Here is a 144,179-nt window from a genome sequence, read left to right as displayed (position 1 = left end):
AGACTTTGACACCCCACTCTCACCACTAGACAGGACCACCAGGCAAAAAATTAGCAAAGAAATAACAGGAGTTATGACCCAAATGGATGTAACAGACATCTATAGACCATTCCATCCAAACAAAAAGGAACATACTTCTCAGCACCACATGAAACCTTCTATACATTTGACCACACACATAGCAAACTTCCACAGATACAGAAAGGAAGAAAGAAAGAAAGAAAACATGGAATAATCCCCTGACCCCCTATATATGTATCATATCGGTCCACCAGCTTTAAAGTTAGAATTCAACAACAACACAAATAGAAGAAAACCCAAAAATTCATAGAAATTGAACAATGTGCAGTCATACTATTCCAGGGTCAAGGAAGAAAGTAATTATACACTTCTTAGAATTCAATGAAAAGGAAGATACAATATACCCAAACATTTTGGAGAAAATCAACAACAAGATAAACAAGCCCCTATCCAAAACAACCAAAAGGTAGAGAGAGAACATAGAAATTACCAAAAAAAAAAAATAATAAAATGAAAAGGGGGATGGAACAATGAACACCAAGGAAAGACGACAGAGAATCTTCAGGTCAAACTGAAAAAAAATCTATACTCAAAAAATTTGAAAATTTAAAGGAAATGGACATTTTTCTAGACAGACATCACTTGCCAAAATTAAATCAAAAGCACATAAACAATTTAAATAGACCTATATCACTTTAATTAAATAGGAAGATTCATTAAAAGTCTTCCAACCACAAAAAGCACAGGGCCAGATATTTTCAATGCAGAATTCTACCAGAAATTCAAAGAAGAGCTAATAACAATATTCCACAAAGTGTTCCACACAATATAAGTAGAAGGCTCATTACCAAATTCTTTTTTACAAGGATACAATTAACTTAGTTCCTAAGCTTCACAAGGACAAAACTAAGAAAGAGAACCAGAGATCAATATATCTCATGAACACTGATGCAGGGATGGTTCAACATATGAAAATCTATACTGTAATCAACCATATTAACAAACTGAGAAAGAAAAAGCACATGATGGTCTCATTAGATACTGAAATCTACTTTGACAAAATCCAACAACCTTTCATGATAAATGTCTTGGAGAGATCAGGAATAACAGGAACATACATAAACATAATAAAAACAATATGGAGCAACCAACATCAAAGTAAATGTAAAGAAACTCAAAGGGATTTCTCTAAAATCAGGAACAACACAAAGCAGTCCATCCTCACCATATCTCTTTATTATTGTACTTGATGTTCTAGCTAGATCAATGAGAAAACAAAGGGAGATCAAGGGGATATAAATTGGAAAGAAAGAAGCAGACATTCACCACTTTAATATGATGTGATAGTTGACATAAATGACCCAAAAAACTTTACCTGGGAACTACTACAGTTGATAAACATCTTCAGCAAAGTGCCAGGATACAAGATTAACACACACACACACACACAAAAAAAAAAAAAAAACTCAGTAGCCCTACTATATACATATGAGAAATGTGTTGACAAAGAAATTAGAGAAGAATTATAGTATTTAAAAAAAAACAACATAAAATATCTCAAGGTAACACTAGCCAAACAAGTGAAAGACCTGTATAGCAAGAATTTCAAGTCATCCATCCTATCTTTGTGTGTCTAAAATCTATGTACCTTTCTTTAATCCTAAGTAAGGAAAACCATAACCATAACTATTTGTCTTTACCTCATTCAAAGACAACAGAAGGATAATATATAAACTCTAGAAATCACAGAGACAACTTACTGCCTGGTCAGTCACCTGAAGTTTGTCTGTAATCTTCCATCTTCAGCCCATAGGCCATAGTGTGTCTGGCAGAGACCTCAGCAAAGCAGGAAACTTTAAACTGTCTTCTTGTATTGGCAGTTTGTCAGGCACTTTTCTCTGTGTTCTGTAGACTGTCTGGCAGACTCTTCCATGAATCAGGAATGCTGCAGCACTGTTCATCTTATATCAGCAGTCACTTTCCTGTGGGTCCTGCATGTCCATTTTATATAGCATAAAGTCAAGCAGTCCAGACAAGAGCAGTATCTTGTCCAAATGACTAGTCTTGTTATAGTGGACGTAAACTTCATAACACATTTCTTCGATGTCCATCGACACAGGTGGTGTTGTCAGGAATATTTATTTATGTCTCTCTGTTAAGAAAAACCCTAAACCATTTTAAATGCCATATTCAGTAGGTCTTTGAAAGGTTTGAAGAATGCCTATCTATCTCAAATACATCTCTGAGTATCTTGAAAAACCTAGCTAACTTAACTCTAAGCTTTGACTATCATAGATAATTATGTATAATCTGTACTACATTATACATTATTTTTAAATGAGCTATATAAAACACAATAGCTAACCAAGAGGAGAAATATACATATCATAAAATTGACGTTAAATTTGTATCAATAAATGAAAATCCATTTAAGAAGAGATTGGTTATGGTCATTAACCATTTATAACCAACCCCATTTAAATGAAAACAAACAATTATAAACAATGTTTGAGAATTCTTTCCAAACTGCTTCCTGCTGGTAGGAGGCACTGTCACGAGGATCCTAAGAAAATGCAGAAATCCTGGCTGTAGTTGTTTGCAAGCATGGCTTGTCCCAACTGTTTTGAATGTTGGATCACCTGGGACACTGTTTCAGGGGGTCTGGCTTGATCAAACCATATTATCTCGAAGGAATCCATAGCTTTTTATTTTCTATGGAAACAAAAATAGAAATCCTTTTCCCCAGTAACTTGTCCTTAGACTTAAATTTTTAAGTCAAAGCATTTTTAAAATACATAAATTGGATTGATCCAGCACCATTTAATTTAACAGTTGTTGTTATTTTTGTTATTTCCTCAGCAGTCAAATGGTACAAAGACAATATAATACTGTACAGTATCCAGATTCTCTCCTTCTTCACTTGTTTTTGTTATTACTCTGTTTCTTTTACTTTTTTTTTTTATTTTTTGAGACAGGGTTTCTCTTTAACTTTTATCTGTCCTGGAATTCACTCTGCATACCAGATTTACTTTGAAATCACAGAGATCTGCTTGCCTCCCATGTGCTGAGGTAAAAGGCATGTGCCACCACAGCCAGATGGTCTTTGTCTTTTTATTTATTTATTTTTTAACCATTTTATCCTTTTTCATTTTCTCCCCCAAGCCTATGTATATTTAAAAACAAACTGCAAACCTTTAGAGGGTTTCCTTAATGTGAATCTGTCTTTACTGTAAATCTTATCTTTTTCTAGCCATGAGTCTTTTATCTCATAAACAACAACATTGCTAAAATGAAAGCCACATTTGTTTCAGCCATGGTCTATCCAAGATGGTGGCGGGTACTTTTACCACCAGAACTGAGAGCTATGCTCACTGCCTTAGTCTACGCTGCTTCCAGCAGCATGATGCTGGCTGGCAGATGTGGTCACTGCCATTGCTAGCTCTCATACACATCATTCAGTTGTTAGCAGAGCTCTTTAAAAGCCTTGTGGGTTTTTTTTTTTTTTTTTTTTTTTTTGCCGCTTATGCTAAGTCTGGAAACCTCCCTTAAAGGAGCCTCACAAATCTCTGCTTAAATCTAGCAAAACAGAGTCCAACCAAGAAAAATGCTGCTACCAAGAAGCCTTGCTTTTCTCTGTTTTTTTTTTTTTTTTTTCTAAAACCTTTTTTTTAAGCTTCTGTTAAGTTTTAAATGGAAGTTCTTATTGGCCACATTGGGTCGCTATATGTTAGGAGTAAGGTTTTCTGCTAGCCTGGTGTCTTTGCCATGCCAGCCCTAAATAATACACAGAGAGACACTGTATTACATATAATTCTGTTGGCCAGGTACTTGTTTCTTATCAGCTAGCTTTGTCTTAATTATCAACCCATGTATATTAATCTAAGTGTTTCCACATGGTCTCATCTTACCAGTGAGTTGGGCCAGCATCCTGCTCTCACCAATCTCTACATGCTGACTCCTCCCTACTACTTCCTGGAATCCTTGTCTCCTAGTCCCACCTATCTTGCTTTCCTATTGGACAACAGTGCTTTATTCATTAACCGGTATGAGAAACATATTTACAGAATGACATCTCCCCTCACCTGTATTGCAAGAATTTCAAGTCTTTAAAGAAAGAAATGAAAGAAGATACCAGAAAATGAAAAGATCTTCATGCTCTTACACAGGTAGGATCAACATAGTAAAAATTACCAATCCTGGCAAAAGCAATCTATACATTCAATACAATCCCATCAAAATATCAGCATAAGTTTTCACAAATGTTGAAAGAATAATACTCAACATTATATGGAAAAACAAAAGACCCAGGGTAGCTAAAACAGCCCTGTACAATAAAAGAACTTCCAAAAGCATCACTAAATCTGACTTCAACCTCTATTAAAGAGCTATAGTCCTGAAATCTGCTTGGTATTGGCACAAAAAATAAACAGGTAGACCAATGGAATTGAATTGAAAACCCTGATGTTAACCCATGAACACTGGATTTTTGACAGTGAAGCTAAAATTATGCAATGGAAAAAAGAAGCGTCTTCAACAAAATGGTGCTGGCACAACTAGGTGCTAAAATATAGAATACCTCAGATAGGTCTATATCTATCACTACGCACAAATCTTAATTCCATATGGATCAAAGACCTCAACATAAATCCAGCCACACTGAACATCTTAGAAGATAAAATGGGATATACCCTTGAATAAACTGGTACAAGAGAACGCTTTCTGAACATAACACCAGTAGCAAAGACACTGAGAATGACAATTCATAAATGGGACCTCCTGAAACTGAGATGCTTCTGTAAGGCAAAGGACATAGTCAATAACACAAAACAGCAGCCCACAGAATGGGAAAAGATCTTCACCAACCCCACATCTGACAGAGGGCTGTTCTCAAAATTTACAAAGAACTCAGGAAACTAGTTACTAATACATTTAATCCAAAATAGCTGAAAGGCACTTTCAATATCCTTTTCCAACGTTTTCAATATCCTTAACCATCATGGAAATGTAAATCAAAACAATTCTGAGATAACATCTTACTCCTGTCAGAATGGCTAAAATAAACAACACCAATAAAAGTTTCTGGTAGGGAAAATGTGGAGAAAGAGGGACACCTCTTCACTGCTGGTGGAAGTGACAACTTTTACAGCCAATTTGGAAATCAGTATGGCAGTTCCTCAGGAAAATGGAATCAGTCTACAAAAAACATCCAGTAATTCCACTCTTAGGTATATACCCAAAAGTTGTATATTCATGCAACAAGCACATCTGCTCAACTATGTTCATAGCATCATTAAATGTAGCCTGGACCTGGAAGCAACCTAGATGCCCCTCAACTGAAGAATGGATAAAGAAAATGTGGTAATTTACACAATGTATTATTACTCAGCAGGAAAACAAACAAAAAAAAAAAACAAAAAAAAAAAAACCAAACAAACAAATAAACAATGGAATCTTGAATTGGCTGGCAAATGGACAGAATTAGAAGAAATCATCCTGAGTGAGGTAACCCAGTCACAAGGGAGGAACATGGCATGTATTCACTCATATATGGATTTTAAACATAGAGAAAGGATCACTAGTGTACAATCACAGTGGCAGAGGAGCTAGGAAACAAGAATGACCCTAAGGGAGACATACATGGTCCCCTGAAGAAGGGGGAAGGAACAAGATCTCCTGTGTAAATTGGGAGAACAGCGGGGGGGGGGAGGGAATTAGGAAAAAGAGAAGGGGAGAAGAGGAGGGAAGAGAAGTACATTTGGGATCAGGAAGTTTGAGTTGGGGAAGAATAGAGGAAGCAATAAAAGAGATACTGTAATAGAGGGAGCCATTATAGGTTTATCAAGAAACATATTATTGGAAAATAATCTAAGCAATAGTGGAGAGGCTATGTTAAATGCCCTTCCCTGATAATGAGATTGGTGATTAACTTATATGCCAACCTAGAGCCTTCATCCAGTAGCTAATGGAAGCAGAAACAGACACCCACAGCTAAACACTATGCTGAACTCCTGAAATCCAGTTACAGAGGGGGGGGGGGGGGAGTGATGAGCAAAGGGGTCAAGTCCTTCTTAGGTTTTAGACAACAGCTCCTCAGACCATATCCACATACCACAGACTCATCATGTTTCCATCTTCAGAGTTGCTGTGAAAGAGCAGAAGATACCCTATGTGGTTTTCTGTGAGGAGCATAAGTGGTTATCATTTTGTCAAATGAAATTTACCAATCACTTTAATCTACCAATTAGAGATAGAGGTGCTATCTCTCATTTAAGATATATACATTAACTAAAGAGTTGCATCTTTGCCCTTTCCGCACAACCTGATAAACAGAGACAACCTGGTTGAGCATATCTGCAATGGGATATTCATCAAAATCATGGCTCAAATTCCCATTTCTCTGAAATTAATAAGAAGGGAAACAATCATTTGAAGGGCCTGAAGCTTTCTAAGAGCTCCTGAACACAGGATTAGAATTATTTAGAATTATTTAGTAAGTGTTATATCCCAAAAGGCAAAAAAGCAAAAATACACAATTGGCCCTTTTAAGGGCCATCATCATTTGCTATGATGAGAAAGGAAAACAAAGGAGCATCAGTTTTTTTTTCTCTCACTCTAGTCAAAATGAATATCATCAAGGAAACATATGACAAATGCTGAAAATGATATGGAGAATTATCATACACTCACACACACACACACACACACACCTATCAGATGTTATGTCAAATAAATATTGTCAAAGTCATAAAGAATGAAAAATCATGAATGAAAAGTATGTGGATGACTGTCAGAATAATAGCATATGAAATAATATTTTAAAAGAGAAAGAAAATGGGCTACTGGCATGCTTAGTTGGGAAAGTCTAGAGCACTTGTTGATTTCTCAAAGAACAGGATTTTGTTTCTCAGGGCCATGTATCAGCTCACGATCTTCTATAGCATCCCAAGGACTGCAATCACCATTTCTGTCCTCTCAATACACCAGGCATGCGTATGATACACAAACATGGGGACAAGCAAAACAATTGTCTTAAACATGAAAATCGGTTTATTGAACATATATTTAAAAAAGAGAAATAAAAAATATTTCACAGTAAATAATATAGAAATATTACAAAAGAATCAAGGGGTCATTCAGATGTTCAGAAGTATATGAAATGTTTCTACATTCAGAAGAATGGACCTTATTTTTATTTTTAAATAATTGCAGGAGAAAAAAAATAATACCAGTAGTTCTGGTACATAAATGTACAGAACAGAGAGAGAGAGAGAGAGAGAGAGAGAGAGAGAGAGAGAGAGAGAGAGAAAGAGAGAGAGAGAGAGAGAGAGAGAGAGGGGGGGGAGGGGAAAGGTTGTTACAAACATGACAGCTTAGGTTAGAAACAGAAAACATGGCAAATTAAACTCCAATACTTGTCCTTTTGCCCCTATCCCTCTACTTGTCTTTCTTTCTATTGTGGCTTTCCCAGGGATCATCAACTCTATAGATTTAGTCAGTAAATGATAATATATTAACCTCACCAAATCATTTAAATCGGGTTTTACTATTACTGATGGTAATAAAATAAAGTTTAATAAACCAGACAATATTCAAAACTACACAATAATTAATGTCTAGGAATTTCCAGTAAACTGTTTGTAGTTTTTACACATAAATTATTGAGTTTAATTTATTTGTTGTTTACTCTTAGATCTTTCAGTTCTGCAAGAAACAATAGAATGAAAAAAAAAAAACTCTTTTGCAATAGTATTATTTTAAAAGATTCTTCAATATGTACATTAATGTATATTGATTTAAATAAGTGTATTTGATTTATTATTTCATTTACTTGTGTCTTCAGTCCCTTCAGTCCCTTACTTCAGTCCCTTACTCAGTACTGTACCTCCCTAAAACTGTTACTTTTTCATTCTTGTTTATGATACTTTAAACCTATTGTAAACTTTCCCTTATTTCTTCTGTGCCAAATAAGTATAAATAAATGTTGACACAGACACAAACAATGCTATCAAAAGCTTAGTTTCACAAACGTTTTCTACATTCAGTTTTAGATTAATTCTACCATTTAAGTGTTTATTATAACATGTGTTTTCCAAATGGAAAAACCCAGTTCTATAGTGTAAAACAAACTTCCTTCAGGCAGGAAGATGATGAAATACTGATATATAATTCTAATAAACAGCCTATAACCAGAATATATATCCATATTCATATTTGCTACTATATAATGCCATTTGTGAATTCTGAACAAGTAGAATCTGAAATATTCAAACTTCTATGATATGTTCATAATCATGTCATAGGAAAGTACTTTGAGTTTACATTATATTGGTTTAATTAACCGTGTTTTAAAAATGAGAATGGTATTGTTTTTCCTAAGAAGGAGTAAAAATTGCTAATGGGCTAAATAAAATATTTATGGAGTTTTTATTAAATTGTCTCTTTTAATTGTCTTCATTTTCTTGACTAATTTTGTCTAAGGGAAATTACACTGTAAATTGTTGTTATTTTTAGTGACTCTTAAGTAAAACTTTGTAATGAATGGAAATTTGCAACAAGAATAAATAAGCATGTGGCTCTTCATTTCAAGTGCTTCTGAGACAAAGTTTACTTTTAAGCTTTGGATTAATAGCAAAGTGATTCAGTTCTGTATCCAGATATACTCACAGATTTATATGTAGTATCATTTTTTTATTCAATGAAAATTCAGGGATTAAAGAGTAGGGTTTCAATTGGAAATGTCCAGCAAATGTCCATGAACTGAAAACCTGCTCCTCATCATAGCAGAACATAGATTCTGAGTCATAAGATGTGTGACTTGTGTCGCCATGCACAAAACTCAAGTCCAAATGGATCAAAGACCTCAACATCAATCCAGCCACATTGAACCTCTTAGACTAGAAAGTAGGAGGTACCCTTGAACAAATTGGTATAGGAGACCGCTCCTGAACATAATTCCAGGGCACAGACAATGAGAGAAAGAATTAATAAATGGGACCTCTTCAAACTTAGAAGCTTCTGTAAGGCAAAGGACTCAGTGGACAAGACCAAAGGGTAGCCTACAGACTGGAAAGGATTTTTACCAATCCTACATCTGACAAAGGGCTGATCTCCAAAATATACAAAGAATTCAAGAAACTAGTCAACAAAACACCAAATAACCCTATTAAAAAATGGGGTACAGAACTGAAGAATTCTCAATAGAGGAAATCAAAAAGTCTGAAAGACACATAAGAAAATGCTCCACATCCTTAGCTATCAGGGAAATTCAAATCAAAACAACTTTGAGAAACAATCGTATTCCTGCCAGAATAGCTAAAATTAGAAACACCAATGATGACTCATGTGGAGAAAGGGGAACACTCCTCCACTGCTGGTGGGAGTGCAAACTCATACAGCCATTTTGGAGATCAATATGGCAGTTCCTCAGGAAAATGGAAATTAGTTTACCACAGGACCTGGCAATCCCATTCTTAGGCATATACCCAAAGGATACACATCCATGCAACAAAACATCTGTTCAACTATGTTCATAACAGCACTATTTGTAATAGCAAGAACCTGGAAGCAACCTAGATGCTCCTCAATTGAAGAATGGTTATGAAGATGTGGCACTTCTACACAATGGAGTACTACTCTGCAGAAAAAAAAAATAATGGTATCTTGAAATTTGCAGGCAAGTGGATGGCACTTGATGAAACCATCCTGAATGAGGTAACCCAGTCACAAAAAGAGGAACACAGTATGCACTCACTCATATATAGATTTTAGACCTAGATCAAAGGATCACCAGCCTAAAATTCACTCCACCAGAGGAACTAGGATACGAGGTTTATTCTAAGAGATTCATATAAAGTCCCTCACAGAACTGGGAATGGAAAAGTCCCCCAGAGCTAGAGGAAGTGGGGGGGCAGCAAATGGAGAGAGAAGTAGGAGAAAATGAGGGGGAGGAAAGGAAAACATGTGCGACCAGGAAGATTGAGCCTGGTTAGGAATAGAATACAGGAAAGAGAGAGAGAGATAGAGACAGAGACAGAAAGAGAGAACATAAAAGAAGGAGCCAATATTGGTTTAAAGATAAAATTGAACACAAAGAAAGGTCTAGAGAACTACGAGACTGCTCCCAACTAACAATTTGAGCTTCCCTGGAAAGGCTATCATAAATGGCCTTTCCAGAGAGTGAGATCAACAACTAACTTATCCATGGAGCCTTCAACTAATGCTTGTTGGAAACAGGATCAAACACCCATACATAAACACTGAGTCCAACTAGAACCCAGAAGCAGATAGAGAGAACAAGACCATGTGGCAGAAACACATACAGACAGCTTACTTGAACAAGGAGGAGCTAAGGTTCACTAGACTGATAGCTGGGAAGCCAGCATGGGACTGACTCAGGCCCCCCTGAATATGGGTCTCAGCCAGAAGGACTGAGCAGTCTAAGGTACCTCAGACAGTGGATCCAGGATGTATCCCTGGTGCACAAAAGGACTTTTCGAACACATCCCCCATGGAGGGATAACTGCCTTAATCTAGAGACAGGAGAGAAGCCTTAGTCCCTACTTCACATGACCTGTCAGATCTACATGACCCCAACTGGATGGCATTCCCCTACATATGGAATTGGGGTAAGGGAAAGGGAGGGGAGGGTGGTTAGAGTGCATGTGAGAGGTCAGAGAGGGTAAAAGTGAGGGAAGGGAGGGAGGGAGGAGGGAACTGGGATCCACATGTAAAATAATAAATTAAATTAAAAAAATGCTTTGACTCTAAAATTTAAGTTCAAGGACAAGTTACTGGGGAAAAGGATTTCTATTTTTGTTTGCACAGAAAATGAAAAGCTGTGGATTCCTCCCAGACTAATGTGGTTTGATCAAGCCAGACCGCCTGAAACAGAGTACAAGGTGATCCTACATTAAAACAGCTGGTCAAAGCAGCCTGACAGACTACAGCCAGGTTTTCTGAATCTTCTTTGAATTCCCCATGAGAGAGCACCTTACCAGCAGGAAGTAGTTTGGAAAGAACAATGCCCAAATTCCCAAATATTGTCTATAAATGTTTGTTTTTATTTAAATAGACTTTGTTATATAAAATAAATGTAAAAAATTAACAAAAAAAGATGTGTGACTTGTGATGTAATCAATGCATTACATTACTAATGCATTTCTAATGTGAGAGTAATATAGGTTGATGTGGCAACTAGCTTATGGAGCCAGTTAGAGGAAGCAAGTTATTGGAGAGTACATGTGAAGAACTATTTCCTACTGGCCTCCTGTGTTCTCTGTATCTTGTTCATTATGTGATGAGCCATTGGGTCCATTCCACATTCTTTGCCATAATTATGTACCTTTCCAGGAATGGACCCAGCAACAATAAGGTCTATAGTAACAACTGAAAAAAAGATGCTAGAACACAAAATCACTCACTACTGCAAGTTACTGTTTTTGTTACAACCACGACTGCATGTGTGGGCACTCACATACACACATGCACATAGGATCACCAAAAAAATTTGCATCTTTTAAAATCCCATTTTAACAATATAATACACTAGATTGTATGTATTTCTGTTAGTATATTTGTCTGAAAGTCTGGGATGATATAAGGGATGCATATTTACATAATTGTAGTCAAGTATTTTGAATAATACAATTAAATTCAAATATATCTTTATGTATCTTTTTCTAAAATCAACTTCTAGAGTTTATCATATTATTCCATACATAAAATTTTACCAGTCAGGAGGCTGAGGCACAAAGACCAAAATTCCAGATTTCACTGGTTTACAGAGCATTCTACCTTGAAATCAATGAAGCCTGACACAAAGCCAAATAGAAAACAATACATCATCAGTGTGATTTAAAAATATAAACTCCACAGAAGTTTAAATATATACATATTAAAATGTAAATTTTCATAACTATACCTGAACACATTGATTTTTCACTAAACTTAGAGTTTTATTGATATGTAAATTATGAAAAACATATATATATTCTGCTACACACATATAAAATAAATAATATCTAACAAAAGCAAAAGAAACTGACTTTTCCCTGTATAAACACACATACACAAATGCACACTTACTAAAATTTAATAGTATAAAAGTAAAAATACATAAAGACACAATCATATCAAGTAAATTAGTTACATTTGCTATAGGAATCTTGTTTATGGACAGTGCTCATAACTATGTTTAATATATTTCAAATATTTAATATTCTATTATTAATTATGCTTAATATTCTAAATAATCTCAATATAGTTTTATCACATTTAATTCATTACTTATATTAAATAACTGTATTTTTAGGCAAACATCTATTATGCCCACATTTTTAAATTTCAAGGGCATTTTACCTCACTTTGCTTGTCGAATCCTTTCCTTCATATTTCTTTTTCTTTTCTTTTATTTGAGACAAGTTATACCAGAACTTCTGGTTTATCTATTACTCATGCATTTCAGTATTGTTGAACTCAATTCAGTCTTACTCCCTCAGCCTCCTGATTGTGGAGATTGTGCCACCCTCTTTAGCCACGTTTGACTTGTTCAGATTCCATATGTGAGTTTTGTATGGATTTTTGTTTCTTTTTTGGTATACTGTTAATTTCACTTAGGATAACATAATCCATGTTTTCATAAATGGTAGAACTTCATTACCTATTAATCTGAATAACGTATTCTTGTGTATATATATTTGTGTATGTTCATATACTGTATTTGTATTTGTGTATGCTCCTGTGTGTGCTCCTGTGTTTTTGTATCCATATGTACACACACACACACACACACACACACACACACACACACATATGAATGCATTATTATGAGTTTGTTTGTATGCATGTGTGTATATGTGTGTATGTGCATTTTTTATGTTTATTGTATTTTGTTAATTCATTCATCAGAGACTTACATTTAAGTCCCTTCTATACTTTTATGCTGTAAACAGTAGTGTGTAACCTCTTCAACAGAATACATTTGTTGCCTTTGAATGTTTACATAGAAGTATAATATGTAAAAGTTCTAATTTCAATTTTTTTCCAGGAAATTTACATTTTATTTCTTTTTTGAATTCTAATTATTTTATTTCATTTTTTTTACTTTACATATTGATCCCTCTCCCTACCTCTTTTTCTCCCTCCGTCCCTCTTTACCACTCCCCCCCTCACATGTCCCCAACCACCATCCGCTCCAATTACCCCCACAACTCCACATGTAGGGTGATGCCACCCAGGAGGGGTCATCTAAATCTGTCGAGTCATTTGAAGTAGGAACTAGGGCTTCTCTACTTTCTTTAGGTTAAGGCAGTATCCCTCCATGGGGGGTTGTGACCTCAAGGTTCTTTTGTGCACTAGGAATACATCCTGGTTCTACTATCTGAGGTACCTTAGAATGCTCAGGCCTTCTAAGTGAGAACAATGTTCAGGAGGTCTGAGTCAGTCCCATGCTGGATTCCAAGCGATCAATCTGGGGGACTGTTAGCTCTACCTTGTTCAGGTTCGTTGTCTCTATGTGCTTGTGAAACCTGGTCATGTCCTCTCGCTCTGCATCTGGATTTTAGTTTGACTCTGTTTAATTATGGGTATTTGCTTCTGTTTCCAACAGGTACTAGATGAGTGCTCCTTGATGGTGGATAAGATTGTTGTTGATCCCATTATCACGGAAAGGCATTTATGGCAGCCTTTCAACTGTTGCTCAAATTCTTAGGTCTTGTAGATCTCTAGACATTTGTTTAGGTTCAGTTTTCTCTTCATACCAATAATAGCTCCATCTTTTATGTTCTCTCTGTCTCTCCGTATCTGTCTCTCTCTCCCCTCTGTCTTCTTGTCCTCCCCTGACTCAATCCTCCTAGTCCCTCATGCTTTCCTCTCTTCCCCTTCTCTTTCTCCTAGTTCTGTTTTTACCTCATTAGTATTCATTCAGTTAAAAATATTACGAAGTTACATTTATTCAAATACTCACACTAATATATTTAAAATTTTTATAATATATTTTATTATTCTTTAAAATATGAAGAAAAATTATTATCTTTAACTATCCTAAAATTTGTTAATTTGAATGAAAGTTGATACACAGAAATATTGCTTTAATATACCTTGGCTATAGGAAGAAATGTTAAATGGAGGATAAGAAGGAAAAGACAACTGGATTATGAATGAATAGAAAGATAACCTCACAAGATTAAAGTTGGTATAAGGTTTTCTTCACAAGGTTATTCTAGAGTAGGTAAAGCTTCAAGATACTAAGAAAGTGAAATGAATAAATAGTGTATCACCAAAGATCTATTTTGTTAATAAAACTCTCTCATGTACATATATATGCTCACACACACAAAACATATATAGTCTCTTTTGTGAATTTCTCCAAGTGTAAAATTTATATATTTTTAAAAACAAAGGAAAATTAAATCACACTATAAAGTAGCTCTTTGAAAGCCTTGAAAAATATCAGAACTGTAAAAATATAGAGAAAACTGAAAATTTTATTCATTGATTGAGGACAGAGAGACTTGAATTTAGAGACTTATTTTTGTTAAACAGAAAGGAAAATCATTATAAGTAGAGTTAAAAAAAAAGTTACCAAGGAACACAAAAGCTAATTTCATAAGCTTGATGACATATCAGACTTATGACCATGTATAAGGAAATGATTGTAAGATTAACATTACAGAGTTAAAGTTAACATAAGATTAACTTCACTTCACAAGATTAAAGATGACATAAGATTAATTTATGGTGTGAATTGTAGGCTGGTAAATCTTTGCTCTATGTCTAAAATCCATATATGAATGAGTACATACCATATTTGTCTTTTAAATCCATACCACAAGGAAAGCTAGGAAACAAGAAGATTCCTAAGAGAGACATACATGGTCTCCTCCAGAAGAGAAAAGGGACAAGCATTGGCGGGGTGGAGGGGAGGAAATTAGGAGAAAGAGAATGGGAGAAGAGGAGTGGAAAGGAAGGTATGAGGGAGCAGGAATATTGAGTCACGGAAAGAATAGAGAATAACATGAAAGAGATACCATAATAGAGACAGCCATTATAGGTTTAAAGAGAAATCTGGCACTTGGGAAATGTCTCTACATCTACAAGTATGACCCCAACTAACAATCTAAACAATAGAAGATGGAGATGAAGAATACAAACCATTAAAGAGATTGGACTAGGGGAAAAGTATATTCTCATAATAATCAAAACGCTAAATGTACAAAAAATAAAAAAAAATTAAAATCTGCATTGAAAAAGGCCAGGTAAAATATGTAGAAAGACCTATTAGATTATACCCGGCATCTCAATAGAGACTGTAAACTCATAATGATATCCTGGACAGGTTGCTGCAGACTCTCGGAGACAAGATGCCAGTACAGACTAATATACCAGGAAACCCTCAATCATCACATATAGAGAAAATAAACTTTTTAATTACAATGACAAATTTAAACAATTTACCTATAAAACCAGCCCGGTAGAAGGTGCTAAAAGAAAACTTCAACTTAAAAAATTTAACAATCACCATGAAAACACAGGGAATAAATAACCAGAAATGAGCAAAATAAGAAAAAAAAAAAAAAAAAAAAAAAGGAAGCCCACTCCTCTCTCTATATATCACTACCATTACCATCATCATGATCAATAAAATATCAGTAGTCAACTATAGTTGTTCATTTTATCAATAGCCTCAATTCCATAATAAAACATACAGAGTAAAAGACTTGTTTTAAAGTTAGAACACATCACTTTGATGACTCCAAGAAACATTTTTAAACATAAAAGTTAGACATTAACTCAGGTTAAGAGTTGGAAAGATATTCCAAGCAAATGGACCTAAGAAGCACTCATTGTCACCATTATAATGCCCAACAAAATGAACTTCAAAATTAATCAGAAGAGATAGGGTGTAAGGAAAACGTTTTACCCCTAGCTGGTCTGGTCCCATGGCTACGCCAGCCCCAAGTAACACACAGAGACACTGTGTTAGATATTATGCTGTTTGACATTTACAAGTTTCTTATCGGCTAGCTCTGTCTTAAACACTAACCCATTTCTATTAATCTAAGTATTTCCATGTGGTCTCATCTTATTGGAAAGAGGGCCTGGTCCTCTCTTCTCTCAGGTCTGTACATGTTGGCTCCTCTCTCCTACTTCTTCTCTCTTCCTTCTCTCCTAGTCCAAACAATCTTGCATTCCTGTTGGCCAACAGTGCTTTATTCATTGCCCAATATGAGAAACATATTTACAGATGACATCTCCCACCATCTCCTCTTTTCTGCCTAAAATATAAAGAAGGGATTTAACTTTAACATAGTAAAATATATAACAAATGAGTTACCAAATAAGAACCATAGTTAAGAATATTTAGTCCACAGAAGGATAATATATAAACTTTAGAAATGACAAAGACAACTTGCCTGGTCAGTCACCAGAAGTTCTTCTGTAATGTTCTATCTTCAGCCCATAGGCCATAAGTGTGTCTGGAAGACACCTCAGCAAAGCAGGAAACTGTAAATTGTCCACCTGTATTGGCAGTTTGTAAGGCACTGTTTTTTTTTTTTTTTTTTTTTTTTTTTTTTTGTGTGTGTGTCCTGCAGAATGTCTGGCAGACTCTTCCATGAAGCAGCAACCCTGAAACAATGTCCATTTTGCATCAGCAGTGTGGGTCCTGTATGTCCAGTTTATACAACATAAAGACAAATAGTCCAGACAAGAGCAGTATCTTGCCCAAATGATTAGTCTTGCCATATTGAAATCAAACTCCATAACAAGTTTCTTTGATGTCCATTTTCCTTTCTGATACAGGTGGTATTGCCAAGAGCAGTTGTGCCTCACTGCCAGAAAAAAACCCTAAACCATTTTAAATGCCATATTCTTTAGGTCTTTGAAAGGTATGAAGAATGCCTATCTATCTCAAATACATGTCTATATATCTAGAAAACCTAACTAACATAAGTTTTGACTGTCATTGGTAATTATCTATAGTCTGTGTTAAATTTATACATTACATTTCTAAATGAGCTATATTAAACACAATGCCTAAACAATAGGAGAGATATACATATCACAAAATTTACTTTAAATTGCATCAATAAATGAAAATTCATTCCAAAACAAAGTATTAATATCTATACAATAATCCCCTTTTTATTTTTAAGAGATTGGTTGTGGTGATTAAATATTTCTAGCTAAGTCTATTTAAATGAAAACAAATATTTATAAACAATATTTGGGAATTTGGGTGTTGTACTTTCCCAACTGCTTCCTGCTGGTAGGGGACAGTGTTATGGGGATCCTAAGAAGATGCAGAAATCTTGGCTATAGTCTGCAAGGCTGCCTTGTCGCTGATATTTTGGATGTTGGGTTACCAGGGACTCTGTTTCAGGGTGTCTGGCTTGATCAAACCATATTAGTCTGGAAGGAACCCACAACATTTTATTTTCTGTGGAAATAAAAGTATAAATCCTTTTCCCCAATAATCTGTCCTTAGATTTTAATTTTGATGTCAAAGTATTTTTAAAATATATAAATTGGATTAATTTCACAGCATTGATTATCAAGTGTACTTCCTTAGCAACTGAGCAATTTAAAGTCAACACCAATGTATACAGTTTTCAGAATCTTTTTGTGCTTTTCATCTTTACATGGCTTTTTATTACTCTATTTCTGCTACTTCTATTTTTTATGTTTTTGAGACAGGGATTCTCTGTGTAAGTTTTATCTGTCCTGTAATTAACTCTGTATACCAGGTTTACTTTGAAATCACAGAGATATGCTTGCTTCTGTCTCCCGAGTCCTGGAATTAAAAGTGTGTGCCACCACACTCAGCTACTCTCTGCCGTTTTATTATTATTTTTAAAGCATTTTATCCTTTTTCTTTTTTCTCTCTCAAGCCTACATATATTTTAAAACACACTGTAAACCTTTAGAGGTTTTTCTTAATCTGAATCTGTCTTTACTGTAAATATTGATCTTTTTCTGGCTATGAGTCTTTTATCTGGTAAATAACAACACTGCTAAAATGAAAGCCATATTTGTGTTAGCCATGGTCTATCAAAGATGGTGGCAGTACTTTTATCACCAGAACTGAGAGCTGTGCTCACTGCCTTGGTCTACACTGCCATCCAGCAGCATGCTGCCAGCTTGGATATGAGGTCAACTGTGATTGCCAGCTCTTATACACACCATTCAGTTGTTAGCAGAGCTCTTGAAAAGCCTTGTAGTTTTTTTCCATTTATGGAAACCTCCCTTAAGGGAGCCGTGCAAATTTCTGCTTGTCTCTAGCAAAGCAGAGTCCAACCAGAAAAATGCTGCTAACAAGAAGCATTGCTTGTCTCTGTTCTTTTGTGTCTAAAACCCTTTCTTAAGCTTTTGTTAAATTTTAAGTGAAAGTTCTTCGGTCCACATTGTTATGAGCATGTTTTCCTGCTATGTCAGCCCCAAATAACACAGAGACACTGTATCAGATATAAAGCTGTTGGCTGGTTACTAGCATTACTTATTGGCTCACTCTGTCTTAAATATTAACCTATTTCTATTAATATAAATATTTCCACGTGGTCTCATCTTACCAGAGATAGGGCCTGGACCACTGTTCTCTCAAGTCTCTACATGTTGACTTCTCTTTACTACTTCTTCTCTCCTCCTTTTCTCCTAGTCCCACTTATCTTACTTCCCTATTGGCCAACAGTACTTTATTTATTAACCAATATGAGAAACATATTTACAGAATGACATCTCCCATCAATAGGGAATGATATTGAGTATACATCAAAGAAAAAAATTCCATTTATGCTAGCTCTAACAGATATTAAAAACCAAATGAACCTAAATTATATTTACAGAAAGTTTTTTCAAAGCACAAAAGAATATATTTTTTCTGTACCTCATCGAAATTTCTCAAACATTGGCTACATACTTGGACAGAAAACAAATCTCAGCAGTTACAAAAAATGTTGAAATGATTCTCTGATGCCTAGCTGACCACCATGGATTAAAGTTAGATATCAAAACAACAGAAAGGTTACAGGCTCATGGGAACTTAATGGTGATCTACTGTATGAAAACATGGGTCAAGATAAAAATCAATAAAGTCTTTCTAGAGCTAGAAGAAACTGAACACACCTCATACCCAAAGTTACAGGACACAATATAAGTATTTCTACAAGGCAAGTTCAAAGCACTAAGCAACTACCATTAATAACAATCAAACAAACAAAAAATAACAACAACAACAAAAACTGTACACATCTCATATTAGCAATTTAATAGTGAACCTGAAAGTGCTAGAACAGAAAAAGTAAGCAACCCCAAGAGAAATAAATGTCATGAAATAATCAAACTGAGAACATACTGTGTTTGTCTTTCTTTGTGGGTCTGTGTAACATCATTCAGCATTTTTTTATAGTTCCAATCATTTGCCTGTACAATTTAAGATGGCATTATTTTTTCCAGCTGAGTAATACCCTATTGTATAAATATACCACAATTTTTAATCCACTCTTCAGGTGAGGGGCATCTAGGTTGGTTCCAGGTTCTTCTGTTATAGTTGAACAAATGTCCTTGTGGTATGAATGTGCATCCTTTGGGTATATACCCAAGAATGCTATTTCTGGGTCTTGAATTAAATTGATTCCCAATTTTCTGAGAAGCCATTATGTCCTCTCTCAAAGTGTATACCAGATGTAAAGAAAAGAATAACCAAGATGCAATCCATAACCTATAAGAAGCTAGGTAACAAGGAGAATCCAAAGAGAGGCATGCATGAATGCACCTGGGAATGGGAAATAGATAAGATCTCCTGAGTAAATTGGGAGTGTAGGAGAGGGGGAGAATATGAGGGTACAGGGTAGTTGAGTTGGGGGAGGACAGAGAGAGAAAGAGAGAGAGAGAGACAGAGAGAGACAGAGAGAGACAGAGACAGAGCCAAAGACAGAGGCAAGGATAGAAAAATCTTGATAGAGGGACCCATTATGGAGTTAGGGAGAAATGTGGTGCTAGGAAACTTCAGGAATCCACAAGGATATTCCCACTGAAGATTCTTAACAATAGTGGAGAGAGTACCTGACCTGGCCTTCCTCTGTTTGATGACAACCATAATTGTTGTTATAGAACTTTCATCCAGTGACTGATGGAATCAGATTCAGAGATCCATAGCCAAATATTGGAATGAGTTCTTGGAGTCCAGTCAAAGAGAGGGAGGAAGGATTATATGAGCAAAGGGGCCAAGACCTTGATGTGGAAACCCACTGAAACAATTGACTATAGCCAATTGGTACTCACTGCCTCTGGACAGATAGCTGGGGAGCCTTCATAGAAGCAAACTAGGCCCTCTAAATGAGGGTGACAGTTCTGTTCCATGGGCAGTACATGGGGCTACTGATTGTAGGCCCGAGATTTATCTCTAGTGCATGATCTGGGTTTTTGGAGCCCTTTCCCAATGGACGGATACCTTCCTCTACCTTGACACAGGGGAAGGGGCTTAGCCCTGACTCAACTTGATATGCCACACTTTGTTGACTCCCCATGGGAGGACTTACCCTTACTGAGAAAAGGATGGTGGGTGGAGTGGGGTGGAATGTGTTGGGGGAGTAGGAGGAAGGGAAGAGAGAGCAACTGTAGTTGATATGTAAAACGATAATTATTTTAAATAAATAAAAATTTAAAAAGAAATATTCAAACTTAGGACTGAAATAAATATTATATAAAGAGAACAATACAAAGAATAAGTGAATGAAAGTGTTGAACTTTTGAGAAAATAAAAACGACCAACAAACCCTTATTAGGAAGGAAAAGGGGGGACATAACAACAGACACTGAAAAAAGACAGTTTTCTCAATAGGTATCACTTGCCAAAGTTAATATTAGATAAGTTATTTAAGAAGATTTACTACCACTAGTAAAATAGAGGCTATCAGTAATAGTTTCTCTACCAAATAAATTACATAGCCAGATAATTTTGGTGCAGAATTCTACTAGATTTTCAAAGGAGATTTAAAGCCAATATGTATCAAAGTATTCTACAAAACAAAAAACACAAGCAACATCGCTCAATTCATTTTATGATGCCACAGTCACAACCAACATATAAAGAGAATTACCAGTGCCGTTTCCACTCCCATCACAGCCTCTGCATGCAGTTAGCCAAGGTTCCCAGAAGCACAGGCTCCACTTGCACTGACTGGGGGGGAAGAAGCAACAACGATGCATTTAGTTACATTAAATTCAGATGGGTAGCCTGCAGTTTGGGAATGCATTCAACAACATAAAGAGCACTATGGCACATCCAGATCCTAAAGGTTCTAATCAGCAAGACCTGAACATTCTACCACAGATGAAGCAAAAGAAAATAACCTTAAAATAACTTTATGAAGATGATAGGGGCCACTGAAGAGGAAATGAAAAAATTCCTTAAAGAAATTGAGAAAAAGACAAACAAAAAAATTTGGAAGAAATCAGTAAGTCCCTTAAAGAAAGACTAGAAAAATCAAACAGGTGAAGTAAAGAGTTCAAGATTTGAAAATTCAAATAGAGGCGTTAAAGAAAACACAAATCAAGGGGATTCTGAAAATTGAAAATCTGGGTAAATAGGGGCTACAAATGCAAGCATAACCAACAGAGGGCAGGATATGAAAGAAAGAACCTCAGGTGTTGAAGATACAATATAGGAAATAGATTGATTAATCAAAGAAATTGTTCAATCCAACAAAGTCTTAACACAAAACATCCAGGAAATCTGGGACACCATGAAACGACCAAAGCTAAGAATAATAGGGATAGAAGGAGAAAAAAATCAGCTCAAATATATTCAACAAGATCAAAGATCATAGAAGAAAACTTTCCTAACCTAAAAATGGCATGCATATAAGGATCTAAGAAGCTTAAAGATCACCAAACATATGGGACAAAATGTCCTCTCAATACATAATAATCAAACACTAAAAACATACATAATAACACATGACTATTTAGAGCTGCAAATGAAAAAGGCCAAGCAACTTATAAAGAACATAACTGACTTTATGACTCAATTGTGCTTAACAGACATCTATAGAAAATTTCTTCTAAACATAAAAGATCATACCTTTTTTTTCACCACCTCATGGAATGTTCTCTCAAATTGACTAAATACTCTGTTACAATGCAAATCTAAATAGATAAAAAAAAAATAAATAAAAAAGAAATAGAAAAAAAAAAAGAAAAGAAAAGCCAAAAAAAAAAAAAAAAAAAAAAAAAAGAATAATAATCTCCTGCATCTTATTGGATTGCTGTGGTGAAAGTTAGAATACAACAACAACACAATTTTAAGAAAGCCTAAAACTCCTGCAAACTGAATAATGCTGTTCTGAATAACCACTGGGTCAAAGAACAAATAAAGAATGAAATTACTAGCTTCCTGTAATTCAATGAAAGTGTAAGTACAACATGATCAAATTTATGGGACACTATGAAAGCAGTGCTAAGAGTTAAGTACATAGCATTAAATGATTACATCTCACAATAGCAAATTCAAAGCATACCTAAAGCTCTAGAACAAAAAGGAGCAAACTCATGCAGGATGGTAGATGACTATAAATAATCAAACTGAGGGATGAATTTAATAGAATGGAAAAAAAGAGAACAACACACACGCACACACACACAAAAATCCATGGAAAAAAGGGGTGGGTTCTTTATGAAATATTACAAAATAGAAAAGCCCTTTTCTAGGATAACCAAAAGGCAGAAAGAGGATATTCAAATGAACACAATCAGAAATGAAAATTAGGAAATTACACAGACACTAAAGATATGCAGAGAATCATTAGGTCATATTGCAAAACCTTGTATTCCACAAAAATGGAAAATCTAAAAGAAATGGACAGCTTTTTTGGATAAGTTCCACATACCAAAATTAAATTAAGACTGAATAAACTCACCCAACTGCCACCTCTCAAATTATAACAGGGTAAATATTATTAATTATGAAACCTTTGCCAATAGCTTAAGTCTCAATTCCAACTAGGAGTTATAACTTAAATTAAACCATTTCTATTTATTTATCTGCTGACACATGCCTTATGGCTGTTGTTACCTCTGCTCCTATATGCCCTGCTTACATGGTGTCCCTTGGTGTGTCCACCTTCTATCCAGCATCCTCTCTGCCCTGAAAATCCTACCTAGCTATTTATCATTCAGCGTTTTACTAAACTAATATGAGTGAAACATCTTCACAGTGTACATAAGGATTATTCCAAAACAGAATAGATTGTCATAATAAGACATACATATTATGACACTGTCATTTTAGAATTGGTTATAATATTACTGTTGTTAAAGTGTGAAATTTTGCTTTCATTTTCCATTTTATCTATATATAGATTTGGGAAAGAAGCATTCAACGACTTAAATATGATATCTAATCTTATTTAAGGACTTAATCCTCTTAGCTAATTGTTTTAATTTCCCTTTTTAAAGTTTTCTTTTTCCTAATCATTCCACAACAGAAAACTTCATAGATCTCTTATATTAAGTGCAAAACCCAGCAAGACAGAGAAAGTATAATTATATTTGAACCAAATTTAAATTTGCATTTAAAATAATCCTAATAACATTATAAGGACTTTTCAACAATGCATAGACTCACAACTTTTTACCAAAGCATAGTGCACATTTACAAAAGCAATCAAATAGTAAATTTTCAGCTCAATTAATTTTTCTCTAATTCTTTTTTTTTTGCTATTTTAAGTTTGAATTGCACTTTATTTTCTTATTTTACATATCAGTCTCAGTTCCCTCTCCATCCCTCCCTCTCTTCCACCCTCCCATTCCCCCCTGTTCAAATTTTACACTTTTTTTATTTTATTTAATTTTATATAACAAAGCCCAATTAAATGAAAACAAACATTTATACACAATATTTGGGAATTTGGGTGTCGTTCTTTCCAAGCTACTTCCTGCTGGTAAGGGGCGCTGTCTTGGGGGGGTTTGAAGAAGATTCAGATATCCTGGCTGTAGTCTGTAGGGCTGTTTTGTCCAGCTGTTTGGAATGTAGGATTAGATTGTACTCTACTTTCAGGCGGTCTGGCGTGATCAAACCTCATTAGTCTGGAAGGAATCCACATCTTTTCATTTTCTGTGGAAATAAAAATAGAAATCCTTTTCCCCAGTAACTTGTCCTTCAACTTAAATTTTGGAGTCAAAGCATTTTTTTAATTTAATTTATTGTTTTACATGTCGATCCCAGTTCCCTCTCCCTCTCTCCCTCCATACCTCCCTCCCCCCAACCCTCCCTTCTTCCCTCCCTTTAACCCTCTCTGCCCTCTCACATGCACTCTAAACACCCTCCCCTCCCATCCCCCCACCCCAATTCCATGTGTAGGGGAATGCCATCCAGTTGGGGTCATGTAGATCTGACAGGTCCTGTGAAGTAGGGACTAGGGCTTCTCTCCTGTCTCTAGATTAAGGCAGTTATCCCTCCATGGGGGATATGTTCGCAAAGTCCTTTTGTGCACCAGGGATACATCCTGGCTCCACTGTGTGAGGTCCCTTAGACTGCTCAATCCTTCTGGCTGAGACCCATATTCAGGGGGGGCCTGAGTCAGTCCCATGCTGGCTTCCCAGCTATCAGTCTGGGGGCCCGTTAGCTCCTCCTTGTTCAGGTAAGCTGTCTCTATGTGCTTCTGCTGTGTGGTCTTGTCCTCTCCATCTGCTTCTGGGTTCTAGTTCGACTCAGTGTTTATGTATGGGTGTTTGCTCCTATTTTCAACAGGCATTAGTTGAGGGCTCCATGGGGAAGTTAGTTGTTGATCTCACTCTCCTGGAAGGGCATTTATGATAGCCTTTCCACGGAAGCTTAGATTGTTAGTTGGGAGCAGTCTTGTAGTTCTCTCGACCTTTCTTTGTGTTCAATTTTATCTTCAAACCAATATTGGCTCCCTCTTTTATGTTCTCTCTCTCTGTCTCTGACTCTCTCTCTCTTTCCTATCTTCTATTCCTAACCAGACTCAATCTTCCTGGTTGCACGGGTTTTCCTTTCCTCCCCCTCATTTTCTCCTACTTCTCTCTCCATTCGCTGTCTTCCCCCACTTTACCTGAGCTCTGGGGGACTTTTCCCTTCCCAGTTCTGTGAGGGACTTTATATGAATCTCTTAGAATACACCTTGTATCCTAGTTCGTCTGGTGATGTGAATTATAGGCTGGTGATCATTTGATCTAGGTCTAAAATCCATATATGAGTGAGTACATACTGTGTTCCTCTTTTTTTGTGACTGTGTTACCTCATTCAGGATGGTTTCTTCAAGTGCCATCCAGTTGCCTGCGAATTTCAAGATACTATTATTTTTTTCTGCAGAGTAGTATTCCATTGTGTAGATGTGCCACATCTTCATTAACCATTCTTCAGTTGAGGAACATCTAGGTTGCTTCTAGGTTCTTGCTATTACAAATAGTGCTGCTATGAACATAGTTGAACAGATGTCTTTGTTGCATGGATGTGAATCCTTTGGGTACATGCCTAAGAGGGGGATTGCCGGGTCCTGTGGTAAACTAATTCCCATTTTCCTGAGAAACTGCCATATTGATCTCCAACACTTTTAAACAGAAGTGGATTGTGCAATGTATTGATCCTTGAAATAAATTGATATGTTTGATATGTCAAATCTGAGAATCAAAAAGAGGAAGTCTTACTTATTTTTGTTATGAAAATTTTATATATTAAACTCAAATAATGTCATATATTTTACATTTTTGAATGCTTTATATGACCAATATATTTTATTCAAGGTACCATTCAGTTTCTCTTGAACCATCATAACTTTTGTTTATGTATCCCAGTGTTTTATGCAAATTGAGTGACATGTAATCAAATATTTAGCTTTGTTTTTGAGCATTCACTCATTGATATGCATGTAAACTCATACATACTGTGATACATAGCAGAAGTTTTTATAATATTTCACTGACTAAACTCGCATTGGTATAGTATATGTATTTTTTTTACTGAAGAATGATATTTGGATTAGTTCTTTGAATTATTTATTCTTATTTAAAAATAGACCTTTTATAATCACTTTTAATTCATTCTGGTATAAATACATACGTATGCTGGATATCAACCTACTAATATAATTTTGACAACATAATATATACATTGATTGGCTGTTAGTATTTGTAGATGAGGTTTCTTTCCCTCCTGGTCCAACAGCCATTTAGTCCAACATAAACACAAAGAGGCTTACCTTAATTATAAACTGTTTGGCCAATGACTCAGACTTCTTATTGTCTAGCTCTCTTTTAATTATTAACCCACTTATAGTAAACTATATATTGCAACAAGAATATGGCTTTCTCATTACATTCTAGTATGTTACCTAATGGTGTCTCCCTGGCAACTCATTCTCTGTCTTCCTATACTTTCTCCCTGGTTTTGGCCAATCAGCATTTATTCATCAATCAATAAGAGAAACATGCATTCACAGCATACAGAAGATATCTCCTATCAAAAATTTCTGCTAAGATCTTTGCAATGTGCTCATAGCATTTGGCAAATTATTTCTTGGGATACTCATCTTTGATAGCCAACTTTAGTTTTTTGAAAAGTCCAAAAGCTAGAATGTTAGCACTTTCTTTGGGCAGTGCACATCTATTTTATAATCCCATAAATGTGCAAGTCCTTTGATGAATAGAATACAATCCCCAAACTCCTGCCACCCTAAACATGGTAACTGAAACAAACAAACAATTCCAAGATGGGCCTGTTCAAATTTTACACTTTTAAACATAAGTGGATTGTGCAATGTATTGATCCATGAAATAAATGGATATGTTTGATATGTGATATGTTAAATCTGAGAATCATTAAGAGGAAGTCTTACTTATTTTTGTTATGAAAATTTTATATGACTGAACTCAAATAATATCATATATTTTACATTTTTGAATTGGCAGAAAATTAATAACTCTTTAATTATAACCTCTCAACAAATTACATTTCATATTGTTTTCTGATGATGCTTGAAGTGACACAATTATAAGCTAATTAGTTATTGTCCACAAATTGCTTACTAATAGGCTACTAGCTTATGCCAAAGAGGAAATAAAAGCAAGAATGTTATCAAACTGCAATAATACTCGTACCAGAATTGTCCCAGTTTTGCGGTCACCTACATATCTCATGTATCCACCTTGTATTTGAAAAACACCTTCAATGACTTCCTTTGTTATCTCTGAAAACTAAAAAGACTCAACAAAATTCTTTTCATGCTGGAGCATGGTATTTGACTAAGTTGAATCTATGTTCTAGTCTAATGATCACCAGTACTTCCCTCTATAATAAAATATCTGTTCTTCCATTTGCAGGGACAGCTTTATTTTTTGACTGATAACACATACATGTGATGTGTAAAAACTAAATACAGTGCTTTCAATTATTAAGAAACCTTCGCAATTGCATTTCTTTACAAAGATGAGCCTTTTAAATTCTCCTATCCATACAAGCCTGAAGCAAGCCCAGGTCCTATATTGAGTGCCTTAGTCTAGCATGATCACCCCAACACTTACCTTCTCAAACTCTGGTCTTCTTCCCAGATATGCTCTGCCTCATATAGCTACAGGGTCCATCAGTAACACTATTCATTAATCAGTATAGCTAGATCCTGAAAATCCTTTAGCAGTGTTTGTCTTGGTCAATCTGATAGATCATACTTATGAACACTAGATATATCACCAAATTCCAGGATTGGGTCAGGGTCTACATCATGCATTCCATCACAGAAAACTATGTACACCAGGCTTTATCCACCCTTTATTCTCAACTGGGATCTGTGTTTTTTTCAACATGCTATGTCCATGTCAGAAACAGATAACAAAAGTCCACATATCCTTATTTCATTGTAAAAATTGAAATAATAATAAAGATCGAAGGAATATTTCCTCCTTTTCAAAATAAATCTGTCCAATAGTAATGTTCCCAATAAGAATTACTTAGACAAAATATGAGACACAGAATAAAAAACAAGCAAACAAAAAAAAATGAACAAAACAACAAAACTTTATCAAATAAGTCAAGGATATTAATCTATACATTAAAAAAAAACAACTCAATCAAATTAAAGAGAATAAGCAAGACTAAATGTGGAAAGGATGCTCATGAAAACTCAAAAATAAGGCTGAAGCAAATGATTAAGACAATAGATATTTTGATTCTAAAATTAAAAGAAGAACTGAAAATGGAATTTAAAAACCCACAAATTCAAGTAAGAAACTCCAAGAATAGTCTTACAGATAGAATGAAATAATCAGAAGAGATATCATCATGATTCAAAAATAAAGTGGAGGATCCAGATAAAATATTCTAGGAATATTTTTTTAAAATAAAATCATAAGAAAGGGACAGGTAGTAAATGTAATACACTAAGAAAAGAAGAAGCCTACATTTATAAAAATAGATGAGGAAGAAGAATCAAGGTCATTGGCGCATATCAGATATTAAATAACATTAAAACAGAAAATTTCTACAAATAAAGGAAAAACACACCCAAGCTAATACAAGAAGCACATGTAACAAAAAGCAGAAAAGGTTAAAAAAGAAATGACCCATGCAATATCACTGTAAACCACTAAGAATACATAACAAAGTATATTGAAAGCTGGTAGGAAAAATGGGTCTCACATATTAAGGAACACCAATCAGAATAAAAGCTATCTCCTCAATGGAAACTGAGAAAGCCAAATGATGCTGGAGAAATGTATTTCATGTATACAAATACTATGAGGCCCAATCCAGAGTAATGTAATGAGAAAAACTATCACCCATAATTCTAAGAGGAAGAAAATGTTCCATGATACAAATACACCAAAGTATTTATATCCAAGGCACTAATCTTAACCGAAATAAAAGAATAAGTATTTCAGGAGAGAGGACTAAGAGTGATTTTAAGTGCAAAATTGGAAAACTGTGTGGGTGATTAATGGAGTAAGATAAATACAGATGAAGGACAGGAGGGAAAAAATAAAGGAGTCTGAAAATTTCATAACAGATCATATTATTACCTATCTGCATAAAATTATCTATAAAATATTTAAATGTGTGTATGCAGATACATTTGTACTTTAAATAAAATTTCCAAATCTAGGGAGACAATGTTTTCCATAAAAGTCATACATTAACAAAACCCAACATCAAGTGGTCAGGTCCCATTTTGAATTACCAGATAGGATTGTCCAAGAGACTAGCAAGCATTGTAGCTTATATGTTTCATTGGTACCTCCCAGTGATTGAAGGTAATTTTTTATTTCTTTAAGCACTATGCACTTCAAACACAGGAGACACAAAACCTAAACTGTGTGTAATCTGAAAGTTAATTCACTTTTTGAGAACTAGCTTTTACAGTATCATATTGTACCATACAAACTTTAAATGAAGGAAAGTAACCCCAGCTGAGATGCCTATACAAGACAATAACTAACCTTAATGGTAAATTAGTGATGCAAATACCTTTACATCAATCAACATCTCTCTGATTAAACTATGCGCTTTTAGCAAGAAGGAAGCCATGCCAGACATATTACCAACTACCTGCGGATAGTGAGTTATGGATCTTGGAGGCTAACCAATAAAATTCATTTTCCTAAAGAAGCACAATTTATGACAACATTCTAAACAATTATTCTTATACCCTCAGAGATTTTCCTTTGCAACAGATTGAAAACAATGACAACCAAAATAACATTAAAAAAAAAAAAGCTAAATGAAGATAACAAGCAATAGACCATGTGGTGCTCAGGCCCCATAGATGTGCAGAGATCACTGACTGCAGTTAGGATATGGAGAAATTTTAATAGATGAAGGAACTTAAGTTTTCTGTGAGATTGTTTCTGCTAGAAATGTCACAAAGTTTATTTTTGCTATAAGCAGTTTCCCTCCATCCTGGTCCCACAGTTGTGTCAGCCCCAAATAACACACAGAGACACACTGTATTCGATATAAATCTAATGGCCTGTTACTAGCTTTTATTATTGGCTACCTCTGTCTTAATATTAACCCATTTCTATTAATCTAAGTGTTTCCACATGGTCTTATCTTACCGGAGAGAGGGTCGAAACCTCTTCTCTCATGCTCTACATCTTGACTCTTCCCTACTACATCTCCCAGAATCCCCCTTGTCTCCTAAATCCTGCCTATCTTGCTTTCCTATTTGCCAAACATGCTTTATTCATTAACCAATAAAAGAAACATATTTACAGAATAACATCCCCATCATCTCCTCTTTTCTGTCTAAATAAAATGATGGGTTTTAACTTTAAGATAGTAAAATATGGAACAAAACAGTTATGAAATAAGAGCTATAGTTAACAATATTTAGTCCACTAATATATAGCAAGATTTAAAGAAAACATTCCATAAGCTATCCTATCCTTGTGAGTCTAAAGTCTTAATGTAACTTATCTTTAATCCTATCTAAGGAAAACTATAACCATAACTATCTGACTTCAACTCCCTCAAAGACCATCGAAGGATAATAGATAAACTCAAGGAATGACAGAGAAAACACACAGCCTGGTAAGTCACCTGAAGTTCTTTTGTAGTGTTGCATCTTCAGCTTATAGGCCATCGTGTGTCTGGCAGACTTCTTAGCAAACAGGAAATTTCAAACTGTCCCACCTGTATTGTCAGTTTGTCAGTCACTTTTCTATGTGTCCTGCAGAATGCCTGAAGAAACATCTATCAGCCTATCTGTTTTCCCTGATCCTTATTTTTCCATGATAGGTAAAGAGTGAAGTCTCCTCAGCACGGCTGCCTAAGCAATGCCTGAACAATAAGAACATCAATGGACCAGCTAGCATGGAAAAGAGAAATCTCAAAGTGCCCCTCTTAGACAAGGAAACAGAATGCTAAAAGCAGGAGAAATAGTCTTACAGAAAAGCCCTCAATTTGTTATCTAATTGCAAGTGTTCTGCCACAAATTTGTATATATAAATAAACACTATAGGAACTGAGATGCTGTACTTCTATATTTTAGATTATACCTATATACATAATATATATATATATATATATATATATATATATTCAATTAAAGAAAATTCAGGCTCTAATTTTGTGACAGAGAAGGGCTTTTATATGAGAAGGGCTAGAAGGAAAAGAATAATGGGGAAAGGGTCTAAATTATAAGTTTAAAGTTAAATATTCTATAATTAAAAAGATCTTGATTCCTTTTACCATTGAATTATTTGAAAGTTAGTTTGATTCCTAGTGACTTGTTTTAAAACTGTGATAACATAGGTTTAAGCTGGTGTAACCCCACAGACATTTCAGACATAGGCCAAATATGCCTATTTAAGACTCTTTATCAAGTTTTCATTTTGATGCCTACAACTTTCTCTCTTGTCTGAACAAAGCTTTAACATTATTCCCATGTTTGTGAGCCCTGGGAGTAGATAAAATATTTTTCATTCTTTCTGTGGAAAGTGACATTTTATGCAGATACATTTGAATAAATGGTGAAGATTCTCTGAATTCTTCTAATGATTTTCTTGTTAATGTTACCTCACTGGAACCCTATCACATAAATTCTAAAATCCAATACTCCCTCTATCTCTATCTGTTTTACAATTATTTCATTGTGACTGCTGAGCATTTTAAACAACATGCTTGTTTAAATCACCGTAATGCTTAAAGTTAAGATTTCTAGTTTTGCTCCCATGTCTCATAAATTATGATACAATATTTAATCTTATCCAATGTCTGCTAGTTATTATATTAGGCAACTTTCTAATTGTTCATTGTGAAAGTCCAAGACATGAATATTTTATGGTAGCATGAACAACTCATCCTAAAGTGCATTATATATTTAAAATGGTAATGAAAAACCAAAGTATAATTTGATTCTAAATTAATTTGATCATATCAAACTAACAAGTATGAAATCCATCTCAATTTAAACCATTAATCCTTTAAATAAGAGTTAGTCAATGAAGTCTATCATTTTGTTTACCCTTGATATTGTCTATGTGTTGGCAGTATATACACTTAGTGTTTCCAAATATTTTATCCAAAATCCTTAAAACTTGGATGGCTGAGTACATTTTGAAATGATATAACAATTATTTACAAATTTAAAATCAATAATCATTTAAAGTAAACTTTAAGAAAGTTTAAAAACTCACATACTGTTTATGTAGAGTTTGGAAACAATAAAACAATAACTTACTTATATGTGTAAGCAAGCAGTTGACTTTGGTATCATTCTTTTCATTTTTACTTATCATCACTCTTTTTATTAATTAAATTATAATCTCAGCTGAAAATGAAAAGTGATGGAGTTGTTAATGAACACTCATTAATCAATTAGGACTTCAAATTTTCAAAAATTCACAGCCCATCCACACTTTAAAAATGAGAAACTATTTAGAAAAGAGGGATATACAATCCTTCATAAGGAGGCTGTCACCCAGTCTCCAGCAGCTTCTGCAGCAGACACCAGACAAAGACATGGCAAAAGAAATTAATGCAAATCTGGATTGTCCCTCCATAGAGTACATCAGTTTTCTCATTTGACAATGAACATAGATAACTAGACAACGGGGTTCTATAAAAATTAAGATTCCTCTTTCATTTAAACAAAGGATAAGCATTACAATAGCCCTGCAGGGCAGAAAATCAAGACAAATTCATCATGTCTGTTTGTTGAACTTAAGGCCTACTCAATAGGAGGGAAAACAAGCCTAGTATTGGAAATGTCACCATATTCCTGGGGGTGATAAAACGTAGGCCTTAGAAAAATACATAACACAATATCTTGTCTAGGTAAGCATAATTCCTTACTACTTTTAAAATATTTCTCAGAGGAAAAAGTAGCCACTAAATCTCATCAAATATGTCTTTCTTACAGCATTTAATTATGGGTACAGGAAAACATAAATAAATACATTACTTAGATCTATGAGCAGTAAAGAGGCAATAATATATTGATAATCCAAACTAGAGATATTGTGGGGTTTTTTTTGCCTCATAAAATATGAAGAAAGGGAAAGATAGAATAATTGTATGAGCCATAATAAGTTTACTCTGAAAGAGTCTTTTTTATAAGTGGGTACGTAATAGGACCAGAGCAAAAGCAACACCAATGAAAATGTAAAAGAATTAAAGAAAATGTCAACAGATCCTATTCTCTAAATTGTGAACTACAAGCAACTATTGTCTGCTTGAGGAAGGAGAAATAGCCTGCAGCAGGGATGAGCCCACCCCTTGGTTAAACAATACATGGTAGTCAATCCTGAATCCATAAACGCATAAACAACAAAATGTTACTTAGCAAGTATTTTCATATATACATGTATGCATACACATACATGTATATATGAATTTTGACTTGAGGATGGGGAGAGATGGAAATAACTTAAAGATGGTTAGTTGGGATAGGCTTTAGGAGAGAGAGAGAGAGAGAGAAAGATAGAGAAAAAGAGAAAGAGAGGGAGAGAGGAAGGGAGAGGTGGCATAATTCTGTTATCTATTAAAATCATTTTATAATAAATGCATATAGTATAATGTATACAATTTGCATCTGTATAAATTTATTCCTAAATGTTTTTATAAATATGTTTTTACCCATATACACTTGCATATATTAGTGTTTGCTCCTTTTGCTTAGAATATTCTCCATTTTCTCTATATTTATTCTTTTTTTCAAATGTCATTTGTTCTTTTGATCTCTGGCACTACAGAGCTATAAAGCTGCTAAATTTCCTGTTTTCATAAACAAACAGCTAAGAAAGAATTTTGATAAGGATAAACCAGACTTCATGTTTCACACACATATCAGTGATGTTTAGATTTATTCTTATACCAGGTATAATTATACTAGTATATGTTGAAAACATCCTAGTTTAAATATAGAGATAGATATCTCAAATGACAGTTATTGACTATGATTAAGATCTTACAATATCAATCTATTGAAACATCTTGCCTATAGAGAGCTATATAATTGCTATGGAACAATCTTTATACACTATAAATATATGTTACTCTCAATAATTAATAACAAGCTGATTGCCCCATGACTATGTAGGCTAAGGTTAGGTGGCAAAACCAGACTAAGAAAATGTTTGGAAAACTGAGAACGAGAAGTGATGAAATGCAGAGCAAATAGGATGGGAAGTACATGCATGAGATAAAGGATCCTCAGGGCACAACTGAATCTTTTAGAAAATATAAAATATGTCACTTTGCTCATATTCTTTAATTTTGTAATTAAAATTCACCACAAGGAAGTAAAACTCAAGGGTAACTTCCAGGGCATTTTAGGGTTCAAGGAGCAATTTCCTGACATGAAAGCAGATGTTTATGCTAATGAAAACAGAGTTAGGAATTTACACAATTTCCTATTCTGTTCTATTTTTTCACTTTTAATCTTTACAGCTGGCTGTGTTGAGGGAGCAACAGATGGATGAATATATATTTAGATAGTCCTTAAGATAATCTCATAAAAGTTTTATTCTCTAAACACAACTTTAATGTTTTCTAGAAATTTTAGTTATAACATTATTGTTTTTTTCTAAAATTCTCTAGATTAAATGAGCAGTGTAACAGACATTGAAAGCCTTACTTGTAAACTGACTCCTAATGACTCATCTTTATAACCACAAAATTCTATACCTCTCAATATTAATCAGAAAATGAATGTGGTATTTGTAATGGTAATTAACACAGAGACCTTAACTGGCCAAGGTATTGGTAATAAAAGTTCAAAATTCTCAAACATAAATAGAAGGTATAGACCATGCCTCTACTCTCTCATAAGGCTCTGGAGTTATTGCAAATGAAGGAAGAGAAAAAAATTAAGAGTGTGAAACATATGTGGCTTTGATAAAAACTGACTGATGAACACAACATGTAAGCTGCAATATGAAATTGCAGCAGTTGTACCACATATATAAGTGATAAGACAGGCCAGAGTAGACCAAAGTCAAGAAAAGAGAATGGAGTAGACATAAAATCTTGTCTCTAGTCACAGAGCTGTTGACAATGATTACCTAAAAAAAAGGAGAATACATTTTCTCTAACAGTGGGGCCTACGGTAAAATTGTCTGTGTAACAATGAAAAGCTAAACATCCAATATTTGGACAGCACAAATTCATCTTGATGAAGAAAAACAGTGAAAAAAAATGGATGAACAGGGAAAGATTGGAAGAATTGATGTAGAAATAATAAACATAATTAAATCACATTTTAGTAAATTCTCAAAGAAGTAATACTAAATATAATGATTTGTTTTTACTAATTACATATATGAAAGAAAATAAAATTCTTCTATAAATTATTAATTTCTCATTTATTTTCTACTCCTGAAATAAAAGTATTTGTTTTCAGGGCTGTTTACAAGGTTCAGTCAGGAAAGCACATGCTGTTAAATCATAAGGCTCTAAGTTGTGATAGCCAGATCCCAAGTAGGATTTGTGTCAGTGATGAGTATTAATAACCATAGCACTGGATGGATAGGAACAGGTGGATCCTTTCGAGATTAATGGTCAAGCAGTCTATCAAATGGCAGCCACAGCTCAATAGAGATGCAGTGTCATTATACATGGGAAAGAAGATGACACTTGATAGTAACTGTGTGCTCGTGAAGAACATATGCATGAACATGTACTATACCCACACATGTGTGCTCACACACATAGTATAAACCAGCACACTCAATGATAATAATAATAATTATTATTATAATTATAATAAAATACCAATGAAGATAATATTAATAGTAGAAGTACATATGAAATGTTAAATAATAAAAGCTTTACAATCTGAAATTAGGGGTGAAGTAATGTTTATTTCAAGAATTTAAACAGTAATAGAGAAGTAATCTTTGTATGAAGAGAAACACCTTACATTTTTAAATATTTTTGAGTTTTTTCAAAACAAAATTAATCAAATACTTCAAAAACAAACAAGGTGGATTGGTTCACTAATGCAATAAACATTATTTCAATGTATACTGAAAGATTCACATAGGTATGGGAATTAATTCCTTTAAACTACAAGAATTTATTTTTGTGTGTGGGGGAGATAAAAATCAATATCCAAATAGATTAAACAGGATTAGGTGCTTATAAGAGAAATATAATAAAGAGATGTCTGCGGAAGGAATATCATTTGTTCAATGTGGTCAGTGATATTATGAGAAGAGGCAGTTTGGACAACAACAGGTAAAAATCAGGATAGTAACCATTGTAGATCATGTTGAGAAATGACCTCTGCAGTGAAGAGATTGCACATACACTGGATCTGTGCTGGTAGGATGTCTGCTTGAGGAACTCTGAGAACCCTGGGCCCACATGGAATTAATCAAGGAATGATAAATAGCAAGGGCTTGGTATAGTGAGATATTCACTTTGTCTGTGACACTGACCATGCCCATTGGGGGTGGAGACAGGGGTGGAAGTGACCTGGGAAACTAGGTCTGAGGAGGAGCCCTGGAGTGCTCTCTTGCTGGAAGGACACAGACAGGAGAGCATCTGGAGGAACCTACTGGTGTTCATCTGTCTATGTTGTAAGTTATTTCTCCTTGATAAACATCTGTTCAGCCTATTTGTTTATGCTGATCCTTATTAAATTATGATAGCTTGGGTTGTGCCAAAGTCAAGAAAACATGTCATACAATCATTTTAAAGATGGAGTTTACTTAGTTATATTGACCATAGAAGTAAAGAAAATATTTGATGTTCTTAGGAGTCTGTGGTAATAGTATAAATTTACATATCTGGTGTTTAGAAGGGTGCTGTGGAATATTACTTTACCTATGTAAGTATGGGATACATGTGTTTAGACTGCATTTGTGTAACTGTAAATGTGTTGCATTTGTTTTACCTTGCAGGTCTAAGGTACCTAATTGGTCCAATAATATGCTAAATAGCCAATAGCTAGGCAGCATAGGGATAGGTGGGGCTGGCAGGCAGAAAAACTAATTAGGAGGAAGTATATATGCTCAAGAAAGAATGATGGAAAAAAGAGTAGGAGATAACAACCAGCCAGGCAGCTGCCAACCAGTCAGGGAGAAAGCAGGAAAGGACAGATAGAATGAACGAAAGGTAAAAAGCTCTGAGACAAAAGGTAGATGAAGAGAAACAGGTGAATTTAAGTTTAAAAAAAAAAAAAAACTAGTCAGAAACAAGCCCAAATTAAATCTGTGCATTCATAACTAATAATACGTTTTCTCTGTGTCATAATTTGGAGATGCATGTTCTAAGCAGGAAGCCAATGAAATAAGGAAGTATGAAATAAAAGTGAGTTGTAGTAGATGAAAACTGAAGATAATTTCAAATGTGAAATTCAAAAATTCTTGGGGACTGAGAAAGATCTCTCACTATTATTTTTTTGTACAACTAAAAGAATGAAGTTAAAATAAAATAAATGAGGGTATATTTTATTGAGTAATGTTTTCCCTTAAATTCAGAACTACAACCAAGTTCAGAATATGAAAATATTTGGAAACAAATACTTTGCCAAGTTTTGCCAATTTGACACAAATATCACATGTTTTTGACAAAGAAATTTCAATTTAGGAGTTGTCTTCATTGGGTTATCTGGTCATCAAGATGATGGAGTATATATTTTGGTAAATGATTGACATAAAATGGTCCATTCCACAGTGAGCAATGCTTCTCCAGGACAGGATATCTTCTGTAGTAAACCATAGAGCCAACAAGTAAGCCATGTTCATCCCTGATCTCTGCATTAATTTCTTCCTTCAGTTTTTTTTTTTTTCCTGAATGAGTTCCTGCTTTGGCTTCCCCTAATGACAGACCTTAATGTATAAGGTAAAATGAACCCTTTCTTCCCAAAAATTTGTTGTAGTCAGTGTTTTATCACAGTGATTAAAAAAAAAAAAAGTAGAACACTCTCTTACAGATACTTCAGAAAGGGGTAGATAAGAGATGATACTGGATTAATGTGAGTAATAAGTCTAACAATAATGACAGTATAAGAAAGAGTACAGAATGAGTACAATTAGACAAACATAAAGTATAAAGAAGCAAAGAAAGTCAGGATACAGCACAAATTTACATGCTTAGCACATTTGAGGCTCTGGTTCCACTGCATCTCTGGGTGTAGGTCATTGGGGAAATGAGTAATGATTAATAGAAGATAAGAAAAGCAAAAAAGACTGTATGGATGCTGAAAAAGAAAAGGTGTTCTTTAAAACACCACTAACTTTCACATATTTGATGTGGTGATCCCCCCTGTATCTGAAATCAATTTTTAAAAATTTGATATGAATTTCATATCTAATATCACAGTAGGAGCAATTGGTGATCAAATTCATCTTTTCAAATAAATTTACCCCAAATTTAACTATTTGTAAATCACTGATGAATAATTGCTATTAAAAGTTGCCAGTGAAGTAAAACCAACACTGTAAGAGTATATTTTGTATGAAATTAACAGTTCAATGGGATAGTCTATCATTAAAAATTTAAAGATCATATAAACCACATAAGCCATGCAGAGAGGCACATAAGCCAACTGGAGACGTTTCAAGCAGAAGTCTCTTGCCATTGTCAATGAGTTTGGATGTAAGATGGGAGTTGCACATTAAGATGGGAGTTACACATTGATTTTTTTTTTTTTTTTTTTTTTTTTGAGGCGGAGATCACTGCTGACCTTTGTGTCAGCTATGCTCATGGAGTGTGAGCCAGCTATATTTTCATTGATTTGGATTACAAAGAAAATGTGTAAGAGTTACTTAAGTTTGAGTTTTAAAGTTTGACAACCTTGAGAGGTTATGTGGAAATAGGAACAGAAATTAAAGGGATGCTTGAAGTGCAGAAAGGCTTGAGTTAGGAGAATTTCAATTCTAGGATCGTAGAAATGAAAAAATAACCATCTACTAAAATAAATAACATCTGTAAAAGTGACTTCAAAGTCCACATGAAATGATCAATTTCTTTGGAAATCTACTTTGCAACATCAGTGATTTTTTTTTTCATTCATATAATAAAAAGGTGAAATAGACACTGGTAATTTCATGTTGATTTTATTGAAGTGAAACTCAACAAAAAATATGAGCATATACCACTTGAGTAATTGTCTATAGAATTAAAAAGGAAAAAAGAAACATCAAGTAATAGAAATAGGAGACATTCATATGGCAGTAATTTCTATCCATATTAATTAACCTACAGAATTTCAAACAATATTTAGAGTAATCAAACTGGAGATAAAACTCAAATATTCTTAATTATAAAAGCTTTGCCTATTTCAAACATTTTTTACAAATTATTTTAAGTATGTCTATTGATGCATGCACATATGAAGACCAAACAGTGATGCCTCATCACTTTTCTGCCTGATGCACTGACTTAGTGTCTTCCAAAAATCCCAAGCTCACATGCGTTATGTGAATGGTTTGATAGCTAGCACATGTCAGGTACCCCCTATTGTCTTGAGCACTACGCCAAGCCTACCAAACATCTACCCAGGTGTAGTGAGGTAGTCCTTCTGTAGCACTGACCACGCCCATTGGGGGGTGGAGCGATGGGCGGAGGTGACCTGAGGAAGGAGGTCGGAGGGGGCGAGGAAGGCGCTCTCTTTCCTTTTAGAGGTAATGGCCATTATGGGCATACCTGCACAAATAAAAACTGACAATGCTCCAGCATATGTCTCCAGCAAATTGAAACAGTTTTTTGAGTATTACAAGATAAAACACATAACTGGTATACCACACAATCCTACAGGACAAGCAGTGGTTGAGAGATCCAATCGTACTTTAAAAGAAATGCTCCATAAACAGGCAGGAGGAACCAAAACACCCAAACACAGATTACATAATGCTTTATTAACATTAAACTTTCTTAATACTGATGAAAAAGAAAAAACAGCTGCAAAAAGACACTGGACAATAAAAAAAACTTCTAAACTAAATCAGCCAGTGTATTTCAAGGATGTACTGACCTCAGAATGGAAAGCAGGATATGTGTTACGTTGGGGTAGGGGTTTTACATTTGTATCTACAGGAAAAGAAAAACTATGGATACCATCTAAGTTAATCAAGATCCGAGTTGAACAAGAGAAGCATCTTAATAAAGAGAAATGACAAGTCATCCAACAAACTAGGTCCTATGAGGTGTGCGGAGGCCTTTCAAAGGTAGGGGAAGTGTTCTGTTCTTGTTCTTACAGGAAAACAGAGAAAACCTATCATCAAACAGCCAAAAGACACTGAACATGTAGGTGCCTACAGAAGAGAAGACAGCTCTTCAGAAACAATCACTTAAGGAAGCAGAATCTGATATATGGTATAAAAAAAAAAAAAAAAAAAAAAAAAAAAAAATTTAATTGTAGTAAACTATTTCTATATAGAAATCTATTTCTCTCTATTATCTAGTATTCCTAAAGTCCCAAATTTTGTAAACCAATGCTGGCTTTGGAGTTGGATTTGGCTTTCCTTCTCTAAATTCAAGCATGTTGTTAAGATTAAATTCATGGTTTCTGCCTTAAATCAAGAAGCCAATTGGTGTAAGGCAGAAAAAACAAAATCTGGGGACTCATATCTTATGCAATTTTCTCTCTGAAATCCTAATTTTCTCACATACTTTTAATGCTTATTGTTGTCTTTCCCTAATGCATACCTTAAAACTTGAAAATTTTACTTTAATATTGATGTGTAACTTTTCCACAAGGAATAATAACGATTCCTAACAGCAGTCTTTAAACTTTCCGGAAAGAAGATGGGGCCCCACATCATCATTTCCACTTGACTCAACCTGATGCATCGGAACTACAAACATCACCCTAAAACCGGTTTGAGACTGTTTTGCTCGAGACAACTCATGACTAGCTAGCTGTAATGGTGCACCTTTTTATTACACCCTGGCCAGTTTCAAATAGAACTACAGTCAAGAATTTTCTGCCACACAATGACTAACTACATATGTCACAGCCAGTTCTGTTGAGAAATTTGGTTGCTAAAAATTTTCTTCCTACAGGATCCATTGGAGCAATCATCGTCCCATTTCAGCAGGAAGTAATCTTAATATGACTACGCCCCCTTTCCCTACCCTTGGAAATTTGGGATAATAGTCATCGTCTTTGGGTTGGTTTTAGTTATTTGAAATTGGGTGATGCTTACACTCGGGTTTATCTTTTAGACAGGAATAGGGAATGGTGGGTAAAGGTATGGTTTAGATGGGATATAAGTAGATTAGCCTATTTCCTTGAGAATTTGAGTTTGAATGAGATAGTATTTTACAGCTTACATTGTTATGCATTCCTATGTGGTAAGCTATGTAAAATTAAGTTTATATTTTGTTATATTGTGTTAAATGTTTCCACTTATAATATTTATGCACATTATTTTTTACCATATTCTATGTATGTATACTTTTCTTGTGTTCAAGACATTTTGTATATTGATACAATTTGGGATATTTATCTTGCTGCCCTTTATAGTTCTACCTCTTGTCTTGACACTTATACTCTACCTCTATTTTAGGGATTTACATGTAGGTATATGTAAATAGTTATATTGTTTAAGTATTTGTTCCTGCTTTACTCAGGAAAGTTTTAATCAGTCTTTTTAGCTAAGTTCCCAGTATTATAGATTATCTTCACTCACATTTCCTGTACCTATGAGATTAGTCAGATATAGATGCTTAATCTTCAATCCTTCATAGACATGCAGAACATGGCATTTAAATGTTTTAATATTAGTACTCCTTTGACATGAGACACTGTTGCTCCTGACAGCACCGTGCATTTTCCCGAAAATATGTTGGACACTGTTGTTGCTCCTGCTGGAGTTCAATCTCGCCTCAGCTAATGGCCTGTTGGGCATAGAATTGCCCCCACCTTGACCACTGATTTGGACATACAGTCCTATGTGCTTGCAGGAGACAAATATAGAAGACTGCTTGACCTTGCCAAGTCAGGGTAAGACAGCCATTCTATTTCCCTGCTGTTGTTGTGGTCTGTCAAGTTCTCTTGGCCTTAGCCAAATCTGGGTGTACCAACGTCGCTGTGAGACCTAGGGTGACTGTTCAGGTGGCTTGCTGTTTCTGTCCTTGCTGCACCGTTTTGGAAGTTGTCCATCCGCATTTCCTGTCTACTCTAGTATTGTTATTTTCCTTCTCAGGTCTTGATGAGGTTGAAGATTAAACTATCACAACTATTATTCTCTCTTCCTAGTTAGATATATTAGGTACTAGACTTACGTTTTCCAGCTTAGGACAACTCTATTGTAAACTCCATTATGCCCTCACCCTAGGACTAGATATGTAGGTCATTTTGTTCTCGATTTTCCTTTTCTTAGAGCACACTTGTTATTCACTGTTTTGTATATAGTTTTGTATTAAGCCTAAATCTTTTCTTTAGACTAAAAGGGGAATTGTAGTGAGGTAGTCCTTCTGTAGCACTGACCACGCCCATTGGGGGGTGGAGGCGATGGGCGGAGGTGACCTGAGGAAGGAGGTCGGAGGGGGGCGAGGAAGGCGCTCTCTTTCTGGCGTGACTCGGACAGGAGAGGATCGGGTTGAATTTCCTGGTGTTCATCTGTCTAGGTTGTAAGTTATTTCTCCCTGAATAAACATCTATTCGGCCTATTTGTTTATCCTGACCCTTATTTACCGCAATACCCAGGTACTAAGACTGGAATCTTGGCTTTATTTTGATTTATGAATTACATAAAAAATACTGTGTATATTTAGCTATGCCACAATAAAGATCAAATAGCTATATCTTTTATGTTAAGGATTAAATGACTTTTTCTAAAATTGTCCTTCATTGGTAAACAAAATGTTCTCAAGAAGCAAGCTAGTGTTAATTGTATTTGATTACATGTTTTAATTAGCTTTTCATGTTTTATTTTCTTTCATTTATATTCAAATCACCTAATGTTATATTTGTGTGGAAATTAAATAACAAGTTTCCTAAGTAGATAATTTTGTAAACTTATGCCATTTGCTTTTAAAAAGCTATAATATAGTATCTTATTTACACAATGTCTATAAAGGTGAGGTACAAAAATTCTAAAAATTTAAATATTATATTAAGGTAATTTGGTCCAGAGTTATAAGAATGTTTCTGAAAGAATAAATGAAAGATATTTGATAGATGAATTTTTTTCTTCATAAATGGAGAACTAAAGGAGAAAAATGTACCTGCATATTTTGGTTTTGGTAAAATATAAACCATTAGTATAGTAAAAGCAGTGATTTACTTTAAGAAAATAACTGAAGATGCTTGCTTTTATGAAGTTCTTTGTTCACTTTTTCATGAAGAAATCACATACTTCTTGCTCTTTGCACTTAAGTAAAAAGAAATAAAATATATTTAATCAAGATACTACATCTCTAAATTTTGACCAGGCTCCTTTTCTCTCATAAATTCCATTACTTTCATCAGATTATTATCCACTGATGCTACAGAACATTTATTTAAACAATTTCCTCTTTTTTATTCTTTATTTATTGGTAGAGTTCAAAATTTATACCCAGCAATAGATAAGATTGTGGGAAGCCTCTCTTTTCTTGGGATTACATTCTGAAGTTGACTGCTCCATATCTAAATGTTTAGGAATCTCTTAAGTAGTCATAATTTGCACCCAAACACCAAAGCAACTTGCAGAAGAAGAAGCATTATATTAGGGCTTACAGTTCCAATAGTTAGAGTTGTTATCACCAATGAAGACAACCAGGCAATAAAGAAGTTGGAATTGCACTGGAGTCATATCTGATAACTCACATTTTAAAACAATCAACACCACAAAGCAGAGAGGGAACTATGTGGAAATAGTGTGGCATTTTGTAACCTCAAAGCCTACCCCAGTGATTTCTATCAATAAACCTTCATCCCCTAATACTTTCTGAAATGTTCAAACAATTGGGGCCAGATATTCAAACATATGCCTATGGGTCAGTCTTATTCCACTACTACAGGGAGAAAGACAAAGCAAATAACACTGAATCTCATCAATTGTGTAATTTCAAAGTTTCCATAATTTTTATAAGTGGTTCAACTTATTTGGTGATAATATCAATTCAATATTTGTGGTGATTTGAATAGAAATGACCCCATAGACTCGTATGTTTTAATGCTTATACTGTAGAGAGTATAACTATCAGGAGGTATAGGCATGTTGGCATAGGTGAGGCCTTGTTGGAAGAAGTTTATTGTTGTGGAAACAGTCTTTGTGGTCTAACACATGTTAAAGTCATATGCAGTGAGATAGTCTTTCTTCCTGATGCCTTCAAATCAAGATGCAGAATTCTTAATTACCTCTCCAGCACCAAGTCTGCTTGCATGCTACCATGTTTCCTAAAATCACAATAATAGACTAATCTTCTGCTTAAAGTCTGCCCCCAATTAAATGTTTTCCATTATCAGAGTTTCAGAGATTGCCTGGGTATTGCAGACATAGGACTTTAATCCTAGCTCTAGGGAGTCAGAAACAGGCAGATCTGTGTGAGTTCGAGGCCAGCATGGTTTTTAAAGCTACACAAAGAGACTCAGTCTTGAAAAATCAAGAGAGAGAGAGAGACAAAGAGAAAGATTGAGAAAGAGAGAGTTGCAGTGATTATGGTTATCTGTTCACAACATAAGAAACACAAACTAAGAAATTATTTCAATTTCACTATGTTCTGTTGATTTTTATTTTAATAATATTTACATGGTTTAATTATAATTTAAACATATACAGGTTACAAATTACTTGCATGCTAAGGTTATTGTCTTTTTTTTAGTTTTACATGTTGATTCCATTTTCCTCTCCCTCCCTCCGTCTTACCCTATCTTCCGCCTTCACATGCACCCTGACTACCCTCCCCTCCCATCCTCCAAACCAAATTCCACATGTAGGGCAATACCATCCAGGTGGGGTCATGTAAATCTGTCAAGTCATTTGAAGTAGGGACTAGGACTTCTCTCCTTTCTCTAGGTTAAGGGAGTATCCCTCCATGGGGGGTGTGCGCAAGGTCCTTTTGTGCTGGTTCCACTGTCTGAGGTCCCTTAGACTGCCTAGTCCTTCTAGCTGAGACCCATATTCAGGGGGTCTGAGTCAGTCCCATGCTGGATTCCCAGCTATCACTCTGGCGGCCATTAGCTCCTCCTTGTTCAGGTCAGCTGTCTTAATGTGTTTCTGCAACCTGGTCTTGTCCTCTCCCTCTGTATCTGGATTCTAGTTCCATTTAGTGTTTAGTTATGGGTGTTTGCTTCTGTTTCCAACAGGTAATAAATGAAGGCTCCATGATGGTGGATAAGTTAGTTGTTAATCTCACTATTCAGGAAGGGCATTTATGATAGCCTTTACAAGGTTGTTCAAATTGTTAGTTGGAGGCAGTCTTGAAGGTCTCTAGACCTTTCTTTAGGTTCAGTTTTCTCTTCAAACCAATAATGGCTACCTCTTGTATGTTCTCTCTCTCTCTCTGTTTCTCTCTCTCTCTCTCTTTCCCTCCCCCCTCTCTCTCTACTGTCTTCTATTCCTAACCGGGCTCAATCTTACTAGTCACATGTGCCTTCTTCTCCTCCCTTTCTCATTCTCTTACTTATCTCTCCATTTACTGCCCCCACACTTTGCATGTGCTCTGGGGGAATTGTCCCTTCTCCCTTCTGTGAGGGACTTTATATGAAACTCTTAGAATACACCTTGTATCCTAATAATCTGGTGGTGTGAATGACAGGCTTGTGTTCCTTGTTCTAGGTCTAAATCCACATATGACTGAGTACATACCCTGTTCCTCTTTTTGTGACCAGGTCACCTCATTCAGGATGTATTCTTCAAGTGCCATCCACTTGCCTGCAAATTTCAAGATTCCATTAATTTTTTCTGCAGAGTAGTATTCAATTGTGTAGATGTGCCACTGTTTCAGTTTTAATACTGTGATTTCTTTCTAAAGTAGAAATATAATGCTTTTGTTTACATTAAAATGTATTTAAAAGAATGATAGTAATGATAACTTGTATAGTACTTGTTCTAATTCTGATATTGAATTGACACTGAGCTCTTTGCATTTGCTTGATTGAAATAAGCAGTTGTTGAGGAAATATTAATTATATTTAATTATAAAAATACACACCATTATGAAGATGTAACTTGTTTACCTTGATCACAGAGCAGAGGAGCTTTGCATTGGAACCTCCACTGTGAAGTTATTAGCTGTTCCCCTTTCCAGACTGTGTTCATTTAAAGGAATTTGATTAAGGCTATGAATTTCTAAGTTGTGAGTCATTCTGTATCTTCTTGATGAAAGAAGATATACATGAATTATTCATAATTGCTATGTTTTCTTAGAGGATTTTGTTTGCTTTGGTTTGGTTGAGATATGATTTCACAGTTTTGTTCATGATGTCATGATATAATATTATAATAAACTCCAAAGTAGTTGGAGAATCTGTGTGAAAACAGCCCTGCCTCAGCTTTTTTGTCTAAATATTACTGGTCTGAGAAACAATAACAAGCAGAGGATTTATCTCTCTCCTCTTAGTTATTTAACAGCCTAAACATTTACATACATGAGCATGTCAGCATGGACTTTCAAATATTTACTTAACAATTTTGGTTGCTATCTTTGATCACTCTTCTTCATTTGAAAAAGGGAGCAAGAACACTTCCACAAAAGTTCTCTGATTCAGATATTTGAGCATTTAGTGTATTTGCACTCAAAATCACACACACACACATGTGTGCTGTTATGGATGACAGAATCATACAGTGAGTTCAGTGCACACTTCAAGGGTCAACCCATAGGAGATGAATATCTCATGACTATATAGACCTCATATAGCAAAGCTATGATGGATATTGTCATTATAGATTAACATATGATATCAATAAATATTGCCTTCTTAAAGTGCTAGTTTTCCTCATTGCAGACCTCTTGTGTGACGCACACTTTCCTTCCATTACAGCTTGGGGATTTTTCTCACAGCACTACAGTGTGTTATTTACTGGGCACATATATCTGTGCATGCACTGGAAGATGACTTTTCATTAAGCTATATGGTTTTGATATATAGAATATAATCTGTGACATGCTTCATAACTCGATCTATTTGTCCCACAAAGAACTGTGAACTCTTAACAGCCTTGCTCAGATTGTTGCACACAGTTAGCTCAATTTCACCTGAGAGGAAGCTCAAACAAGGCTAAAGGACTTTTGTAAGTAGTTCATAAGTTTTAAACCTTACAGCTATGCACAAACACATAGTCACAGATGTCCCACCAAGGTTCCTAGAAAATGAATGTCAATTCTTCACTTGCCAGTAGACTAACAGTAGATCTGTGTCTTAAAATTATCATTGGATACTGTGCCCTCCTTGTCTGGTCAGTTTTGCTTCTATCACCTTGGGACCTTATGTTGCCATGGCAATGGCTCTGCCTTTATTACTTAGCTTAGAAATGTGCTCCTAACCAGTGAAAAAGTCTGATTGTGTACCCCTTTTCTTTTGCTTCAAGCCTCTGTGGACAGAAGAATTTTTTGAAGAAGAGATAAGAGAGGTTGTAGCTGGAGGGAGAAGCTGACAGAAATGTAAAAGGATAAGAATGTAGGATAAAACAAGTATATTGGAAAATAAAGAAGAAAGAATAATATAGAGAATTAGAATTGGGTCAGAGAATTTGAGCTAACAAATTATATAAGGAGAAAACTTAGAATAGACAACAGTATAGAGAATAATAAAGAGTACATGCATAGAAAGAACATGGTGTGAGAACATTCTTTTCTATAGTCCTCAGACTTAGATCCTATACTTAAAGTAGCATCTCTTTTTGAACTCTGACTGAAAGCTTTTAAGTCAGGCCCTTAAAAGTTTTTGATAACACACTACATTATGAAGTGTACAGACAGATATGTGCATACTTCTAACAAATTGAACTAGAATAATTTTAAAAAAGTATTTAGATCTCTCAATTTAGCTTTATCTCCCACACTACTCTCCAGGGTCTAGGAAAGTAGGTTTCCTGAGTCTTTACATCCATACTGTTGGTGGTTTGACTAAGAATGGTCTCAACAGAATCATGTATTTGAATTCTTAGTTATCAGCATCTTATTCAAATAGGCAGGGTCTTGTTAGAGGAAGTGTGTCACTAGGGGTGGGCTTTGCAGTTTCTACAAGCCCAACACTAGTTCAGTGTTACTCTCCTCTTTTCTTGCTGCCTGCAGATTCAGATGTAGAACAGTCAACTCCTTCTCCAGCACAATATCTGCCTATATCTACTGTGGCCTATACCATCATAATAATGGACTAAATTTCTGAAACTCTAACCCGGCTTAACAAAATGACTGTTTTCTTGTAAGAGTTGCTTTGATCATGTTGTTTCTTCACTAAAATAGAATACGGATTAAGACAGAAGTTGTTTTTAGGGATTGTGACTTGCTATGATAAGTCTGACTTTGGATGTTTCAAGTATGTGATTTGCTCTTTGACTTTGATTTTACAGGGAATTTTCATGAGTCATAGAAGGGACTTTTCAACAGTGTTGAAATGGTATTATATTATCTAAGTTCAGCTGAATACATTTTTGCTTATTGATATGGTTATAAGCCTATAGGAGCCAAGGAGTAGAATGTGGTGGTTTGAGTAAGAAAGATTCATATACTTTACTACTTAGTGATATGGGAATAACAATACTTGAATAAGATTATGAAATCTGGTTTTGTTAGAGTAGTGTGTAACTGGATGTGGGGCTTTGAGGTTTCAAAAAGCCCCAGTCAAGTCTAGCATTGTTCTCTTCCTGTTGCCTCCAGATCTGGATTTCAAACTTTCAGACTCTTCTCCAGCACCAGGTGTCACTCTGTGCTTCTAGGTCATCTACCATGATAATAATAGACTAATCCTCAGAAAGTGTAAACAAACTTAAAGTAAATTAAATTATTTCTCTCAGAGGAGTTTCCTTGGGACTTGTGTCTCTTCACAGCAATAGAACACTAAGATGTATAATTTTTACTTTATTGCATCCATCCAGACATAGCCAGGGTTCTAGTACTTTAGCCTAGTTTGGCAAATACTGTCTGTACCACAGTTTACAGGCTTCTGGTAAGCTCTTCCCACATGCAGGGTAGACTAATTCCCAGTGTACAGCTGTCTCCATTACATCTTCAGTTCTCTTCACTACCACATACAGCATCATGGCCAAGATTGTTGATCCATGCCTGAGCTAAAACCAACATCTGGAATTCTTACTGGACTATGTCTATCTGCCCCTGTCCACAGGTCCATACAGTACAATACCTGACCATCTCACCCAGTTAAATCTCCCACTTAGTTCTCTTGGTTATAGTAAGGTAAGTTCCCTTGACTCTCTATATTCAATCACCCTTCTCAAACAACCAGTCCCAGCCTGGGTTTCACATCTAATACCTCAGCATAGTCTTGTCATTATTCTCTCTACAACAACCAATTTATTGGCTTCTACTAAGATCTTCATACATCTAGGTTAGACCATGACCCTCTTTCTATCTCACTTCATTCCATCTAAGCCATTTCTGTCCTATATGCCCAAGACATTATGAAATATAATCCACTATGTTCTGTCTAAATCTGCATGAACTGTCAAAATGTATGCTATTAAGTATTACCTAGATAAAACCTAGGATACAGATTTAAAATAATAACAAAATCATCAAGATTTCAAAGAAATTCAAGAAGATACATTTTAAAAATCTTAAGAAAATTAAGAAGAAAGAATTTAAACAGAACAAACACCGAAGTGATTGTGAAGAAAAAAACAAGACTGCTAAAAAATGGAAAGAAAATCTATGATTTACGAATGAAATTAAATAATAAGGAGAGGGGGACATTGAAGAGGACTTGATCTGAAATGAGGTTGGAATTGAAAATCCCAATAAATAACTTTAAAAATGAAGAGAAATCCTTAGAAGTATAATTAATCAAGAAGTCAGAATACCACAGAAAGGTCATAGAGCAGATTTTTAACAACATAATAGAAAACTTCTCCAAACTAAGAAAAGACACACATACAAATGCAAGAAACACACAACACTGCCAAATACATAAGACTAGAAATCATTTAACAATAATATTAAAAAACATAAGTATACAGAACAAAAACAAAGAGGTGTATTGAACTATAGAAGAAAAAACTCAAGTCATATATAAAGTAACACCTATCAAAATAATAGCTGGTTTCTCAATGAAAACTTTATAAGCCAGAAGAGCCTGGAGCAATGCCTTCAGTGTGCTTGAGAACAATTATTTCCAGCCTAGATGAACATGCCTAGCACATGTATCGATCATAATTAAGGAACAAAGAAACATTTTCCATGACATAAATAAGGTAGAAGGATAGTAATGGGTATAGTAGACAAAATGTACAAAGGTAAAGCACCAATGAGAATAGAACACCAAATGTCACCAACAAACTGACCACAAATAATATATACACTGCAATAATACTTTAAATATCAATGGCTTTAATTATCCTATCAAAGAACACAGGGTGACTAATGTACTTAGAAGAAATATCTACCTTCTGTTTACAAGAAACATTTTAGCCCTCAATGTAGATACTACCTTAGAGTAAAAATTTGAACAAAATTATTCCAGTCTGTTGTTAACAGGAAGGACACAGACATGGCTATCATAAAATCTGACAAAGTAGAGTCCAAATTAAAACTAAAAAATGGTACTTCATTCTATTAAGTGGAACAGTTAACCAAGGACACATCATTAAAAAATATATACACTGAACTCTGCTGTACTGAGTTTCATTTTTGAAAATGTTCTTCCAGACATAAATACACAGAAAAACATGTATTATAAATCTATTAATATTAGGTGATGACTGCAAGGGGCGGGGTTTATGGTATTAGATGAAAGTCTGATGCAAAGGAAACTTCTAAGAGTCTATAAGGATGTCCCCAGCTAAGACTCCTGATAGCAGTGGATGCATAGCCTGCATTAACCATTCCCTGTCATCAAATTGGTGACTATAAAGTTTGTCAGTGAAGAACCTTCATCCACTGACTTTGGAGGAAGATTAAGTAACCCAAGTTCAAACACTTGGCTGTGGTCTAGTAATCTGGCTAAGGGTATTGTAGGAAACAGAAGGGTTGGGATCATCACAGCATAATCCACAAAAACCACTAGCATGGCTCTTAGTCAGCAACTATGGAGTGTACATGGGACAGAACTAGACTATTTTCATATATGTGATAGTTGTGTGGCTTGGTCTATTAGTGGGACTCCTAGCAATGGGAACAGGGCTGTTTCTGTTGATTTGGGGCACTATTCCTTATGTTGGATTTTAATGCCCAGCCTGAATACAGGGGGAAGTGCTTGGACTTATGGCACCTTGACTTGCCATGTTTTGCTGAGGCTTTGGAAGGCCTGCCCCATTAAGAGCAATTATTGGAGGAGGGGTGGATTGAGAAGTGTGGGGAGGAGGGGAGAAGGGAATGGAAAAAGAGGAGGGAGGCTCTGGGTAGGATGTAAAATAAATAAATTAATGAAAATATTCCTGAAACTTTATAAATATGAACTTATAACATAATGGAATATCTGGGACACAATGAAAATATTTAGATGACAGAAACTAGTAGCTTTGCTTGTTTGCTTTGTTTTCTGAGACTAATTTTCTCTGTCTTGTCCTTTCCTGGACTATATTTTGTAGAACAATATGGCCTTGAAGTCAGGATCCATCTACCTCTGTCTCCCCATTGCTGAGATTGAGGACATGGTTATCCAATATCAAATTGTCAACCCTGAAAACATACACACAAGAAATTTATCCAGATATATCAGAAATGTATTTAGTAATGCTGAGTTTAGGACTGTAAAACTATGTATATTTACACATATGAATGTAACAACAATTACTGAAAAAAGCCATTAATATGAAACAGAACAAGAAAAAAATAGCAGTACTTGTAGAGATAAAAGCAAAAGGAGAAATGATATTTAAAAATCTCAAAAATAATTGAATCATTAAAAATAAAAAAAGGTAGAATACAGAATTTTATTCCTTGAAGCATGTATTATCTATTTTGTAGAGTTTGATGTACACATACACCTATATACTCACACATACAAAAACAAAAAATAACTAATATTTTATTTTGAAATGACTTAACAAAACATGTTATATGACAGTAAAATACTCATATTTCAATGTTCTATCATTAGAAAAATGATTTAGTGGACAAGAAGCTAGCAGAAACAATGTGTATGAATGCAACAGAGAAAAAGGCCAGGAATATATTGGGAAAATATGTTTCTTTCTTTTGCCCAGGAACAAGCAATGTGCTATTTATATAATATTACTATAACTATACTTCTAATTGTTAATATTTTTACCTAATTTGAATAATTTAGTCTATTTTCTTGATTATATAATCATAATCCTGCTATTAACAAATAATTTAATTGTCTTAGGGACTTCAACTTCTTTGACTCTGGAGACTATAATAATTTTAATTATGAAACAAATTTATGAATGTAATTTAAAATAATATTTGTTGGGCAATCATATCCCACAAGGACTGAAATTTAAAATGTTCTACACATAAAATTGTTACTGTGATAATTGGGAATATTAGAATGTTTATCAAGTATTGAGCACACATTATAGTAAACACTGTGTTAGGAAAATTTCTTTTTGTTCTTTCCACAAATCTACTCTAGGAGTTGGAATTATGAATGAAAAACTCATTCTATATTCATTACTTCCTCATATTTTTAACGTTTTGACATGTACTACTTATCCCTTATCTGATAAAATGATTTATCATGTGATTCTATCTCTAGATTATCTAATAATAAGTTGAAAACAATTATCAGAATATATTGAATGAACTTTTATTGTGCTAGTTATTATGTAATTCATAGTTTACTATATGAAGATAAACTCATATGGTATTTGATACCAGTACAGAAAGAAACATAGTATTTTCACATCCATTCATTCTAAAGTCTTTTCCTTGGTGTTCAAAATCATTGCAGTAGAAATAACAGAGAACATGGAAAGATCAAGAGTACTTGGATATGAAACATTTTCTTCTTTTATACAAATAAGGACATAAAACTAAATATGAAAATACAGATCCATGCAGGTATTCTCCACCTCTCTGACTGATGCAGTTAATATCCCTGCAGCTTCTCTACGTTCAGTTTGATGTTGGCTGTTGGTTTGCTGTATATTCCTCTTATTATGTTTAGATATGTTCCTGTTATTCCTGATTTCTCCAAGACCATTATCATGAAAGGGTGTTGAATTTTGTCAAAGGCTTTTTCAGCATCTGCTGTGAAGATCAGATGGTTTTTCTTTTCAGTTTGTTTATATGGTGAATCACATTGATAGATTTTCCTTTGTTGAACCATCCCTGCAACGCAGGGATGAAGCCTACTTGGTCATGGTGGATAACTTCTCTGATGTGTTCTTGGATTCGATTTGCTAGGATTTTATTGAGGTTTTCGCATCAAAGTTCATGAGGGATATTGGTCTGAAGTCCTCTTTCTTAGTTGTGTCTTTGTGTGGCTTCAGTACCAAGGTAGTTGTGGCTTCATGAAAAGAGTTTGGTAATGAATCTATTGCTTCTATTGTGTGAAACAATTTGAGGAGTATTGGTATTATTTCTTCTTTGAATTTCTGGTAGAATTCTGCACTGAAGCCATCTAACCCTTGGCTTTTTTTTTTTTTTTTTTTTTTTTTTTTTTTGTTGGGAGGCTTTTGATGACTGTTTCTATTTCATTAGGGGATATAAGTCTATTTAAGTTGCTTACCTAATCTTGATTTAATTTTGGTAAGTGATAGTTATCCAGAAATTTGTTCATTTTCTTTGAATTTTCAAATTTTGTAAAGTATAGGTTTTCAAAGTATGACCTGAAAAATATCTGGATTTCCTCAGTGTCCATTGTTATGTCCCCCTTTTCACTTCTAATTTTGTTAATTTGTATGTTCTCTCTCTCTGCTTTTTCATTAGCTTGAATAAAGGTTGGTCTATCTTGTTGATTTTCTCGAAAAACCAAATTTTTGGTGCATTGATTTTTGTATTGTTTCCCTGGTTTCTACTTTATTGATTTCAGCCCTCAAATTGATTATTTTCTGGCATTTTCATCTCTGGGGTGAGTTTGCTTCTTTTTGTTCTAAGGCTTTATGTTGTGCTGCTAATTCCCTGATGTGACTATCATTCATTTTCTTCTAATGGGCTCTTAGTACAATGAACTTCCCACATAGCACTGCTTTCAAGGTGTCCCATAATTTCGGGTATGTTGTGTTCTCATTCTCATTGAATGCTAGGAAGTCTTTAATTTGTTTCTATATTTCTTCTTTGACCCAAGTATGGAGCAAATGCACATTGTTCAGTTTCCAGTTTCCAAGTGTTTTCTGTGAATTGTGTTGTTGCTGAATTAAAGCATGGTGGTCTGACAACATACATGGAACTCTTCTGATTTTTTTGTATCTTTTGAGGTTTGTTATGTCACCTAGTATGTGGTAAATTTTAGAGAAGGTTCCATGTGGGCAAAGAAGGGTGTATATTCTTTTTTGTTTTGATGGAATATTCTATAGATGTCAGGTAAACCCAATTAAGACATAACTTCTTTTAGTTATTTTGTTTCTTTGTTAAGTTTCTGTCTGGTGGTCCTGTCTGGCAGTGAGAGTATGGTGTTGAATTCTACCATATGAATGTGTGAGGTTTTTTGCAGCTTTGAGTTTTATTAGTGTTTGTTTGTGAATGAGGGTGCCTTTGTATTTGGGGCATAGATGTTCAGAATTGAGATTTTTGTGTTGATGGATTTCTCTTGTGAGGTATACGAAATGCCCATCTTCATCTCTTTTGATTAATTTTGGTTTGAAGTCTAGCTTGTTAGATATTAGGATAGCCACACCTGCTTGCTTCTTGGGTCCATTTGATTGGAAGTCCTTTTTCCAACCCTTTTCCTTGAGGTAATGTCTGTCTTTGATGCCTAGGTGTGTTTCTTATGTGCAGCAGAATGGGTTCTGTCTTCATATCCATTCTGTTATCCTGTGATTTTTATAGGTGAGTTAAGACCATTAATGTTGAGGGAATAATAAGGGCCATTGATTGTTAATTCTTATTTTCTTTGGCTGTGGTATTGTGAATATATTTTCCCTGCTTTACCCTTTGGTTTCTGGTGATGTGGGATTATTTATTGCCTACATCTTTCTGAGAGTAGTTAACTTTCTTGGGTTGGAGTTTTCTTTTCAGAAGTATCTATAGTCCTGGATTTGTAGATACATACTGTGAGAATCTGGCTTTCTCATTAAATATCTTGTTTTCTTCATCTATAGTGATTGAGAGTTTTGCAGTTTATAGTTGCCTGGGCTGGCATCCGTGGACTCTGTACTTGTAGTTAGGGCCTTCTGGCCTTGAGAGTTTCCATGCAGAAGCCAAGTGTAATTTAACAGGTCTGCCTTTATATGTTACCTGACCTTTTTCCTTCACTGCTCTTAATATTCTTTCTTTATTCTGTATGTTAGTTATTTTTATTATTTTGTGCTGAGGGGTCTTTTTTCTTTGGTACTGTCTATTTGGTGTTAGTATGCTTTTTGTATTCTCATGGACATGTCCTTCTTCAGATTGGGAAAGTTTTCTTCAATGATTTTGTTTAATATGTTTTTTGTACCTTTTAACTGGGCTTCTTCACCTTCTTCTATGCCTATCATTCTTCTTTTTTTAATTTATTTTATATAACAAAGTCCATTTAAATGAAAACAAACATTTATAGACATTTGGGAATTTGGGCGTTGTTCTTTCCAAACTACTTCCTGCTGGTAAGAGGCGCTGACATGGGGGATTCTAAGAAGATTCAGAAATCCTGTATGCCTATCATTCTTAAGTTTGGCCTTTTCTGGGTTTCCCACATTTCCTGGATGTTTTGTGTTAAGGATTTGTTGGATTTATGATTTTCTTTGGTCGATGAATCTATTTCCTCTAGTTTATCTTTCTTTTGCCTGAGATTCTCTCTTTCATCGCTTGTATTCTGTTGGTTAGCTTTGTGACTATATTTCCCAATTGTTTTCCCAGTTTTTCTATTTCCAGCATTCCCTAATTTGTGTTTTCTTTATTGTCTCTATTTCAGTTTTCACATTTTTAACTATTTCCTTCACCTCTTTGATTGTTTTTTCTTGGCTTTCCTTACTTTGTTTAAGAGATTTGTTCATTTCTTCTATTTTTTGTTTGTTTTTTCTTCTATTTTAAAGGTATTTTCTCTATGGCATAGGACCGCTATCATTTTTATGAAGTTATTTTTAAGTTGTTCTCTTCTGCTTCATGTGCTTTAGTGTGTTCAGGTCTAGTTGCTGTAGAATGCCTAGATTCTGGTACTGTAGGTGGAGTCTCTCTCTTTCTATGCTACACTTTGGAGGGCTTATGTGGTCAGGAGTTTGGTGTCTGTAGCTCTGAGTGGTCCAAGCTCTCTAGGAGGTCTCTCCTCAGTCAGAGTCCTGGCTATTGTGGGTCAAAGATCAGGCAGGTGATGACTCAGGTTGGTCCTCCATGGACAAGCAGGTCTAGTATGATCAGAGCAGATACAGGATGTTCCCCAGAAGTGGAAGGATTGTTGGACCAGCCCTCTGGCCCAGTGCTCAACTAGAGCAGTGAGCCAGTGGGTTCAGTAGGGTACAGAGTGGGGGGGGGGTAGGACAGGTTTTGAGTGAAGGGGTTTGTAGATCAGATTATTAGGTGTATTCAGGCTGGGGACAGTATGGGGGGACAAGATTAAGTTCTAACACAGGGAGTACCCAGGGAAGGGTGGGGATTTAACCTTAACTTGTCCCAAACTCACCTACAGCAGAGGTCCAGCGATAGGGGTCAGAAATCAGGCAGGCAGGGACTCAGGATAGTTCCATGTGGATAGCACAAAACTCAAGTCCAAGCAGATCAAAGACCTCAACATAAATCCAGCCACACTGAAACTTTTACAAGAGAAAGTGGGAGGTACTCTTGAACAAACTGGTACAGGAGACCACTTCCAGAAAATATCTCCAGTAGCATAGACACTGAGATTGACAATTAATAAATGGGACCTTTCAAACTCAGTTCTGTATCCCATATTTTAATAGGGTTATTTGGTTTTTTGGTGAGTATTTTCTTTAGTTCTTTGTATATTTTGGAGATCAGCTCTCTGTCATGTGTAGGGTTGGTGAAGATCTTTTCCCAGTCTGTGGGCTGACATTTGGTCGTGTTGACTGTGTCTTTTGCCTTACATCTGTTTCTCAGCTGATAAACACATTCAGCAAACTAGCAGGATACAAGAATTACTCAAAAGAAAAAATCATTAGCCCTACTATTTACTGTCAATAAAGGGGCTGAGAAAGAAATTAGAGACATCACCCTCTACAATAGCTATAAATAACACAAAGTATCTTGGGGTAACTCTTACTAAACAAGTGAAATAGCTACATAGCAAGAACTTTGTTCTTTAAAGAAATAAATTAAAAAGGATACTAGAAAATGGAAGGATCTACCATGTTCTTGGATAGGTAGGATAAACATAGTAAAAATTGCAATCTTGCCAAAAGCAATCTACAGATTCAGTGGAATTCCCACCAAAATCCTAGCACAATTCTTTAATGACCTTGAAAGGATAACACTCAACTTTATATGGAAAAACAAAAAAAACTCAGGATATCTAAAATAATTCTGCACAATTAGATTCTGGAGGCATCACCATCCCTGACTTAAAGCTCTACTTATAGTCCTGAAAGCTGGTTGATATTGGCACAAAAATAGAGAGGTAGATAAATGGCATCGAATTGAAAACCTTAATGTAAACCCACAAACCTAGGAACACCTGATTTTTGTCAAATCAGATAAAATTGTACAATGGAAAGAGGAAAACATCTTTAAAAAATGGTGCTGGCAGAACTGTATGATGGTGTGTAGAAGACTGCAGATAGATCCATATATATCACCATGTACAAAACTTAAGTCCAAATGGACCAAAGACCTCAACATACATCAATAACACTGAGCCTCTTAGAAGAGAAAGTGGGAGGTACCCTTGAACCAATTGTTCCATAACTCTAGTAGCATAGACATTGAGATCAATAATTAATAACTGGGAACTCCTCAAACTGATGTTTGTCTATTCTTTCATCTCAAATAGAAACAACAAGAGGCTTAGCAAGATCTCTTTTAATTTAGATTAGGAAACCATCAGCAAATTTATGTGAGGGGTATCCCCTGCTTTCTGTGAATGATTAGCCATCACATGCATATCTGAATCATTGTTGTTGACAAAAACTGAACCCTTTAATAACCATCAGTTGAGCAACATTTCAATTTTGTTGCTCTTACAGCATCCACTAAATCCCACAATGTTCCCAGGTAAAATACCAAGCTAAGTCTAACACTTCACTTGTTTTCTTATGTTCAAGAACCACAGATTTGATTTTCCATCCCATTAAGAAAAAAATATTTCTTTTATGTATTTATTTTATTATATGTTTTAATGTCAGCTATTTTTCCTCAAATGGAAGTTCATAATATTTAGAGGAGAATTTATTTACAATAGAAGTAAATAAATTTAACTGTGTAGATTAAACTGTGCAGTGCATGTATATTTCCTAGAGAATATTTGTTTAAAATACTATTTTCAATCTGAGAAATAATATATTTTTAATATTTGCACTTTATTCATATTTAAACATTTGTCTCTAAGAAAGACTGAACAGTTGCATGACTCATTCTCTATTTCCATTCTTTACTTGAGTCATATGTATTCTTATCATTGCAATGTTATATTTTATTAGATAATCAAAATGTGTGATAATTTGCTATTGAGTTCAATTTAAACCACATTCCTCCTCTATTAAGGCTTAAATTAAAGCTAATATTATTTTCTCACTGCAAGTCTATCTAACATTTTTTCATAGTTTTAATATGTTACAACTGTGAGGATAACATACATTCTCAAATAAAAATTTGTCTTTATAAAAAGATGTAACAAATTTTTAAACCTTAACATGCAATTAAAATTTCCTCAAGTCATAAACATGCCTCATTTGTTCCTATGTACACAATAAGGCCATTTTGAAGATGACCTTTGGTTCCTATCATCAAGCCTCTTCTAAAGTCAGTAAGTCCCATTATTGAGCTAGTTTGGATTTGCTAGTCTCTGCATAGGTCTGATTTGAAACTACTATCCAGATACACTAAGATTTTCTAGTCATTGTCATTTGCAAAGTTAAACTTACATGCCTTCTTGAAGTTAATAGAAGAACCTGAAACTTACTGTGGTTAGGAATGGAGAATTTAATTCAAAATTCAAAGTTTGACACATTCATGTAAACTTTGCTAAAATTATTTCCTCTTCTAAATCCCAATTCCTTTATCTGTGTGGAATTATAATATTAATGCAAACAGTATATTAAAAAGAAACCTAAATAATTCCCTGCCTAGCTAGGGTAGGTACTTATTACAAAATAAATAGTAAAAATTTTAGTGGATGGCACTTGAAGAAACCATCCTGAATGAGGTAACCCAGTTACAAAAAGAGGAACATAGTATGTACTCACTCATATATGGATTTTAGACCTAGATCAAAGGATCACCGGCCTATAATTCACACCACCAGAGGAACTAGGATACAAGGTGTATTCTAAGAGATTCATATAGAGTCCCTCACAGAACCGGGAAGGGACATGTCCCCCAGAGCACAGGGGAAGTGGGGGGGGGGCAGCAAATAGAGATAGAAGAAAGAGAAAGCGAGGGGGAGGAAAGGAAAAACACTTGCGACCAGGAAGATTGAACCCGGTTAGGAATAGAAGACAGGAAAGAGAGAGAGAGAGAGAGAGAGAGAGAGAGAGAGAGAGAGAGAGAACATAAAAGAGGAAGCCAATATTGATTTGAAGAGAAAACTGAACCTAAAGTAAGGTCTAGAGAACTACAAGACTGCCTCCAACTAACAATTTCAGCAACCATGGAAAGGCTACCATAAATGCCCTTCCCGGATAGTAAGATCAACAACTAACTTATCCTTGGAGTCCTCATCCAATACTTTTTGGAAACAGGAGCAAACACCCATACCTAAACACTGATTCGAACTAGAACCCAGATGCAGATGGAGAGGACAAAACCAGGTTGCAGAAACACATAGAGACAGCTTACCTCAACATGGAGGAGCTAACGGGCCACCAGAATGATAGCTGGGAAGCCAGCATGGAACTCATTCATGCCCCAATGAATATGGGTCCCAACCAGAAGGACTCAGCAGTCTAAGGGACCTCAGACAGTGGAGCCAGGATGTATCCCAGGTGTACAAAAGGACCTTGGGAACGCATCCCCCATGGAGGGATAACTGCCTTAATCTAGAGACAGGAGAGAAGCCCTAGTCCCTACTTCACATGACCTGTCAGATCTACATGACCCCAACTGGATAGCATTCCCCTACATATGGAACTGGGGAGGGGGGATGAGAGGGGAGGGTGGCTAGGGTGCATGTGAGAGGGCAGAGAGGTTAAAAGGGAGGGAGGGAGGGATGGACGGAGAGAGGGAAGGAAGTGGTGAATATAATTGCATGCACAGCACTCTAGCTTTCAGTGTCAGGCTAAATCCCATATTGCTGGTATGCTTTATAGGTGCTTTCTGAAACATAATCATAAAAAAGAGCGACCACATAGGGATAAGAACAAATGTAAATCTGTACAAATTGAGAAATATAATGACTGTATATTTGTATTTGCTGATTACAAATGAACTAAGTATAGAAATTGACAAAATAGATTGTATTATTGTTTATTTCATCAGTCTCTCTTTCGAAACTCATGTCTCTCAGCAGCTGTTATTTGCTTATTCACAATCAAAAAAATTCAAAGACAACAAACAAAATGCCATCCAAGATCCAAAGGAAGATACTGGTATGTGACCCTCCAGGTCCTGCTGTTCTTTGGTCCCAAATAAACATACAGACTCTATATTAATTAGTAAATTGTTTGCCAATGGCTAGGGCTTCTTACTGGCTAGCTCTCTCAATTATTAACCCATAACTACTAATCTACAGGCCTTACCTTATGATAGAACACTCATCCTATTTCCCTGGCCTCTACATGGCGTCTCCTCGCAGTCCCTTTCTGTCTTTCTTTTCCCAGCCTTCTCCTTGTCTGGTAGCCTCACTTATGTTTTCTACCTGGCTATTGGACAGGGTTTTATTTATCAACCAATAAGAGAAACATATATACAGAAGGGCATTCCCCTTCATCCACACTGCCTATGTGTTTTGCATATCTAAGTTGTTTGCCCTTTTATTTGTTTATTTATTTATTATTATTATTATTATTATTATTTAGAAACTATTAACTTTTTTTTTTCAGTAACTGTCTACCCCCATTTTGATGTTGTTGTTTTCCATTCTTAAACCTACACACTGACAACTATTTAGTTTAGACCTAGTATAATACATATTTATCCTTTTTGGTCTATAAGTACAAATCTTACTATCATTGGATTCTTCTGCTGAAGCTTTCTCAGCTGGCTCCAACCCCTTCGTCAGTAGGTGAGAGCCAAGCCTAAGCCCATTGGCCCAGTCCTGATGTATGTGACCTGGAGCAACAATCAACCTATCTGCTCTAGGATGTGGGTATTCCACACTGCATTTTTACCTAGTTTGCTGTTTTACTTAGCATACTGCTTCACCCCCATCCTAGCTTTCTGAGGGCCTACATGAAAATATGGGCTTTCATGTTGGAATGCCAAAATGTACCAGGCTTTTCCTTTTTCCCCTCCCTCACTTCCATGTTCTGTCTCCTTTCTTTCTTTCTTTCTTTCTTTCTTTCTTTCTTCCTTCCTTCCTTCCTTTCATCCTTCCCTTCTTTCTTTCTTTCTTTCCTTCTCTCTCTCTCTCTCTCTCTCTCTCTCTCTCTCTCTCTCTCTCTCTCTTTCTTTCTTTCTTTCTTTCTTTCTCTCAAGGAGGGCACCCAAATCATGACTGAAAGACTTACTATTTTTGAATGCTTGGCCTAGATTAGACACATTACTAACTATCTCTTTTAATTTAAATTAACCTGTTTGTATCTACCTTTTTCCATGGAACCTTTTACTTTTTCTTGTGTCCTTGTTGTCACCATGTCTGACTGACTAAAGGCTGCCTATCTTCTGTCCCTGGATGTCTCTTTTGTTCTTGCCTCATCCTTCTCTTATTCTTCTGAAGCCTAGAGTTTTTCCTAATTATTCTCCTGCTTGACAGCCCTATTTATCTTTCTTCTGTGCAGAAATTGATTATTCAACTCTTCATTACACCAACAGGTGACTTAGGCAGGCAACATAAAACAAATGCAACATACCTTTTCTTAATTAAATAAATGCAGCATAAACAACAGTAACACAGCTTTACAAAGTTAAAGTAATATTTTGCAGCAATAACAAATGTAACATGTCTTTGAATAGTTAAAAGTATATTCCACAACACACAGCAGTACATGTAAATTCTGCATAAGCAATGATGTTCCTGCTTAGAAAAACACCAATAAAAGTTTATGCTGTTGTGTTTTCTTGCAGTATACCTTCAAAAGTTTACTAAAGTTAAATTACTAGAGTATTTTTTTATCTTAGAAACTGTAAAAATATATTAAATTATCTCAAGTATAAATTCACATGCCCTTGAGAAATTATTAATATAATGACCTCTGTGAACCTAAATTATCCTTGATTGAATCAAATGTGTGAATTTAAAGGATAATCAGGTGATGCAACCAATCCTGATCTTTTTCCATAAAATTAGAATATGCCTTGAGAATTTAATATTTTTACACGAAACAGGATTATATTATTACTTTTTCTTACATGCCAAATGTTTTTACTAAAACACATGTTTTTTTTTCTATAAAATTGTACTGGGGAACCAGACTTTAGCAGAATTATTAAGTCATGCATCAGATAGTCTCACTCTAATTTGACAGAAAACATTTAAAATTTTTGAAATTATTTACAATTGAAGTCTCAGATTTCTTAGGTATAAAATATAGAAATTAATTTTTATCTGAAATTTGTTTTTACACACAAAGGTAATATAAACAGGGAGAGATAACAGTGACTACAGTCTGCCATTTTAACATTTTATAATGGAGAGGAAGTATAAGATAGAAATGAATAGGAAATCTGTACTCTATTCAATACAGTATTTGAGGGGGATTAAAATGCAAAATTGTGATAGATCTCATAGCAAAAGGACAACAGGAAAACATAATTTTCTACAAAAGAAAACTACATCCCTCTTCCTTCTCATATACAATACAGCATGATAAACTCCAAATCTCTGGGTAGAGAGAGATCACTAGGAATGCTATTTTGAAAGCTCAGATCTTACCACTAGTACCACAGGTCCTCCTCAAAGTTCAAACCTCTTAATCCTTCCCAAATATTTTCCAACTCGGTATGAAGAATGCAGACATAACATCCTATTGGGGGGGAGGGTTCTCATTCAACCCACCACAAAAGATGCATGTTACAGAGGATATGTGTCTTTTCAAGCAGGTACACAGAGTGGCAATTCCTAAAACACAATAGAAAATTTAAATAACGACTTTATTAATCTACCATAAATCTGTATTTATTTTCCAGAATTTTTGCTGAAGTATGAAATGTAGTGATGATAATATCCTGTATTCATGAATAAAATAAGAACAAACTTTCCTAGAAATAGTGGCTCAAACATACTAGAAATATATTGAAACTTTTGTCGTGAAAAATGAAGTAGCATTTAAGAATCTCAAATTTAATTATTCTGCAACTTAGGCTTCTCTTACTTTTGTTTTCTAAAAGCAATATATCCATCCACAAGTAGATCAGAGATGACAAGATGCATACATAATTGGTCAGATGAGAAGGCACAGAAGGTGAACTCACTTGCTGCCAAGCTGTGTTATCTGTATTTCACTTCTAAGACCTTCAGGATGGAAGGAGAGAACTGACTCTCTCAAGTTGTCTTCTGACTTCCAGAAATGCTTCATAGCATAATGACACACACACACACACACACACACACACACACACACACACACACACACACGGGGAGAGGGAGAGAGAGAGAATCAATTGTATCCTTTATTTGAAAACTAAAATGTGCTACTGAATGTTTTGGGTTGTATGTTTGTTAACACTTTAGGTGTAGCTCTTTAGCAAATGTAATAATTACTAACTATAGCAACTCTGTTGTATATTATATATTTAGCATGCATACAAATCATGGCTGAGAGCATGTGAAAGAAAAAAAAAGACACACAGGAATTCCACTTAAGGCCTCATGCTGTACATTGGAATAAACCTAGGGCCTCCTGCATGCTAGAAAGGGATGCACCTACTCAGTGACAGCATTAGCCCTACTTCTAAGGTGTCATGTGTGACAGCAAGAAAATGGAAGGAAGAAAATCTGAACCATCATACAGATACTTTGCTTTCAGTCTGATGGCTTCTAGAATTATGTCAGATTCAATTAAGCTACAATAAACCTCCTAATCAGTTGAGGCTGCCTTAGGAAAGTAAAATACATTCAATATTCAGAATCTTTGTAAACTCCTGGTCATCTTTGAACACTGTAGGCTCACAAAATTTAAAATTCAATTTTACTTACTGAACTAAAGACAAATTCTCTATATGGCTCTCAGGAACATTTGTGATGGATTCACAGCTTATCTTATTCAACACACAGAATTTTTAGTGCTTATTGCAGATACCTCACAGTTTCCTTATTATCTGGTTTTCTTTTGAGGCAACACGCCAATCCTTTTTTAACTCCACTTTCCAGGAGTGAGGTGCTATCCTTTCTTGATAACCCAAAGAGAATATTTTTGTCTTAAGTAAGAAATAACCCTGAAAGGTTATAAAGGTGTGTGCCTACATTAAATATTTAGAATTCCCTCTATAGAAATATAAGAAATCAATGGGAGAAGCAAGTAGGAGTTTTGAAAGCTTATGGTTTAATACCACAGTCCTATAGAAAAAGCTTCAGGAAGAGCAGCTTCTGATGTGCCCATTATCCTCAGCATTTTCTCCTAGGTGAAAGATGCAGAGGTCTCTTGTTGATCATTTATGATACTCCACAGCAGCAGAAAGGAAATCCTTTGTAACTAGCATTTCCAAAGGTTGATGGAATCCTGTGAAAGAGATGTACAAGTGCAGGCTCACCAAAGAAAGTGCACATCAAAGAAGAATGTCCTTGTCATCTAAACATACTTAATCCTTGAAGAATCCTATGATTTCAGTTTTGTCCCAACTTCTGCCTTGAACCTTCTTCCATCAGCCGAGAAGCCATAAAAGTTTGTGGTTGATGTTACAGGATGCCTTGAAATCAGAAGTACATTTGGACATTAATTGAATATAATTTTAACAAGTCTCCCACATAAAAAAGTCATTTTTTTCAGTAAAAATAGTAGAGGGAAAGATGAACATGAAGAAAATACATAGAATGAACTGTGTGAAATGCCAAAATTACACCCACTTATTTTTTACTCAAACTGGAATTTTATAAAATACATTTTAATAGCAAGTAAATTCATATTAAGACATAAATTCAGAAATACAATAGCTTCCTTCTCTCTGTACTGTGTTTTGTATTTAACCTTCCAATTTTGCACATTTCCTTTTATTGAAGGATGCTTTTCTCCTATCAGGTTCACTACTTCCCCTTTAAAACTCTTTTCTGATTGAACCTTTGCCTTTTAAAACCTTCAGCTAATTCAATGTAAGAAAACAGAAACAAAAACAAGCAAACAGAAAAAAAGTGTTAATGGTTTTATTTAATGTGAGGAAAACTATTGCTTGCCTGTTATGGTTACAACTTTTTCATGCTATGGTTGAAGAACTGTTTCCTTTTAGTATATTCTGTTCTAAGTTTTTCCATCAGTACTGAGTCAGAACAGAGGGCAACACCTCTATATTGTCAGATGAATCATAATTGGCTCAATGGAATTGTTTATCTGCCATTGTCCAGAAGATAGAAAGATTTTACAATCTTGTAAATATTAGTTTGCTGTGAGGAGTAAAAATGATTCAGCATGGGCTCTGCTGAAGCTATACAGAGCAAGTAACCTCGTCATTTCTACATGGCTTGAATGTTATGCTATGCAAAGTGGCTTTGGAGAAGATAAGAAAGGTGTGCAATTCCCCATCCTTCACGTTAAGTACATAAGATCACTAGGAATGCTTGAATTTGTACTAAGAAATCTGATAGTCTGCAAATATGATTGCAATTTAAACAAAGCAAACCCAAACGAAATAATGGATCAGATAAACCATACTTCTTTTTTTTTATATATATATAATTTTTTTTATTTAATTTTATATAACAAAGTCCAATGAAATGAAAACAAACATTTATACACAATATTTGGGAATTTGGGCGTCGTTCTTTCCAGACTACTTCCTGCTGATAAGGGGCGCTGTTTTGGGGGATTCGAAGAAGATTCAGATATCCTAGCTGTAGTCTGTAGGGCTGTTTTGTCCAGCTGTTTGGAATGTAGGATCAGCTTGAACTCTGTTTCAGGCAGTCTGGCGTGATCAAACCACATTAGTCTGGAAGGAATCCACATCTTTTCATTTTCTGTGGAAACAAAAATAGAAATACTTTTCCCCAGTAACTTGTTCTTCAACTTAAATTTTGGAGTCAAAGCGTTTTTTTTTTTTTTTTTTTTTTTTTTTTTTTTTATTTATTATTTTACATGTCGATCCCAGTTCCCTCTCCCTCTCTCCCTCCCTCCCCTTCAGCCCTCCCTCCCTCCTTCCCTCATTTTACCCTCTCTGCCCTCTCACATGCACTCTAAACGCCCTCCCCTCCCAACCCCCCACCACAATACCATATGTAGGGGAATGCGATCCAGTTGGGGTCATGTAGATCTGACAGGTCCTGTGAAGTAGGGACTAGGGCCTCTCTCCTGTCTCTAGGTTAAGGCAGTTATCCCTCCATGGGGGGATGTGTTTGCAAGGTCCTTTTGTGCACCAGGGATACATCCTGGCTCCACTGTCTGAGGTCCCTTAGACTGCTCAGACCTTCTGGCTGAGACCCATATTCAGGGGGGTCCGAGTCAGTCCCCTGCTGGCTTCCCAACTATCAGTCTAGTGGCCCTTAGCTCCTCCTTGTTCAGGTAAGCTGTCTCTATGTACTTCTACCTCATGGTCTTGTCCTCTCCATCTGCTTCTGGGTTCTAGTTTGACTCAGTGTTTATGTATGGGTGTTTGCTCCTGTTTTCAACAGGCATTAGTTGAGGACTCCATGGAGAAGTTAGTTGTTGATCTCACTCTCCGGGAAGGGCATTTATGATAGCCTTTCCACGGAAGCTGAGATTGTTAGTTGGGAGCAGTCTTGTAGTTCCCTCGGGAAACCATACTTCTTTAAAAAAAATATATATATGCCAGCTTGAGATCAGTATGGCAGTTCCTCAGGAAAATGGGAATTAGTTTACCACAGGACCCAGCAATCCCCCTCTTAGGCATATACCCAAATGATCCACATCCAAACAACAAAGACATCTGCTCAACTATGTTCATAGAAGCATTATTTGTAATAACAAGAAACTGGAAGCAACCTAGATGCCCCTCAATTGAAGAATGGATAAAGAAGATGTGGCATATCTACTCAATGGAATACTGCTCTGCAGAAAAAAAAAATAATGGAATCTTGAAATTCGCAGGCAAGTGGATGGCACTTGAAGACCCTATCCTGAAGGAGGTAACCCAGTCACAAAAAGAGGAACATGGTATGTACTCGCTCACATATGGATTTTAGACCTAGAGCAAAGGATCACCAGCCTACAATTCACACCACCAGAGGAACTAGGATACAAGGTGTATTCTAAGAGATTCATATAAAATCCCTCACAGACCTGGGAAGGGACAAGTCCCCCAGAGCTCAGGTGAAGTGGGGGAGGACAGCGAATGGAGATAGAAGTAGGAGAAAATGAGGGGGAGGAGAGGAAAACACGTGCAACTAGGAAGATTGTGTCAGGGTAGGAAAAAATAAAGATATAGAGAGAGTAAAAGAGAGAGAGAGAGGAAGGGAGGGAGGGAGAGAGGGAGAGAGAGAGAGAGAACATAAAAGAGGGAGCCAATATTGGTTTGAAGAGAAAACTGAACCTAAAGAAAGGTCTAGAGACCTACAAGACTGCAGCCAACTAACAATTTGAGCTTTCGTGGAAAGGCTACCATAAATGCCCTTCCTGGATAGTAAGAGCAACAACTTACTTATCCACCATCATGGAGCCCTCACCTAATACCTGTTGGAAACAGGAGCAAACACCCATACCTAAACACTGAGTCAAACTAGAATCCAGATGCAGAGAGGAAAAGAACAGGTTGCAGAAACATATAGAGACAGCTGACCTGAACAAGGAGGAGCTAACGGGCCACCAGACTGATAGCTGGGAATCCTGTATGGGACTGACTCAGGCCCCCCTGAATATGGGTCTCAGCCAGAATTATTGAGCAGTCTAAGGGACCTCAGACATTGGAACCAGGATGTATTCCTGGTGCACAAAAGAACCTTGCAAACACATCCCCACGGAGGGATACTGCCTTAACCTAGAGATAAGAGAGAAGTCCTAGTCCCTACTTCAAATGACTTGACAGATTTACATAACCCCATCTGGATGGCATCACCCTACATGTGGAATTGGGGTGGGGGGATGGGAGGGGAGGGTGGTTAGGGTGCATGTGAGGAGGCAGAGGGGGTAAAATGTGAGGGAGGGAGAAAGAGAGGGAGTAGGAATGGGGATTGATAAGTAAAATAATAAATTAAATCAGAAAAAAAACTGTGTCTTAGCCTAAGAGAATTTTATCAATATTATTGATCAATATTGTTCTTAATTGCATCACTACAAAACAAACAAGACAATGTATATAACTAGAAAAAGATGTTATTGAATAAATAAATATATTTAGCAAAAGTAATACTGTGATAAAACCTAGTAGACATTTTCTGTTTTTGTTTTTTGTTTTTGTTTTAGTTTTGATTTACCTTTCTAAGAAAAAAGAGAAACAAAAACATGGGACTTTAAAAATTGTCTATTCATTTATCTACTGTCTCAAATTTATTGTATGCCAAAATGATAGGATAGTATGCATCATTCTCCAAAGACCTTCACACATTTCATTCATTGCCATTTTAACTTTATTGCTGAGAATTAAGAGACATCCTTCAGAATGCCAGCCATGCCTGTAGGATACATTATCAGTAATGGAAAGAGGTAATTTATAACTAAATGACATATTGATGGTCAGTCATAATAATTATTTCCAAATATAATGAACTCTCATAAGAATGTTTGTAAAACTAACATGAAATGACAAACTATGAACATAACATTCATTTGTTTCTCTTCAAAGAATCATTTCAATAAATATATGCTAATCTTGTGAATATTTTATTTGTTATAGAGGATTATACTTTGAAGCAGTCTGTTTTATTAGTTAAAGTACTATTTTCTTCTGTGTTTCAATTGATATTTATTGAATAATGAAATGTAAATTTTATGGAACTAAATTTTCCACTTCTTAAATGGATACATTTGTTTACAGATTATATATAGAAAAAGTATGACTTTTGTCTAATCTTTTTCAAGTAATTAATAGATAATTGGAGCAAAAATGTGCTAAATATAATGTTAATAACACACAGTTTCTGATTAAAACATTTAAGTAATGATAATATAGAAAACGTTCATAGATAAAATGGCTTAAAGAATCTATGATTAATTTAAACTTCAAATTATTTAAGTAGTATAATACTTTATACAAACATCAAATGTCAAAAGAATGTGAAACCATTAGGAAGTAAACTAATTCACAAGAAAATAATAAATCCAGTACTTTCATGTCATACACTAAACCTATATTGACAATATTAAAAATGCTCAGGGGAAAGAGCTAATTTATATTATCAATGGATTACCATAAACATATGTAGATAGACAGAGTTTGTAACTATGTTTCCAGTCCTCTTCCAAAATGATTTAATCCCTTGAAATTAAAAAGTATATATACTCATTATGTAATTTTTAATGATACTCTTTATACAGTTGCTCAGTAAGACATCAGCTCTTCATGCCAAAGGTTGTATGTTTATATGTATGTGTGTATTTGATGTTATTAAGTGATTCTTGTGCCAGAGAACCATCAAAGGATTCAGTTTTGAAAATCACCTCTAGTGAGGTAATATATTAGCATTCATTATTGCTTTACTTCTTTTGTTTTACTTAATAAACTTTGATACAGTGTGATAATGTATTCAGGACTGTTAAATGGTACACAAATATTAGCCACATTCATCTTCAAAATAGCCCTGTTGAGGGATCATGATTATCTTTGCTTTAAAGCCAAGAAAACAAAAGTTCAGGGGAATTAAGTAATGGAGATAAATATCACATGGTTAATGTGTGATCTGGGATTCTGTTTAGGTGCTCCTTTCTCTAGATCGCATATTTCATAAAAATTATGTTATGCTTCCTTCCCTTGAAAGTAGAGTAACTTTTTATATAGAGAATACATAATATTTGCAGGAATATTGATTTATGTGAAATGACTAAATGAATATCAGCAAACACATTACTTAAAGATGGCCAAGTCACTTAATCTACAGATCACTCTGTATGCGTTGCTGGGAAGGAATTGAAGTCTTTTAGTAGACCATAAATTCTATTATTTATTTATTTTTGGCTTTAGCTACTGGGTCAGAATAACATAAATATAATTACATGAGTACATGTTGCTTCTGAATCCTATCTAGCATGACCATTAGATTCAAATGTGTTTCAGTTACTGTGTTTAACATTTCCCTTTTGATATGTGAAAACTTTGCCCAAATTCTTATTATCTTTTGCCATCCTAATTATTCATTCCAAGAGACACAGAAATCATGTTCCTCTGGGGATGGTACAAATATCTAACTCATATTGATTCAAACTTAAAGCAACTGGAGAGTAAATACTATGTAATATAATGTAAGAATGTATTGAAATTAGGAGAAAGTGAAATTCCTTGAGACAAAGGCATGCTTTCCCACCTTAGCTGAGCAGTAGTATGCAGAGTAGGTATGTAGAAAACCAATGGCCCTATATATCTTCCCAACTAATGACTTCCAAGCCCTTTGTCTGGCAAACTTGAATAATGATTCTCACTAATACTGAGCGAGTGAGTTTTTAAAAGAGATTTGTGATGGGTTCATAGATTAGAGCTTTTGAGATAGATATCAATTAGATCTGCATAGTAAGAGCAGTTCCCAATAGCTGCATTGCCATGGAGGGTACCACTTAAGGGTTAATAAAGCTTTCTTAGTTTAGTATGAGCCACAAACTAGTAGATTCCATTTGCAGAATTCACAAGGTTTTCAAACAATTCAGTACTGGTTATGCCCTCACATACAGCTTCCTTGGAGTGGTGCCCATTTATTTTGAGTAAAGGGGGAAATGGATAACCAGAAATCAAAGACTAAAAACATACCTGATTTTTCTGGCTTCTGACAAGGACAGTGCCAAGACATTTTCATGCTTGAGCTAAGGTCTAGAATCAGAGATATTCATTTCTCACGTCTTTAACCATAAACTGCCTTGGAAATATCTATCACATAGTTCACCAATATTAGTTACTTTTTTGTATCACAGTGGAAAAGTATTTGAGAAATTTAATGGGGGAGGATACAGTTTCAATCATATGTGTAGGTCATAGCAAAGAGGGTGTGTTGGAGGAGAGTGAGTCATAGTGTTGTATTTATAAATATTTACATCTCAAAGGAATCAGAAATACAAAGTTTTTAAAATAACCAGGAAATATCTACTTAGATATCATTCTAAATTAAGACTCACAGAACTAGACTAAAGGCAATCTTTGAAAAAAGGAGTATGTACTGACATTTTTAGATTATTCATTGAGTGTGCTTTATGTTTTGTTATTAAAATAATTCATTCTAATAATTACCTAAGTTGTCATTGCTGATAGAGTAAAAAAATATTTTCCAGAAATTGAATTGACTTATCATGGTAATACTACAATCCAGATTGCTGTATACAATCTGCAGTATTCCTCAGTTAAAAAAATTCAACTTCATTTATGACAATGAAGTATTACACTAAAGCACAATATAAAGAATCATATAAGGATGGTAACTTATCACTTGTAAGATCTGATTTCTTATAGAAATGAAATTGTTCAGCAGTCATTAAAATTTCCTTGTCTATGTCTGTGCCTAGGAGATTTTTCACTGTTTATCTCTAGCTATTTGATAAAGAAATTGTTCTCTATTTTCAGGAATATAGATGATACTAAATATATTACTAGAGTATATAATTAATATAATATGGACTCTAGGTAGAGGTTTGTTTTCTCAACTGCCTAATTTTCTTTTTGTAAAAAAAAAAGAGAGAGAGAGAAGAAAAGAAAGAAAGGCAAAGCTTGAATGCCAAGGAAGGCAGAGTTTATTCAAAGAGTATATTTTCAGACATGTTTAGAAAAGAGATAGAAGACAGAGCGGCTTCTTCCACATACAGATTTAGAAACCCACAGCCAAACATTAAGTGGAGCTCAGGGAACCTCATGGAGAAGGGGGAAGTAGGATTTCAGGAGTCAGAGGGGTCAAGGACACCAAGAGTTCAGATCCCACTAAATCAAAGATGCAGGGCTCACAGAGACTGAAGTCTTAACCATTGAGCCTAAACAGGTCTGCACTAAGTCCTTTACATATATTGTGATTGTTTAGCTTAGGGGTTTTGTGGGACTTCTAAGAGTGGGAGGTGGGGTATCTCTGTCTCTTCTGTCTGCCATTTGAACCCTTTTCCCCTTACTGGGATGCCTCACACAGTATTGTTATGAGTTTGTGTGCCTAGTGTCATTGTAACTCAGTTTAAATACCTGGGTAAATGCTCTTTACTGAAGGGTAAGGGAGGAGGAGAGGTTCTGAGGGAGAGAGAGAATATTGGGGAGGACTGGGAGGAGAGAGGAGAGGATGCAGTAGGAATGTATTATATGAAAGAATAATAATGTAAAAAAGAGATAGAAGAAAAAAAATTAAAATTTTCTTTGTGGAGTAGTTTAGAAAGGCAGGGAGATCATTTGTTAGGAGAGCAAGAATTCATCCCATGAGGTCATCCTACCTTCCTGTTTGTTTTGTTATATTCTGGTTTATTGTTTTTATCTTAATTTTAGATGCCTGTCATTTCTAATGAGAGAAAGAAACAGAGTGTGGATTTGGGTATGTTTGGAGATGGTAAGGGTCTGAAAGAAATGGTGGGGGACACTGTATTCAGAATATATTAAATATATTAAAGTAAAATTAAAAGAACCATAAAATGAATTTTTTTATGAAACCTACCACTAAACAATGAGAATTAGCTAAAAACTAAAAGTATATATACTTTTATGAAAATATTAAATGCTTCTTTGTATAAGATTTGAAAATATATTGTTGCTGTTTTCACAATTAATCTGATCTTACTACAAATTGTTGGACTCACTGTACTACCTGAAATGCTATCAAACAGAACTGTATCTGCTTATTTTCATTATGATACACTATGTACAAAATTAAATGAGATACACATAAAATGAGCTGTTATTATGAATGGTATATGCCACATACATTTGATAATTTCTATTTCCATAATGTACTTGATACAATCCGTTGGCAAAAGACTAAATCCAGTTGAGATCAGTCCATGCTTAATTGGTCATGCAGCTTTTGGACTTCTGTTGTACAATACAGCATGGCTGAAAGCAAAGCTGGGACGCCAAAGAGAGAAAACGAGGAAAAGGAAGTGTTCCAACTCTTCTTTCAAAGGTCATGTCCCTAAATCAAAAGACTTACCACTAAAAATCCATATTTAAAAATGCCCACCTCCTGTCAAAGGCATCACATTGTAACCTAGGTCTCTCATATATGGGAATTGAAGGGAAACACTCACCCATACACACACGCATGCACGCACACGCACACGTACGTGCGTGCACTCACACACACACACACACACACACACACACTCACGAATGTACTATGAAAATACATATATTCACATTTGACAATTTTTGCATTTTAGATAGAACCTATCTAAGGTACTTAACAGTTTTTAAATGTTCTAAGAAAAGCATTATTTTAAATGTCAAATTAATTTATTCTAGATGGTAATGAGTTTAGAATGAGTGATTTAGTCAGCTTTATTAAAGATTAAAGGCCCACATATGAGATGATTTTTTAAAAGACAAGGGACAGACCCTAAGTACATTTTCCTACGGAGGTGGAGTGGGCATCTAGAAAAAGAACACTTTGAACAAAACTTGTTCACTTTGGATGTAATTAACCTCCACGTGTCATCTGCACTATTAATGTGATGGGATTATTATTCTGTTCTAATGTGCCTGAATTTCTATTAATATCCCCTACACTAAATAAATAAAAATGGTTGTGTAAGATGATAGCTCTTTTAACTGTTAAGTATGAATTTTTTTTCCTCAATCTGGGAGGTTGTTAAGTGCAGACTTAGGTAAATGCTATTTCATGACTTGTTTTGAACCTTAATAATACTAAAGACCACCACTTCATTAAAATGACTTGGAAAAAACGATCTGCAATTAAAAGGTTATTATTTTAGATTAAAATAAGTTTTGTGAGGCAAATTGCATTGACCCCAGAATAGGTTTAAACAGATTTAAGATATTTATGGATAGAGTATCCGAATAAAGGTGTGCTTAATTCTGTGTTAAACTATAATGTCCATGTATCTCAGAATTAGGTGTTATATTGGAAACAGGCATGGAGTAATAATTCACCTATATGAAGAACAATAAAATGCCCAAGGAGTCTTTGCTAATTATGAAAACCACTTTATTAATACTGGAAAAACCTGTCTTCACTAAAAGCACACAAATCGAGTATAAATGTGATCTTTCAAAACCAGCTTAAAACTTTCTTCATTGTACCTAAAGTTCTAAAGTTCTGCCCTTTACTCCCATGTAGAATGAACTAAGTCACATGGTACTTGTTTTTCTTTTCCTGATCTATCACAATCTGCCACGTTGTTTAATAACATTTTTACAGTGCAATTATATTCCAGTGTTCCATATTTTGCACATTTTTTTTATCTATTTATTTGTTGGTAGACATTCATTTAAAACAGTTCTTGGATATTGTGATGGACACTGCAGTAGACACAGCAGTGAGGAACTCTTTTCAAACGTTCATACTTGATTTCCTTTGGCTATGTATGCAGAAGTGGGATGTAAACAGTACATCAGGGTTCCTCATGTTCTCATCAGCACTATTTTACACTTAATTTATGTAACTTAAATTCCTATGAAGTTTGTCTTTCTCTCATAGATTCCTTTATTATACAGAAATTTGTGGGTTAATATAAACTCATTGTTCTATATGTTTGTTTTTTGGTTTTATACTTTTAAGATCTCATCAAATACTTTATTTTTTGAAATTACTCAGAAATCCTTATAAAATACATAAACTCTTAAAAAACAAATATAAAACCCATTAAAATATAACATCTGCATCCTAAAATTAGCAAAACCAAACATAACTACAATGATCAATATATATTATATTGTATTGAAGCATATGTTCATTAGAAATTCATGCAATTTTAAATTATGAAATAAAGGCACTGTAGATTATCAGGTTTAACTTTATAATGTAGTTGTACTACTTCTGATTATTGTAAATCAGTTTGCCAAGAAATGCTCACAGTATTTATTACAATACAAAGAAGATGGAATAAATTAGCACTTGTGAAGCTCCAATAGAGTACCTTTTACCACTGGATATTGCTTCCTTTATGTTTGTTTATGAAATTATAAAGCCAGTGGGTGTATTATATAGAGATTCACAAATTCCTCTACATTGACGCCACAATTTTCTTTGTATCCCATGTGGCCCACAAAGTGGTACGCATATGTATATATCAAGAGAATGCCTAAATTTTCTCCTAGATAAAATCATTTGTAATGTAACTAATTCATATTTTATGTATATCCAATTCAAGAAAGTTGGCAGTGTGTTTTACAAGTTTTTAATAAGTTCTTATTTTTCATATAGTCGTTATTTAAAAATTTTTTCTATACTACCTCCTTTGAAATATCTAATTTCATTTTTCACACATATCTCCTCACTCCCAATACTAATCATACCATTTAATAAAATATAATTATATAAACATCAACTTCTTTCTTGCATATCAACAATTTTGAACATGCATGAACTTAAATATCAAAAGTATTATATTTAATATTATAAAACTTATTAGGAACTTATTAAATAATTATTGAATTGGTAAACTTGAATACAAATAGAAGGCACTCTGATGTAGACACAATTGTTTTGTGTTACTACATGGCAACTATACCAATTAAATGACGTTAGAATTATTACAACAGGGGTGTTGTTTCTCAAGTAAAATTATAGGTGGCTCATCTGAATATGCAGTTTATTTCTAACTCCTGCATTCATGTTCTTCTAAGCACTCGAAAGTATCAAAAATTGTTAATTATATAATTTTATATTAAAAACATGTTTTTAGAGATTTCTTTAGTTTCTTTACTTTTCAGTCCATTAATTAAGGGCCTTTTGCAATCTACGTTCAGAATTCATAATTTTAACCTACATACTATTCTGACCTTCAATTCATACTTCTTAAGCACTCATAGTATAGTGAGAACATTTAACTCTGCTTTCTGCAATGTCATCTACTGAGGTGAGCACCTGTGTTTGATTGTCAACTTTGAATCTAGATTAAACATGGAAACACATCACTGCATCAATCCATATGAAGCAATGTCTATATTAACATTATTTATTTGGAATAACCACATTAATTGTGGGATGTACCATTCTATGGGATGAAGATCCAGAATACACAGAACAGAAAAGTAGATTGAGCAGTCTCCTTCCAGACAGTGATGCAAAATGCCTTACTCCCTCAAGGTCATGCTACAAGGAATTTTCATGATGGACTGTATACACTGTTAACAAAAATAAATCTTATCTTCCTTAGATTTCTTGTCCAATATGTTTCTGTGACAGCAACAAGAAAAAATGAGTAAAAAAAATATCCCTTGATTTGTATTTGCCTCAATATGCTGCACAAGATTTGGTAAAAATAAAAAGAAAATAAATAAACATTTACTATGATATATTTAGATTCAAATCAACTCATTTGATGATATTGTCATATGAAAGTTTATGATGCTAAACAGTATAGATTAAGGGGGACAACCAGAAAGAAGTTGAAGTATCCTTATTTGCATCTGATTTGTACATAGAAGACACTAATATCTTTATCCATAAACTTTTGCAGCTGAAAAACACTCTCAGAAAAGTAGCAGGATACAAAGTTAACTCACAAAGATTAGTAAACTTCCTACATACAAATAATAATTAGAATCAGAAAGAAATCATGTAAACAGTGTTTGTAAAAGGTCTTAAAATATGTTACAATGATTTTAATCGAGTAATAAAATGTTAATACACTGACAAAATAATTTTAAAAAGACATTACAATGAGGCAAGATCCCCATACTCATGGATGGGTAAGATTAATATTGTAAAAATTACCATCCTAACAAAAGCAGTGTACAGTTGCTGTATCATTCCCAGCAAAATTCCATCACATGTTTTCAAAAACATGTTTAAAAAATGTTAACTTTCACATGGAAATATAAAAATTATCCTGAATAATAAAATGATAGATGATAATATTATCCTCCTAGGTTTCAAGTTGAATAACAGATTGATAGTAATAATAAAAGCATTGGCATAAAAACAGGTATGTTTTTTGGTAGAAAATAGTTGAAGACTTCAAAATAATTCCACACATCTATACCCAACTTCATTTAAAAAGAAACCGAAAATGCATACTGAAAAAGAAATAGCATCTTACTGGTCAATATGTGTAGCTTTTGATCAAAAAATGAAAATGGACCTATATTTATCATTGTACAAACTCAACTCCAATAGCTCAAGGACCTCAAGAAAACCAATTCTTGTATATCTGATAAAAGAGGAAGTATTAAATAAATGGAAAATTATTATCATAGGAAGGACTAAGTGAATAGGATCCAAATAGAATAGGCATTAAGATCAAAAATTAATAAAGGTGAACTCTTAAAGCAAAACATTCTTATATATAAGATGCCACCATTAATCAGAGCAAAGGAACATTCTTTGCAGAATGGGAAAAATAACTTTACACTTTTTATATATGACAAAGTACGTAGAACACACAAGACACTTGAAAAGGTAAACATCAAGAAGCTAAATAACCCAATAATATGGGTATAGAACTAAACACAGTTATCAAAAGATCAAACACAAGTTGGTAAACAACTCTTTAAAAATATTCAACTTTCTTAGCCTTGATTCAGATGCAAATTAAAAGTATTTTGAAAATTCATTTTGTCCCAGTCAAAATGCCCAAAGTTAATAAAATGAATAAGAGGAAAAGCTCGTTAGTGTGCTGAAAAAAGAGAAGCTTCAGTGCTGATGGAGATGCACACTAGTACAGTCACTATGGAAATAAGTGTGGCAGTTTCTCAAGAAGCCAGAAATCATGCTACCACAAGATCCATTCATAGAGCTTTCCCAAAGGACTCTGAGATGCATGCTTGCCTTCATTGATTACATCTATGTTCTTAGCAATCACAGTTTGGTAAGGTTATATATATATACATATATATATATATATATATATGCATCAAATGATGAATGGATAATGAAAATGCATTACATTTATAAAATGAATTAATATCCACCTGTTAAGATAAATAAAATTTGCAGGTTAGCATGTGCTACTAAAAGCACTCAGCCTGAATGTGGAAACATGTACCCTGGAAGATTAGCATTGATTGTATTCTCTTTTTTATATACATTTTTTTATTTGAATTAGAATTAGTCTTGTTTTTCATGTCAATCCCAGTTCCCTCTCCCTCCCCTCAACCTCTGTCCCCCACTTACCCTCTATCTCATCTCCTTTCTGCTCCCCTAGGAGAGGGAAGCCTTCCATGGGGAATCTTCAAAGAATGTCACATCATTTGGAGCAGGGCCTAGGCCCTCTTCTGTGTGTCTAGACTGAGAGAATATCCCCCTATGTGGAATGGACTCCCAAAGTCCATTGGTACACTAGGAATGAATACTGATTTACTACCATAGGTCTCACAGACTGGCCAGTACTCCTAATTGACACATACATTCAAGGGTTCTATGTCGGTCATATTCTGGTTACCCAGCTATCAGTCTGAGATCAATACCTCTCTATTGTTCAAGTAATCTGTTTTTGAGGGGTTTTCCAGTCTGGTCTTGACACCCTTGGTCATCACTCCTCCCTTTCTGCAACTGGATTCCAGGAGTTTGGCTCACTGTTTTGCTGTGTTTATCTGCCTCTGCTTCCATCAGCTACTGGATGAATGCTCTAGGATGGCATATAAGATAATCATCAATCTCATTATCAGGGAAGGGCGTTGAAGGTAGCCTCTCCACTATTGCTTAGATTGTTAGCTGGGATCATCCTTGTAGATCTTTGGACATTTTCATAGTGCCAGATTTCTCTTTATATCTACAATGACTCCCTCTATTATGGTATCTCCATTTCACAAAAACCTAATTAAAAGGAATCTTTGTATACACCAGATTTAAAATGTAACGTTTACAAAATATAATGTATTAAAATAACCTATCAAATGTCTACACATACATGTAAATACTAACATAATAATATGTATATGTATGTGCAATACATAAAAAGTTAATATACTTTTCTTAATGTACTGTATATAATATAATGTGAATCACACTAACATATGAATGTAGATGTGTGTTGCTAAATTTTTAATAAAATTACATATTAAAAAAGCCTTTTGCTGTAATTTTCCAGAAAATGTTATATTTCTTCATTATATATGGAATACATATCTTACAGTTTCTATAATTTCAAATATTGGAAATTAATTTTGAAATTAAGGTTATATTAACAAAAGAAACATTATATTTTACATGGCCATTTAAAATGGAATTAAATATACAATCTCTAAAGTAATGATTTAGAAATTTAGTTTGTTTTTTCCTGTTTTGGATTTAGTAAAATGTTAAAGAGTATTCTCTCGTGTACTATGCAGAAATAATATTTAGAGTCCTTTAAAATGCTTTCATAGATTTTTCTGCATCTGCTCTAAAAAAGAAAAATTTGAGATTGAAATATACATTGGATTGAATCTTAAATATATTATTTTGTTTTAAATGTTCAGAATTAAAGGTAATAGTAAAATAATTTTGTAATTTTTAAAGCAACTCATCTTTACAAGTTGTCAGACATTCTAGTACAGTTTAATATGTGGGAAGATATGGATAATTAATGATATAATTTTTCAAGTTGACTGATATTTATCCCAGGGAAACAAACTCTATAGGACAATAACAAAATAGTATTACTCATTTCAAAAGTGAAGATAATATATTCAGAGCCAACCATCTCTTATTTCACAGAAAAAAAATGTAATTCACAGAGTTAAATTCAGTCATATGTTCTAATTACACAAATAAATGCAAAAAAAAAAAAAAAAAAAAAAAGATGGTCCCTGTGTCCTATAAATAGAACAGGAATTTGTCAACAAATGTGCTTATGATGTCTGCCACTCAAAACAAACAACAGTGATCCAACCAATTTACTGGCTTTTTTTCCATGGTCAGGTTTCCCGTTTTTCTGTAAATGCTATAAAATAAGGGTTTTCTCTCTGTCCTGTCGTGCCCTTCTACTTCCAGCTTCCAGGGGCCCCTGTAATTCTATCTATAGTGATCCCTTTCTGATACTTCTATTTTAAGTTTCTTCCTTAATTAAGCTCTTACATTAATTATTAATATGCTTTGATTACTAAATATGAAGTATCCTCTGAGAAATTGTTGTATAATATATTCCGCAACTCATTCAGAATTATCCTCCAGAAGGAAAACGTCTTTCCTTTTCATCACCTTTCCTTCTTTCTTTCTTTTTTTAATAGAACAACAATATTTATTTCAACCTTCAAACAGCACTTAGAAGTGACAGCTTCTGATGCCAAGTCATAAGGTATTATTATTATTAGAGAACCAAACAATATTAACATAAAGAAAAGCATTCAACATCAAAAATTAAGTTCTTCACATCTCGCATCGTGCTGTGCCCTGCCAGCAGGCAATAGCTCCCCACCATGTTCCTCCAACAGCAGGACCCAAACAAAGCCAGGGTCCCAGAGAAGATGCATCTCACCTGAGAGTTTATCCCCAAGTCAGTACAAACCCTACTGCTCCACTAAGACTCCTGTAAACCTGATCGTAAAAATGTAATTAGGATTTGGGAGTGGTACAATGAAAACAACTTAAACAGAACAGAGCATGGCAGGAAAGTAAATAAGGTTTCCCATAAGGCATCAGGAGACACTGCTAGCTGGCTTAAGGAAATGCCATGTTATTTCTCAGCAAATCCAAAACCTCAGAAACTCAACCAACAGGTCAAGGCAAATCATTCACAGACAGTCCTGACCTCCTGTTTTTATACATTTTATTTGTTGTTGTTGTTGTTTTTGTTAAATGTTTCATATAAAACATAAAATCAAGTTTTATTTTATAAAAAAAACTGAATATTTTAATAGTAAAATGTATATATTTAAATTTCTTTTTAAAAATACACATAGCAATACTTCATAAGACTGGAATTGACTACCCCCTCACCCACCCACCCATGGCCAGCCACTCTGGCACTGTGGACAGCTATATTAAGGTTCATTAAAGCAAAGGCTCCTGGAGAGGCATGTCCACTGTGCCTGGCCTGGAGACTCAAGGTGAGCACCCTGCTCCTTGCAGGATCAGAAGGGCTTCTCCCTCATGTTCACTGAGCCATCCTGCATCCCAAAGTAGACTCTCTCTGCCATGTTGATGAACAAGCCGGTGTCCACCACACCTGAAGTCATTTTGATAGTTGTGTTTACTTCACTCCACTTGCATACCCGGTCAAACTTACAGTCCAGGATAAAATTTCCATTATCTGTCACCACAGGCCCTGCCTTGTTGACAGCCATTTGAAGTTCCACATCGCCCCCAAACTTACAAGTCACAGCTCGGCTTACTGGGACGTAGGCCATTGGGATGACCTCAATAGGGATGCCATTGTGCCACCAGTCTCCAAGGTTCTTTGAATCTTTCCTGAAATCAGCGATGACAATGAAGCGACTGGCATAACCAGCCACAATATTCTCCGGAGTCAGGTAGTCTCCACCGCCCTTAATGAGATTGAGCTCGGCATCCACCGCATCAACACCATCAATGGCAAAGTTAATCTCTGAGTGTTGATCCTGGTCGCTGAGGGTTAAGCCATACTGCAAGATAAACTGTCTGGCCTGGAAGGATGTGGGAATGCAGACGAGGTTGAAGTCTCTTGCTTCACTCATTCAGCTATTCGCTGCACAGCATGGACAATTGTAGAACCACTCCCAATTGGCAGCACTTGGTTATTCTTCATGTGGTTCTCCACCGCCCTGTGGCTCGCCAGCTTCTTAGCTTCCTCAGCCTTGGACATCCTGGAAGGGGCTGGGCCTTGTTGCAGCAGGTCTCAGAGTGTGCATGTCCCAGCAGCTGCACCTGGGAACCCAAGATGCCCCAGTTGTTCCGCCCCTGCCCGGGAAAGTTGGGCCATGACCCGCCAGTAGAGGGTGCTGAAGGGCCTGACGGCCCCGGTGCTTCATCCTGCCACCTTGCTCCAGCCTCTCTTAATGACCTTTCATATTGTCTTGAATAGACTCTATCTCCCTATTACTCTCCAACCTCAGTACCTACTCACAACCTCCAGACAATGAGGTTCTCTCTCTCTTAGCAACTCAAACTCTTTCCAAGTACGTGATAGTGCTACTATGTAATTACTATTTGTTTACAACATCACTGTGATCTGATAGCCTGTACATTGTTTCCAACTTAGTGTGTCATTATATTTCTCACTTTGGTATTTATAACTTTGTTTACAGATTATTGGAGGCTATTTAATACTGTTTTGTCGCTTTTGGGGAAATGTAATAATAACAATGATATCAAAGTGAGCCATCATATATATTCAAGAAAAAAAGAAGACAAGGCATGAAAGACAGTAAAAAACAGCTTCTTGTATAAAAAAGATTGGGGTCTGAGACAGAAAAGCATTAAAGACTAGTTTAGGGCAGCAAGTGTGATTTAATGCATTCCTGGCAGAATACACTTAAGAGAACACTCAGATCAACTGATTATAAAGCGTGCCACCTCCTATCAATCTTAGTATATAGAAACCAATTTTAAAGCATTGCTAAAAGTCTTTCCTTCCTTATATAAAATGTATTTGTGGTTTGTGTAAAATCTCATTTTGAGATTTTAGAGTTAATAAACCAACTGAGGACAATATTCTTATTAATAGTATAAATATTTTGATGGACAAATATGAACTAATACTATCTTGTTTTAAAGAAAAGCATTCTCTTTAATAAGTTAGCAGTTTATTAAGTAATACATTTGATCCATTTTAAAATTCAATTTGTCTGAAAAAGGGGGAGCTCATGTACTCCAGTCTGATAGCTGGGAAACCAGCATAGGACCGACCAAGACTCCGTGAATGATGGTGTTAATTAGGAGGACTGGGCAGTCAATGGGGCCTCTGATAATGGATCAGTATTTATCCCTAGTATAAGAATGGAATTTGGGAGCCCATTCCACATAGAGGGATACTCTCTCAGCCTATACACAAATGATATGACAGACTTTGAAGACTCCCCCTGAAAGGCCTCACCCTCCCTGCGGAGCAGAAAGGGGATGGGATGAGAGTTGGTGAGAACAGGGGAAGACTGGACAGTGAGGGAAATGGGATTGACATGTACAACAATCTTGTTTCAAATTTAAATAAAAAAGTTCAATTTGTTATAAATTAAATAGAAATTATAGCTCAAATATCAATATATTCCTACAGAAGGGTAAAGTTTGCTAAACTATATACATACAAACATATATACATATCTATATATGCATATGTATATAAAATTTATTATATATGGTCAAAAATAATTTCTTTCACAAGATTAATCAGAAGAATGAATCAAATATAATAATAAATTAAGAAATCCCATTACTTACTTCCTATATTAAAATTGAACCTAAGGCATGATTTTTATATTAAATCATTAACATTTTTTTTTTCAAATTCTGAAAATTTGCAAGGATCAGTAAATATTGTGTCAATATAAAATTATTAAAGTTGTGTGTGTGTGAGAGAGAGGGGGCAGAGAGAGAAAGGGGTGTAGAGAGAGAGAGAGATGTCTGTGTGTCCAGATAAGAAGGTGAAGAAGGCAGGTAACTTAATTTAGAGCACCTTAGTCATCTCTCAAAGATAGACAGTGAGCAATGTCTAAAGATATTTGCTAAGACATACATACTCTCCTGGCGTGAGAATGAGCAATGTTCAAAATTAAGATCTTTCTCATCTAAACTTCAATAAGGCTTTACACCTCATTTAAAGTCTCTTAACATTCATTTTTTCTGAACTATGTTTCCCTGCCAATGTTATTGACAGGCCCATTTTAATTGACTCTTAAGAGGGGAATAGTATATTTTTTTGTTCTATATCATAAATTACTTGTTATATAAAAACCTAAAAATGTTAAATAATTATAGCATATGACCTTCCAGACAATTTGTAATTATATCTGCTCATTGAGCAACTATGACACTGTTCCCATTATTTAAACTAGTAATCAGATTCCTAGAATGTTTGATTCTAATATAAGTGATGCTTATGAAGAAGGGATGGATATCCACCACCACTGACATCAATGCCTAATAATATTTAACTTGTTACCTACCAGTCTATCTTCAAATTTAAATACATAAAATCCTTTAGGGAATGCAAGTGGTGTCTGTCTGGCATATTGTCTATAATTTTGAAAAAGAAAATTAGAATCTCCATTACTTGAATTTACGTCCTCAGAGGATGACACATGGGACCTAAATAGATTAGTTAGACTGTCCCAGAAATACCTGAAAGAAGATTAATGCAAATGAGAATAAAATAAATTAAAGAGGGCAGTAAAGGTCATTTTTTTAAAAGATAAAATAATTTTTTTTCTACCACAAGTTGCTTTTGGGCTGTGTTTTATTACAGCTACAGAAACAAAACCAGAGAAGATTCCTTCATGTTTCTGTCCATCTAATCCATTGCTTTCACTTAGGTTGTAAAAGACCACAAAAAATGTTTTTGTTAATTCAAATATGAAAGACACCCAGAAAACACCCACCCCCCCACACACACAAACACACAAAAAAACTCCTACACTGAAACAAGAGAAACTGTGTTCTCAGAAAATTTTCAGTACATTCCTTCATAGTTGTGATAGGTGGTAAAGTAACACTTGTCAAGTAAACTGAATTAATTATACCAATAAGAAGGTCTGTTGTTCCCTACCATGTGATAAATAAGGCTGACATTAGAAGCAGGCTAAAGAAAAGATGAGGAAGCTTGTCTATAGATCCTGTAGATGGGAATTTGTCTAAGAAGTTAATACTTGGTGCTCTTACAGAACAAGTTCACTTCCTAGCAATCATACCAAGAAATTCATAACCACCTCTCATTCCAGCTCAAAGGAATCCAACATCCTTTATACTTGAAGGCAAATGCATGGATGTATATATTTCAATATATTAATTATTCTATTTATTTTGAAATGTAACGTTCTTAGGGTAGAATGTCACAACTGGGTAAAATCTGCTTTGTCATGGAATGCTAGTGAACAGGAAGTTACTCCTTCCTTCCTATTAGGAGAAGTATACATTTTCCTTCCTATTTGTCTTTTGTTTTTATTCAGATCCAATCTGGTATTATAATCCTCATTTCACCATGATTTGGGTTCACATAAACTTGAAAATGTTGAAAATACCTCTTTAGGTATTCCCAGAGCAGGAGTACAGTATTGTTAACAATTCTTGAGGTAGAGAGTTTAATTTCCCCAAGACTCCCTATATCACTCCCAGAATCAATTAGAGAATTATTTCTATCTGAAACTGGCTTCTATCATCATAGAAATCCAGTGAGAGCTAGATCAAGAGAAGAACTGTTTTCTCTTCATAGACCTGAGGCCAGCAAGCACAGTGAAGTGATCGAATGGCCTGGTTTTCACACATAATAATAGACATATTCATGAGGAAGTCTTAATGCATGAACAAAACAATAGTAAATGAGAATCACTGTCAAAATAGCCTATATCTCTATGGATTGGTGGAGTTTAAATTGTTTATCCTGTATAAAGAGTTTGCTTTTATCAGGAAAAAGCTTTATCGCTTTATCACTACATCATATTAATCAAAGTGCTGACTTATTTGTAACAATATTGAATATAAATCATATGCAATTGACTAGTAAGCTTTTAATAAGTTTATTCATATTTGTTCTACAATACCACCCTAGAAATATTATTTATTGGGCTATTACAGTCATCGCCATATACTAAATAGTAAAAACACTTCAGCTTATTATATAAGACAAATGTCTTTTTTGTTTGTCTGTTTTGTTTTACTTAACCCTTTCTGCATTCTGAGAAACTAATCATTTTTAAAAGCAAAAAAAAAAAAAAAAGAAAAAGAAAAAAGAAAAACAAAATTCAAAACTGGCATTTGTCACACAGAAATTAAGAGATCTATTTAGTTTTGGGAAAGAATTTCAATCAAAGCAAATATTAATTTGAAGTCAATTATCCAGGTATTTCATATAAGAATAAAAATGAGTATCTGTACATTTCAATGTTCATCTGCTATAGAAGAGAGTATTAGTCATTTAAACATAGCAAGGTCACAGAGTACACTGAAAATGAAGGTCAGTAAAAATTAATCATCAATTCATTTTTAGATCCAGGTTGTATCACTAGGGAATGGTCTGGGCATCATTTCATTTTCAAAAAACCATTTCTGCTAGGAGTCAAGGGTCAGAAAGCCAGCATTAGCTAAAGTGGTCACAGCTGCAGTAAAGTTACATATGATCTAAAAGTCACATGCAGCAATGCTTCTGTTCCCTGCAGGTTGGTCCCCATGGACCTAAGGTCACGAAAATGTCAGAAACAAGCTACAGGTGCCAAGAGAAATGGTTTGATTAGCAAGTCTCTTGCTTCTGTAGCAAGTCTCTTGCTTCTGAGAGCTGCAGGTGAGATAACTTTTGATGCTGCAATTTGATACAGATAAGGCAAATGAAAAGTTTTATTTAAGCACACATGCTTGATGTACTAGATAAATTAAAGACAAATCAACACCTGGAATTGATCAACTTCTATAACATAATTCAGCACATTAAAATGATGCTTATAGTCAATACACAGTGAATGTAACAAACTTCTGTCAAAATGTAATTTCTTTATATAAAAATGAGCTCTAGACATACCATAGTCTTTCAGGTGTGTTTCTCTCTGTGTGTGTATGCATGTTTAATATCAAAACAATGTTTTCATTCTTCTGGAAACATTGAACTTCAAGTCAAATTTGGTCCTCGCAGAGAATAAATACTTATTTTTCTCCTGCCATCTCTCAATGAGGATAGTAGCAATCTTGATTGTTCCGGATACTTCATGGATTACAATTTACAGATTTGCATTATTATTAGAGGAGGTTGCATTATTTTGTATATTATTTTTAATAAGTCATTTGTAATTTTAGTCAATTTTTGTGACAGACAAGATAGAAAGGGACCCTCTTGATGCCATAGCTCCATTGCCCTATCTAATCCATCAGATTTTGTTCTTATTGTAACTGTTATAACTGGATTTGAACTTTTTTATCAGAAATAAGCCCTTTTCCTGTGCTATACTTTTCTAGTAACCAGACTACACAATATTTATGCCATAAATAATTAGAAAACATAAAATTATAGAATATTTCATGTGGACAAGTTTTAAAATACCTATCTATAATTCTTTTTTGGACTGGGAAGTAATGAATCTAATACCCATTTCTAACAAGATATGGACTAATTAGTCAAAATATGTCAATAAGTATATGAATATCAATGTAACAGATGGCTTATTTTTATAAGTTTTCTATGAAAGCTAAGAACAGTTCAGAATGAATATTAAGACAATATTGATCTAAATTACCAGACTTAATTAATCTACATGTCTGGTAAATGGGTTTTGGAATCCTTCCACTTGCTAAATAAAACAAAGTAAGCAAAACACAATAAGTCATTTTAAAGATTTTAAAATTTATTTTAAATATATTAACCAATATTATGTAAAGACAGTTTCTAGAGTAACTGGCTTTATATTTTACATAGTCACTTACTTAAACTCTTATCTAAACAAAAGCGATTTTAGACTATGCCCCAAATCTCCTATACAATGGGTTTGAAGGGACCCAGGTCATACATTTATAGAGTATGTAATGATTAGGTATTCTCAAATTCCTTATTCTAGATTTAAGTTTAGAAGGAAAAATATCAGGAGCAACATTTCATTGGAGTTTGCTTTGAACTGCTTAAGAATATTATAAGATTTGCATTTAAACTTTTTCCCCATATGAAATAGTAACCAGGTCAAGGGTCCTATAATCATGTACTTGAGTATACTTCATATGGTCTTAGAGATTAAAATATGTGTAAGGATAATCCTGAGATAACACAACAATGATAGAAAATGGGACAAAATTGGCCTAGAAAGGCAGAAAATATTAACATTTTAATTATCATAAGAAAGGAGAGTCAGAAACAAAGACACATGATAAATATTTATACAACACATTCCTTAAACATTCCTTAAAACACATATGTGGTAATATTTTATTACTACTCTGTATTCATAAGCAAATGTTATCAATCTGGACTATATATACATATATATATATATGTTTAATCTGCTTCAAAGCAAGTACACATTTACATATGTGTTTTATATAACTTCTGAGTGATGATTACTTTATTCAATATTTTGACAATAAAATATTAAATTATTTGAGAATATAATTTATGAATGAACATATTAGTATCTTCCTTATTGTAAGTATACAGGGAAAATAAAGTAATCAATGATGCTTTCAATTACTTTAATTTGAAAGCAACATTTTCTCATCAGAATCATTTGTTAATGCTTAGATTTTTCTGAAATAAATTCAAAGGTTGTGTCTTTTTAAGATTTTAAAATAATTATATATATACATATATATATATATGTATATATATATAATATAACACAAAAAAAAATAACCCAGGAGCAGATATTGGGGTTCCTGCATCAAGCTGAAGATCAGACAAACAAAGCAGCTCGACATTAGCTTTTACTTCTATCTCAGCTAACACAAAAAGGTGGTCCTAAAACTGCTCCGAACTTCATTGCTCCTCAGATTCACTTAGACTACTATGCTCTTCTCAACATAGTTAGAGACTTCAGTGTCTTCCTATCCTCAATGTGGCTAGAGAATTAATACTTCTACATTTTATACCTCTCAAATCCTGGGATTAAAGGCATGAGCTCCAATTCATTCTCAGGTATCCCAGGGTGGTCTTGGGCTCAGATATCTGTCCACTTCTTAATCCTGAGTCCTGGGATTAAAGGTGTGTTCTTCCTCTGCCTTATCTCTGTAGCTTGAGGCTGACTTTACATTCTGAATCCTCAGGCAAGTTTTAATAAATCAAACTAATATATCACCACATCCAATGACTCTTTAAAAGAAAGATATGCTACCCATACATGCCTTTGTGTATGAATTTACATATTATTCTTATAAGTATGCAGATTATAAATAAATATACATGAGCATACATCTGAATATTTGCATTTCTTTTATAAATTTATTTATATAAAAACAATTCATTTTATATTTAAGCACCACCACCACCATAGAACTATATTAACTTCTATTAAAATTTGTTCATTATATACATGGAAGGTCACCACTTTTTCACAAATGTCATGATTTAAACAGTGAACTAGATAGACTTTTCAGTCCTGAAAATACCTGAAAAAGACACCAACTTAAGAGAAAGACTGTGTGTGTTTTGTCTCATGGTTTCCAAGGTTTTAGTTGTCAAATTGCTTATTTGCTGTAGTCTGAGTGAGCTGGGTATCATGATAAGGAACACACATGGTACATCAGTCCTTCACCACATATTGCATAAGAACCAGAGAGATAGCAGTAATTTCATCTATTTATTGTGCTTTGATTAAAACTGTATGCCTCTATGTTTATAAATTCAACTTAAAATTTAGTTTTCTGTTGTTATAACAACTGAAAACCTAGCCATTACACCTATCAAGGGACCAGCTTTTCTTAGAATGTGTGTAGTCACCGAAGATTATTAAATGATTGAGGGAATCTTGGAATGACATTCTGAGAGTTAAGGTGACTGGCTTACTTTACTCATAATATTTTGTATGTAATCTGTGGTGATTAGATATTAGATAACTTTAAATTGGCAAAATTCGGGACCCTCTTGCTCAAAATGGATTGCCTTGTTCAGTCTTAGTATAAGGTGAGATTCTTCATTTTACTCCAAGTTGTCATGCCATGTTTTATCAAAATCTATGGGAGGTCTTCCATTTCTGAACAGAAATGTAGGAGGAATGGATGGGAAAGGCAATAGGGAGATTTAATGGAGGGATTAGGAGAAGAGGAAGAAGGGCATACTGCAGCCAGGGTATAAAATAAATAAATAAATTTATGTATTTTTTTAAATGAAAGTATATTTAAGAGCATGCAAAATAAGAACACATCATTCATTTCCATATTTTGAATATATCATTAAAGTTTTACATTTGTATTTTCTTACTTATTCATAAATTATAAAACACATTTCAGTTCATTTAAAAGACAAAAGAATAGAATTTACAATTAAGAAATTGTTTTATTTAGTATCAAAACAAAACAGTTTAGACACTTCATTATGTAAAAATAAATTTTTGTATGTTAAACTTTTTATTTTAGTAACTAAATAAATCCTTGCTGTCAGAATTCAATCCTCATTTTTCTTCACAGTCTTTACTTTGAAGCTTTGAGGCCTTTACTGAGTGACATGTTGCTCTACATCTGGCCTAATGCTCTTTGTAGTTAAAGACAAAATTCGACTATCCAGTGTTTGAATTCTTTCTGGAATATTATAGAGAGCTGTTTGAACCTTTTCATGGCAAATGTTGTAGTGTAGGATTATTTATATGTGTCCATGATTACCTTTTATCACTCTTTCACTGAAAATTCATAAAGGATATTCAATTCCACAAATCTAGCTTCCACTTTTAGCAAAGATATATGAAATGATAGGTTGGGAGACAATATGAGACAAATGGATGAATACCATGATGGTTTTACTTCCTGAATCAGAATTTTCCATATTCAGTTCTGGTGTGAATCATTTGCTACAAAGGTATCCTATACCCCAAAGGAAAATAATTAAAACAATTAGAACATTGGAAAAATAAAACCAATAAACACTGAATACTTGGACTTCCCAACTTAATAAAATATCACTGTTGCAACTATTGTAGTTTAAATCAATACATGTCCAGAGACTTTTTTATAATCATGTAACTCTTGATATTTTTTACTGGTCCACCAGATGAATTTTATTCTTCCCTGAGTATTTGGCTTGCTTAATTGGGATTATTTTCTTTTTCTCATGAAAATTCTATCACATTGTAATTGCATTAATTTTCATGGTCAACAACTATTACACTGTCTCTCTCTCTCTTTTTTTTCTTTTTTGAAACAATTAAAGACAAAAATTACAATTTAATTAGCCATTCATCACATAATTCTATGGAAGACATTGCTCATTATTCTTCACCCTAGAAAATTTTTTATTGTTAAAAGGAAATTGGGTACAGTATTAATAAATGTTGACAAACTTAAAGAATATGTAAATAATTTTGTTTATAGCAAAGGTATAATCTTATGCTATCCTCATTAAATAAGGTATAATGCTAATATAATAAAGAAACATAACCATGTATGTAAAAATTACTCATGCTTACTCTTCTAATTGCCCTGTATATTATTAATTCTCTGCCATTTAATTTTGTAGAAAATACACATTCCTTAAACAGTACTTACTCTACTAACTGCCATGTATATTATTAATTTCATGCCCTTTCATCTTCTTATGGTATACAGTTTCTTTTGAGATTTAGAATTAAAGAGGTTTTTATTGTTTTTTATTTGCTGTTATTTATTTATTTTGCAATTACCTACCAAAACTCAACTATTTTACCCAAGAGGCAGACTTTAAATTTTATCTGAGTTTTCTTAATGGAATTTTATATTTGACAATATACTAGTAATCATGTATATATATATATATACATATATATATATATTATAGGAAATTAATAAATAATAAGAATGCAAATTACTACTGAGAAGAGATTTTCTTTCTAAAAACCCAATTATGAGACTATTTACATCTGGACATCATTATAAAAGCATCAGGCTAAGAGCCACAATTTCAGACTTTGGTATTTTTTTTAAATGAAGTTCTGTAAAGTCACTAGTTATAAATAGTGAAAGGACCTAAAAGTTAGTCCCTATATTTTAAGGCTCTTCCATGTTATAAGTTCCACGAAAAAATTTATAAATAAAAGTAGAGATACACACTGTAATTATAGTTTATCATATTTGAAAAAAGATAATTTAAAAGGAAAAGAGTCAATATTCTTTCAATGTTGTGTTAAACTTAACAGAAGAACATAGTTTTAAGTCTTTTACATAAATTTTCTTTATTATTTTTAATTCAAAATAGCTTATTCTCTTTAACGATATATCCCAATCATAATTTGGCCTCCCACTACTCCTTCTAGTCACTCCTGTCTTCCATCTACCACAGATACAGTCCCTCTCAATTTCACTTTCAGAAAAGAGCAGGTCTCCAAGAGACTACACCGGCAAACATGGCAAAACATGATACAATTAAACAAGGTAAAAGCCTCCAAATTGAGACTAGATAACTAGATAACAACTGAAAAGGGAGCAAGAGTCCCAAGAGTAGGCAAATGAGTCAGAGTTGTACCTCCTTTCACTCCTCAGAGTCTCACAAAAACACCAAGCAAACAGCCATAACATATACGCAGATGACTTTGTACAGACCCATTCAGAATCTATGATTTCAACTTCAATCTCTGGGAGTTCCTGTTAGACCTGCTTCATAGATTCAGTGGGCCATGTAATGCTGGTGTCCTCTATTCCCTCTAACTCCTATAATTTTGCCTCCCTTTTCTCCAGAGAGTATTCTGTTCTCCAACATGAGGGACCCAATGTTTACCTCTTCTTAGAATGGCACATGAAACTTGCTCTGAATCTTCTGGTGAAATCACAGGCTAGATTTTTCCTTCCAGTTTCTCTCTCTCTACCAGGAAGTTCTGCCTTATCCTCTCTTGCATACCTATTGTCCACTTATCTCTTTAGTACATCATTCAGAAGGCACCCTAGGCAGAGATACATCTTTACAGTACTAACTATTCCACACCAAATTATACTTGGGAAATCCAACCGATACAATGGTCTTATTCTTTGTTATGGTTTCAATTTGTTACTAAAAAGACGTATTGGAATTTAAATACATAATACCTCAATTAGCTAATATGATACTGCCCAATATATGGGTTTGGGTGGTAGCTGAGCTGGCCATACATCCCATCCCTGAGGCAAGAGATATAGCCAGCTGACCTAAGTCCAGGCCATTGGGACCAGCACTTTCAAGCCCATGGTGAAAGATGGGGACATTTCTTTTGAGTATCGGTGTCAGTGCTCCCATGAGGTACAAAACTGTCCTCTTGCAATGGTGTTCAGAGCAGAATAGGACCAGTTGTCCCAGAGCAATGAAGGGCAAGGCCAGCTTATCACAGCCCTCAAACTTCAACGTCCATGTTTACTATGATCTCCCATGGTAACGTAGGTCACAGACATCAACACACACCACAGATGCACTAGGACCATGGATGCAGATATGGTCCTCAGCAGCAGTTCAGGCCTAGATATCACCATAGCCCCAGAGACAGTACAGGAACCCATCTCAGTATAGCCCCAGTAGTGTGTCCCTTGTACAGCAACATGATCTCAGGAGGTTGAACATATTAAAGGCTTCCATACAGCCTTCAGTGTTAACAGGGGCTGTGGAGAACAACTAAAACTTTACTGCTACAGGGCATAGTCTCAGACATGGCCCTAGGCAGCATCCCAAGCCTGAATGTCACAATGGCCCTGGGTGGCAAGCTGACCACCCACATAAGTCTGTAACTCACTACCTTCATTTCTCAGTTATGCCTCTTTCCACCATACACAAATGATTCTGCTTCTCTTTCTCTACTATTGCTACACAGACATACGATCACCACAATGGCAGCTAACAAGGAAAGTACTTTATGGCCAATAAATGTCTCCAGCCAGCCCAGAGTGTCAGAACCCAGGCTGGCAAATGGTTGACTTTTTACTCACCTGAGCCAAGTGGCACTAGCCAGGCCTGTTTCAGAGCCAGAAGGTATGCAGGACAACAGGATAACAAGACCTCTCTAAAACAACATGAGCAAAGCTCATATCAACTCCCAGATACTGAAGAAGTAGGCACAGCACTTACACAGGTCTGCACCACGTCCGCTCCATATATGATATTGTAGTTTTTCAGGTAGTAATAGTAATTTTTATGGACTGCTAAGTATGTGTCTGTTGGAGGTGCTCTAATTCTTGTGCATCCTCTTAGAGATCTTTTCCAGCTCTTAGTTTGCCTTCTCAAATTTGATATGGAAGTTTTTGCTGCATATATTTTATTTTGTTATGATTTCTTTGTTACCTTTTGGAAGGATGATGTTTTCTAGTGAGAGACAGAAAGAAAGTGGGTCCAGAGAACAAGGAAGTGATAGGAATAGAAGAAAGAAAAACTCTAATTATGATACATTGAATGAAAAAAAATCCACTTTTTATAAAAGTAGGGGAGGAGTCTATAAGCAATATTTTGCCTACTGTTTCATTTTGAAGACTACATTCTTAATGCTTTTTGTTCTTTGCATCTTATGTATGTCTATATTTGTAGAAGCCATGAACAAAAAAATAAAAATAAACCTGTTATTCTCATATGGCAATATTGCAAGTAGTATTTTATATGGTACTGTTCTATCTAGCAAGGATAAAATGAAGATATAATTGGTTTTCATTTACTAAGTACTATATTAATTGTATATTTATTTACATAAATTGCAAAAGCTGATGACTCAAGCACGAAAAAACGTTATATGTCTTCTTATTGTACACATCCACATTGCTTCATGAAAATTACACCGAGTCTACTATTCCAAGTTTGCCTAACAGCTTTTCAGAAGTATGTAGGAGTTAAGTACAGATCATATGTGTTACACTCAGGCTATAATCCCATCTAGTTTTATAACTGCCTAATCCTACATATCAGTCACTAGTAGTCAATCATTTTGCTACTGAACTGAGCCTTCCCAGCAAATGTGAAGCTGTCCTCATCTCACAAAAGCATTTGAAAAGAGAGTTATTCCTGCCTATAAATGAATCTTAGATGTAGCATATAGGCAGAAATAAAGAAGCAATCCTCTATTTATTATTTCCTGTGTAAAGGGGAAAGAGCAAAAAATTCTTTCCACTCCAGTTGATGCATAAAGTTACTAATGGACATCTTTAAAATGTGGAGTTTTGTCAAATATATATGGGACAGAAGAAGTCATTTTGAGCATTTTTAAAATATATTCAAGTTTCTCCCTTTTTTTTTTTTTTTTTTTTTTTTTTTTTTGCATTTCGTTTACTCTGGTAAAAACACCAGAACCTACAGATAACAAATTTGATAAGGAAGGGCAAAAACATGACACATGAGAAGCAGGGAATATAAAACAATGAAAACCATCTTCTCCAAGACATTAATTTCTTACAGTCCTAATGAGTCAAGAATCTCAAATCCCGAGAAGCAATAAGGTCCCACTGTGTCAATTCCTAGACACACTGATAATTTCTTTCCACTTTTCATCTCCTGCTTCTAATAGAAGCATACAAATTCCTTCTATATTTTCTATATTGATTAACATAAATGTTTGAGACAGATTACATTATTCTATTCTTACTGGAAATGAAAACCCTGCTTCCTCTCCAACATGCTATAGTATGCTGTTTTATGGTATGCATGTTCTTTGGAAATGAAAACAAATCATTTTTATTGGAGTCTCTCTCATGTTTATTTCAGATCACCCAATGATGAGAACAATCTCACGTGCGGTAATATGGCATGACTTTCTAACTTAATCGAGGAAGGCAACCCTGTGCTTGACAGCAAATCATTATAATATGCATTACCGTATGTTTCTCCCCAGTGGGTTTCAGTAGCAGGAGATTTGTGTAGTCTGTGTGATGGGTTAATGAACTAAACTGGCACATTAGGAGACCAGAGTTCAAATTATATGTGCACCTTATGCTTATAACTTGTAGATGATTGTTCCACGATGTCAAGTTATGTTTTTCTCTTTAGCCAGTTTGAAATGGAGGTAACTATTTACATTAGGGATTAACTGAAAATTGGCAATTTGAAAAATTTTAGCCACATTTAAGTACCTTGGAATACAAGACTTGATAGATTTCCAGAGATATGGACATTGAGAAGCATTATTATCCTTCGAAAGGAATCCTTTGGTCCATAACTCAGCTCTAAAACAATGCCATTTTAGATAAGAACAACCCATGGAGAAGTCATTAATAGTTTCCATCTAAATCGACTTAACTTTAAATGTAGAGAAAAGCAGTGATAAAATGTTTGATTAATACAAATGACATAATTCCCAACAGTTGTTGATATTAATGTATATGCTCATTTTTGCCACTAATCTGCAAAATTGCATATTCACAAAAATTATTGAGATTAGCTTGATTTCTTCAGTTTCTAAGAATAATTCAATGTTTAGGTAAATTTAAGATAAAGAATTTCTATATATAGCATGGTTGAAATTAAGAAAAAAATTCGTAGCTGATTATCATTAAAATAATATTCATGTCATAATAATAATGAAAGTCAAATAAAGGAAGTTCATAATGAACAAAGTCTATGTCGTAAATTCCAGAACTCCAGTAAAATGAATTTACTAGTTTCTGTCTACTGTAAGTGATCCCTCCCACTTTTATATAACCTGTTTGATAAAGAAAGACAGACATTGTAAAAGGAAGATCAATTTTGTAATTTGATAGCAGATTTTTAATTACTTATATATGTACATTTGAAACTAACTTGCAAGTACTTAGTACTCAATCAGTGTATAATGCCTGTGATACCAAAAGCAAGGGGGAGGAAAGGAAAACATTGCGACCAGGAAGATTGAGCCTGGTTAGGAATAGAAGACAGGAAAGAGAGAGAGAGAGACAGAGAGAACATAAAAGAGGGAGCCAATATTGGTTTGAAGATAAAATTGAACACAAAGATCTAGAGAAATACAAGACTGCTCCCAACTAACAATTTGAGCTTCCATGCAAAGGCTATCATAAATGCCGTTCCGGAGAGTGAGATCAACAACTAACTTATCCATGGAGCCCTCAACTAATGCCTGTTGGAAACAGGATCAAACACCCATATATAAACACTGAGTTGAAGTAGAACTCAGATGCAGATGGAGAGGACAAGACCAGGCGGCTGAAACACATAGAGACAGCTTACCTGAACAAGGAGGAGCTAAGGGCCACTAGACTGATAACTGGGAAGCCAGCATGGGACTGACTCAGGCCCCCCTGAATATGGGTCTCAGCCAGAAGGACTGAGCAGTCTAAGGGACATCAGACAGTGGAGCCAGGATGTATCCCTGGTGCACAAAAGGACTTTGCGAACACATCCCCATGGAGGGATAACTGCCTTAACCTAGAGACAGGAGAGAAGCCCTAGTCCCTACTTCACATGACTTGTCAGATCTACATGGCCCCAACTGGATGGCATTCCCCTACATATGGAATTGGGGTGGGGGGATGGGAGGGGAGGGTGGTTAGAGTTCATGTGAGAGGACAGAGAGGGTAAAAGGAGGGAAGGAGGGAGGGAGGAAGGGAGGGAGGGAGATCGATCTGGGATCGCTAAGTAAAATAATAAATTAAATTAAAAAAAAAATGCTTTGACTCCAAAATTTAAGTTCAAGGACAAGTCACTGGGTAAAAGGATTTCTATTTTTGTTTCCACAGGAAATGAAAAGATGTGCATTCCTTCCAGACTAATGTGGTTTGATCAAGCCAGACCACCTGAAACAGAGTACCAGTTGAACCTACATTCAAAACAGCTGAACAAAGCAGCCTTACAGACTACAGCCAGGATTTCTGAATCTTCTTTGAATCTCCCATGACAGTGCCCCTTACCAGCAGGAAGTAGTTTGGAAAGAACAACGCCCAAATTCCCAAATATTGTCTATAAATGTTTGTTTTCATTTAAATGGACTTCGATATAATATATATATATATATATATATATATATATATATATATTATATATGAATATTATCAAGCTTGGTTAACACATCATACCCAGTTTGAAAGTAGATTGAAATTATTTTACTCATTTTTAAAAGAAGTAGCAAACCACTATCTTCTGAATAGTTGAGAGTAGGTCTTTTAGAACAGCTGATGCATACTTGACTCTGAAGATAATGTATCATTTGTTTGAAAAGAATGAGAGAGGTACAGATGAGCTCATCGTAAAGATGACAATCTAGGTTTATATGTAAATTTTCCATAAGCATTCAAAGGAAATAATGGAGCTCCCATCACCTAGATTCATCAGTATATTGAGCAGTGTCTTCTATATAGGTATATGTCTTATCCTATACGGTTTTCTGTGCATGACTACACCATGAAAGGTATATAGCAGGAATAATTATTACTGGACTATTGGCATGATGGGATTATCCCAGATAACACACCTTAGTCCAATGTAACTACACACAGGTATTGAAAATATTGGGTAGATATTTAATGGTAGAAGGGACCTCTAGAAGTTGGAAGTGGCAGGGAAATATTTTGGGACTATTGTTCTTTGTTTCTTTTGTTTGTTTTGTTTTTTTCTTAAGAGACTCAAAAATTCCTAGTGTCAACAATATCTTGACATCAGATATTTAATACATACTTTAGATATCCCACTTCCCAAATTTTAAGCTTGAAAATTTTTGTTGATGGCTAGAAAGAAATCTCAATGTTGAAAGGACCTGTCTTCTGAGAGATCCAAGTTGAATTTCTAACACCCACAATCAGCTCATTATCAGAAATCTGTTACTCCAGGGGATTCAACATTTGCTTCTGATCGCAGTGGCCATCAGGCTCAGACATGGTGTGCCTGAACAGACACATGTGCAACACATACACACATTTAAAGTAATATAACATAATTGAAAGTTGTGGATATTTTTTATGACATTCCAAGTTTAGTGATTTGGTGCAAAAGTTATAAGGAGCTAATGCATAATCATTCACTCCTACCCTGCTGGAGTCCTAGATAATCTGTCAGTAAAATAGGCATTAAGTTTTCAGGAGGACTATCAAGATTATCAGGATGATAAAATGCAGCTCATAATGCGGAACAAGCTGAAATGCAGGAAACTCAAAAACAAATAATCTATTGTTTCAGTCATGCTCAATCTATACATAGTCTGCATATGGAATCTCTTTAATAATATCCCAGTTTTGCCTACTTAAATCATGACTATTATAATTTGGTTCACCAGCCTAGTGTAAATGCAGTTTAAATTTATTTTGTGTTGTTTGTTCTGTTTGATGTAAGGCATCCCTTTGAAGGCTAACCTTACTTAGAACTCTGCACACTAGATAGCTTTGCTACTTCTGGCAATCCTTTTGCATCACCCTCAGGATTCCTGAGGTTATAGCTATGACTAGACTGAATATTTGTGATAGTCATTTGTAGTAAAACCAAACATATCGTGATGATTCTGTTGTGAAATACAGACATTATTCCCATTCCTGCTCATTGCTGATATAAAACACAGAGAATTTTCTTAGCATGCATCCATCAGTAATATGTATAGAATACATATGTGTAGCATATACATAAAAGCAGCATCTTCACTACTGTTAATTGAAATAAAATATAGGAGCCACTCTTGCACAAGTTTATTATTTATTTGTATATGTATATCTCTAGCTGAAACAGAATGTTTTAATATTCATACCACATTCGCATTGCAAAATTTTACTGCAATTATATTTACATATCATTGTGTGTGTATGTGATTGCTTGTGTAACTACTTACATAATTAATTTGAGAATTATTATCAATAATCTAAATTCCTAGTTTTCAATATCCTGAAGAGTAATATTCACTTTAAAGAAAATAGTCTTGTAAAAAACATTTATACACGATGCTTCTGAATTTGTGAAAGGATAAAAAATATACCAGTATATACTTTGACACACAGTGCTAATCATTGAGAAAAAGAGCATGAAACATGAATTTCTGTCATAACAAAATTAATCTTAAGTACATGAAGTTAAGTTAAAATAAAGCAATTGAAAATTCTACGTAATTGAATTAGTTTGTTTAAAAATTAATCAAGAAAAGGAAAATTAGATACTGATAAATAACATGATCACAAGACATTAGGTTTTTAAGAGGAAGAAGTGTGTGTGTGTGTGTGTGTGTGTGTGTGTGTGTGTGCTGCAAAAGAAAATGGCATGTGATATTACAGTAAAGGACACATAACACCGTGGTGTATCAATCAATGCAAATTAGGAAAAGTCAGAAATGAAAAGGGGAACATATACCGAAGACACTGGGGAAATCCAGAAACACTTTAGGACATGTTTTGATAATCCGTTCTCCACAAAATTTAAACATTTAAAGGAAATGGACAAGTTTCTGATAGACATCACTTACCAAAATTAATTCAAGAACAGATAAGCAATTTAAACAGAATTATAATCCCCAAGGAAAAAGAAAGCATCATCAAAGTCTCCAAAAAAAAAAAAAAAAAAAAAAAAAAAACCACACACACACACACACACACACACACAACACACACAAGGTCAAATGCAAATGACTTCAGTGTAGAATTAAACCAGAAATTAAAAGAAGAGCTAATACCAATATTCCTCAAATTTTTACACAAAATACAGGGGGAAGATTCATATCCCAAACTGTTTTTGAGGCTACAATTTCCTTGGTACCCAACATTGTTGTAAAAATTCTCAATATAATACTAGCAAATTAAATCCAAGAACACATCAGAGAAATCATCCACCATGACTAAGTAAGCTTCATCCCAGGGATGCAGGGATGGTTCAATATATGAAAATTCATCATTGAAATCTACCATATAAACAAAATGATAAAGAAAATACATATGATTGTCTTGCTAAACTTTGAAAAATCCTTTGACAAAATCCAATTTCCTTTCATGGTAAAGGTCTTGGCAATATCAGGGATAACAGGAGCATACCTAAACATAACAAAAGCGATAACACTAAACCTACAGCCAACTTCAAACTGAATGGAGAGAAGCTAAAGGCGATTCCTCTAAAATGAGGAACAAGATAAAAAGGATTTCTTTTTTTTCAGTTTTTTAATTTTTTTATTTTTTATTTAATTGTATATAACAAAGTCCAATTAAATGAAAACAAACATTTATACACAATATTTGGGAATTTGGACGTCGTTCTTTCCAAACTACTTCCTGCTGGTAAGGGGCGCTGTCTTGGGGGATTCGAAGAAGATTCAGATATCCTAGCTGTAGTTTGTAGGGCTGTTTTGTCCAGCTGTTTGGAATGTAGGATCAGTTTGTACTCTGTTTCAGGCGGTCTGGCGTGATCAAACCACATTAGTCTGGAAGGAATCCACATCTTTTCATTTTCTGTGGAAACAAAAATAGAAATCCTTTTCCCCAGTAACTTCTTCTTCAACTTAAATTTTTAAAAGTTGTTTTATTATTATTATTATCATTGTTATTAGTGTGTGTGTGTGTGTTTGTGTGTGTGTGTGTGTGTGTGCGCGCGCGCGCGCGCGCGCCTGCGCGTGCGCAAATATGTATGTGCACACTTAAAGGTCACAGGACAATGTGGTGATATTTTGTTTATGATCTAAAGGCCATTGGAGATCAGTTTGCAAAGCCAGCTACACTAGTTTAGCTATAGAAATTAGGCACTGGTGGCACACACCTAATCTCAGGTCTCAGAAGACAGGCAGATGGATGTCTCTTAGTTCAAGGCCACCCTAAGCTATACAAGAGTGAGGAATGACAGAGCTCATGCCTTAGATCCCAGCACTTGGGATCACATGCCTTTAATCCCAGCCCGGAGGAGGTGGAAACAGGAGAATATGGCTGGGTGGAGAAAGGAAAGCTGCCCACTTTCTCTATATCTCTAGATATTGTATTTGAAGTTCTAGCTAGAGCATTAAGACAACACAAGGAGATCAAAGGGATACAAATGGGAAAGGAAGAAGGCAAACTTTCACTATTTGCAAATGATATGATATTTTCCATAAGTGATCCAAAAAATTCTACAAGGGAACTCCTACAGCTGATAAACAACTTCAACAAAGTGGCAGGAATTAGGAGAAAGAGGAGGGGTGAAGAGGAGTAGAGAGGAGAACATGAGGGAACAGAAAGATTTAGTCAGAGAAAGAACAGAGGAGAACAAGAAAAGAGATACCATAATTAGAGAGCCATTATAGGTTTAAAGAGAAATCTGGCACTAGGAAAATGTCCAGAGACCTACAAACATGACCCCAACTAAAAATCAAATCAATAATGGAGAGGCTACCTTTTATGCCCTTCCCCTATAATGAGATTGATGACTACCTTATTTGTCATCCTAGAGCCTTCATCTAGTAGCTGGTGGAAGCAGAAGCAGACATCCACAGCTAAGCACTGAGTCAAACTCCTGGAATCCAGTTACACAGAGAGAGGAGTGATGAACAAAGGGATCAATACCAGGCTGGGGAAACTCACAGATACATCTGACCTAAACAAGGGGGAGCTCATGGACCCCAGACTGATAGCTGTGAAACTAGCATAGTACCGACCCAGACCCTCTGAATGCAAGTCTCTGTTAGCAGGCCTGGACAGACTAAGGGACCTCTGACAGTGAACCAAGATGTATCCTTAGTGCACAAACAGACTTTGGGAGCCCATTCCCTATGGATGGATACTCCCTTAGACTAGAGACATGGAAGGCTTAGGCCCTACCCTAAATGATTTGACAGATTTAGATGACACCACATGGATGCCCTTACCCTCTTTGGGGGGGGGGTTGATGGAGGATAGGAAGAGGGGTTTTGGTGGGTATGTGTGGATGGGAAAGAGAGGGAAATGGGATTGATATATTAAATAGAAAAATATTAAATAAATAAAAGAAAATATAAAGACTATGAACTACACTTAAGTACGCTACATTAATTGAAAAAGATTCTGTTAAGGTTTATGTTAACACTTTTGAAAACACTAAGGGAGTATGAACAAATAATCAAAGGGATGAATGAATATAGGAATCAAATTTCTACTGTTGAAAGTAAAAGGTGATAACAAGTGATAAAGTCTAGAATAATCTATAGATGCTGATTTAGAATGGGAGATATTGTATGTTATGATATTGTATGTTATACATACACACTCAAAGGTGGAAACATTTAATAAATAGCGACAATAAAATAGTAAATGAAAATAGCAATTTGGTAATTAAATAATAATTTCATGATTACACCTAGTTTATGATAGACTTATCTCTGTGCCCCTATTTATAGAAACAAATGGATTGAGTAAATAAACATGAGACAGGAATAAATAAATCTTTGACAATTCCATACAATTTGTGTGTGTGGATATTGCATCCTGAATGGAGTGGATCTCAATACTAGATTTTAATGACCAAAAAAAGAGGGTCAAACAGTCACTTGATGGAGACAACCTAGTACAAACTACAGCCAGTTCTTGAAGAGAAACATCAATAGCAACAATCTATGCTCATACTATACATCTTAATATGGCTTGCTGAGAATATGTGTTTTACCCATAAATCTATTAACTATTCTAAAAAAAGAAAAATACTGGACTACCTTATATGGCAGGCAGGCTACAAAGTAGTGAACAGAATTCTATAATGTTAGAATAATAAAATGGGAAGGGGAAGTCTGATAAAACATCACAGTATAGCAGCACCTAAATTTTTTATATGTAAATACAATCTTACATGCAAATGAAATTTTAAGACAAGATATTCAGTAGACATCAGGTCCAAGCTAATCACTTAATATTAACATGGTGATATCAGATTATGATTTCTGAGAAATGCAACATGCTAATATGAATTGGTAGTAACAGAGAGCTGAGTACAGGAAACATTAGCAAATCTAAATTCCTAATTAAAAAATTCTTAAAAAAAAAAAAGACTCTGGGAAAGGGAAATGGCTCAGAGAGTAAATGTGCTTGGCAGCAAGCCTGAGTCCCTGAGTCCTAAACTTGATCCTTAGAACTTGCATGGAAGACATGAAGACACATTTCTACAAGTCATCCTCTGACCTCTGCCCACGTGTTGATATGTGCAGGTCTTAACCAATAAAAAAAAATTGAAAAAGTGTATGATACTATTACACAGCTATTATAGGGAGCAGAGTGGCAAGTTTGAATCCAGGTTGAACTCCTAGATGAGGTCCAGTTTCCCACAAGCAGAGAAGATATATATGTATGTATGTATGTATGTATGTATGTACGTATGTATGTGTGTATAATAACCTCTTCATTATTAATAGTTCTGAATGATGAAATGTATTGTTACACCAAAATGTTAATTTTTTCTTTTTTAAATTAGAAAAAAAGCTTTTAATTTTTACATATCAATCCCAGTGCCCTCACACTCCCCTCCTCCCTTGCCTCCAACCAATCCCCCATCCCATCCCCTCTCTGCTCCCCAGGGAGGGTGACGCTTTCTATCTGGATCTTCAAAGTCTGTCATATTATTTGGAGCAGGGCCTAGACCCTCTCCGTGTGTCTAGTTTGATAGAGTAACCCTCTGTAGAATTGGCTCCCAAAGTGCATTCGTATACTAGGGATAAATACTGATCCACTACCAGAGGTCCCATAGATTACCAAGGCTTCCTAACTGACACCCATATTCAAGGGTTCTAAGTCAGTCCTATGATATTTTCCCAGCTATCAGTCTGGGGTTCATGAACTCACATTTCATCAGGTCAGCTGTTTCTAGAGGTTTCTCCAGCCTAGTCTCAACCTCTTTTGTCATCACTCCTCCCTCTCTACAATTGTATTCTAGGAGTCCTGCTCAGTGTTTAGCTGTGGGTGTCTGATTCTGGTCCATCAGCTACGGGATGAAGGCTCTGTGATGCCATATAAAGTAGTCACCAATCTCATTATCAGAAAAGGGCATTTAAGGTAGCCTCTCCACTATTGCTTAGATTGTTACTTGGGGTCGTCCTTCAGCAAGCACAGATCCATCCATGATAACCTCACAAAACATCCTAAAATTTACCGTTCTAGTTTTTATAAAACCCTATTTTCAAATTATATTTTGTATAACAGAAAACACATAGGGAATAATGGAGCTTTGGTTTCGTTCAAGCACTACATGTATTTATCATCCAAATTATCAAAGAAAAAAATCTTTTACTGCTGAGTACTTTTTGTTTACTATAAAGGAAGTTTTAAATTAAGAAGAATGAAAAAAATCAATTCAAGACATTTTACATGGTGTAACATTTACTGGAAAGTTATCGTATTATTCTACATGATAATGATTTCTCTACAATTAAAATATGTTTAAAGTAACAGTAAAGCTGACATCAATACCAAAGAGAGATTAATTGATATTGAGTGCAAAATGATTACTGAATCCTTCAAAGTGCATACTTCTGGAAGTCTTTCCTATTATAGCATCTGCCTTCCTAATAAGTCACAAATGCACCAAGACAGAATAAGCAAAAATCAATTTAATAATTCAAAAAATATTCCAACCACAGATTTTATGATTACATTAATTGATTTTTTTTTAAAAAAATCTCCCCCAAATTCAAGCTTGAAGCATTATCATGAAAGAAACTGAGGTCACTTACAAGTCAACATGATAAATGATTTCAGGCTCATCAGCACTTAGTTTTGCCATTAGGTGCTGAGTACTGAAAACAAGTCATAATGATAGCAGTCATACCTACTCTGCACTTGTAACTATTTAGTATGTACCAATTTCTAACTTTTTCTCTTAATTGTTCAGCAATTGCCCAGTATAAACTACCCGTAACTCTTATTCAGGCACTTTTGTTAATACATGAACTACTTTTAGAAATTCAGGAGCTATGAAAAATTTCTACATTATTTATTCTAGTATTAAAAAAATAAGTAAACTGTGAAACACAAACACATACCATGTAATTTAGTAGAGCTTTATCATTCCCTTTCTAAGTCACTAAGTTATGCTCCAGTCTAAAGTTGCAATGATTGAAAGCAATATTTTTTTGTAATAGGATAGGATTTGAAAAATAAAAGATAGGAATTTTAGTACATGAATTGCATATATGTTTGCCTTCATTGGTATAACCATCACTCATCACTCAAAGACATTAATTATTTATAAAAGATTATGATAGTCACTTATCGATCTTTCAGTCCATGGTCACATGACACTACAGATTTTGGAACTGTGGTAAGAGAATGCAGAGTAGTACACAACAGCTCAGTTCATGCTGTCCTGGACAAAAAGAATCAAGGGTGATCACCCAAATCCTGAAGGTTTCTGCCAACTTGCCTTAATCACAATTTCTATGACACTTTGAAAGACATCTCAGACACAAATTAGAGCTCAAGATATTTCACTATGCCAAATAAAATCTTCTTTGTCTGATATGAATGAAGAAAATATATACAATAATTGATTCATCACTTTAAAATGTAGAAAAACAGACATTTAAAAAATTATAAGATCAGTATACATTTTAGAGACTCCTATCAAGTAAGACCATAGCAGAGACAGGTTTTCTAGACACTTTTTTGATTATGGAAAATGACTTTGCAAATTTCAGGTGCATCTATAAAGAAATTAATATTCCTAAAATATTTTCTGTTGTGAATGAACCTTACTTAGTATTTTGTGGCTGTCTTTTATGGACTAATATAGTCCCTCCTGGATCTGAAATGGGATTCCCAAAGCTACAAGAAACTCACAAGTCTTATGAATATCAGAAAAGCACCATTCTCGAAGATAGTAACAAATACTAAGCAATCACTTGTGAGACACTACATACACACACACACACACACACACATACACACACACTTGCAATATTTTCAGGGAAGCCATTGATGTTCTGGTCTGTAACTCACATGAACTCTGGTTTGCAAGCTGTATTTAGAGGGAAACATTCCTTCAGTCTCTCATTCCTGTTACATGATTAGAAGAAATGGTATTCCCGTTAAAAGTGCTAAAACACTATCAATAATTATTATAGATCACCCCCACTTCTCTGTCACTAACATTCTACATTCTATTCTAATCATGAAACTGTACTATTGACAAGCACTGAAAATACTCCTGTTTCTCAAATTTTGAAATTGAAACTTTCTTCATTAATTTTAAATGTATTCCAGCAAATTGCAATCCTCTTCTCTATGCTTTAGCAATTTTTCTTCTAGTGAGTAAGCTTAATCTATTCCAATCAACTTGTTCTTTTATATAATAAAGGCTTAAATGTGCATTTTAAATCTTATCTGGTGAATTTTGTAATTAAACAGCTACCTGCTCCAATAACTAGAGTGAATGAATATCATAGTGTACCTTTTTCATATCTGCTACTAATTCTCTATCTTAATAACATTCTGTTACACTGATAAAATACTCTGAAATTAGGTATGAAAGGGTTCATGTTGTATCATAGTTCCAGGATAGAATTCACCATGACAAGAAGTCAAGGTATCAGAGATTTGAATGAGTTGCTCACCTTGCATCCACAGTAAAGAAGCAGACAGTGACAAATGGTTGTATTCCTCTTGCTGTCTCCTTTCTACAGTGTCCAGAACACAATAGGGATATTTCTGTGGATCTTCCCTCTTTGGTTAAATTAATCAATGTAATCACTTGCCAGTCTTCCCAGAAGCTAAATAACTTTCCATGGGTGCTATGGAGCTTCTTTCTTAGCTGACTCCAAATCCAGTCAAATTAACAAACACATACCATAACTCCTTCCCTTATAAACTAGGGACCCAAACATATCATTTAGAAACTATAACTATTTTTGCCATACAATTCTAATAATTGAAAAGTCTGAAGTGCATATCTTAATTGACTCAGAGCAGTCTCTTAATTATGAGATTATAGAAAGAAATAATAAAGTCAATTAAACCAAGTTAATATTTCCAACACACAAGGATACAGAATAAAATATGTAATTCCAGAAGGGAATGATCACAGTAAAGCAAGGAATGATTGGATCAAAACAAGAAAAAATCTAGCAAAGAAAACATCAAATCCTATACCATCATGTATAGAACTTGGGGCTTCAATTATAGTCACTGTATTCCAAAACAATCAGATCACCACTCCTCTAGCTCTGCCATCTGCAACATGCATAGATTTTGTCTTGAGCCAACTTTGTAACATGGAATAACATGGCTAGGCCTATCTGCTGGGCCTGGCATCTCCAGTATCTGCGGTCTCTACTGAAACTTTGATGTCCTGTGTCTCCTTTACAAAAAATCATTCTGTCACAGATTGTCTTTTCTGAATCTCTCTGCAAAAAATCACAGGTTTAGAACAGAAATCCAGAACTCTTTCAGTCAGTCACTATTCAAACCTGCAAAACCAGTAAAATGTATATATACTACCACCCTGTTCCTTTGCCAACTAGAAATGCACATGTAGAACTATAGCTGTGTCTATTTCTGATTGCCAGTAATTAGGGGTGCTTTTCTAGGAAGCCACTTTGGAGGAACAATATTCCTTCTGTTTATGACATTATCCTTTAAATGAATTTGGATCTTGCAAAGTAGAGCTTCCAATATATTTGGCTTTGACCTCAGGAAATGTTTTCTTTTACATCAGTGTGGAACTGATGTTCTTACATCACACATAGGTGCACGCCTCATCTCTCTCCACAAAGAAGCCACTCTGATTTCAGATTACATGTGTTAATTACATTCAAAAGTCTCATTCCAAACAGTTTCAAGACTTACATTCCCTTATATCCTGCACATATCAAGATTAAAATGCAGCATCTAAGTATAACAATAAGCATATGACATTTGACTTTTGAATCTTTCTTATTTTGTTTCATGTAATATTTTTAGGCATATCTGCTTTCTTAAAAATTAAATTAAACATCATATATATATATGTATATATATACATACATACATACATATATATATATATATATATATATATATATATATTCTTTTTTTGAGTCTACCATGAGTGGGGAATCAAAGCAGTGAGAATTTGAACAAATTATTCACATTTCCACCACAGTAAAGAAGGCGGAATATCTTGTGTTCTCTTAGCTTTTTCCTACATACCCCAACCCTCCTCCCCACACACATACTATATATATATATATATATATATATATATATATATATATATATAAAACTGTGCACCTTAATATTTGTGCTTTCAAAGAGTAAAGGGCTTAGACCATTTGAACATTGACATTTTAATCTCACTTTTGATTATAGCTCAATATGATACTGTCTCCCCATTTCACTTTTAGATATAACTTACTGTGACACATTTTAAAGGGAAATTCATTATTATGGCTCAAATATATATATATATATAGTGTGTGTGTGTGTGTGTGTGTGTGTGTGTGTGTGTGTGTGTGTGTGTATCCTTGATATATGAAGATACATTGCCTCCAAGAAAGGGAAAAAGAGTTATTGAAGTTCACTCAAATTAGAGGCTATTTAGTTCAGGTGATTAGAGGCTACAAATAGTACAGCTTTACAGTGTGACATGATGGTTTACACATAGAGGGTAAATCAGTAACTTCTGTACAGACAATGAATACATCTTCCTTGCCAGATAGTAAATTACTGGTGAAGAAAGTAACTTAACTCTACTTAGTTAATAAAAATTTTTGACCCAATCCAAATTATACCATTTCTTGCCATTATGAGCTACATTAAATGCTAAGTTCATATTTATATCTGTACTAGTCTCTGATCGGCAGTCCTCTATTTTGTACTCTTCTTCTGTTGTATAACCAACAGCTGCTAAAACTACTTTATTCTCTAACTCTGTAAAATGATTTTTTTCTGTTAAGATACAGCATATAAATGATTGTGTGATATTTATCTTCTATGTCAATCTCATTTCCATTAATGACATTCTATCAGGTCTAACCATGTGTGGGAAGACACAGGTTTACGTTTTTTGAAGGCTGTAAATTATCACATTGTGTGAATGTAGTACATATGGCGAAAGCAGTGAGAGTAAACATACATATGAAAATGTATATGATTTTATTTATCTATTAATATGTTTTTATATTTAAGTTACTGTGCACCTTAATATTTGTGCTTTCAAAGAGTAAAGGGCTTAGACCATTTGAACATTGACATTTTAATCTCACTTTTGATTATAGCTCAATATGATTCTGTCTCCCCATTTCACTTTTAGATATAACTTACTGTGACACATTTTAAAGGGAAATTCATTATTATGGCTCAAAACTTCTCTCTGTATAAAAATGAGTGTAAATATGCATATTACATTATAACAACTTCATCTCTTCCATATTTTTAAACATTTCTACATACTGAGAAAAGTATGCTTCTTCAATGACAGGCTGTCTAAATGCTTACAGTTGTACATATATTTTTATTTCCATAAAACTGACTGTGGTCTGTGAATTTTATTTCAAGAATAGACAAAACATATCTGTTTTCCATTCTATCTTTGCCAATCATTGGCTAAAGAAACATTCTGCTGAATAAACCTGACCAGACAGCATAACTAGAACTTCAAGCTTTATGTGACTTATTTTCTCACTCCTATGTGTTCCCTACAACATTTTGTATCCTTCAGAGAACCCAGAAGAATGACATTAGGTGCACTATTGAACTTTATTGCTCTAACATCTTTGTATTTTCATGATTTAACAGCAAAAGTAACAAGAGTCTCTTTGATATGAAAGTTATTTTCCTTTTTTATTCTTGTTTTGGTTTTCAAATCAGTTTGTTTATTCATTCTTTGAGAATGTCATGCATTATGTCTGGTGATATGTACCCTAAAAACCCCCTCCCATAGGCACCCTGCCTCCCTACCCATGCAATTTTATATCCTCTTTTATTGCTTTAAACATTTCAAGTCCCATTTGTCCTCCACTGAAGAGTGGTAATCTTACAAGGAACACAGTCTTAAAGAAATCTTAACTTTCCTTTTCCCAGAAGCTATCAAATGCCAATAGTTCCATATTCTGTCCTCAGATACAGTCTAGCTTGAGCTTCCAGAGATATTATACATGTTGTCAAAACTGTTTTTGGTTTAAATATGCAGCTGCATTTATGTGTCAGGAAAACACTCTTCCCTTGTAGTAATTCACTGATCCTAACTCAAGTGCATTCACTCAACCAACCACAATTACCCCAAGCCTCAGAAGGAAGGAATGTGGCCTACTTGTTCCACTTGTAGCTGATCATTCTGCAGACATGCTTTCTATGCACCTAGACCAATAATGAGTTCCTGTTTTAATCACCATGCACTTAAAGAAAGTTTCCTGGTGAATGTTGAAAGAGTTATCAATATCTGGAAATAACAGGTGTTATGAGGAGTCAGTATGATATCATGCCCATTTTGAAGAATAATAGGTACAGTTCCCATCCATCAAAATTCCAATGCATTTCTTCATATATATTGAACAAATGTTAATTTTAATAGGAAATTATAAGAGATCTACAAATGTCCAAACAATCATGAACAATGAGAACAAACAGCAACAAAAATTCTCTTGGAGTTATCACCATGCAACATTTCAAATTATAATGCAGATTTATCCTAATAAAAACAGAACAGTACTGGTAAAAAAAAATTGAGTCTCACTGTTTGATGAAATATAACTGAGAGCCAATATAAGCACATGCTACTACAGTGACACAGTGACCTCATTGTTGGACAAAAAAAGGCTAGCAGTGCACATAGGAGAAAATATAGGATACTCACTCAACAAATGGTAGTGGTCACCCTGTGTAGATAAAATAGAAAAATAAAACTGGTGAGTTATCTCAAATCCTACACAGAGCACAAGGCCAAATCACCAAGGACCTTAACATAAGATATGATACTCTAAATCTTTTAGAAGAGAAATAGGGATTATAATGAACCAAATACAAGGATTTAAGGCCAAGAAATAATAGATGCCCCTCATGAAAATAAAACACTTTTTATAGCAAGGGATGCCATCATTTGAGTAAAAATGCACCCTACAGAATGGAACAAAAGCCTTCACCATATATATATCTGGTAGAGATTTAATTTCTAGAATTAACAATTCAAATTAAAAATGGAGAATAAAAGTAAACAATTTTCAAAGGAGGAAACACAAATGACATAGACAAAAAGCTTTTTAAATGATCAGTATTCTTAGCCTTTACAGAGAAATAAAGCTTCTTTAAAATTTCATCTTATCTCACTCAAAATGGTTAAGATAACAAAACAAAACAAAGTGAGATGCCAAATGTCAGTGTGTATGCTAGATTGCTTCATAGTGATGTTAATAGAATTAGCATTCAAAGTTATTCTGATGAAGTCATGAAATGAGGACTGCATGGATGGCAGACAGGGAGAAAACTATACTCTTAATATACTGGCAGGGAAGTCATGTTAGCTGTTGTATGTAAATTAAAACTGGTAGGAATAATATTTGGTATATAACCAAGATCATGGAGGAAAGATTTTGAGAGGAAACCTGGTTATTCTCTTTAGCTGGAAGATGTGAGGGGAAAATAATTGAATATTTACAGGGGGCAAAATTTGATTATTTAGCCTACCTATATTGTGCAAAAAAAAAAAAAAAAAAAAAAAAAAAAAAAAAAAAGCCAGTGTTTTTGCAATTACTTGTAAGAAGGTATTTTCAGGAAAGAAACCCAAATTCGTGGAACAATAACTTTTCTAAAAGCATTATGCAAGTGATTCCTGGATCACCTTTAACTTTTCCATAGTGAAGTATAGTAGGAGTAGGATTTTCCAGGAACAAACTTTGAAGGGCTCCCTTGACATATGCTCGGAAATGCCAGGAAGTCATGGGTGTCCTGCAAAGAATTGGAAATGGTACTCAACAAAAACAATGAGACACAAGCAGAAAGGGCAAATATTAGAGAAAATTTGCCAGTCATAGGGAGCAAACAACTCTCTAATAATATCTGTTAGAGTGAAAATAAGCTGGTTTTGAAAAGTAAATGGAGGTAAAGAAGTTAGAGAGGGAAGAAAGGAAAGAAAGAGATTGTGAGAAAGAAACAGGCAAAGGCAAAGAATAAATAGGTGTTATGGCAGAGTACATTAATTTGAAAAGTATTGAAAATTTTGTAGGCCGGCTTTTAATTTTTTTCACACATGATTCATAAAAAAGGAGTCACAAATAAACAAAGAAACTAAAATCTGAGCAAAATAAAGAATTGACTCATACAGAATTGCTCCTCCACATGTTCCCTTTCTCTTCTTTTTCTCTCCTCTCCTTTCTTCTTTCTCCAGTTCTTGGGGGAACAGGTATAAATAAGTTTGTAACAGCAATTTTTTTCTGCAATACAATGGGAGGCTTGAATTTCTCAGGATCAGCAAGGCAGATAAGATTCACACACCGATTAAAATTGCTAGGAAATAATTTTGACATTAATTGCTTGGGCCTATTAGTCTAAGAGCTGGTCTAAGTTTAATTTGCACAAGAAACAAATCTGGGGACTTCCAGTACTCTGACCTCAGTGGTGGCACAGTCCTTCAGGAAAATTTACTTTTCCCTGAGGATGAGCAAATGGGCTGATTACCTTTGTTCTTATCTTCTCAGGGTAAACCCATGAAGTTAATCTCTGGGATACAATCTTGAATTAATAAAACAAGAAGTTTGAGACTCTTTTGGAGAAGGGTTAGTTTAGATTATTACTTCTCTATCTGTCAGCAAGATAAAACCAGGGCATGCTTATTTTTTTCTATCCATCTAGGCAGCTTTGAATCAGTAATTTTGGGTGTGTAGTAATTCTACGTACTCAGATATCTGGGGATATCTTAGATGGAATGCATTTGTCTTGGCCCTAAACACTGACCAAATGCCTGCCAATAAAGGTAATTGCAGGACAGCAAATCTCTGCAATTACAATGGAGAGAAAAATAAGGACCTGATAGGGTAGATAGGTCTCACGTTTAACTAAGAAATGTAATCAGTAAACTGGTACCTTGTAATAGAGAACAGGTTTAACATATAGCAAGGAAATGTAAACAGTAAATTCCAAATGCATGGGAGAAATTGTTCCAAGTAAATGATCAGATAGTGCTAAACTGTGAGAAGTAAATCCCAAGTTTGTTGCAGAAAGGAATAAGCTACAAGAACAATCTACAGCAAGAAACAGTCAATTAATTCATAAGACTTAAATGCCAAATGCTACCTTTGTATTGTTTCAATCTATCAGAGGAATCCTAAATTCTTCTGTGTTGTCTCATTATATGATGGCTGTATAATTAATGTGTGATCATGCAGCTTGTAGCAGTAAAGTATTAAATTTCATGTGATGTATTTTGACATGATTGAAATACCTGTATCCTGTCAATATTCTTCCCTGTGTATGTGAATATCTGTTAAATGTTACTCTCTTCACACAACTGTGTATCTGAAGCTTGAAACTTGTTGCCAAGCTTTCTACCAGTAGATGCTATAATCATCAGTATAAGGCAAAAATTCTCACTAACACCTAACTTAATCTACAACTTTGGTGAATGTTGAATTCATGACCCTTTGGATGAAGCTATGGTTTCTATATGCATGCTGTGCATAGACTAGATATGAAAGCCTAGATAATAGAAGTACAACTGGCTATCATTGGTTAGATATACTCCTTTGTGCATGTAAAATTATAAATCTATATGCACGTAGATAGGTATTTAATTCTCAGAATATGTACAAATTATTTTATTTAGCAAAAATATAAAATTTATCATGGGTAACATAGATTTAATCAAGTTAAAATAAAAGTAGAGGAAATTTTCCTAGATTATCCAACAAATTCAATGACACATCTTCCCAAAAGCTATGTGCCACAAAGTTTGACAAACAAAAAAGGAAGCATTAAGGAGACAGATACATAGAGTAGAATAATAAAATCATATCTGAGGAAGACACATGCTTGATGAAGGGAAAGACACAGACCTGAATGCAGATCACCTAGAAAGAGTATGGTCCTACAGACAAAGTGATATCACAGTTTTGTTTCAATTCTAGGAAAATAATATTCTGTTTTTTAAATCTACTGAGCTTGTAGTTAGGAATTTTATTAATCATAATAAACTTATATGTGGAATTTCTAGAAATAAAAAATAAACTACAAAATAAAAATTTTACTTGATACTAAAAATCTTATTTATGTCAACAGATATTGGCATCTATAGACTTGACGATAAAATAATATAAACTGTGTTCCAAAATTTCAGGAACAAAGAAAGCATGAATACATGAATAGAAAGCTTGGAAACTATGCAATAAAATTAGCTGTATAAGACTGGTATAATAGGATTCTCAGAACCACAGATGTAACATGAAAAATAAAAGATCCAGAGACTGATTTGGGGTTCAAGCTTCAAACTAAAGATCAAAGAAGTAAAGCAGCCAACTACTAGCTCTTAATGTACCTCAGATGAAAAGGGTTAATACCGTCTTTACAGCTAGATTAGTATTGCTGGCTTTGCAATCTGATATTTTGTGTAATTTTATTAAATCACAAATAATATATCAACATACATAGAGTGTACTTATTGAAGAAAAAGCTGTGCAATGATTTGCGCTTTCAATAAAACTATGGCTCCTGGGTATCAACTACTGGAACAAATGAGAATTTTAGAAGACAAAAGTGAATCAGTACATATGAACTTCATAAGCAAACTGTAAAGAGGTAACAGTAAAGAGTAAATTTTAATACAGGAAATACATAGTTAGCCTATATAGAATAAATAGGAACCATAGGCTTTTTGTTCACTATAATCAGCATTATCTTTAAAATCACTAAGAAGAAACTCAGTTCACTCATTTAGAATTCAAAATTCTTCCACTAGTGTGATTAATATGAAGCTACACTATAGACAAACACAAGTTTAAGTATTATCCCCAGCAAACCAGAAGTATAGTAGCGCACGCACACACGCACACACATACACACACACACACACAAAAAAAACAAAAACAAAAAGATAAGCAATATTTGTGTTTTTAGGCAAGAGAAAACAATACCAAATAAAAATTTTGATTGTCTTGAGGAAAGGAAAACAAAAGGTGTTTTTCTCATTATAGAGTAAAATCTCTCGAATAGTTAATGTAAAGTAAATGTCAATGCATGAAAGGTTAAAAGAAGTACAAAAGAAAGTAAATCAAAACAATTATGATATTCAATTCATAGGTTATATTGGAAGTAAAGGAGAATTTATAAAACCAGTTTTGTGTTGTTTTATGATTTTATTTCAGCAAATTACTGTGAAAATAATTATTTGTGTTTGTAGGACATAAATCCTGAAATTACAAAAGAAATACAGTGTCTACATTTTCACTGAAACTCATAAACAATGATAGCATCAATGGACTTGCTAACATGGACAGAAGACATTTTTCATGGTTCCAGCCCTATGCAGAGAACAGTAGGAAACCAATGAATGCCTGGAATTATCCCTGGGAATGAGTCCAGAGTTGGTTCCAATGCAAAGCTGCCAAACCTGAAATCATATAGACAGAAACCATGCTAAATGGTCTCAGCACTACATATATGTACATGCATAAGTATGTAAAAAAAGAAGTTACCAATTAAAGTGAGAGTGAGCAGGGAGACAATGGGAAGGGTTGTAATTTTTAATTAAAAATAATAAAATAATTAAACACAAATTTTAATATTTTTGTTTGCCTGTGTGCCCTGGAGAAAGAAGGATGCATTTATCATTGGATTCAGGAAGGATTCCTATAAAATTGAAGGTAATTCTAGTAAATTTATCTTTTGCTTTCTTTCTTTCTTTCTTTTTTTTTTTTTTTTTTTTTTTTTTTTGGTTAGTAAGGTGAAGAAATATACTATCTTAATTTTTGAACTCCATTCCTCTCCAGTAAAATTTCCTAATAACCTTTGGTTGTTTTATTACAAATTTTATCTATTATTTAAAAACAAAAATCTGAATTCTACTTGGAAAAAACAGAGTAAAACAGCCAACAGAATTATTTGCCTAATGCTTTATTTTTAAATAGTATTCACAAAGTATGAGATATTTTATTTAAAATATCTGAATAATTAAGGATGAACATTTTTGCATTAACTTTTGTACCAATTTAATAATATATGTGGCAACATTTTTTTACACAATAACTTTAAGCCCATTAACTAACCTTTACCTTTGTCTTTCTTCTAACAAAGCACAGAAAATTCCAATTATATCTTCAAAGGTACAGTAAAATTTTGTATAGATTATCTACTATAATGTGGTATAAATAGGGCAATTTCTGAGTGGTGGCTGTGGAAAACTTATTAAATTTTTCTTCTTATTTTGTGAAATATGAATTGATTTTAGATCATGCTTTATTGAGATGAATTTACAAAGCAGTTGACATTCAAACCTTAACATTTTAGTTACCCCAAGAACATGAAATGTTAACATGTTAATATGTGCATTTAACATATCTTAAAGCAATATTTAGAGTTTCTCCACCATAATAAATGTCAGCTTTATAGTTTTCTATTTTTAAAATATAGTCTATTTGAAGTATTTGTGCAAATGAGTGAGTTTCTTATTCTTGTACTTTCTCTTTGGCCCTTTTTATTCTGTTTTTGTTGTTGTCAAACTTCAGTGTGATTTTATATGTTATATTATTACATTTTATTTTGTTGTATTAAAAATATAGCTTTCTAAGAACAAATGACGGATATTATAGACAATAGACAACCACCTCTTGATGATGATAATGAAGCTTAATACTCAGATCATCTTCAAGAAGGAAACACACCTTGATATAGAAAACTACATCAGGAAACAATTCATACAGATTCTGTGGGTATTTCTGCTGGAAGCCACAAGAATGCTTTCTTGGAAATACTAGCTTTAGCTAATTCATTTTTTTTTTCAGCTAGCTCTAAGGCAAAGGCTTACATCTGTTTGTATGATACCTGGACTTGTGCTGATGATGTAAATAGTGCTTGAGTGTGAGTGACACATGAAGCCCATCTTAGAGTATGGAACCAAAAGGATGTGTTATATCAGGAAAGTTTGTAGAAAAGCAAGTTTTTTATTACCTAGATACAAGACAAATGGTTCAGAGAAGTCATATTCACAATGGTATTGCCAAAGGATGGAGAGATAACAAAATTAGGAAGGTCATCTTAAATACATGTAAATACAGCCAAAAAAAAAAAAAAAACAACAAAAACGTAAATTTTGTATTCTGAACCTAAATTCTATCATTCTTTTCTGTTATTTTCTTACAAACACACACACACACACACACACACACACACACACACACACACACACACACACACACACACTTTGAGGACTGTTAAACCAAATTAGAAGAAATAATTATTTCTCCCTGTGGGTATCATTACTATTCTAAATTTTTCTGCATAATTTATCCCACTGGCTTATCTGTATCCAATATTCTTACAGTATCATCTTTCTTCAAAAATTATAGAAAACTCACCCAGATCTCACCCAGTGGCACCTTTCTTATTGGTCAATGGCCCTATGCTTTTGGATTTATTAATTCTCTTGTTCCAATGTCCTTCATTTCCCAGGTTATTGTGTGAAACAACTACATATATTTTATTTAATAGATACCTGAGATTCTAGATATATATTTTAGCCATGTCTAGGCACTAAGTAACCATGAAAGTCCAACCAGATTTAACAATACTACACCTGTGTGGAACTTAGAATACATACAATAAAGTCCCAAACAAATAGAATGTGAATGTATGATAACATATTAAAACGAAATGAATCATACCTTCTAATTTGAAAAATCTATCAGAAAATCTTTGCTAAAATACTATCCTTAATTGTAGATACTATTCCCATACTAATGAAAGAAATATATGAGATAAAGACTGAGATGATGTGTCGAATGCATACTGGACATCTTCGAAACAATGAAGTGTGGAGATAATTCAAAAGTGATGAGCAGAAATTAAGGACCAAGCTATGCCGAATTATATCATCATTCTTCACTAAAAATTGTGTACTCAGAAAAAATTAGAGCATAGATACAACTCACTTCTTCATTCCAATTTTCCAATTTCTCCTCATCTTTCTAGAGTATCATCTTTTTAGAGTATATGTGTTCCAGTATTGAGGATCTTGCTTGAGAATACCATTCCTGGAATAGATGCCATTTTGAGATCCTAATTTGGTGACTAAATCAAACTCTAACATATTAGGAAGTAAGCTATGTCTAGAACACCTCTTTCTGCATAGCTATTATTAAATATGGAAAACAATCTGTGAAAATAGGCAAACACAAATGCCCCAGTTGTTCCATCACTAAAATTGATCAAAAACTTAAATAAAGCAAAACAGAATGCTGTTCAAAGGGAAAATGCATAACAGAAAGTAGTCAAATAAGTTTTCCAAGTTATTTAGTTTATAAGACAAATGTATAAGTAGGTTTTATTTAATATTATAAAAGGAAATTTAATAAGGATCCTCTACTGTTTTGTTTTGTGTGTCAACTTGACACAAGCTAGAATCATTAGTGGAAGAAGCCTCTGTTAGTAAAATGCCTCCATGAGATCCATGTGTAAGGCATTTTTTAAAAAATAAGTGATCAATAGAGTAAGCCTCAGCCCTAGGCTGCTAGTTCTGGATTCTATTAAAAAAGAAAAAAATGCTGAACACACCATGTTGAGCATGCCAGTAAGCAGTACTCCTCCATGGGCTCTCCATTAGTTTCTGCCTACAGGATCCTACCCTGTTTGAGTTCCTGTCCTAACTTCCTTCAGTGATAAAGAGCAATGTTGAAGTGTACTCCAAATAAACATTTTTCCCCCAACCTGTTTTCCCTCATGTTCTGTTGCAGTGATAGAAAATGTAACTGAGGCAGGTCCCTTGAGTGCCTATAGTTGTACACATGGTATCTCTGTAATTGTGACTGAAAAACCCTGCAGTGAGACAATGGTATAATTGGTGTTTTTCATCAGTATTGTGGCTCCCCAATAATAACAAAGAAATGTATTATTAATTCTGAGAGATCAGCTATTCATCCATTTGTTGTCAGACTCGAGTCCCTTATCCTTCTTACTACCTGTCAGTTCCCTCTGCATCTACTGGAGATGCACCTTCTTTGTCCCACCATCTTTCCTACCCAGAAATCCTGCCTGGCATTTCACCATTCAGCTGTTTGTTAATCCAACCACCAGCGATTATTCTTCATAGTGTGCAAAATCATTACTACAAAACAGAAAGGTATCTACATTGCCGCTGGTATTGTAGTAGAGTCCATTATGTAGAGATAAACAAGTTAATTAATCAGTATTGTAATTAAGAAGTAGATCTCCATTATTTTCTGCCAAGCCTTTCATGATCACAGATCAAAAATATTCCCCATGTAATTAAATATATCATTTCATTTCTTTGCTGGGTTAGAGATTTTTAAGTTTGACATGTTATATGAGAGAAGACACAACAGAACCTGAGGCAATTAGGTGCATTTGTATAGTAACAAAGTTAGATATTGAACAATATTTTATTCTAGAATTGAGTCATTTTTAATTACTTTTATGTTTATTATAAATCCATAGGGAATAAAAGAATCAATTATGTTTCTTTACATGTTGAATTATTAAATCCTTGTCAGATGATTTATAGGAAGTCTGGTATATAAAAATAGACTTATAAAACAGGTAAACTAAAGCAACATTTTAAATGTTAGCCCTTGTCATTTCATATATAATTAAGTTTTCTTCAATTTTCTCACCTGTGAAATGTGAAGATTTTTTATATTTACTAAAATATTGTAAACATAAATTTTAACAATGTAGAAAAACATTAAGTGAAATGATAAAATAAGAATTGTAAGCACTGAATAGATAATGCCTATTGTTAACACAATTAATTACTAAAAGTATATATAAGAACTTCTCAACTACCCTGATCTATTCTAACATGATATCTCTAGAAAATAGAGATATTAAGTTTGTGTTCATCAAAACTAAACTAAACTAAAGTAATATAATTAAACACTGAGACAATGACTAAAGAAATTTACTATTGCTGAAGTATATAACAAACAGTATAAATTCAATGTAAAGTGTATTGATAGGAAAATCGCTATGATTTATGGGAAGAATGTAGGCTTTGTTTCAAGAATATTAAAAGTTCTACAAAATAATAAATAGAAAATTGATAATTCTGAAGTAAATCTATTAATTTTAATTAAATGAGATGAAGCAATGGTACTATCTAAAAGAACATCCTTTAATTTTGGCATAATACAGGAAACATCCTTTATTTTTGGCATAATACAGGAAGGTGCTTACATACATATTCCTCACCACAATAGATTATGTTTTTCCATTGAGAAAGTTGTTTCATGCCTATCAGAGAATGGATACTGGATGCAGGAGCTTTTTATTTGAGCAAGAATGGGGCTCAGACTGCAACAAAAAGAAATTATCCTAAACGTTAGGGATTCACATTCCACATAGCGAAAACATTCTGAAAGGTTAATGATCATTTGTAATGAAATCTGCTAAGCAGATGCCAAGTAAGATAAATGCTGAAACAAAGACATAGGACACAAAAAAATTTACAAAATACCAATGTGTTCCTTTTGGGTTTGCCATCTACGTCTGGGCATGGGGCCTATGTTTAAGTGTGGTATATGTACCTAATAAGACTTCATGGGAAAACATTAACTTTTCCTTCTCAAGAAGTTGTCAGTTGTAGATAGCTTTCTGACTAGGGATGAGGCATCCTATCCCTTTCCCTTGAACCTGTGTATGGCCTGTGCATACTGTTACAATCTCTGAGAATTTAATAAATGTATCAGTCATACAATGCACTCTTTTATTCATATCATTGATCTCTGAATTTTACAATATCTCATCTTCCTCTTCCTTATAGTTCTTCAAGCCCTGGGTGAAGGATTTAATGAAGACAATCTATTTAAGATTCTGGGTTCCAAAATCTCTTACTCTCTATACATTGTCCAGTTGTAAATCTCTTTATTAGTTCCAACCTACTGTAGAAGGAAACATTAATGATATTAGGTTATCAAGAAGTTGATGTATTTAGCAAAGTAGAATATTATTAGGAGGGAGGATTTTGAGGGGAGATATTGTACTGAGATACAATTGATTAAATAATAATGAAGCAGGAAGGATAAAATGAATGAAGGTCAGATTAAAGTAGAAGAAAATATATTGGGAGGCATACAACATGTAGAACCGTACTAAAATACATACATATATAAAATAGTTTAAATGTCATTATATTATAGCAAAACAAGATAACAATTAAAAATAAGAAAGAGAAGAATTTTGTGATGGAATCTATATTCACACAGTTTACACTGTAGTATATTTAACTTTACTAGCAAGTGTTCATTGCCACAAATCATTGGTCCAGCTGGAGGCTTATGGCATCTGCTACACTACCAATAATGGTCTCTCATAGGAGATCCTCTTGTTTATCTTATTGTTGTCCTGGGTCATGGATCTATAGGTTCATCTCTTTCACATGCCCTTTCCAATACTTCATAGATTAAGTGAATGTTGTGGTAGGCCAACACACAGCCCTGGGTCTGAGCCTGTTGCTCATCCTGCCACCTTTTCTTCGTCTTCACACCCAGGTGAGCATTGCCCAGGTAGTTCACTCAATACAGCTTTCATCAAGGAGTAGGCCAGTTCTCCTGCTCTTGAACTCTAAAATGTGGGTCACCTCACTCATATCTCTATGGCTATGTCTGCTGTTTTCCCCAGGCAAGGAACATGACCCTCCTTTTTTGCTATAGGAAACATATGAGGAGGGGGGGGCTATAATACCCACTGAGGTGGCTCACAGGTGCCCCCTACAACAAGAGTCAACACTGGTATGCTGTCCAAGTTGGGTGCTGGGTCCTCTCCTGTGTGATACAGTTGTATGGAGCAGGACTAGTTCCCTCTTTCTCATGTCATCAGGGCAAGCACTCACCTACCACAGGCAGCATGGGGTAAAGAGTGAGAATGCCTCCTTTCCTCACCCATACCACCAATATCCTACTCTCATGCCCTCAGGGTTGGCTCACCTGTGACCCCAAAGTAATGTATTTCCCAGGAGAGGTACATGCCTATGATGAAGCAGGAGGCCGTGTTTCTGGAGTGCAGGGGCAAGCTTTGCCCTAAGGGTAAGGGAAGCTCACCTGTTGTAATATCGAGTGAGGGGCAGGACCAGCTATCCAGGGTCAGTGAAGAGTGGGGCCAGCACAGTACAGCATGGTTCCAAAGACCCCTGTTAAAACACAAACCATAACATCACCATAGAGGCCAGCTGCACCAGGAACATGGACCCAGACATAAGCCTTCTGCAGCTACCCTCAGGTCTCATGCCCCTGTAGCTTCAGTGGCAGGACCTACCACTCAGATCCATCAGTTAAGCCCTGGCAACAGCATGGCGCCTTAACACCAACATGGTCCCAGATATCTGGTCAGACCCTGGACATACCCAGAGCCCTCTGTGTCAACCGAAGCCACGGACACCACATCAGACCCTAGTCTCCTTACCTCTCTAGATCTGCCTCTGTCCCAAGGCCACAAAACATTATGCTTCTCCCTCTTTTCCACCTCCCTGCTCTGTACTCTCTCCCCATATGGTGCTCCCCAAATGGTACCTCTTGGTTGGGTCACAGGTGATGTTTTGTTGAGTACTGCCATCCCCAGCAACAAGGAATGGCACAGAGCTGTTGCCTTTCTTCTCTCCTGTGCCCAGGCTTAGAGAGCTGGATAGTACTTGGTATTATGGTATCTGACAAGCACCTTCAGTTCCTGGTTGCTTGTGACCCCCTCATCAGACCCAAAAGGCTGCAGGTGGCACTTTCTGTGTTCCCTGTTGACGCAGGCCCAGTACTTTATCTTTCTTAACATTTTGGATTGTAGATTATATCTTATTCCAGCCTTATTATCCATTTTTCTTCTCATTTATTACCCATTCATTTTCTTATCGTTTTTACGTTAGTTACCTCCTTAAAATTATAGGTTAGAATATCAGGTGTTTGAACATCCTTTGGCTTTTGGCATTCCTCTCCATCCTTGAACCTTATTAGTAGGTGTTGGGTACTCCATGCATTCAACACGATGAGAAGGAAAAACTTCTGGAGCCTGATCTTTTGCACTGTGGTATATAAAACCTTTCAACTTAGGCTTCTCTACTTTAGAAACAATAACTAGTAGCTAATATAATTCATCATGAACATGTAATAGAGGAATTTAGTATTGTTCTTAAAGCACTCAATATATTAAGAGGTTTTATTCCTCAAAATTTAGGTTTAAGTGAAATATAAATTTCAATTCTGAAAATATAGATGCTGATCTGTATGTGTTTTGTCCAGTTTGTGTTTTATTATTCCCCTCTAAGATAAGTATCTATGCTTAATGTTGTTTTCTTGTTTAATATTTTCATATCACGGTTCACTAGTTTCCCATACCTAAAGGATCCTTTCTTAGACTCATCATCCAAAGTCACCATGATTACAAGCCACACCTTTTTCTAATACTGTACAATTGATGATTGAATATGATGTTTTTTTCAGCTCAGATTTATTTTAAATTTTTGAAATCTTAATATTGTTACATCTCTCCCTCCTTTCATTCCTCAAAATCTTCCTCTGTATACCCCTTGCTTTGTTTCAAATATATGGCCATTTTTTCAAAATTTATATCATATATATATTCTTAAGCAAAATATGCTTTGTCTATATAATCGTACTTATATGTTTGGTTTTAGGGCTGGCCACTTGGTATCAAATAAATAATAGGTAAACCCTCAGATAAGTGTAGTCTTCATTCCTCATCAATGAAACTTTTTTTTGCAAAGGTAAAGACACCAGCAGAAAACCAAAGCCAGCCACAGTCATATAATGCAGTCCCAATGGACCCACATACCAAACACTGTATACTGAAGGCTCAGGGAAGATTGTAGAAAGAGGTAGGAAGACTTTAAGAGTCAGATGATCAGGATATTTGAATGTGTCTCTCAGTAATAGCAGAAGCTACACCCATATCTTCTCAATAACATGAATGATTAAACATGAGCAAAAGGAGGAAAACAATAACAAAAATGACAAAGTAGACTTTAAGCCAACACAAAGAACCAGAAGGAAACAAAGGAATGCAGAGAGTAGGGAAAAAAATAGTCTTTCTAGCTCAAGTTTCTTTTTTTTTTTTTATCAAGTCTTTGTTATTTAAAAATATGATATTCTTTCCATTGAAACCTATATTTGGTAGTTAGAAAGTACTTTACAATAATTTTTACTAAAATCATAAGTACAGAGAAATGGATAAATCCTATCAGTATCTGTAAATCTCACTATGATTGAAAGAAATAAATCATAACCCAGATTACTGTCAGGATAAGCTCCTCTGTAGTGACAAATTCAGTTGGATGGAAACATTAAGTTCTGAGTAACACAATTAAATTTGTTCAGTAAGAAGTTTCAATACAGTGTTGTAATTAGATTGGTTTGTTAAAGAGTGCCCAGATACTGAAACATGGCTTTGCATATCAGGGGTAGTTTCCCTTTGGACTTGGAAATATCTTGTTGAGACACGCTGAATCAAGGTAGCACAGGCTGTGGGCATATTTCAAGTTACCCCTGTTCATCGAATTAAACCGAAAGAGTTTGTCATGAGATCTATGTGGGAACAAATGAAAACAAAGACAAAACCAAACAACTGGGCGGTTAGAGTTTTCCAGGAGACATTCTGGTGAACAGTGGACTTACTTTTTGTTCTAGGCTGCAGGGAAATTCCTTTCAAGCAGCACTACAGAGATGCAAGCCATGGAAATTTCATTCTGGTTCTGTGCCACCCCCGGGAACTTTTAGAATAAGCTTATTGCCTCAGGGTTATATAACGTGAGTTTACTACCACTGCCCTTTCCCTGAAACTCTTGATAATGTAATTATAATCTACTTCGACCACCAGCACCATCATTCCGTTCTTAAAATGTGACATGAGTAATGGGAATTAAATTGACTAATCTGATTTTAAAATGTTGTATTATGTGTTTGTATTTTTTCACACAATACAGACAAAAGAGAGTAAGATTTTTGAAAGGATGTGCATGTGTGGTGATATGTTGTTTATGATCTAACAAATAAAGCTTACCTGAAGATTAGAATGCAAAGCTAGCTGCACTAGTTAGCCATAGAGGCCAGGCATGGAGGTACACACCTTTAATCCATGTACTCAGGAGACAGAGGCAGATGAATCTCTATTAGTTCAAGGCCACCTTGGGCTACAGGAAATTGATCCAGTCCAAAAGAGAAACAACTCACACAAAGGTGATCTTAGCACTTGAGATCTCATGCCTTTAATCTCAGCAAGAGAAGAATAAAAGACAGGGGAGACAGGAGCTCAGTGCAGTCTGATCTTTGGTGGAGACTGATGCAGTCTGGAGATGCAATCTGAGGACAGGATCTCCCCTTTGGTCTGAACATTGGTAGAGATAAGAACTCTTTAGTGACTGGCCCCTTTGTTTCTCAGTTTTTTAGCTTTAACCCTACTATCTGTCTCTGGGCTTAATTATTAGTAGCAATTAGAATTTGTGCTACATGTATTTCTGCTAAAATATAGTGAAACTATTTTGAAAATTATTTTGTTTTTATCCAAGTTTTAGCTTTCTTTGAGAGGGTCAACTGAAGAGCAGGTACAGCAATCCTAACAGACTCTATTTAAACCACTGTCAGGAAACTGTGTCCTCAATTCTTAGTGACACAAATGCACTTAGCAGTCTCTCTATGAGCAAGCATGCTTCCTCCATGCATTTGCTTACTTTTGTTTTGACGTGCTGGTTCCTTAAGAGAGTTTTAATTGACTTTGTTTCTCATGTTGTCCTATCCACTCAAGTTTATTTTAAATGCCTTATTCTATCTATTACTCATTCAACATTTTAGACTTCTCTTGTTAGTGAATAATCTCTTAAAATCACCTTTTATCCAAGACCTTGTACTTATGGTTTTAATGATTTTTAACTGAATGAATTTTTTTTCCTTTTTTTTTTTAAGTTTGAAACAAGGTTGTCAATCCCAGTTCCCTTACCCTCCCATCCTCCCGAATCACCCCACCAAACCCTAGCCCATCCCATTTCTGCTCCAGGGAGGGTGAGGCCTATCATGGGTAGTCTTCAAAATCTGGCATATCATTTGGAGCTGGGCCTGAAACAGCAAGGACATCTGTTCAACTGTGTTCATAGCAGCCTTATTTGTAATAGCAGGAACCTGGGAGCAACCTAGATGCCCCTCCACTGAAGAATGAATGGAGAAAATGTGGTACATTTACCAGCAGGAAGTAGTTTGGAAAGAACAACACCAAAATCCCCAAATATTGTGTATAAATGCTTGTTTTCATTTAATTGAACTTTGTTATATAAAATAAAATAAATTAATAAAACAACAACAACAACAACAAAAAAAAAAAAAAAAACAGAGTATTACTCAGTGGGAAAATACAATGAAATCCTGAAATTCATAGGGAAATGAATGGAACTAGAAAACCATCCTGAGTGAGGAAACCCAGTCACAAAAAAACAAACATGGTATGTACTCACTCACATATGGATTTTAGACATAGAACAAAGGATCACCATCCTAAAATTCACACTGCCAGTAACACTAGGAAACAAGGAGGAACTTAAGAGAGACATACATGGTCCCCTGGAGAAGGGGAAAGGGACAATATCTCCTGAGCAAATTGGAAGCATGGAGGGAGGGGAGAGAGAGTTAGGGGAAAGAGGATGGGAAAAGTGAGCATGAGGGAACAAGAAGACTGAGACAGGGAATGAATAAAATATTATTTCAAAATAAAATATTTCTTCAACTTGTATATTTATAATTATTTAAAAGTAAAGTTTAAATAAATTGCTCCATTATTTAAATACTATTTAATTATGTTTAATCTTTAGTTATCTTAATGTTTTTTTAAATTCATTTTTTTATGAAACATGTCTTTAATTGCTGCAATTAAAATTTTTGTAATTATGGCTTATTTGAAACATAGAATAATATATATTTGCATATTAGGTATCTACTGGTTGCATTGCCTATATATTTGTTCACAAACCTACTTTAGCAACCTTCTAGTCTATTATTCAGATGACAAAACTGAGGTTTAGTGTAAAACAGGTTCTTAAACCAGGCCAACTAGTTGGTTAAGTACAGAATTCTATATAAGGCCATATTTCTTTCTCTATTTAAGTCTGTATCTTAACTAAAGGAATTTCGTGACCATTGGGGACATCCAGCTCATTTTAATAAAGAAAAGAGAGGTCCAGCAGGGTCAAGTGGCTTACCAACAGGGAATATTAAACACAGCTTACACAAGAACACATCACCTCCAAGGCATTAGAAGCTGCAAACATCTCCCTTGCACCCCTAGTTGTTATGTTCTAGGTTTCTCCCTTTGTCATTTAGCTCTGAGAATAAATGTGGGTTAGCGTATGACAGGTGGATAAATCCCTTTACTTCTTTATGTCCATCCTTTTCAAAATACCCTGTGTTATAATTGTAGCTCTAAGTATGCGTCATTACAGATGCCCTTATAAGAAAATCCAGGAAGATGTTTGCAGATAATATAATAGAAAATAAAGGTACCTGAAAAAAAATGGGAAAGGATTTTTTATAAAATTAAATAAATGAAATGAAATGAAAAAGTAAGAAAAGAGTATTCTGATTAGTAACTTTTGTAACAAAACAGATTTCACATTAAGTTATGTTGTTTTACATGTGGAATGTAGGATGATCGGGACTGTTGAAATAAGTAATGGGGAACATGATACCCTCACCATCTATTGAATTTTACCGGGCAGTTTAACTAATTAGGATGCTAAAAGTTAAAACAAAGAAACCTCTAAGTATTTTTTTGTAGAAACAAAGATGTTATTAGCATCTGTAGAAGTGAGTACTTAATTGAACAATGATTTTTAAGCATGGAGTTGAATGTCTTGCTGGTCCAAATTTGAATAATTCAGTTGAATATTTGATTGACATTTATACAAAGAACATCCACTGAAGTTAACTGTGTCCAATGGAAGCAAACAGCAGTTAAAAGTAACAAGTGAATTAACATCTGCACTTTGACCAAGGTTGTAAAGTCACTCAGGTGAATATGCATTCCCCATTGTCTGCTCCCTGTAGCTCATTATTTCACTTTCCCAGAATAATTAACTTATTGCATGAGATTTTTAACCAAGCTGCTAGTGTATGGAGATATTTGCAACATTTTTATCATAAATTTAACATTGCTATAAAAGTAAACGACACCATTTATGCAGCTATTCTCTATGAGTTCTGTGTAGTAAATAGTACAAAATCATATAAAAAGTTCAATTACATACTTGTGTTGTCGAAATAGATAACACAGTGTAGTAAATTGTTCTCAAAGTAAAGACTTTTATACCACTGCATTTTGGACAGAAGTACAATCTTTAGGATATTCTGAACTCAGATGGAATGCCAAACATGTCTACTGTCTGGAATTCTATTTTTTTCCATTTGGTATTGTATTAATCAGGGTTATCTAGAGCAAAACCACTTATAGAATTCATCTATCTATCTATCTGTCTATCTATCTAACTATCTATTATCTATCTATCTATAATTTATTTGAGGGAAATCATATAGAATTTACTAGAATACTTTTTAGGCTGAAGTCCAATAATGGCTAGGTGTGAGTAAAAAGTTTAAGTAGGAATACAAGTTGTTCAGTTCCAGGAGGATGAATGCCTCAGCTGATCTCCTGTATATGCTGAAATCCCAAAGAAATTATACTCCAATGCCTTTGAAGAAATGGATGGGCTGACAAGATGACAGCAAACACACACCCTTTCTTCTTCCATTGTCCTTATATAGGCTTCAAAGCAGAAAGTTTGGCCCATATTAAAAGTAAGCCTTCTGGCCTCAAGGTCTGGAATAAAGGTGTATGCCATACACCCTTAATTCTGGATCAAAGGCATCTTGTCTTGCCTCAAGGTCTGACTCACAAGTCATTCCTCGGTTTCTCAATTATAATTCATTCCAGATATAGTCAAGTTGACAACCAAGAATAGCTATGACAGTTATCAACTGCTGACCATTTGCTGAGTTGGTGAGGTTTCCTCCAGCATGGTAGTTTGATATGGAGAGCTTTGATTATAAAAATGAGGGTATAGCAAAGTCTCATAAATGTACATCAGAGCCGAGCACTTCCAATGCTATTACAAAGGCCTACCACATAAGAAAATGCTGTGAGAATATGACTCTCTAGTGAGATGAAGAACAGTCATATGTAAGTGTGTACTTAGTTTAACCCATCATTCACAGAGACTAGCATTCTGTGAAAATATTTCACTAAAGAAAATTTAAATTCATTAAAATATATTATAGACTTTAATGGTGATATAAGCTTAAAAAAATGTTTGGTTTGTTCCACTGTGGAATATCATGGAATTAAAGATAAAGAAGTCTTTGATCTTTGTCGTGATGATTTCTATTATCTTCTCAAAAAAAAAGTCATTTAATAGGCACTTTCAAATATTTATAAATACACAGTGATAATTTTGAGCAGAAAAGTGACAATATTGAGGCCATTCCTCCATGAACTAGTCATGTATTTTGACTAATCCATTGTTTTCCTTGAATGTACAGGAAATCCAACTTCACCATTCAAAACAAAGAGTACCACATATTATGATTAAAGAACTATACAGCTGATGATTGATGCATTCTCAAACAGGAAATCTTATTTTAATAGCAAGTTTTCTTTCATATCTTTCTTGTAACAATTCTAATGTAAATGAAAATAGGTGAATGACATGTTAATCTTATCATGCCATTGAAGGATAAGTGATATCAGATGAAAACCATATATAATGTTTGAAAGTATAAATGTAAAAGATTTATTCCATAGTATGAATTTCTACTATAAACTGAAATTTAACTCAGATCAAACAAGTTTCACTTTCTCATTTTCAGAATATTTGTCAATCCGTAATAGCTACATTTCCTGGAGCACCCACAATGCTACATTAAATCAGCAAAAATTTTAAAAAAATATTTAATTAATGATTACCCTTGTTCTTCACCTTTGAAATTTTAAATAAAAACAGATATTGATATATTGATATATACTACTTCTCATATTCTTATGTTAATCTGTCTCATATTCTAAAATTATTACTAGCCATTTATATTTGTTCAGTAATGAACTTTGAGAGTTTATGAGAATTCTTGTCATTAATGTTGGATAATGTTTTCTCTCTGACATATATTTGAGTTAAAAAGGAAATATTTAAAACATGATTTGAAAATTATTTAAAAACATTTACTATAAATTCTGTAATTTTACCATTATTCACTGATTTTTTTATTTTTATTTTGTTTTTATTTTTGTTTTTTGAGACAGGGTTTCTCTGTGTAGCCCTGGATATCCTGGAACTAACTCTGTAAAGCAGTATCGCTTTGAACTGCTTCTGCTTCTTTAGTATGGCTACTCACTAAGTTTTAAGAGGTGGTGTAAATCAGTGTCTCAACATGTGTTCATGAACAACATGAATTGTCTCAGACAGCCATTCATTTATAAGACTGAAGTTAGTCTAAACCCTGTTTCAACAATTAGAAAGGAAACTGTGTGTGAGCAATTACCTGATGATGACATACATGTGTACCCTCCACACAATAAGGTTATAGAAATATGGAGTATATGGGCAAGCTATAGATGTGAGACTTCATGATGGGGTTTTAATGGACAAACCCCATAGCGAAGATTAGATCATGAAACTTTCTATCTTTTTCATTAGGTCTAGCAGAGGCAAAAACCTAAACAGTGTTAAGCACCTTGCATTCAAAAGGAACACAGGAATCACCTTAAAGTTGCCTGGCCCTTGAACATAAACATGATTTCATAAGGCAGTTCAGATTAATGACATCCGCATGGTCTTTTGTGGTAACATGGGCAAGGGAAAATAACACAGAATGCTGGTACAGTAGGACCATGGACCCAGTGACAGTACATGCCAGATATCACCATGATATCAGGTGACAGCAGAAGCCACTCACGGTAGCCTTTTCCTCTACTGTTGTATCTCCAAATCTCGCTCTATCTAGAGCCAAGGAACTGCTCAGCTTCTGTTTGTCTTTCATCTCTCCACTCCATAACTGGTCATCATTGTGTCCCCACCTGCAAAGACTGCAAGGCAGTAGGCTATCCTCACAAATAGTTCATATTAACTAAAGTCAATTTTCAAATAAGTATGTGTTGAACTAGATTTTTAGTGTGTTTTATTTGGGGGGGATTATATTTTAATTACAACATTTTTTACATTCCCTCTTTCTTCCCTACAAACCTTCCCATAGACTATTCTCTTCAATCTTTCAAAATTATGACTTCTTTTTCAACTAATGTTGTCACATTAAAAATCTTACTTGTATATACATACATGTTTTGTTTATTTCCAAAATGTATGGTCTCTAAATGTTCTACTCCCTTCCTTAAATAACATAAAATTATTTATTTATTTATTTATTTATTTATTATAATGTTTTAAAGTTAAAAATATAGAGAAGATAAAATGTATAAAGTTCATTAGTTCAATAAGGTATATATGCTTTATTTTGACAAATTTAGGTACTCTACTATCCTTTGTCACACAGACTTTATTTCTTTTTTTTTTTTAATTTTTTTTATTTTTTTATGCATATAGAGTATTTTTTATTTAATTTTATATAACAAAGTCCAATTAAATGAAAACAAACATTTATACACAATATTTGGGAATTTGGGCGTCGTTCTTTCCAAACTACTTCCTGCTGGTAAGGGGCGCTGTCTTGGGGGATTCGAAGAAGATTCAGATATCCTAGCTGTAGTTTGTAGGGCTGTTTTGTCCAGCTGTTTGGAATGTAGGATCAGCTTGTACTCTGTTTCAGGCGGTCTGGTGTGATCAAACCACATTAGTCTGGAAGGAATCCACATCTTTTCATTTTCTGTGGAAACAAAAATAGAAATACTTTTCCCCAGTAACTTGTTCTTCAACTTAAATTTTGGAGTCAAAGCGTTTTTTTTTTTATTATTATTATTATTTTACATGTCAATCCCAGTTCCCTCTCCCTCCCTCCCTCCCTCCACCCAAGCTCTCCCTCCCACCTTCCCTCCCTTTTGCCCTCTCTACCCTCTCCCATGCACTCTAAACACCCTCCCCTCCCAACCCCCCACCACAATACAATATGTAGGGGAATGCCATCCAGTTGGGGTCATGTAGATCTGACAGGTCCTGTGAAGTAGGGACTAGGGCTTCTCTATCTCTAGAATAAGGCAGTTATCCCTCCATGGGGGATATGTTTGCAAAGTCCTTTTGTGCACCAGGGATACATCCTGGCTCCACTGTCTGAGGTATCTTAGACTGCTCAGACCTTCTGGCTGAGACCCATATTCAAGGGGGTCCGAGTCAGACCCCTGTTGGCTTCCCAGCTATCAGTCTAGTGGCCCTTAGCTCCTCCTTGTTCAGGTAAGCTGTCTCTATGTACTTCTACCGCATGGTCTTGTCCTCTCCATCTGCTTCTGGGTTCTAGTTTGACTCAGTGTTTATGTATGGGTGTTTTCTCCTGTTTTCAACAGGCATTAGTTGAACTCCATGGAGAAGTTAGTTGTTGATCTCACTCTCCGGGAAGGGCATTTATGATAGCCTTTCCACGGAAGCTGAGATTGTTAGTTGGGAGCAGTCTTGTAGTTCCCTCGACCTTTCTTTGTGTTCAACTTTATCTTCAAACCAATATTGGCTCCCTCTTTTATGTTTTCTCTCTCTGTCTCTGTCTCTCTCTCTCTTTCCTATTTTCCATTCCCTAACCAGGCTCAATCCTCCTGGTCGCACATGCCTTCCTCTCCTCCCTCTCATTTTCTCCTACTTCTCTCTCCATTAGCTGTCCTCCCCCACTATACCTGAGGTCTGGGGGACTTGTCCCTTCCCAGTTCTGTGAGGGACTCTATATGAATCTCTTAGAATACAACTTGTATCCTAGTTCCTCTGGTGATGTGAATTATAGGCTGGTGATCATTTGATCTAGGTCTAAAATCCATACTGTGTTCCTCTTTTTGGGACTGGGTTACCTCATTCAGGATGGTTTCTTCAAGTGCCATCCACTTGCCTGCGAATTTCAAGATACCATTATTTTTTTCTGCAGAGTAATATTCCATTGTGTAGATGTGCCACATCTTCATTAACCATTCTTCAATTGAAGGGCATCTAGGTTGCTTCCAGGTTCTTGCTATTACAAATAGTGCTGCTTGAACATAGTTGAACAGATGTCTTTGTTGCATTGATGTGAATCCTTTGGGTATATGCCTAAGAGGGGGATTGCCGGGTCCTGTGGTAAACTAATTCCCATTTTCCTGAGGAACCGCCATACTGATCTCCAAAATGGCTGTATGAGTTTGCACTCCCACCAGCAGTGGAGGAGTGTTCCACTTTCTCCACATCCTCTCCAACATAAGTCATCACTGGTGTTTCTAATTTTAGCCATTCTGGCAGGGGTAAGATGGTATCTCAAAGTTGTTTTGATTTGCATTTCCCTGATAGCTAAGGATGTGGAACATTTTCTTAAGTGTCTTTCAGCCTTTTTGATTTCCTCCATTGAGAATTCTTTCTTCAGTTCTGTACCCCATTTTTTAATAGGGTTATTTGGTGTTTTGTTGACTAGTTTCTTGAGTTCTTTGTATATTTTGGAGATCAGCCCTTTGTGGGATATAGGATTAGTGAAAATCTTTTCCCAGTCAGTGGGCTGCCGTTTGGTCTTGTCAACTGTGTCCTTTGCCTTACAGAAGCTTCTAAGTTTGAAGAGGTCCCATTTATTAATTGTTTCTTTCAGTGTCTGTGCCCCTGGAGTTATGTTCAAGAAGCGGTCTCCTATACCAATCTGTTCAAGGGTACCTCCTACTTTCTCTTCTAAGAGATTCAATGTGGCTGGATTGATGTTGAGGTCTTTGATCCATTTGGACTTGAGTTTTGTGCATGGCGACAGACATGGGTCTATCTGAAGTCTTCTACACACCCTCATCCAATTGTGCCAGCACCATTTGTTGAAGATGCTGTCTTTGCCCCATTGTATAATTTTAGCTGTTTTGTCGAAAATCAGGTGTTCATAGGTGCGTGGATTAATATCAGGATTTTCAATTCGATTCCATTGGTCTACCTGTCTATTTTTATGCCAATACCAGGCTGTTTTCAGAACTATAGCTCTGTAGTAGAGCTTAAAGTCAGGAATGGTGATGCCTCCTGATGTTCTTTTATTGTGTAGGGTTGTTTTGGCTATCCTGGGTCTTTTGTTTTTCCATATAAAGTTGATTATTATCCTTTAAAGGTCGGTGAAGAATTGTGGTGGGATTTTAATGGGGATTGCATTGAATCTGTAGATTGCTTTTGGTAACATTGCCATTTTTACTATGTTTATCCTACCTATCCAAGAGCATGGGAGGTCTTTCCATTTTCTGGTATCTTCTTTAATTTCTTTCTTTAGAATCACAAAGTTCTTATTATATAGATCTTTTACTTGTTTGGTAAGCGTTACACCAAGATACTTTATGTTGCTTGTGGCTATTGTAAAGCGTGATGTTTCTCTGATTTCTTTCTCTGCCTCTTTGTCGTCTGAAAAAAATAGGGCTACTGATTTTTTTGAGTTTATCTTGTATCCTGCTAGTTTGCTGAAGGTGTTTATCAGCTGTAGGAGTTCCCTGGTAGAGTTTATTGGGTCGCTTATGTAAACTATCATATCATCTGCAAATAGAGACAGTTTGACTTCTTCCTTTCCAATTTGGATGCCCTTGATCTCCTTTTGTTGTCTTATAGCATTAGCTAGAACTTCTAGTACGATATTGAAGAGATATGGAGAAAGAGGACAGCCTTGTCTTGTTCCTGATTTTAGAGGAATTGGCTTAAGTTTCTCTCCATTCAGTTTGATTATGGCAGTTGGTTTGCTATATATTGCTCTTATTATGTTTAGGTATGTTCCTGTTATCCCTGACCTCTCTAATACCTTTATCATGAAAGGGTGTTGAATTTTACCGAAGGCTTTTTCTGCATTTAGGGAGATAATCATATGGTTTTTCTTTTTCCGTTTGTTTATATGGTGGATCACGTTGATAGATTTTCGTATGTTAAACCATCCCTGCAATCCAGGTATGAAGCCTACTTGATCATGGTGGATGATTTCTCTGATGTATTTTTGAATTCGGTTTGCCATTATTTTATTGAGTATTTTTGCATCGATGTTCATCAGGGATATTGGTCTGTAGTTTTCTTTCTTAGTTGTGTCTTTGTGAGGTTTGGGTACCAAAGTTATTGTGGCCTCATAAAAAGAGATTGGCAATAAACCTTCTGTTTCTATCTTGTGGAACAGTTTGAGGAGTAGTGGTATTAGTTCTTCCTTGAATGTCTGGTAGAATTCTGCACTGAATCCATCTGGCCCCTGGACTTTTTTTCGTTGGAAGGCTTTCGATGACTGCTTCTATTTCATTTCAGGTTATAGGTCTATTTAAGTTGTTTGTCTGTTCTTGATTTAATTTTGGTAAGTGATAGTTATCCAGAAACTTGTCCATTTCCTTTGAATTTTCAATTTTTGTGGAATACAGATTTTCGAAGTATGACCTGAAAATTGTCTGGATTTCCTCTGTGTCTGTTGTTATGTTCCCCATTTTGTTTCTGATTTTGTTAATTTGCATGTTCTGTCTCTGCTTTTTCGTTAATTTGGATAAAGGTTTATCAATCTTGTTGATTTTCTCAAAAAACCAACTCTTTGTTGCATTGATTTTTTGTATTGTTTTCCTGGTTTCTATTTTGTTGATTTCAGCCCTCAAGTTGATTATTTCCTGGCATCTGCTCCTGCGGGGTGAATTCGCTTCTCTCTGTTCTAAGGTTTTCAGTTGCGCTGTTAATTCATTTATGTGACTATCCTCTGTTTTCTTCATATGGGCACTTAGTGCAATGAACTTCCCTCGTAGCACTGCTTTCAAGGTGTCCCATAAGTTCGGGTATGTTGTATCCTCATTCTCGTTGAATATTAGAAAGTCTTTAATTTCTTTCTTTATTTCTTCTTTGACCCAGGAGTGGTGCAATTGCACATTGTTAAGTTTCCATGAGTTTGCAGGTTTTCTGCTATTTGTATTGTTGTTGAATTCCAATTTTAAAGCATGGTGGTCCGATAAGATACAGGGGACTATTTCTATTCTCTTGTATCTGTTGAGGTTTGTTATGTCTCCTAGTATGTGGTCGATTTTAGAGAAGGTTCCATGTGGAGCAGAGAAGAAGGTATATTCTTTTGTCTTTGGATGGAATGTTCTATAGATGTCTGTTAGCCCCAGTTGAGACATAACTTCTGTTAATTCTTTTGTTTCTTTGTTGAGTTTCTGATTTGTGGTCCTGTCTAGTGTTGAGAGTGGTGTATTGAAGTCTCCCACTATAAGTGTGTGAGGTTTTATATGAGCTTTGAGTTTTAGTAGTGTTTCTTTTACGAATGTGGGTGGCTTTGTATTAGGGGCATAGATGTTCAGAATTGAGACTTTGTGTTGATGGATTTCTCCTGAGATGAATATGAAATGACCGTCTTCATCTCTTTTGACTAGTTTTGGTTTGAAGTCTAGCTTGTTAGATATTAGGATAGCTACGCCTGCTTGCTTCTTATTTCCATTTGATTGGAAAATCTTTTCCCAACCCTTTACCCTGAGGTAATGTCTATCTTTGGAGCTAAGATGTGTTTCTTGTATGCAGCAGAAGGATGGATTCTGTCTTCGTATCCATTCTGTTAATCTGTGTCTTTTTATAGGTGAGTTAAGACAATTAATGTTGAGGGTGAGTAAGGACCATTGATTGTTGATGGTTGTTTGATTTAGGTTTGTTGTTGGCAGTGGTATTGTGAATATATTTGTTCTGCTTCACCCTAGGTTTCTGGTGTAGTTGGATTATCTGTTGCCTACATTTTTTGGGCGAAGTTACCTTCCTTGGGTTGGAATTTTCCTTCCAATACTTTCTGTAGGGCTGGATTTGTAGATACATATTGGGAAAATCTGGTTTTGTCATTGAATATCTTGTTCTCTCCATCTATATTGACTGAGATTTCTTTTAATATTTAATATGAATTATTAAAGCTTACATATAATGGGTGATGCCATTATGTATATATGTTTTTCATACTGGTTAATGAATAAAGCACTGTTGGCCAATAGGAAAGTAAGATATGAGGGACTAAGAGACAAGGAGGAAAGAGGAAGTAGTAAGGAGGAGTCAACCTGGAGAGTCTGGAGAGACTAGAACCGCCAGTCGCCTCTTGCTGGTAAGACCACGTGAAAATACATAGAAATTGGTTAATAATTAAGACAAAGCTAGCCGATAAGAAACTAGCACCTGGCCAACAGCATAATATCAAATACAGAGTCTCTGTGTGTGTTATTTGGGGCTGGCGTGGTGGTACAAGACTCAGTGGCAGGCAGAAAAACCGTATTTCTTACATACATAAATCCACAATAACATTATAATGTTTTCAAACTACTACATGTAATTTCTGATAGTAGAAATATTCTTCATTCATCAAAGCAATTTTTTTTCTTACATTACCAACTGCATTTCATTTACCAAAAGGATCTGTTAATAAACAGTGGGAAGAAAAATTCTAGCACACTATTGGAAATTTTTACCAACACAATTTTATTGAAAATTCATTCATATTTAGTAGCAATTAACCCGGCAAAACATATGAAGAATGAGTAATTCCTAATGCATTTTTGTTTTTGTTTTGTTTTCATGGTACTGTAGAACAGATGGAATTTTATGTCATGCTGCATCAGTATACTGTTAAATTTTAATTTCAATTAATGATCTTTACTCTTTTCTTTTATACACATGAGGGATATTTTAGGTATTCATTTCCCTGCTAATTAGCTTTTATTGCAGAATTCATTTTGAATTGGGAAGTCATTAAATTCTAAAACATTCACAGCTGAATTTATGTAGACCTTAATAAAATTAATTAGTCCCATGAGCAAAATAATCTGAAATTTATACTTGGTTACTTTATATCTCTCTCTTTGTCTCTCTATCTCTGTCTTTCTGTCTCTATCTCTGTGTGTGTTTGTGTGTGTGTGTGTGTGTGTGTGTGCGTGTGCTTGTGCGTGTGCATGTGTACTCCCAGGGTCATTTTATTCTCCTAAAGAAATCTTTATCCTATTTACTAACCATGACCGTTCAAATGTCCTCTAGATTTCCTGTGGTTAACTCCCAGCATTTCCCCATTGTTAGGTGTTCCCAGTGGGTCACAGTGTTCTCTGCAAACATAGTGTTCATTCATAGGTTTGTTTCTTCCTTCTCTTTTCATTGTTCATAATGTTCTTCCCTTTTTATTTTTTACTTTCTGAAAAATTATTAGGTACTTCTCAATGCTTGTTTTTAATATCCATAAATATAGAGTTTGATACAAAATCACTACTTTAAACATTTGATGATCTAAGTCTTTTAAACTTACAAAACCAAATGCAGGAAGCAGAGGATACTCATACATTAATCTAAGGTAAGTTAAATTTATAAGGTAATTGGAATATAATACAGCATTTATATTCAAATAATTATTTTACTAATAAAATTTTCTAGATACACAAGATATTTCATTTTGTTTCTTATATTTTTTGTTTTGGATTATTTTGCTTACTACTAAAAATGAGGTCCACAGTAGGAAGTGTAAAGGTAATGAGAAATGGCATTAATTTTTGTAGATCCTTTGGTTTCCAAAATGCCTTATTGAATCTCTTCTTGAAACTCAAACCCATTATCAAAGACATTAAAAATTACTTTCTCTAGCAATTTTGATGTTCACCTTTAAATGCAACTTTTATCAGTCATAACATTCAAATGACAACTATATATCTCTTTTATACAGTTTAGTGTATTTAAGGAGATTTCACTGTCTTTATTTCTGTATATGTTGTTCCACTTCATTTTATATTTTAGTGAGTACTTGCAGTTATAACCTCAAATTTCAAAACTAAGACAATTTTGTATTTAAGTGTTTGTATTCAGAAAGCAACCTCAATTTGGGGGCTTAAATCAAAATTTTATGTTATTCAGTGATGTTTTTGTTCTTATTTATAGGTTGCCTCTCTGTTCTCAATAATGTATATGTAGCAATTATGAGAAAATCACAAATTTAGTGTTCTGAACAGTTTATAGCCACATAGTAGGTTCATTTGAGTGAAGATTTTATTCCTTGTTAGTCCATTACTTATTCAATAGTGCACTAATCAGTCTTCAAATATTTGTAATATTTAGAAAATTGAATCAGCCTGGATGTCCATTGACAAAATGAAGGAATAAAGAAGCAGGTTATATATGTAATAGAATAATTTATGTATATAATATGCATGATTAATTATATGCATATAGATTAAAAATAAAATAGCAGTGGCATAATAGACGGTAATCACACTAAAGATGGTAAGACCACATCAAATGAGGTGATCTAAAATCTCATCAGGAGCCAACTTTATTCTGAGCATCAGACAATCTTATATTCTGAGTGTTAGACAAAGACAAGAGCAAAGTTCACATGAATTCAAGCTGCATATAATCCCAAGGACAGCCCAGGGATCATTATTTAGATAACAATAATAAGATAATGGGTAGCTCAAAGTAACCCATTCCTGCTTACTCTACCTGGGAGGTAGAGTAAAACACATTCCAAAAGCATTCTCATGTTTAGAAGAAAAAGAGGTAACTACACTTGTTTTCTGGCATTTGCACATAAGCATGCAGAATTCTCTTCACACAACTCCATTGTTGGATACAATTTTACAATTGACTACTAGGAGAAGGAAATTGTGTCAGGGAAAGATGTATGTGGCAACAAGAAAGCATAATGCTGAACCTGAATATTTGTAAAGTACAGGGTGCACGTGTATGAAAATATTCTGAGGGAATCCATCACAGCATCTACGGCACATATTCTAATTAAAATGTAAAAATAAAAGTGAATAATGGTCTAAGAAAGGTTAAACTTACTTTAAAAATTAAAAACAAAACAAAAAAGTACAAGAAAATCAAACTTAGACCAGAAATGTAGCTGCAAGTTCCGGCTGCTCAAAATATAACCCACAGATTATAAACATCAACTGAATAACCAAGTTTAACAAACACCAAATAAATTACAACTTATTTTAGGACCCCAAATGTAACCAAGTTTAACAAACACCAAATAAATTACAACTTATTTTAGGACCCCAAATGTCCTAGCTTGTTAATGCAAATATTCATGTGAAGACAAAAAGGTGTTCTACTACTTAGGATGGCATTCCAGAAGTCAAAATTTTTGTCTCATTATAAGCAATGAATATAAAATATTCAGTCAAAATTTGAAAAGCTGCAATATGTCAGAAATCATTCTGTTTTCTAGAAAAAAATAAATTATTGCATAAATACAATGTTAGCTTTTAAAATGGGAAAAATCAGTAAGATCCATAGAAGAAACATGATTTTGGATTCAAATGTAAAAATTAAGCCACAGGATTTAATAAAATTCATTGAAGAACTTAAACTTGTATGTAAGACATCAGTATCACAGGTCTGTTTGCTGAGTATCTCTATCTTCTTGAGAATTTTACATGTTTGCTTTTCTGTTTTTTTTTAATGATTCTAAAATTAATATTCATAGTTGTTGGTTACTATATATATATATATATGAGTGTATACATACTATATATATAATTTATATATTGCATATCAGAAATTTTATTTATACATATACAAATATATACATAAGTATATATGACATGTATTATATACATTTTTTTCCTGTTCCCTGTCTTCATTGTGACCTTTAACTCCAATGACTCCGCCTTTACTTTGCTGTATTTTATTCTGTGCCACTTTTAATGCTCCATTTTCTTTATGAGTCACTTGTTCATCCTCATAGTTTTCTGCCTTTGTTCCATGTTTTCTTCAATACGTATATGCATGTTTAACCACTATAGACCACAACCTATATAAGCAAACACAAACATAGCATTTGTTTTTCTCAGCCTGGGTTACCTTGTTTAAAGTAGTCCTGTATATATTTATAGAAGTAACAAATTTTGAGACTGAAGAAGAGGGACGGGACATAGTCTAGATTGCTACTTGGATAGTGGTTTCTAAAATACTGTAAGGAAGGAGGAAAGGTCTCCACTTCTGGCTATGAGGTGGGCAATAATTTCCTGTCAGTTATGACATTTGAAAATGTCTATAAGGGCATTATAATTATATTGTTAGTATGAATTTTTATAATCAAAACAATATAACTACTACAAATGTTTTTCTTTCACTACAGCTATTATTTGTTATAGTTCTACTTTTGTTGTTACTTTGATGAACTGTGTTTCTCTTCAAATCAGTACTTCCCTGTCTAGAGGACAATTACCTAAGCATAAGCAGAAAGAGCTTGCTGATGCCAGTAGTTCTTAAGTTTAGAAATCTTTTCGTATAGTTAAGGAAATAGATATAACATGGTCTAGAGTTTAAATCTTAAATAGAGCACCACGAACAATATAACACCCAAGTTTAATTTTTAAGGGTAATTTCGGTAGTGTGCTACTAAGTATTCCTGTTTAGGAATTGTTCATTGAAACCTCCAGACTGTTTATCCTAAGATTTTTGTATGAAAGGCAAAATGACTAGTAAAATGAAAACTTAGGTTTATCTCTTTTGGTTTTTTTCTTTTATTTATTTTTATTATTATGGTTCTTTCCTGTCACCATCGTTTTCTGCCTTGTATCTGCACATCTGTCTTCTGCTTTTCCTGGACTGGTTCAATTTATTTTAACTTTGGTGTTTTCAAATCCCTACATTGATACTTGACTACACTCAAATCATTTACTTGGTGACTATTTCATATTTTATTTTCATAGCTATAGATTATTTCTTTGCTCTCATTACTACATCTTAGAATCTGCCAGCTTCCTATTTTGCTATAGACTTTCTGTCAATATGTTCTTTCCTAGCTGTTGTCTGAGCTTGCTGAGGCATATTATTTTAAAACATATTTTCTGGGTCCTTTTATTCCTTTCTAACTCATGATCATTATCTCTTAAATTGCCTTCCACTACTACATTTTCAGCATATGAAATACAGGTAATGAAAAGTGTTGCTAGCTTTTGGTCATCTATTTGGAAATTTACTGTCTTTAGAAAAGTTTTAAAAGGTAAAAGTATTCTTTTTTTTTTTAACTATGGAAAGTTACCTTAAAACTATGCTATCAGTAGTTCAAATTATGTTGAGCAACATATCGATTATCTTTTTCTCTACCAAAATAGTTTTAAAATCTCTAACATAATTACCTTACTGGGGTTTCTAGTGAAAGTTATCCATAGTATATTAGATATTTCAGAGTATAATTTTAAAAAAAACAATTTTTCTGATATCTATAAGTTTACTATGAGTCACATTTTATTTATCCTTTATTAACTATTATCAAGTTATTATCAATCAGCAATGATCTTTGAGCATTTGGATGAATTTGGATTTTTAACCAGTTTTCTGACAGTACTGATTGCCTGATATTGTCTTCAGTAGTGAAGTTGACAAATACGTAAAATAAATTGTGAATTGATATTCTTGAGTGAGAACGAGTGTTCATCATTTGGCTTCTTATCTAAGTTTTTTTTTTCAAATAGTTCACGCAAAAGTATAGTTGATATTTTTCTCATTTTATTACTAATAACAAACCATATTTTAAAAAAATACTGTATCTATTTTTGAAAGTTGTTATGTCTAAAGACCAAACCATTACAACTTATTTTGAAGAACTTTTTTTTTTTTGGCTCTACTCATTCTAGAGTTGTTTATTTCTCTCTGTAGAACAGAACAAGTTATTTAAGCAAATGACCAGCATT

General features: G+C 34.6%; 1 pseudogene; it reads right to left on the bottom strand.

Moving 5' to 3' along the window:
* Window positions 1-81,664: 81,664 nt before the first annotated feature.
* LOC127226140 (ribose-5-phosphate isomerase-like) lies at window positions 81,665-124,779 on the bottom strand (annotated as a pseudogene).
* Window positions 124,780-144,179: the final 19,400 nt, after the last annotated feature.

This window comes from Phodopus roborovskii, unplaced genomic scaffold, assembly GCF_943737965.1.
Source record: "Phodopus roborovskii unplaced genomic scaffold, PHOROB, whole genome shotgun sequence".
NCBI lineage: Eukaryota > Metazoa > Chordata > Mammalia > Rodentia > Cricetidae > Phodopus > Phodopus roborovskii.
The sequence above is the reverse complement of the archived record's forward strand: the minus strand, read 5'-3'. Positions and strand labels throughout refer to the sequence as shown.